At 41.9% G+C, this 144,179-nt stretch overlaps 2 protein-coding genes across 2 annotated transcripts; one reads left to right on the forward strand and one right to left on the reverse strand.

The window, feature by feature from the left end:
* Positions 1-7,601: 7,601 nt before the first annotated feature.
* PAH (phenylalanine hydroxylase) lies at positions 7,602-77,033 on the reverse strand. Its single transcript, XM_020982365.2, has 13 exons — positions 76,918-77,033; positions 73,061-73,168; positions 71,077-71,260; positions 41,758-41,846; positions 30,438-30,505; positions 24,332-24,528; positions 18,261-18,396; positions 15,521-15,590; positions 14,136-14,192; positions 13,647-13,742; positions 12,596-12,729; positions 12,039-12,154; positions 7,602-10,777 (listed from the first exon to the last, which is right to left on the reverse strand). The coding sequence occupies exons 1-13, from the start codon at positions 76,966-76,968 to the stop codon at positions 10,734-10,736; spliced, it is 1,350 nt and encodes a 449-aa protein (XP_020838024.1). The 5' UTR covers positions 76,969-77,033; the 3' UTR covers positions 7,602-10,733.
* A 33,715-nt stretch (positions 77,034-110,748) lies between these two features.
* Positions 110,749-113,108, forward strand: ASCL1 (achaete-scute family bHLH transcription factor 1). The gene is made up of 2 exons (XM_020982274.2): positions 110,749-112,094; positions 112,869-113,108. The coding sequence occupies exon 1, from the start codon at positions 111,298-111,300 to the stop codon at positions 112,045-112,047; it is 750 nt and encodes a 249-aa protein (XP_020837933.1). The 5' UTR covers positions 110,749-111,297; the 3' UTR covers positions 112,048-112,094; positions 112,869-113,108.
* Positions 113,109-144,179: the final 31,071 nt, after the last annotated feature.

The raw sequence follows: 144,179 nt of genomic DNA on the forward strand, positions 1-144,179 counted from the left end.
CAGTCTGGTAAAGCCTATGAGCTCCTTTTCAGATGTTTTTAAATACATAAAAGTAATGATATGATTATAAAAGGAACCAATTAATATAGAAATGCAGTCATCAAAATATTTTTTTTTTCTTGAAAAGCATTTTGTAGAACTAAGGTAAAGAACCTCAGCTGAATAGAGGGCTGCTAAATTACTGGAATGGATTACTGGATTCAGTGTAATTTGAGTCAATTCAAAAACCAATTGTTGAAATATCTACTATGTACCAGATCCTGTGCTAGGTTCTGGAAAGGGGTTTGGGGGAGGTTAAAACAATGCAGCCCCTGTCCTCAACATGAATTTAGATCTGGAAGGAATCCTCATTTAGCCCAACACTCCCCTGTTTTCCAGAGTAGGAAATTGAGCCCCAGGGTGTTTGAGTGATTAGTACGCAGTCAAACAGATAAGGGGAATGGGTGGACAGAGACAGCATTTAAACCCAGCTCCTTTGACTCCAATTCCAGTACCATACTGCTCCCACCTCAGGCTTTAGGAGTTTTATATCCCTGACCTCATCTAAATCATAGCCAGCCATCAGAAGATGACTTCTCTCAAGACCTACCCACAAGTTGCATTGCTCTGTGGTCAGGGAATGGTTTGTAGCCGTATGGCACCATAAAAATATATTACAAGCACATATGGATTGCTTCTGTTCCTAAAAATGAAAAGCATTTTCTTAGAAACAATACCCTGTGAGTCAGTTCAGATTTGCAGCTCAGACTTTCTCCTAAAAACTGGCCAATATTGATTTATGTTTCACTGTCGTTGCAGTTTGGGTTGTCCTGTATCACCAAGCATTTGTAGTCAGTTTTCTTCTTGGGCTTAACTTTGTGTCTATACTCTCTATACCCTATGTCTACCTAAGACCCAGCACCCCGGGCAGCATTAAGCTGGGAAGACAGTCTGACTGGTGTGTTCCAGGTTGGAAGATTGAAAAACTAGCCCATCTTTCCTTGGTGTGATTGAGATGTTTTCTCTGCATTTTTGAGGCTGGAGAGAGAGGCTAAAATGTGATTATGTCTATACTTGGTCATTTGTAATGCTCTAAGGTAAGGATTCTTAACCTAGGATCTGTGAATTTGGGTTTTTTTGTTTGTTTGCTTTTGTTTGTTTGGTTTTTTGTTTTCTTAGGCAATTGAGGTTAAGTGACTTGCCCAGGGTCACACAGCTATTAAGTGTCAAGTGTTTGGTCTGAGGTCACATTTGAACTCAGGTCCTCCTGACTTTAGAGCCAGTGCTCTATCCACTGCACTACCTAGCTGCCCAAATTTGTTTTTTTTAAATGTATTTGATAGTTAGATCCCAACATAATTGGTTTCCTTTGTAGTCCTATGTACTTTATTTTATGCATTAAGAACATTATTCTGAGAAGGGAGTCCCTAGGCTTCATCAGGTTGACAAAATGGCGCACGACATTAAAAAAATAATAATGAGTTGCTGCTGTTAGGCAATGTTGGCTTAGGAATTTTTAAAATTGTCACTTTCTAGCATTAAACTTTTTAGGAAACTTTTCACTCTGCAACCTGCAAATATTTCATTGTTAGAAGTGGGTATAGCTCTGACTAGGCTCTTGCTTTTTGAGAGGGTATGAGTTACAGCTGCACAAGTGAACAATTCTCTGTCCTAGAGGTAAGCACGAATAATAGCATGATGTCTGTTGGGGTGTGGAAATAAAGAGAGAGTAGTTTCCCTTAACAGTGAATAAAAAATTACCTTTCCATTTTCTATTTGCTAGAGGCTTTGTTGGAGAAGGGGAGACTGTTACAGTTAAAAATCTCTGCTTCCTCTAAACCTTGATTCTTTAATCCTCTTAAACCAGATCATTTGTATGCATTTGTTACCAATATTCTCATTCTTCTCATCTTGTCATTGTTGCTATTTTGACAATTAACAAATATTTATTTAGTAACTACTTTGTGCAGAGCATGGTGCAAGGCCCTCGGGAAAATATATCATTGAGGTAAAACTCCACCCTTCACTGTTCCACCAGCAATATATTAACATGTTTGTTTCACCATAGTGTATGCACATTGAATTTTGTCATCTTAATATAGTTGCCAGTTTGGATATTAAGTGGAAGAAAAGCTTTGAGCCTCCTCTTATGAAGCTATAGCATCATTTTTCTAAGTTCTTATATGAGACTATATGAGGAGAGCACAAGCTCTGGATCCCATTAAGTGGGGAAGGCTCAAGACCAAGTTGGCTAAATCTTCAGAGCCTCCTTGCTGTTAGCCTTGGGATGCTGGGGTTCCCCAGCACTGTCATACTATCTACTAAAAGGCTACCATTTCACTGTCCCAAATGACAGAGGTCTTTCAGTGGGAGCCCAGAATGGAGGGTTCCCATGCCAATAAAAATGGGGATATCTGATGCATGGGAGCATTAGCCATTGCCACGTCAGTATCTCATCTTACTCCCAAAGCAGGATCATTGTCGCTGCAAACCGTCTGTGTGGTCAGGAGACAGAAGGAACTGATTTTATTTGACCTACAAATGAAGAGTCAAATCAAAATAGGTGATGCTAGTGAATAAGAAGAGGGAAGTTTGCGACAGCTACTTTTGAGTTAATATGGAGCATTAATAAAATGGATATATTTTACAAATAAATGGATACATTTATCCAAATATAAGAACTAAAATTTACATAGTGCTTTAAGGTTTTCAGAGCATTTTACTTATATTATCATATTTAATCCATATAACGACTTTGTGGAATAGATGTCATTTTCCCCATTTTATGTGTGAGGAAACTGAGGCTGAGAGGCTAAATGATTTATCCAGGGTAACACAGTTAGAGATTTGGTGAGGAAGGATTAGAATTTAAGTCTTCCTGACTCAAGGTCCAGTATTCTATCCCCCACAGCACTTCGCTGCCCTGGAAGGGAAGATTTCTAAGTTATGGAAATGTTTTGATCACAGGCAGACCGCTGGCAATCTTAGACAAACAACTACAAATATCAAATCGATCCAAAGACCATGTAATTTAATTTTTAAAGTATTTTATGTTTCCTTCAATTACATGTAAAAAGGAGCGTTTATTAAGAGACTATTACATACGAGACTACATGCCATACTAGTTGAAGACCAAAATCAAATAACTCCCACCCTCTGTGGACTTACATTATACTGGTTTTAGGATCACAAGTTTAGAGCTGGAAGATAGCTGAAAGGATATTTAATTCAACCTCCTCATTTGACAGAGGAGGCCCAGAGACATAAAGAGACTTGCCCGAGGTCACAAAGCTAGTGGGAAGCAGAGGCTCTAGGATTCAAACCCAGGTTTTCTGACTCCAAATCCAGCACTCTTCCACTGTATAACACTGCCTCTCTAAGTAGATCTCTAAACTCTAAAGTTCTGCCAGGCCAGTTCATTCAATTCACCCTTCTGTATTTTCCCTTTGCTTCCCCTTATCTTTGTTGCTGAAATATCTTTGGTCTCTTTCCTTTTCTTACTTTCAGGTAAAATGTCAGAACTACTGGCTCGTGGGGCAATTTGAGGCTGCCCATTTACAAATGACCTCCGTGTGGCATAGAATTTCCAGCGCCTTCCCCTACTTCTATCCCCAATCCCCACCACTTCCTACCTTTCCCTTCCTTTAGTGATTCCCTGTCCTGGAAAGGTGAGTGAGCTGTCCAATGTTCTGAGAGCTTTGCGGAGCCGCAGAGATAACTCGAAGAAAGAATCAGCCAAGCAATCGAAACGGTCTCCTCCCCAGCCCCACTAAGCCACCCTCCCGTGCTTCCCATCAAGGCTCTACTCTCCCAGGAGGATTTCACCCTCTCCTTTTGTCTCTTCTTTCTTCCCACTGAGCGGAGAGAAACGTGAGTTTCAAAGGGCTTCTTCCCAAGGAACCTGCCTGGAATCCTTCTCTCTAATAGGATTCGAGGACTATTGAAAAGCTTAGCCCTGCATCAGACTGAAACTTTTCGATCTCCTCTCACTTTCAGAGAACAGAGAACCTGGACATAAAAGGAACTTATTATCAATAGCCAGTTACCAGTACCCTAAAGAGTAGAGGATGTGAAAGCATTCAAATAGGAAGGAATCTATTATAAAACAAACCTTGTGTCTAGCCAAAAAGAAGTGACCTGATACCTACCCCCACCCCCAACTTCAGACCACAGAATGTCAGATGGGAAGGGGTCTTACTGATAGTCAAGTCCACCTGATTATCAGATGAAGAAACTGATAATCAGTGTTTGTGATTTGACCATAGTCACAAGGATGCCGTGGCACAGCCAGTCTTTCTTCATAGGTTCTCCAATTTCCATACTATTCTAAGCCATCACGTTGCCATATATATATATTTGGTCATGGCAATTTCCCTGGAAGTTTGATCCCTTCTTAAAATTGGTTCTCTCTGCATTCAGCATTATGGAGATGACTGGAGCCAAGGAGGGGATACGAGAATCAGATGGGCTTTGCCTCCTTAGTGAGAAATGGGAATCCCATTTTCCAGTGAATCAGCATGTCTCAATGTGTTTTTTGGCAGTTTGGAAACAAAGTGGGGGAAAACATTCAGAAGTGGAACTCAGAGTTTTACGCTTCCATTTACATAGAGCAAGGAGTGAGAGACATGAAAAGTGCTGAGACTGTATTCCAGGAGAGGGAGTCCAGGACATCTTTATTTACAAAATATCTCAAGCTGGTAGCTAAGCTCAACACCAGATCTGATATGGGAAAGCTGGGGAGACCCTTGTGAATATCAATGGAGAAGGGCAGATATTCTGGCAGCATTTGGGAGAGTTCAGCAGCAAGTGCTTGAGAGGGTAGAGCTGAGTTCCAGAGCTCTCTGGATCACCACTAAGGCTGATGTGAGAAGCAAGCAGCTCGATATAGTTGAAAACCTGTGAGGTTGTTGGGGGGGGGGGGGTTAGATGTCAGAGGAATTGCATTCAACTTCCTGCCTCTGTTTCTTACCATTTATGACCGTGACAAATCACTTACCTCCCTGAGTCTCAGAGAGTTGGACTAGAATCAGGGGTGGGGAACCTTCAGCCTTCAGGACACATGTGGCCTTCTAGGTCCTTAAGGGTGGCCTTTTGACTGAACAAATTCTTTTAATAAAATAAATAAAATTATTTAATACATTTAAAAATATTTAATAAATAAAATGAAATGCCTAAAGGCCACAGGTTCTCTACTCCTGGGTAATCTCCAAGGTGTCCTCCAGGTCCAAATCTGGGATCCTAAACTGTGCTGGATGCAGGGAAGGCTTAATTTCCTTCTAAGAAGAAAAACCAATGCATCTCATTCAAGCCTCCTCCTGTTTTTTGGTGAAAGGATAAACCCACTGTAAACTCCAACAAAGATGGGCAGTCACAGTCTCTCCTCTGCTAACAACGTCCTTCCTGGACTTAACCTGCAATGCACATTCATTTCCTAACGTCCTTTTAATTAATCAGTGGATCTGAGAAGCCAAACTCATCAACTTGCCACTAATGCCCTCCCAGTGTCTGACCTGGTGCCTGGTCCATAGTGGGTGGTTAACAAATGTTTATAGATCATTTATTGACTCAAGATTTATGTATGCAATCCCTGGGAAAGGGACAATAATAGCTGTTCATCCAAAGAACTCAAAGCATTCCCTACAATTAATATCATGTCGTTTGTGTATAAATCTTTGTAAAGATTTTTCCCATTGATTAACTGTAATAAATGTAACAATCAGGTTGTTGGTACAATAGAAATGCTTTAAAGTAGATTTAAAAGAAATTATTTTAATGTTTACATGTACACTATGTATTCCTGTTCATATTTACCAGGTGATCTTTTTAAAAAGTTACTATAGATAAAAAGGCTATGTCTTAAGACTACCAAAATTAAGATCTACGTCATCTGTGAGAGAGATTTTAAGAAACACTCCCCAAAGCTTACAGATTTTTAATTACATGCATGTGTGTATACAGATATATACAATCTCTCTTTTTGTGTCATACAAACTCTCTCAACAGAATGAACTTAAGGCACTTTATATATTCTCTTTTAAATGGGTTAACTCCCAGTAGAGAGCTCTTTGAGTAGTTAGGTGGCTTGTGGATAGACTGGCAGGCCTGGAGTCAAGAGGACTTGAGTTCAAATGTGACCTCAGACACTTACTAGCTGTGTTACCCTGGGCAAGTCACTTAACCCTATGTGCCTCAGTTTCCTCAACTGTAAAATAAGCTGGAGAAGGAAACAGCAAATCACTCTAGCATCTTTGCCAAGAAAGCCCCAGATGGGATCACAGAGAGTCAGACAGAACTGAAATGACTCAACAAAAACAACAAGAGATTTCCTGATGAGGAACTTTATCAGTGCAGTTTTCTGCAATTTACATTCTTAGGAATTCCCTGGGGTATTTAGAGGTTAAGTGACTTCCACAGGGTCACCCAACCAATATGTGTCAGAGGGAGGAAGTGAACCTAGATCTTCTTGAATCCAAGGCCAGCTGTCTATGCACCAACTACATCATATTGTTTCTCATGTGAGTGCACTATGTGGTATGTAATATATAGCACATATTACATATATCTTATATATAATACATATGCACATCTAGAGAAAATATAAAATGTATTTCACTTTTGCCTTAAAAAGAACATTTTCCCACAGTTTTTTAAAAAAATTTCTATCACTCTCTTTGCCCTTTTCTCTTCATTTAGACGGTCAGCTTCCTTTTAGATATGCTTGTCAGCCTGATCCATTTTAACATTCCTCAAGACACACTTTTTTGGTCACCTGTACTGGGTAGTCAGTCTGAAGCCACTCCTATCAACCTTCAACTGCTCTATGTGTTTGTCATAGGAGATGAATTTATAGATTACTTTATAGATTAAAATGGAGTGAACAAATGGTCTCTCTCAGTTCTAGCTATTGCAGTGGCCACTGTCTGGAACTGATCATATATTTCGAGGTTACCAGTAGATCCTGCTCAGCCAGATAAAATAGGGCAACACCTGCCCTTCCAGTCGAAATATGGAACATCTGCTTAGCCAAGTAGTGACTGCTGCCTGAACCCTGCTGGCTCTCAGAGATCCCTTCATTGTAACATGTGACCTACAGGACTCTCTGGATTGACTTCCCATGAGGAAGCCAAAATAAGAGGAAATGCTGCACTTGGCTTAGTCAAACCTTAATTCAGATTGGGCCTTGAAGTTTCCCATAGCTGTTTCTTTGCCCAGGTTTCCTTTTGCTGTTAGAAGCTTGACCTCCCCTATTTAATCTTTTTTCCCACTGTAACTTTTAGTAAGACTTATTTTTGCTAACTCTTTCTGGTTTTCTTTGTCCTGGTGCTCCCAAAATTTGACCTTGGAACTTCCATGCGTGACAGGTATTGAAGAATGTGTAAGGATACACTTGTCAAGGATAAGCAGGTGGTAGTGGTAAAGGGAGTGGATACTGCAGGTGCTGGGCTCACTGTATCGATCTATTTTGCTTAACCCCTTTTTTCTTTGTTAAAGGAGTGTTGAGGTAATAATGACAAGTAACTATGTTTGAAAAAAAAGCAAAAAGGAATTAAAATTTAAAAATGACTTTAAAAAAGACATTCTCAGTGGTTTTAAAGAATGCAAAGAAAAGATATCAATTCTCGTTACTTTTTCCTCTTGAAAATAGTTTATTTGCAAAACACACTCTGCACTTTGATATGTCTGTTCTTTTCAACAAGGATGAATTATAGACATTAAAAAAATTACAAGTTGAATTTCCTGATCAGTAACAAACACTGCTATCACACAGACATAAATTTTTATCATTTCATACAATTCTTCACTTATAAAGAGTCATCATCAATCATCCAGAAAATGATTGCTACTGTTGTTAATAAGAGACTAATTCATTTGACACCTTGCTACAAAATTGAGTGGCAAAGAACTGAATACCATTTAAAAGACATCCATAAAATTTGGATGAGGCTTTATGCTCCAATGGAATGAGCACTGACCCTGAAGTCAAGACCTGGGTTCAAATCCTGCACTGGTGTTTACTCTGCTGTGACTTTGGGCCAGTCACTGCATATCCATCAGCCTCACTTTCCTCATCTGTAAAATGGGGGGATGGACTTGATGATCTCTGAAATCCTTCTAGATCTTTATGATCTGCCTGTCAGATAGAATGATCCACCCCATAATGTAGATGCTCTCTCCAGTAATATAAATTACAAATTGAAAATTCAGAGAAGACATTCCATTAATTGTGTAATATTTTTCTATAAAAATTTAACATGTCTAAAAGATTAAAATTTAATTTCAATTACCTAAAAATCTTTTAAATGAAAGGCAAAAAGTCACTTCCTAATGAAAAAGTCTGCAACAAAAAATAAAGATTCAATCATAAAGTACAACTAACTGAAGCTTGAAATCCATAATAATAATGGTTGATATTTATATAAACAAAGTCATTAGAACCACAGAGCAACTCTTTCTCATGGGTAGTACAAATATTGTTCTTTCTCTGCAGAGAAGAGTTTCAGAGACATTAAGCGATTTGTCCAGCAACAGCATCAGAGATGGGATTCAGACCCAAATTCACCTGACTCCAAATCCAGCCTTTTCCAGCTGCACAGAAAAGGTATTAATTCCCAATACAATTATGTGGTCTTGATTATATGATCAACCTTTCAGGTAGGCCAGTATTGGAAAAAATGTTATAAAAAGATTTCATGCATCTGACAAGGGAATGGAGGAGATTACCTCTGAGATCCTTTCTAGTTCTGAGAGTTAGAAGATAAATTCAGGTGATACATTCAGGGGATAAACTTTAATTTTACCTCTAGAACCAATGCCAGTCTCTCAAGTTTACAAAAGCACTTGAGGGGGTAGTGGAAAAGTAGATAGGAGCATGGCAGTCACACATTATACACAATGTAGGATACCATGTTATTTAATAAAGACACTTTTAGGTCAAAGGACAAATGAATAGCATTCATCTAAGCATTCATACTGTCTCAGTATGGTGGAAGCAGCTGCTTAAAGAGTTGTGTACATGTTTGAATAAAGACATTTTTTTCCACAATAGAACCATTAGGATATCCAACAAAGGTGAAGCTGACTTCTGCCTTGGCTGCTACCACCATGGGAAGCAGGCAGGAAAGGCTAAGCCCAGCTGCTTTCTTTATCTCACACCCATTGCAATTTGTGAATGGTCCAGGACAAAAGCACACAGTGACCTGACACCAGAACTGCCCTAAAAAAAATGTTTTGAGTCCTTATTGGAAAATCATACTAGATAAGGGAAAAGACTCTCTACCTTCCATGAGAGTCCAGATGATAGGACAACAATGTGGGAGTGTGTCTATTACAGGGGACTCCGTGTAACAGCACATTTTTAACGTGGCTTCATTGTCTTCTAGATTAAAGAAGCCTGATTTGGAAATATGATTTATTTGAGTAGGAAACTGTGCCAGTTAGGATTCAAAACAGAGCCTGGAAGCTTGATTCTCATGGACATATACAAACATACACATACATATCTATGCATATGTATATATGTATATACCCATGACTTGTGAAACAGTGTGGTGTTTCACACATGTAGGTATACATACATGTACATGTGTGTACATATATGTGTATAGTATTTCCCCTCTGAGCAGGGAAAATCTTCCAGGAGCACATTATCAGGGTGACAAAGTAATAATAGCCTCTGGTCTTTACATAGCATTTTGGACTTCAGATATCTTATCTTAATTGATCCACATACCAACAGTATGAAATTAACACTGGAGAGGCAGTCTGGCATACTCCTAAGACCACAGACTCTAAAGTCAGAAGATTTGGATTGAGATCCCCAATTTTGCCACTTGTACCTGTGGGACCTTAGACAAGGAACTCCATTTTTATGGGACTTGGTTTCTTCATCATACAAGTGAGCAGGTTAGAGAGATGACCTCTAAGGTTCCTGATGGCTCTAAATCTGGGATCTTAAGAGGTAAATACTCATTCTCTCAACCTCATTTTTAGAGCTCTTCCCTCTTTTACAAATTGGGCATGTAATTTGTATTTACATAGCTGTGTCAAATTCCTTATCCTCTTGGTGACTTGGGCAAATCTCTAGGACTAGAAATTTCAGAAGAAGTGCTAGCCTACATTGATAGAGGAAGTCTCACTGGAGTTCCCCATACCAAGGAAATTACAAGCGCAATCCCTCTCCCCTGTGTCATGTCTCCCCTCATTAGAATACAAGCTCTTTGAGGGAAAGGATGTTTTTTGGTCCTTTTTTGGTTTTGTCCTTTAATCTCTAACACCTGGCAAATAGTAAGTGCTTAATGAAACCGTGTTGAATTAAGTAAAGTTCAACATGCCCCCATGTAATACATCAAGAAACTGAAGCCAAGAGGTCAGGGAGAAGTGACTTCTCCAAGCTTACATGACTATTGAATGTGAGAGGTGGAATTTTAACCTGAGTCACAAAAAAACCTGTCATTCTTTGCAACTTTGAATAATTGGTATCCTAAATGTATACTAACCTCACTACGAATATGGGAGATCACTAATCCAAAACTAGGCAGGAAAAAAAAGAATGATTTTCCCTAATCGAGATGATTCAGAAAGGTCAATTGGACAGAATTGTGGGTGCTAATATACAGTCATTTAAAATTAAATAAAGCATGTATAGCTTTTGACTATTTGTAAAATTGACAATTCTGATGTTTTAGATAGGATAATAAAAGGATTTCCATGCACATGGTCAACAAGTTGATAATTCCAGAACCTGGCGCACATCTTCATTTCATTTTCTGAAGGGCATTGCAGAGGATTCCAAATTCACCTACAAAGCAAAAACACCATGAACAAGTTAAAAAAAGTCAGTTATAGATTCGCTCAGTCCAACTCACAACTCCCAAAGCAATAGACTTGACAAGCATTCTGTTTGATTGTTCTCTTGAAAAGAAAGCTCAGTCTAGTTACTAGTGGGTAAACTGAGGCATGCTGGACTTCAGATTTCCTGCCACCTTCTTCCTCCAAGGACCAATGAGACATAGAATCACAGGTCTTTAGAGTGTGAAGGAACTTTGCCATCATTACCATGAAGAGCCAAAATCCAAGTTTGAAATATAGTTCTATTACCCCGTCAAAGCAGGAGGTCCTGCAAGAAATGATGATCACAACCCTTCCATGCCTGCCCAACCTGGCTTGTCCATGTCTCTACAAAATGTTTCAGTAAGGGATTCACCCAACATGCCTGAGGCCTTCTTTGATTTCTCCTGACATTGTGAGGGGACCAGTGGAGAAATCTGGCTGTCCTTCAGTCAGCCCCTCTTCTCCCGTCAGGGAATTATTTAATGACATCTTTTACTTTTGCTCTGCTTTGGAGTTCTACTTTAGTTAAAAATGAATAAGTGTTTCCTGACTTGACTTCGTAGCCTGATCAACCCTCCATGAACCTCTTCATTGGCCTCTGTGGGATATTCATCTTTATCTCTTTAGAAGTGATGGTGTTTCAGGTCCCACTGTCAAATAGCTACACTAGTAAATGTCACTATTGAAAAGATGGACCTTGGCTTTCATGGGAAACTTGGGGTCAGTAAAGGATCGCTGCAATTTCCCCAAAGTAATCCAGCCTTCTTTTTTCCTCCTGTTAAACTATGTTTGTTTGTTTTGGGGTTTTTTTGGTGAGGCAGAGGGGTTAAGTGACTTGCCAAAAGTCACACAGCTAGTGACTATCATTTGTCTGAGTCCAGATTTGAACTCAGGTCCTCCTGACTCCAGGGCCAGTGCTCTATCCACTGTGCCACCTAGCTGCCCCCTCCTGTTAAACCATGGACCCAACTTGCAGTCCATCCAGATGGTATGTCCTGGAGGTTAAAGTGACTTGCTCAGAATCACACAGCTAGTAACAATCTGAGATTGCATTTAAACCTAGGTCCTCTTGAATCCACATTCAACACTCTAAATGCTGTTACCATCTATCTGCCTCTCAATCAGTCAAACTTAGCTGTCTTTCCTAATTTTCCACAAATAGCGGACCTCCCTTCTGCCCCTTCGGCTGCCCTCTAAAGAGAGAGAATCCCAAGGCTACCATTACTTACAGCTGATGGAGTCAGCCAAAATTTTGAGCTTTTTAGTGTTATCCAGAACCTCAATCCTTTGGGTGTATGGGTCATAACGCACTGAGAAGGGTCGAGGAATTGTTGAGGCAAAGCTCCTAAAGGCAAAAACAGAGACTTGGGTGAAGGCCAAAATTTGATCTAGAGAATTTCTTTTAAAAAATAATTAGCAGGGAGATTCACTTCTGGTGTTTATTATGTACCATCATACCACCTGAAGATCTGCCCTCAGTGGCCCACAGCTTGAAAGAAAGATCATTTTATTGCTGAGGATTCTGAACCTAAAGGGTCCACAAATCCTTCAGAGGGGTGTGTGAACAGATTTCAGATGGTCTGTGAACTTGGATGTAAAAAAAATACATTTTAATTTTTTCTACTGTCTTAACTGAAATTTAGTTTTTCTTTCCATTATGAAATCAGGTAACAAACAATATTCTGGAGAGAAATCCATAGGCTTCACTAGACAGCCAGTGGGGGCTACGATACAAAAAAAGTTAAGAGCCCAGCCTTACAATGAGGTTGTCAGAAAGCAGACTTACCTCACTTTTTCTTTGGCATCATTAAAGCTCTCAGCCACAAAATACACAGGCTGGAATTGGGTGACAGAGTACTCCTGGACTGCTGTTGTTTCGAGGTCCAGGGGTAGAAGCTTAGGTTTATCAGATAAGCAGTACTGGAAGCCAGAAATGGAGTTTTTTTCAATTAATAGTTAATAGTTAATCAACAAACCTTTACTAAGTGCCTACTATGTGCCAGGTACTGTACTAAGCATTAGAGCTACACAGATACATTTTTTGCCCTCAAGGACCTTGCATTCTAAGACAACGTGCAAACAAATGTAAGATACCAGCAGGATATGTACGGAATAGATGATAGGTATTCTCAGAGGCAAGTCTGGCTGGCCATGTAGTGAGAGTCAAGGATTAAGAAATGGCTATAGTTCAAGTGACTCCAGACCTGGTATTCTATCCACTGTGCCTCCTAGCTGCCCCTGGAGGAACAGAGCCTTATACAAACTGGGGGGAATCAGGAAAGGTTTTCCATAGGACTTGGCACTTGAACTAAGCCTTTTTAAGCCCTCAGTTAAGCATTCCAAGAGAGTGCTGTTGCTCTTCTTTTGTTTTTGAAGAGGACTAGTGACATCACAAGTGATGTCTTGACTTGGCATGAATTGGATTTAAGTGAAGCACAGTTGTGAAAAGTCCCTCAGCCTCACTTTCTCTTCCTGAGTCATCAAAGTATGCTAAGGATGAGACATATGCCAGGCACAGGAAATGGGCCGTGCAAAAGCACTGAAATGAAAGGTGGAATTCTGAGTGCTGGAAACAGCAAATCAGTCAATTGGTGGGAATGTAAAGGTCATGAAGCAGAGTAGCCTTGGACATCCCCCAACTTCCCAAAGTCATAATTATAAGAGAATTCACCCTTCCCTTCTCCATTGCTATCCTGCCCCACCCTCTCTCTTCTTCTCTAGTAGATGGGTGCCTTGAAGAGAGCTACAACTAGGCCAATTACAACAATAACACCCCCCCCACCAATGCTTGAGTCTGTGGAAACTGTCATTGGCTCTTGTAGGCCCATATTACCCACCTGTAATTCCCCAAATGAAGACAGGAGCCCAGCACCATATGCCTTAATGGAATCACCTTGTTTGCAGAGGCCAAACTCCACAGTAAACCAGTAGATCTGAAACGGAAAATTGGGTGAAGCATGCCCCACTCCCACCCCCATTCATTCTCTCTCTCTCTCTCTTTCTTACACACACACACACACACACACAAACACATGACTCTCACAACAACCCTGTGAATTAGGTGCTATTATTATTCCTATTTTGCATGTGGGGAAACTGAGGCTCATAAAGGTTAAGTGACTGGCTGTGGTCACCCAGTTAGCCCAAGGTATTCCTGATTCTGAGTCCCAGTACTTTACTGTGCTGTACTGATTCTTAAAAGTCTCCCTGACTTCTCCAAAATAGTCAAGTGTTCAGACTTCGAGTCAAAGGACTCCTGCTTATACTGTTATAATTGTCTCCTAGTCCAGGATGATCATTCAAAAGTCCCACAAAGCTCATATTACCGTTGCCAGTTTCTCAATATATTCATCAGGGGCACCCAAAGAAGCCAGGCCAATTTCCTGAAACAATAAAAAAGTGTGTTCTTAGATGCTAGGGGTCCATCAGCCACTTTACTAAGTTTATATGATGTACAAAGTGTCATACTGGATAAAATGGGAGGTGATATAATATATCTCCTGTCTGTCCCCTTTTCTCCACTCACCCAGCTACCCCCCTTGTACAGGTTCCCATCACCTTTCCCCTAGACTTTTGCCATAGTCTTCTAATTGAACCCCCCAAATCCATCTTCTGTCCTATTCAATCCATACTCCATATAGTGGCCAAATTGCTATCCCTAAAGCATGAGTCTGGTCATGCCTCCCAACTCTCATAATCCTATTCATCCTTCAGGTACCAGCTAAACAGAATCTTCTTTCATAAAACCTTCCAATGACTGCCCCCCCAACAAAAAAAAATCTTGGCTATGATCTTTCTCATCTCTCCACACTTCCCCAGCACTTTATTCCCAAATCTCTTATGGCACTTATAGTCTGCCTTGCTTACAGGAGTTCTAAACCTGGGGTCTGTGAACTTGGTTTTATGTAAATGCATGTGTGTATATATACACATACAAATATATATGTATATACACACAAATGTGTGTGTGTGTGTGTGTGTATGTATGGAATTATATTTCAATACAATTGGTTTCCTGTGTGATCCTCTGCATTTAAAAATGTTATCCTGGCCAGGTGTGATGGTAAACACCTGTAATGATAGGTACCAGGGAGGCAAAGGCTGTAGGATCTCTTGACTTAGGTTCTGAGGTATAATAGGCTATACCAATTCTGTGTCTGCATTAAATTTGGCATTGAGATGGCAAGCCTGGAAGAACAGGGAATAGGGAAAGTACTAGGTTACCTAAGGAGAGGTGAACTGGCCCATTTTGGAAATGAAGAGGGTCAAAACTCCTGTATTGAGCAGAATGGGACTGAGAAATAGCTGTTGGATTTCCTCCCATATTGGACAATATGGGGAAGGGGAAGAGAAGGAAATAACTATTTATTAAGTGCTTACTGGATTCCAGGCACATATAAGGAAATGTAGTCTTTAAAACAAAAACAAAAGCAAAATCCCCATTATTCTAATGAGTCTATAGGCTTTATGAGACTGCCAAAGGGGTCCATCACACATATGTTAAGAAGTCGTATATTAAAATACTGTATTTGCATACAAATCTCTTGCCTACTAGACTGTAAATTCCTTGAAGGCAGATTGCCTAATTCGTGTTTCTATTATCCATACATAGTACCTAGCACAGTAAAGAGCTATATAGTAGGTATACAGAGGTATACAGTAGGAAATTGATAAGTGTTTGTTGAATGTATACAGAAATTTATTTCCTCACCTGGGAAAACTGAGCAAAACTTCGATCAGAAAACAATGGAACATGCCCTAATAGCTCATGGCAGATGTCACTGAAAGAAAGCACAAAACTTATGTTTTATTAATGAGCAGGATGGTTTCAGAAAAACCTGGGAAGATTTATATGAACTGATGCAAAGTGAAGTGAGCAAAACCAGGAGAACATTGTGCAAAGTAACAGCAATATTGTAACAATGATCAATTATGAAAGACTTAGCTACCCTTTTCAAGACAATGATCAAAGACAATTGCAAAGGACCATGATGAAAAATGTTTTCTACCTCCAGAGAGAGAACTGATAAGACTCTGAATAGAGATTGAAACATACTTTTTTCACTTTCTTTATGTTTCTTGTTTTTTAAAAAAAAATTATTTTTTGCAACATGGCTATTACGGAAATATGTTTTGCATGACTTCACATGTACAATTGATATCACATTGTTTGCTTTCTCGAGGAGGGGAGAGAGGAAGGGAGAGAATTTGTAACTCAAAATTTAAAAAAAATGAATGTTAAAAATAAATGAATAAAAAGTTAAAGGAGTCAGAAAGAAGTTATGTGTCATTCACAGGTTTTATGTGTGGCAAGAAGAAAGTTGAAAAAAATTATATTGGAGCTAAGACATAGTGAAGCAGGGGGTGTGGTAATAGGCATGAGCAATATGACTCCCTATTACTCCTTCTGGCATTTAAGGGAAGGAGGCCAAGGGGAGAAGGGGAACGAGAAGAGGAAGGAAACAATCTATTAAGTGCTTACTATGTGCCAACCAGAAACGGAGATCCTGAGATTTAATTTCTAGGGGATCAAAGTATTTAGGTCCTTAGAGGCCATGTGGTCCAACTCCCTTATTTTAAAGATTAGAAAACTAGGCCCATAGAGAAGAAATGGCTTGCCCAAGGTAGTAAGTAGCATTATCAGGATTTGAAGCCAGGTCCTTTACTTCCAAATCCAGTAAACATTCAACCAACCCAGAATTATGGCAATGGTGGGTAGACTCCATGATTCCATTCTGCCTTACCCCACAAAGGAAGCTCAGTTGGCACCAAACTGGGACCATACCAAAGATATAATGAGAACAGGCTTGGACACAGGTTAGATCAACTGTGGGACTAAGTCCTAGTGGATTAAATGGTATTATGTAGTATCTGGAGCTAAGGAGAGGAGCAGGGTAAAGAAAAACACACTTTCCCTCTGAGATTATTACCTTCCATCTATCATGTACATTTCACGTATGTACATGGCTTTTTGCACGTTGTCTTCCCTACTAGAATGTGAGCTCCTTGAAGGCATGGACTTTGCTTTTGCCTTCTTTGTAGCCTCAGTCCTTGGCATGATATCGGCTACATAGTAAGTTTTAATATATGCTTGTTAACTGACTGACTGACTGTTGCCATGGTCCTACAGTTCCTAAGTCTTTCTCAGAATCAGTACATTAATGATCTGGGATGTCCTTGGTGAAGAACCCATGAACATCTGCAGATAGCAACACACTTAGGCTTAGGGAGTTGCCTGAGGCTTGGAGAGTTGAAATAATTTGCCCAGAGTTAAATAGCTAATTAAATGTCTGAGGCAATATTTGAATCCAGATCTTCCTGACCCCAAGTCTAGAGGTCTATCTGTTATGTTTTTTCCTTTATAACCTCTCTGAATCAAACAGAAATGTCCAAATTCATGCCTACTACTTTGGCTGATACTCACACATCTGGCAAGTGCAAAGTACTCATATGTTTGGTAAATTCAATAAATTTCTGGTCTGTGATTGCATTGATTTGGAATAGGAGAGGAGGAAAAGGAGGAAGGAAACCCATTTATCAAGTACCTGCTACATACTACACTATGATAAGCTCTTTACAAATATTGTCTCAAACTCCCTCCACCAATTAAAGTTAGCACTTTCTCAGCAACTGAGGGGGAGCCCAGACCCCCACAGCCAGTCTCTCTCAGACACCTAGGCATCTGAGTCCAAGCCTCAAAGGCATCAGTTGCTTAGCCATTAACACAACCAGATCCAGCCTTGATATTAATGCCATCAGGGACCACTGGAGAAAAATATAGACAGTGACTACAGTAATGGATATGAAAAGAATCTCAAAGGAACACACACTCTGACTGTAATTACAAAAAATATCAATATTGGTTCCAGAGAAGAGATACTGAAATGCATCTCTTTCCTCTTGGCTGAGAGACAGGACAGACTACCAAGGCAGAATGTTGAATGCATTGACAGATATGGTCACCCTATCCTTGTTTTGGGGCAGTTAGTTGGCACAGTGGATAGAGTGCCCTGGAGTTAGGAGGACCTGAGTTCAAATCCAGCCTCCAACACTAACTAGCTGTGTGACCCTGGGTAAGTCACTTCACCTGACTTGCCTCAGTTTCTTCAGTTGTAAAATAAACTGGGCAAGGAAATGGAAAAGCTCTCCAGTGTCTTTGCCAAGAAAACCTCAAATGAAGTTATGGAGCATCAGACACAACTAATTGGGAGGAAAAAAAATCATTGTTTTATTTAACTGTTTTGTTGGTGATGGTGGTAGAAGGAGGGAAGGTTCAATTCCCGGAGATGGATGGGGAGGAGAATATCCAGTAATGATCACAATGCAATAATAATGAAACAAGAGTAACAACAGTAGAAATCAAAGGCAAGATCTCTCAGTTCAGTTCTGTCTAATGGTCTCAGGCTAGTGCCACACCCTGTCCCCATGGGACTCTTGGGTCAACTACTCACGGTTCTGGTGTGTACATCGGCTTAGATCCATGTCTGATGTACTGTGTGCAGTGGAAGACCCGGAATGCCAGGCCACCCAGGAAGTCCCTAGAGGAAAGCAGGCCAGCCACGGGTCGGAGGCGAAATCCAGTACAGCCTTCAGAAGTTAGAAATGGCAAATGGACAAAGAAAACAGAGCTGGTCAGAATAGGTTCTTACCGGCCTGTGACTCCTTCTATAGATGGAAGCCAGAGCCCACATGAGGGCAAATGATGAGTTAGGCAAAAGGAGCCCTTCTCTGAGCACTGAATGTTCATGTATACCTATATATGTGTGTGTGTGTGTATGTGTGTGTGAGTGTGTTATACATACGTGTGTGTACATATACACATATTCACATATAAATGTATATACATATACGTGCACACACATGTATGTATATATATATATATATATGCATATATGTATATCTATCTATCTATCTATATATATATATATCTTTGCTACTCAGGGCTTCCAACCAGCCCAGCCCCCCCTCCCTCCCCAGCCACCAGGAGGTTGTTGTTCAGTTGTTTTTAGTAATTTCTTGACTCTGTGACCCCATTTGGAAGTTTTCTTAGCAAAGATACTAGAGAGGTTTGCCATTTCCTTCTCCAGCTCATTTTACAGATGAGGAAACTGAAAACTAGAGAAATTAAACGACTTGTCCAAGGCCATACAGGCAACAACAGGAAGAGACAGGATGTGAACCTAGGTCTGATGTCCCCCAAGTCACTGCTGTTTCTACTGTACCACCTTACTTCTCTCTCTCAAGATTTATCAAGCACTGTCCTCAAAACAACCCTGTTAGAATGGTGGTATTTATATACCGCCGTATATATGTATCTGTGTATATCTGTGTGTATGTGGTGATATATGCATGTATGTATACATATGTATATATTTATATATTATTGCTCTCATATAGGTTTAGCTAGGTGGTGTGGTGGAAAGAGCACCGGGCCTGAGTTCAAATCTGATGTCAGACACTAGCTGTGTGAACCCTGTTTGCCTCAGTTTCCTTATCTGTAAAATGAACCGGAGAAGGAAATGGCAAACCACTCCAGTATCTTTGCCAAGAAAATCCTAAATGGGGTCATGGAGAGTCAGACATGACTAAACGACAACAAAAATATTACAGATTTTAAAAAAAGACCCAGAGGGATTAAATAATTTGCCCAAGGTCACAGAAGTAATAAGTGGTAGAGATGTGATTTGAACCCAGGTCAAATGAGTCCAAATCCAGTGTTCTTCCTTCTCATTTACTTTTTCTGGTGTTCATGTTTTCACAGGAAACAAGGTCTTAAACTAAAGTAATTAAGTTATAATAGAAATTCTGATCTCAGCATCAAAGGCAGACAAGAGATACACTTGGAGATTGGGGAAGGCTTTCCCAGTGTCTCTTAAATTGACCTTTTTCTTCTTTAATAGCATTTATTACTTTAACGAGTTATTTATAAAAACCAATCAAACTTGTTTTGCAGCAATTTACATCTAAATAAGTGAATTTCACTGCACAAAATATCATGCCAATATCATGCAATCCCTCTAGACCTCCAGCAGGAACCTTCAATCATGTTTTCTTTATTATTCATGTTTGCTCTTATATATTCAGTATGTGTGTAAGTATATGTGTGTGCGTGTGTATGTGTGTGAGGGCATGTATGTGTGTATATGTATTATATGAGTGTGTGTATGTATATACTCTGTTCTTATTCCATTTATGTGTGTATGTGGAAGAAATGTCTTAATGAGAGTGTTAACAAGACAAGAGCAAAAATCTCTCAGAAGAGAAGAGAGCAAGGCATTTCAGAATTGATAGTTAATGACCGGTAAAGGTTTCTTTTTTGGTTTAGTCCAAAGACTTCAGACTAGGGTAAATTTTAATGCTTTATTAATATTTCCAAAAGAGGGAGGGTTAATCTTCTCCACATTTTTCTTTGCCCTATTTCATAAAGACCTTTCCACATGTCTTCATATTATCCACATTGCTATAACGTGATTATTATCACAACTTAACTATTCCTTTAGAGTGGCCTCCAAATTTTTTCTAATAGAACTAAGGTTGTCATGAAAAAATATTGAGCAGATTTGTGTGTATATGTTTTTGAGAACACTTTCAAGTTATGTTTCTAAAAAATGGAATTATCGGGTCAAAGAGATTTTTTTTTGGTAACTTTTATTGTGCATTGCTATTTAATGATATTCTGTTGGGCAATTTCATCAAAAATTAATAAAGATACTTTTTTCTATAACCCCGCTAAGTTGTGAGTTTCATTGCTTTTTATCATTTTTGCAAATTGGATGGATATCAGGTGGTACCTCAAATTTATTTTCATTTGCATTTCTTTGATGATTAGTGAGGTTGAGGTTTTTTTGAAGTAATTATTGACAATTTGTGTTTCTTTTTAAATAAATTGTCCTTTCATATCCTTTGACCAGGCATCCATTATGAATAGGCAATGATTTGCATCGTTAATAAAATACCAATATTTTTTTTAAATTCTCAATTTCTTTAGTTTTTGTTGCCATGATTTTTCCATTATATTTTTGCTTATTTGCATTTCATCTTTTTATCATTTATAAATGCTTTGTCACTTTTATTGATATATTTTTAAAAACCTCTTGGTTCTATTTATCAATTGTTGTGGTTTTAAATTTTCTATTTTTTGCTCTTTTTTATAATCTCTTTTTACCGTATTCTATACTACTATTTTGCCCTTTTTCTTGCACCCATTTTATCTTTTCTCTATTAATATAGTCATTTAAAAATACAAACTTGATTCTAGACACTGCTTTGACTACGTTCTATAAAGATTGACATATGGAATTTTCATAATTTTAAAATTAATTTTATTATTTCTTTTAAAGTTAGAAAAGATCATGTGTCATTCATATTTGTATGTGAAAAATTCATATATATTGTATAATTAGTAAAGGGCAAAGCAGTTTTTTTAAAGAACTATCCTTCCTACTATTTTGTTGAAATCTGCCTCACACAGAGGCAGAAAGCAGTAAGCTCAGTCCTTACACCCCTATTCCTTCATCTTACTGAAAGAGTACCTGACAAGATGTTGAAAGCAGTGGAATATTTTTACCTCAACCCATACCTACATTAATGTAGAGAGGATTCTTCACTTCTTAAAGCTGAGGATATTCTCAGTTTCTCCCTAACTCTCTATTCCTCCAACTGGATCAGAGAAGACACCTAGATCTACTCACATTCCTGAGCCAGAGCAAAGCTTTCTACCTGGAATACTCCCTGGCAGTAATAGCTCCAGCTTCTACCCAAGTCAGACTTGCTAGGCCTGTGCCTTCTACCATCTTTACTCCTGATCAGAATATTGCATAATAAAATTTAAAATTACAACACAAAGTTACCCTTTGTAATATGAGAGACCTAAGAGATAAAATTCCCTCCGTAATGAAAGTCAAAACATCCAGGGACAGGATTGAAGGTGTCTCAAAGGATAAACTAAATCATAAATTGAGTTAAGTAACAAATATATTAATTAAAAGAGTTTCACAGAGAAACACACACAGAAATTAAGGAACATTTTGTGGAACATGATACAATACTACCCAAAGAGTAAAATTTTTGATTGAAGTAGCAAATAATGGAATAAATGAAGTGAATCAGATTAATTGATAATAAGAATAAATTTAAAGAACAATTCCTGCATCTAATGTATCTGAAAAAGCACTTAATGGATATGCCAAATGATGTTACAGGTTTGGAAGACAATACAAGGAGTAGCGACCCCAGACAAACATGGATATAAAGAAGTAGTCACTTGAGGCCAGAGGCATCTTCAAGGAGTGGGATCTCTGACAACAAAGAAAGGAAGTGGCTAGGTGGCACACTGGATAGAGTGCTGGGCCTGGAGTCAGGAAAACCTGAGTGCAAATCTAGCCTCAGACACTTACTAGCTGTGTGACCCTGGGCAAGTCAATTAACCCTGTTTGCCTCAATTTCTTCATCTGCAAAATGAGCAGGAGAAGGAAATGTTGAACCACTCCAGTATCTTTGCCAAGAAAACCCCAAATGGGGTTGTGGACAGGCAGACATGACTGAAAATGACTAAACAACAGAGACTAAAAAGAGTCATCCAGGGATGTGCTGATATATGTAAAACAACTGTTTGTTGAGGGGCAATTGTATGTTGGACACGTTTTTAAGTCTAGATAATTAACAAAACAAATCAAGCCCTGACATATAGAGTTGGCTGATTTCTTAGTTATAAATGCTTATAATGAAAATTTAGCAATCAGCTCTTGGATCAGAGGTGGCTCCAGCACATGGCTGCAGTTATCCCTGGTCATTAAGAATCACGTTATGAAGAACAGACCCTGGGGACCCACAGGAGCAACTTACCCAGCAGAGATGCCACATTCAGGGGGAAGCTTTATGTAGACTTTACACAAGAGAAAAAACTTTGAGTATCAGAAGAATACCAAAGCCTGGCTCATGTGTTCCCTACATATGGTGCCTCGTTACCACTGTCTCTAAGTTCCCACAGAAACCATGTGTATCAGTGGGAGAGTACACCTCATATTTCTGGGAGGGAGCATTTTGTAACTCTTGATCTTACTACGCCATATAAACAAATGACTTTGCTAAGAGCTGCATGTATCTGTCATCTGATTATTAGTGGGAAGTGCATCAGTGGGGGCTTGTGATCTATAGTAGCAGGAATACATACTGAAAGACTGCATATTTCAACCTGAGATTAATCAACTCCCTAGGAACCCAACTTGAAAACCCATGGGTGCTAGTTAGGGAGAAGACCAAAAATGAGCACCTAAAAAATGAGGTAAATAACATTTTCCAATCAGTCAGCTACCCAAAGGCCAAGTCTTCCAGGTCCCCTTTGTCAGCTAAACAGGAAGGATCGCCCTTGATTCACAAGGCAGCACAGCATTGTGGAAAGAAGGCCTGAGAGCTAAGAAGTCATGGGTCTGAGTCCCTCTTATGGCATGTAGCAGCTTGATAGCCCTTAACTTGCCAGTGCCTCCAGACAGCTCTTTAAAACTATAAAATATAGATGCATGGTTAATCTGCATTAGTGGAGAGAGTTTCTTCCTTGGGAATTCCCTATACTAAGGAAAGCACAGGCCCAGCCCTCCCCATCAGCTTCTTCCTACACATTCACAAAGTCACAAAACATTGCACTTTATAGTTTGCAGAGCACTTTATTGAGAACTACGAAAGACCCTAGAGGCATCAAGTCCATCAAGTCCATCAAGTCCAATGCCCTATTCTATAGTTAAGGAAATGGAAGATGCAGAGAAGGTCACTGGTTTGTTCAGGGAGTATCCAGGACCACATAGCTGGCAAGTGTCTGAGATGGGATTTAAACCTAGGTCTTCCTATCTCTAAAACTAGGGGCCTGTTTACTAAGTTGTGATGCCTCTTCTACGTGGGCATTATCCCCTTCAGTCTGGGGCAACTTAGACCTTATAGATAATATTGATATTATAGAGAAAATGGAAGAAGTATATAATTATCATTTAACAGAGGAAGACATTGAGGTCAAGAAAGTTTAAAGGCTTGCCATGGTCATGTGGCTAGTAAGAAGCAGAACTAAGATTTGAATCCATGTCTCCTCCCCCTCCCTCCCTCCACCCTTCTCCCTTTCTCTCACTCTTTCCTTCTCTCTGTATCTCTCTCCCCCTCTCTCTCTCCCCTCCTACCCTCTCTATGTCTCTGTCTCTCTTCCTCCTACCTTCTCTCTGTCTCTGTCCTCTCCCCTCCCTCCTCCCTCCCTCTTTTCCTCTCTCTCTCTCTCTCTCTCTCTCTCTCTCTCTCTCTCTCTCTCTCTCTCTCTCTCTCTCCCCCTCTCTCTTTTTCTCCCTTCCCCCCCTCTCTCTTCCTCTCTCCTTCCTTCTCTCTCTGTCTTTGTCTCTCTGTCTTACACACACACGCAAGTATAGGATGGGAGGATACCAGAGGTAGGGATAATCATGAAATTCAACAACTAAAATTATGCAAATACAATGACTTTCCTAGAAGAAGATGTCTCACCTAGATCTTAAGTAGTAGGTAAACTTACTTTGTAGAAACTGAGAAACATCCTCGAGCTGTGGAATATTGTCTTCCTGGAAACCACAATATTTTTCCAGAAGAGGGAAGATGTGATTGTGCTCATAGCAGGCATGAGTTTTATATAAAGACTTCAGGGTCTTGAACACCACGCCCCATGTTTTCTTCTCTTCATCTGTGTACTCAACTCTTGGGATAGGCTGCCCACTGGAACAAAGATGTAGAAAATAGAGATATGGGTCTGAGGATAAAGACAGTCTTAACAGGAGATGATAGAATCATAGACCCAGGCCTAGAAGGGATTTCAAGACAGTGTTATTACCAATAATAAAAATAAGGAAACTGAGGACCAGAAAGGCTGTCACTTGTGCAAGATCAGACAGCTACTAAGTGGTAGAATTATGAGCTGAAAACTTAAATCCAAAATTTCATGAATCTAAGACTAATGCTTTCCATCAGACCATGGTGGCATCATAAGATCATAGATAGAGCTGTAAGGAATCATAGAGACTACTGAGTCTACCTCCAACTCACTTTACAGATGAAGAAACTGGGCTATCAAAAGTTTAAGTAATTTGTCCAGGGTCACACAACTAGTAAGTATCTGAGACAGAATTTGAACCCAGATCCTCCTGATTCTCAATCCAGTACCTTGTCCACTCTATTATGTTTGCTATGTGTAACAGTTGTTTCACCAAGAAGTTGTAGGGGTTTAAAAATGCAAAAAAAAAAATCTATTTCTTAAAATAGGTATGTTAAGCACTAGAGACACCTGTCCATGCTCCATGACTCCGACAAAATAATCTGGAAGGATATTAGAAATAATCATCTATCCATAGTCAGGTCTGGGCAGTTCAACTTATTTAAAAGAAGAATGATTCCTATATGTGAAGATTTAACTTTATCATTATTAGGGCAGTTAGAAGGAGTCTGCATAGAGAAAGGACATGGGTTTGAGTCAATTATTTTGGGGTTATCCCCCAAAAAAGAATGTATGGGTGAGAAAGAGGAATGCACTGGGAGAAGGGAGAAGTAGAATGGGACAAATTTTCTCAGCTAAAGGAGGCACACAAGGACGAGCTTTTATAGTAAAGGGGGAAATGGGGCAGGTGGTGGCAGGCAATACTTGAGCAACACTCTCATCAGAATTGGTTCAAAGAGGAAAGACACACACACACACACACACACACACACACACACAGTTGGGTATAGAAATCTTTCTTACCCCATAGGGAGACAAAAGGGGAAGAAGATAAGAGATGGGGGGGAGATGAAAAGGGGGCAGATTGGATAAGCAATGTTCCAAAGCAAGACAGACTTTTGAGGAGGGACAGGATAAAAAGGGAGATAGGGAGGGAGAGGGAGAGGGAGAGGGAGGGAGAGGGAGAGGGAGAGGGAGAGGGAGGGAGAGGGAGAGGGAGGGAGAGGGAAAGAGAGAGAAAGAGAGAGAGAGAGAGAGAGAGAGAGAGAGAGAGAGAGAGAGAGAGAGAGAGAGAGAGAGAGAGAGAGAGAGAGAGAGAGAAACAGAGGAAAATGGGATGGAAGGAAATGCAGTTAGTGATCCTAACTGTGAATGTGAATGGGATGAGCTAACCCATAGAATGGAAGCAACTAGAAGAATAGATAGGAAATCAGAATCCAAAAATATGTTTTGTACAAGAGATACACTTGGGACAGAAAGACACACAGAGTTGAAATGAAGGGCTGGAGCAGAGGCTATTACACTTCAGCTGAAGTAAAGAGGAGAGGGACAGTGATTATGACCTCAGACAAAGTAAAAGTAGAATTAGACCTAATTGAAAGAGATAATCAGGGAAACTATATTTTGCTAAAAGGTACCATAGACAATGAAGTAATATTAACAAATTTTACAGCAAGTTTCTCTGATAAAGACTTCATTTCTCAAATATTTAGAGAACTGAGTCAAATTTATGAAGAGACATTTCCCAATTGATAAATGGTCAAAGGCTATGAACAAGTAGCTTTCAGAAGATGAAATCAAAGCTACCTATAGTCATATGAAAAAATGCTCTAAATCAGTATTGATTAGACAAAGGCAAATTAAATCAACTCTGAGGTACCACCTCACACCTATTAGAAATGATAAATGCTGGAGAGAATGAGGGAAAATAGGTACACTAATGAATTGTTAGTGGAGTAGTGAACTGGTCCAACCATTCAGGAGAATAATTTGTAACTATGCCCAAAGGACTATAAAACTATGTATATCCTTTGATCCAGCAATACTAAAACTAGATATGTATCCCAAAGAGATCAAAAATAAAGGAAAAGGGCCTATACATACAAAAATAGTTATAGTAGTTCTTTTGGTGGTGGCAAAGAATTTGGTTGTTGAGGGGATGCCCATCAATTGGGGAATGGCTGAACAAGTTGTGGTATGTGAATGTGATGGAATACTTTTGTGCTATGAGAAATGACAAGGGAAGTGGTTTAAGAAAACCATGGCAAGACCTAAATGAACTGATGCAAAGTGAAGTGAGAAGAACTGGGAGATCATTGTGCATAGTAATAGAAATGTTGTAATGATGATCAACTATGAAAGACATGGCTACTCTGATTAACATGATGATCCAAGACAATTCCAAAGAATTCATGATGAAAAAAATGCTGTTCACCTCCATAGTGAGAACAGATGAACTCTGAGTGCAAATTGAAGTATACTTCTCTCTCAATTTGTTTGCTTTTTTGTGATATAGCTGATATGGAAATGTTTTGCGTGGTTTCACATGCATAATTGATATCTTTATTGTTTGCCTTCTCATTGGGTGAGGGAGGACTGGGAGGGAGAGAAGCTGGAACTCAAAATTTAAAAAGAAAATAGTGTTAAAATAAATAATAACTGTATACATTTTTAAATAAGAAAAGGAAGAATGAACTGGTTCCTCAAGCAGAGACAATATCATCAATCTTCAGCCCTTTTCTAAAAGTGGGAATACTAACTGTCAGACAAGATAAGTCTCAGTCTTTTTCAGCATGGCTGTCTGGTCATAGGAGAAATTCCCTTGGGTCCTGAGTAGACCAGGGTGTTTGGGGTGGAGTGTGATTCCTGGCATCTTTTGTATCTGCAAAAGGAGGCAATGCTACTCACCGATCTCAGCTCTCACATTCTGTGACCTATGATGCCATTTGAGGTGGAGAGCGGTGGCAGAAAGGGAGAGAGTGTTTATCTCGTGCTTAAGAATTGAGAGGGAGACAATCCATGAGTGCTCTGCAGTGGTCAGCTTTGATTCTGGGAAGAGAATTCCTTGACATGATGGCTGAGCAGCAGCCCAAAGTATCCGTCACAAGCCCCCATCTTAGGGATACAAAGTCATCTATCACAACTCAATCAAAATGAGGTCTTTGGTATATTTTCAATAGAAGGAAAACCTGTATCAGGCTCCTCAGTGAAACCAGATTTCCTTTTTTCCCCTTCTTTTCTCCATTTTTATAAGAGGCAGATTGTAATTTTTTTCTCTTAAAGCTGAGACCAAGATGTGTTAATAATTTCCTATTTATCCTACCTGTGGTTTGCTTGTATATGTTGATTTTCTTATTGTCTCTCCTCATTAAATTATGAACTTCTTGAGGGCAAAGACTGTCTTTTGCCTATTTTTTCATGCTGTATTTCCCAAGCTTAGCACAATACCTGGCATATAGTAGGTGCTTAATAAATATTGGTTATAGAAACCGTACAGAAATCTAAAACCCTTAAGAAATGGACCTCAGAGGTCAATTATGACTCAGAGCGTGAATCCTACTCACTGTATCACTGAGAATTATACATCCAATTGTAGGCCCCCAAGGATGGGAACTCTCTGTAGACATATGCATTTTCAGACATCTCTAATTGTGAGAAATTTTGTCTTTTTAGCAAGGCAGCCCTGGAATAGTGACTAGAAATCTGAACTCAGTCAGGAACACTCGGGTTCAAGAAGACTCATCTTCCTGAGTTCAAATCTGTCCTTAGATACTTACTAGCTGGGTGACCCTGGGCAAGTCACTTAACCCTGCTTGCCTCAGTTTCCTCATCTATAAAATGAGCTGGAGAAGGAAATGGCAAACCATTGCAGTATCTTTCCGAAGAAAACCCCAAAATGGGGTCATGAAGAGTCAGACATGACTGAAAAATGACTGAACAATAACAATCTGGTTCCCATCTACCTTTCTAGTCTTTTCTCTCCTTGCTCTCCCCACTCCCTATACACTTTACAAGCAGTGGTACCAAACTCAAATACAAATGGTTCCCTGCTGGCTGCACATTGACTTAGAAAACCACAAATTAACATTATCTCTGTTGTATTGTATATTTATTTCTTTTGTTAAATATTTCCCAGTTACATTTTAATCTAATGTGGGCTGCCCTAAGGGCTTTTGCAAGCCATTAATATTCTGTAGGCCAGAATTTGACCTCTGTACCGTACACCTAATCAAACTGGCCTGCTTGTCTTTCTTCAGCTCAGCATTTCACCCCTGATCTATGTGCCTTTCACCTCTCCTTCCCTGTCTTGGAGTGTGCCTCTTCCTCCCTCTCTCTCTCTCGGAACCTTTAGCTGCTTTCAACTCACTTCTGGTGCCACTTCAGGCAGAAAACCTTTCTTGGTCTCTTTATTCATTAGAGCTCTCTCTTCTCTTCAATGATGCATCTTCCAAGGAGAATGTAACTCCTCAAGAGCAGACTGTCTCTTTGTATCCTCAATGCCCAGCTCAAAAGCAGTGTGGTACAGTGGATACAGAGTCCAAGGTCCTAGGTTCAAGTCTTACCTCTTATTTACTACCTTTAAAATCTTGGATAAAGTCACAACCTCCATGGGCCTCAGTTTCCTCAACTGTAATGAGGGGATTGGCTTCCGAGGCACCTTCTTATAGCTATGATCCTAGTAGATAATTCTTAGATCAGGTGGGTAGAAAGTATACCATATTTCACCACATAATCATTGCAGATTTTATGCCAAATTTTTTTGCAAAAAAGTGGGGTGTGATTATTATGTGAAACTCTTTTTTAAAAAAATTGTGCTGGTATTACTTAAAAATCATTTATTACTAAACTGTCTTTGATGCAATATTAGGATGCACAGAATACTCATGCATATATATTAAAATTAAATACTGACAATGCCAGTGCTCTGAGAATTCTAGCCTCAAGGCTCACAATGCTCGAGAGTTAAGTGTGTATCCATATGCCACTGGTGAATACATTGCGACTCTGTTTACCTTTTAAGCAGCATGACAAGCAGAATTATACCATGTGATGATTACTTGATGAAAGGTTATAAGCCAATTTTAGACTGAAAAAAACTAGGCAGTACCAACAATTATGTGGTGAAATATGGTGTCTAGGATTTGAAGTCAGGAAGATGAGCCCAAATCCATTCTCAGATATCTACTGGCTGTGACCTTGGGAAAATAATTTAATCTCTCTGTGTCTCAGTTTCCTCATCTGGAAAATAAGGGAGGATGGATTTGATGACCTCTAAGTACCCTTCTAGCTCTAAATCTGTGATCCTATGACCACCCACAATAAAATACCGAAGATCAAGTTTTTTCCTTCTCTCCATTTTCTTTTAGCTGGAATGAGCAGGGAAGGCAGAGAAACCCCCACTCCTACTCCCCCTCCACTCTCCCCAAAACAAATCCCACCCTAAATTTGTGCAGGGCATATGGGTTAGGTGGATGAAAGTAGGGCATTGAGTCCTAGTTTACCCTGAGACCACAAGGGATTCATTATTTGATGCCCAGAATAGAGACCTCTCTTTCATGTAAATGATTCTCTCCCCTCCTTGGTATTCCCCATTGAAAGATGTGGGGGAGACCAGAGAGGGCTGATTCAAGCTAGAGCCCTTTGTAGTTATAGAAGACAAAGCTTCTGCAATTATCCAACAAAGCTGAGAGGAGAGAGAGCAGGCTCAATAGCACTGGGGGCAATTTCTTTTTGTCTTCTGGCAATTTTTTGATAAATGCTGGTAGCCCAGGGTTTGGACACCCACACAGAAAAAAAGGAAAGGATACAGTCTCTAGGCAATCATTTCTCAATCCAGCAAAATTAGAGGTGGGGGAGGAGAGCCTTTGGGGTTTGCTTTCCTTTCTTCCCCAGCTGGGAGGTGAGGGACACTTACTGTCTGTAGTTGTAGGCAATGTCGGCAAATTGCTTCCGCCTGGCCCGATACACGGGATCTTTAAAGCCCTAAGGAGAAAAAGCATCATGTTTAGGATTACAGGATCATAGTTCGAGAGCTTCAAAGAACCTCAAAGGCCTTCCAACCCAGCTTTTTACAATTAAGGAAACTGAGGCCCAGAGAGAGATGAAGTGGCTTGTCCAAGACCACACAGGTAGTGAGTAGCCAAGCTGAGATTTGAACCAAGTCCTCTGATTCCATGTTTCTCAGAAACATTTGGGAAGAAATAGTATGATCAAGTGTCAAGTAGGGCATAGAAAGAGAGAGAGACAGAGAGAGAGAGAGGACAGAGAGACAGAGAGACAGAGAGAGAGACAGAGAGACAGAGAGATAGGTAGAGCCTATATCAGATTGCATGCCATCTTGGGGAGGGAGATAGGGAGGGAGGGGAAGAAAAATTTAAAACTCAAAAGCTTGTCAAAGTGATTGTTGATAACTAAAACTAAATTAATAAAAGTGAGGGAGAGGAGAGGAGAGGAGAGGAGAGGAGAGGAGAGGAGAGGAGAGGAGAGGAGGAGAGGAGAGGAGAGGAGAGGAGAGGAGAGGAAGGAGAGGGAAGAGGAGAGGAGAGGGGAAGAAACAGATAAAGAGGAGGGAGGGAGGGAGACAGACAGAGAAACTGAAAGGCAGAGAGTTTAAATAGTAGATGAATGGCTGTAGCTGGAATCCAAACCTGCCAACATGAAGGTAGTTTAGGATAATGGAGCCAACCCAAAGAGAGAAAGAAGGAGTGGATGCCATATTAGTACACAGCATTACAACTCTCAGCATTATGTCTTTGAATAGGCTCTTCCCAAGTCTGGAATGCTCTCTAGTGAGTTTTAACCAAAGTCTTAGTTATAAGTGCAGTATTTTAGGATGGGAACTGCAAAGCTGGAAGAGGCCCAGACTGAAGCAAGCAGAGGGATGAAGGGCCTCATGCTACATGAGAATCAAGTAAAGGAGCTGGGGATACCTAACCCAGAGAGGAACAGACTCACTTAAAGGATGTAAGAGATGTCTTGGTCTGGGTGGCACTGCAGTGGATAGAGCACTGGGCCTGGAATTAGGCAGAAAGAAACATCTTCCTGAGTTCAAATCTGGCCTCAGACACTTACTAGCTGTGTGACCCTGGGCAAGTCACTTCATCCTGTTTGCCTCAGTTTCCTCATTTATAAAATGAGCTAGAAAAGGAAATGGCAAACCACTCCAGGATCTTTGCCAGGAAAACCCCAAATGGGGTCAAGGAGAGTTGGAAATGACTGTAAAACAACTGAACAACAAAATTGGTCTGCTTGGTGCTAGAGAGCAGAACTAGGGACAACCACCATCCTTCCAGTTCCCTGGACTCAAAGATGTCATCCTTGCCTCTTCACCCTCTCTCTCTCTTTCCCCAAAATCAATCCACAAGTTTTGTCATTTCTAACTTTAAATGTCTCCTAAATATGTCCCCTCCTCTCCTTTGAAACTGCTACCCACCTGGCTCAGCCCCTCAGCCCCTCACACCTGGATTATTACAATAGCTACTGGTGGATCTGTCTGCCTCAAGTCTCTTCCCACTCCACTCCATCCTCCGTTCAGCTGTCAAAGTGATCTCCTTAAAGCCTGGGTCTGACCATGTCCAGCTCTCCCATTCAATGAACTCCAGTAGCTTTCCTATTGCCCCCACGATGAAATATAACAATCCTGTTTGGCTTTCATAGTCTTCCATAACCTGGTCCCCTCTGACCTTTCTGGCTTTTCTACACCTTACTTACCCAAACCCCCATAAATTCTGTGATCCAGCCACACTAGCTTCCTAGCTGTTCCTTGAACACTACGCTCCATCCCCTGACTCAGAACGTTCTTATTGGCTGTCCACTGTGTCTAGGACTCTTTCCTCCCTCATCTCTGCTTCCCAGCTTCCCTAGAGCCTTAGAGGAAGTCTGACCTTCTGTAAGAAATCTTTTCTGATTACCCTTAATGCTAGAGCCTCCCCTCTGCTGAATACGCCCGACTTAGCCCAGTCTTTATCATTTCTATATGCAGCTGTTTGCATGTCATCTGAGTTCCTTGAGAGCAGGGACAGTCTTTTGCTTTTCTTTCCATGCCCATTGCTTAATATGGTCCCTGGCACATAGTAGGTGCTTGTTGATTGACACATGGTGGAAGTTGTAGAGTGGCAGATTGGGTCTCACAAAATGAAAAGCCACCCAAAGATCAAAACTGTGCATACATAGTAAGCTGCCCCAGGAGATAGTGGGTTCTGCCTCAGTAGAGGTCCTTCAGAGAAAGGCTGGATGAACACTTACTAGGCATGTTCTAGAGGGAATTCATGTTAAGGACTAGTCTAGATGTCCTCTGAGGTCCCTTCTCCTTAAGAGTCTAAAAGGTTTTGCCCTGGATAAGACCTGGAACCTTAACATGACAATTTTGTTATCATAGTACATCCAAGGGAAAGAGAACTCAATCTGTACTCGTAAGACCTGGGTACGAATCCTGTTTCATTTGTATGACCTTGGGCAATCAACTTCCCCTCTCTGGACTTTGTGTCCCCCTCTGTTAAATGAGAAGGGGTGGGGCTAGATGACCATCAAGGTCCCCTTCCAGCCCTAAATTTACAATTGTGTGATCCTACCTTGGGCTATACCAACCCTTCCAGATCATCACTGTGTCCAGTTACTGAAACATGGAAGACTCTGGCTCAATAAATTTAATGGGTAATGATGGCTAGAAAGTGCCTGTCCCTAGCAGGTTCTCTGGCAGGTCTTTTGTGGATGCTTCTTACTTCAGAAATCTGGGGTCATTCAAGGACAAAGCAACCAGTTTTGGAGTTCAATGTTATTTTCATTTTAAAAGTTATGGCCACAGAAGGAAATGGACAAGCTGCACCTTGGACCATCAGGACACTTCACACAATGCAGGAAGAACCAAATGTCCCAGGAGGGGGACGTTGTGAAATTGTTTATTCCAGCAGGGCCCCCTTGGAGAGGCCTCTTGTGACAGTGGATGGTTTGATGTTTCAGAAGATGTTTTTCAACTTTTGGAAGGCACCTCCCCAACACATACACGTGAGCATGTGCGCGTGCACACACACACACACACACACACACACACACACACACATTGAATGACCCCTTCAAACAAGTTCATGGGATCATAGAATTGTAGACTTAGGGCTGGTAGGGAATATCAGAGACTGCTTTATACTACAGAGGAGAAAACTGAGGCCCAGAGAGGTTATAGGATCATAGATCTAGAGTTGGAAGGGACCATCGAGCTCATCCAGCCCAACCCACTCATTTTTACAGTGAAGGAAACTGAGGCCCAAAGAGCTAAACAAATTATAGACCTAGAACCAGAAAGGACCTCAGAGGCTGTCTAGTCTAACCCCCTCATTTTACAGATGAGGAAACTGAGGCACAGGGAAAGGAAATGACTTTTCTAGGGTCACACATCTGGTAGGTATCTGAGATGGGATTTGAACTCAGAATCCTCTGAGGTCAGCATCTGTGGGGGTTTTTTTGTTTTTTTTTTTTTAACCATACCACCATACTTCCTCCCCACCTCTGTTCTCTGACAAGTATGGTGTACTGCACCAGAGTTCCATCCTCACCTCTGCTCTTTGTTCACCTGGTGTCCTCAGCACAATCATTGTCTGGGCCTCAGTTTCTTCCTCTGTGAAATGAGGACCAAATGATCTCTAAAGTCTTTTCCAGTCCCAGAATTCTATGACTGATGTGCAGAACTGAGAATAACCACCAGGTTTAGTTGAGAATGAAGTGCAATCTTTACAAGAGGAGAGTTGAATTTGGGGGCTTCAGTAGAGTGAAAGGTTTAATGTCCTTGGTTCTGATGACCTTTCCTTTCCTTCCTTTCCTTCCCTTCCTTTTTACCTTCTCTCTCCCTTCCCCTTCCCTTCTCCCTTCTCCCTTCCTCCTTTCCTTCTCTTCCCTCTTCCCTTCCCTTCCATCTTGACTTTCCCCCTTCCCATTCCCTTGCCTTCCCTTCCCATATTTATTAGACATCAATGTAGCGCCATGCAATGAGAAGACCGCAATGGATTTATAGTCAAAGGACCAGGGTTCAAACTCCCCCTTTGTCACTCACTAACCACATGATCCTAGTTAAGTGACTTTACCTCTCTTAGCCTCAGTTTCCTTATCTGTGAGGATGGTCTGAGAGGTCCCTTCTATTTCTAAATACTATGATAATTGATTATTTCAGAGGTGAATATGAGTAGACAAAAAGTAGGATTGCCCCTCTATTTCCCCTTCTCACCTTACCGTGGTCATTTTTGTCTGTGCTGTTGTACTTCTGTGGGACTAACCAGAATTCCAGCCCTGAGCCTATCATAGAATTGCAGATAATTAGAGTTGGGAGTGATGTCAGAGACTATTGAGTCTAACTATTGTGACCAAGGATCCCCTTTATATCAATCCCCAAAGTGTTGCCACCTAAGCTTTTCTGGGAACCCACCAGCTCCAGAGTCAGCCTATTCTACTATGGACAGCTCGCACCGCTAGGAAGGTTTTTTGACAAGTCAACATGGGCCTCATGACAGTTGCCATGCTGTGTTCCTCATTCTGCCCTTTGGGGCTCAAGCCCGGCAAGTTTCTTCCCTATAACAGCCCTTCAGATCCTTGAAGCCAGTTCTCATGCTCCCATTTAGTTTCCTCTCTGGGCCTGATTTGCCCTTTCCTTTGGTCAGCAGGATGACTATTATGCTTCTATGGGACCCCAGGTCTTCTGTCACCCACAGGGGCTGCAATAAGAAGGGAGTTAGCTATACTTGGTGAATGACTAATCACCCTGTCACCATTTAAACTAATAGCGGCAATTTCAGCAGGCACTGCATGGGATTTATTTATAATTGCTCCATCTCAATTAAACTAATAGCGGCAATTTGGACTGCACAGCACGAAACTCAGTATATTTTGACAGGAAAATAAATTGTTGGGGAAGGAGGGGGGAGGAAGGGAGCAAGCATATTGCAGTAAGATGCAACATGATTTAAACACACACACACACACACACACACACACACACACACACACACACACACACACCCACCCCTAAAAGTTTTTTGCCATAATCATCACAAACAATTCTACAAATTTCATTATGGAGGAAACTGAACAACCAATCAAACTTCCCCAGCCCTGCCTTTAAAATAAGAAAAGGGAGGGTTGGTGGGGGAACAATTCTCTCTGCCCCGTTAGGTGGAAATAGATATTCTCTGGTGTTGCTATTTAGCTGTGTCCAACTCTTTGTGACCCCATTTGGAGTTTTCTTAGCAAAGATATTGGAGTGGTTTGCCATTTCCTTCTCTGGCTCATTTTACAGATGAGGAAACTGAGGCAAGCAGGGTAAATTGACTCGCCCAGAGTCACACAGCTATTAAGTGTCTGAGGCCAGATTTGAATTCAAGAACATGAGTCTTCCTGACTCCTGGCCTGGCACTCTATCCACTGTGCCACTTGGCTGCCCCAACTGTGTTTGTTAGCTTACCTTATTAATGTGGCCAAGACAAAGGGTCCCATCATCCATATGAACTAGGCAGCTCTGCTTTAGTGCAGGACAAAATTAAACCCCTAACAATAGCCAGAGGTGACATTTGTTCATGAAAGGTAAAAATAATATCCCATTATCTTGTTATTTTAATGACTTGTTGCTACAATTACATCTAAGAATTAGGTTCCCACTCTAGATACATACATATGGTAGCTAAATTTTTAATCCAAATTTTTATCCAGACAATAAAAGTGGAAGTCTGAGGTAGTGCTATGGTGTTGAACTCAAATAGAACAGTACATAAGGATCCCTCAGGACGCATATTGACAGCATTAAAATGTAATATTATCTATGTTTATTTTATTTTATTATTTATTATTATATTCTATCACATTGTATATGTTATTTATTTATATTTCATCATTGATTATTTGTTTATTTGTTTTATAATGCTTCTCAATTATGTTTTAGTCTGGTTCAGACCACACTCAGGAATGCTGGGGACCCTGCTGGGCTTTGTATTTTGACACCTCTGTTATAGTAGATAGAGAGGTAGACATGGAATTAGGAAGACTTGGGTTCACATCTCACCTCCTACTCTTAGAAGCTATAAGATCTCAAGTAAGTCATCATCTTTCTGTACTCATCTGTAAAATGGGAACAATGGTCCCTATAATACCTACCACCCAGTGTCGTCAGGAAGTTTAAATGAGATAATGTATGCAAAAAGCTTTGGAAACCTTGCAATCCTATAATAATGCCATATGATGCTTGAAATGCCCATTGTTGTTAAGAATATGAAGGTGCCCATTTCACCTTAAGGGTGCTTGTGTGTATGCATGTGTGCATAAAAATTTTTTTTTCCTTCACTGCCATTGTTTTTTGTACACACAGAATTATCACTTACATGCTCATGGCTTGATAGTACTAGAAGTATAAGAAATGGTTGTTGATCGACTGATTGAAAGCATTCAAAGTGATTGTATAGTGCAAGGTCGACTTTACCATTTCATGGGAGTCATGGACAGGTTGGGGCTTGGTAGAACTGGGCTCGATAAGAACCAACAATGGGATAAGGCATCCTCCCCGCCCCAAATTAAGCTGATTTAAGTGAAGTGCAGTATTATGAACAAAGGAGGTGATGGTCCCGCTTCCCTGACCTGGTTTGGAGTTTTGTGTTCAGTTCTGGGCCCCACAACTTGGGAAGGACAGTGATCACCTGGAGATTGTCCAAGGGAGGGCAATCAGGATAGTGAAGAGCCTTCACACTATGAGGATCAGAGGAAAGGAATGGGCATTTGTAGCCAAGAGAAGGGAAAACCAGAGGTGAGGCAGAGCAGAGAGGAAAAGCGAGCAACCCCCTAGAATGAGGCAAAGATGTGACAGCTCTTCAAGAATTCCAAAGGCCATCATATGAAAGACAAACTAGCTTTTATCTGCAGAACAAGGAACATTATAGCTACTAGCGTTTATATGGACTTTAAGGTTTGTAAAGCCTTTTTGTGTGGAAACTCATTTGGCCCTCACAACAGTCCTGGGAGGTAGGTGTTATTATTATGTGTCACCCCAACCCCCAACGATGAGGAAACTGAACTAGGTGTTTGGGGCAGGATTCAAACTCAGGACTCCCTGCTTCCATATCTTTCCCTCTCTCCATTGCACCACCTAGCTGCCTTGAGAATGAGGATGCAAAGAGTCTGATTGAGCCTTGATGTCAATTAAACTGCCTAGGTGGGAGAGTTCTCCAAAGGCAGAATGAGCCTCCTTGAGAGGGCATAATTCCATTACCAGGGGTCTTCAGGTAAAGACCTGATGATCACTACCTGGAAATATGCGAGAAGGTATATCTCATGCAGACAAGGATTAGATAATATGGCCCACAAAGTATCTTCTGACTCTGATGCTATGAGTCTGTGGTATAGTGGAAAGAAGGCTGAAATGGGTATTAGAGAACCTGGTCTAATCTTTACCTTTGTTCTTAACAATCACTAACTGCTCTGGGCCTCAGTTTCCTCATCTGTAAAAGAAGAGGCTTCAACTAGAGCCTCTCTAAGCTCCCCCATCCTAAGCCTCTGACATCTAGAACAGGACTTGGCAAAGGGAGAGTTACTCTCTTCTCTTTCCATTTCATTTCTCACACTGGGTCAGGAGGGATGGGAAGGCTGGGAGAGCTCTTTACCCTCCATCCAGAAAACAAACCCCTCTCCAAGTGACTGGCCTGGTGGCCCCAATATGAAATATAAGTCATCTTCCAGCTCCAGCTGCCAAGACTCAGGGGTCAGTGGAGGGGTGGGGGCAGGGTGGGGGCAGGAACAGAGATCATATTCAACACAACAGAAATCTCAGAACAGGGGGTCCTTTTGGAAAGAACATTCCTGCTTCCCAGGCTAGGGTTTGTTTCCATCTCACACATTAAATCCAGGGCCACATGTTCTTGTATGAGGGGGCTCAGGGGATGCTGAGAAACACCCAAAGGGGTTTGCCTTGTCCTTGGACTTCGTTCCCAGGACCCAATTTAAACAAATCACAGGAACACAATGAGCCTGCTGCCTACTCTTTGTGGAGGGAATCAGTGTACCTGATAAATTTTATTTTTTACAATAAAATATTCATGGTCCTTAGAGGCCAGGGAAGTCAGAGATGCTAGCTGGATATTTTTTTAAGAAGGGCTAACCAGATTTACAACTGACCACATCTGTACCTGGGTAACATGAAGGTAACCAGAGGAAAATATGGCTTAGGGGTCCTTGACAATTTTCCAATCCACCCCAACAAGTGAGGAAGGATATTCTAGACTCTAGAATCTAGAGGATGAGATTGTGAGATGGGGAGCAAACTGAGGTATTTAGGGGAGCTGGGAACCAGAAGCAAAAGTTACCCCAGACAAGAGTTGGGGTTCAGACCAATTGTGCAGTACAGTGGGCGATGAGATCATAGGAACATTGTTCCAAGGCTGGAAAGGACTTCATAGGCCTTCAGGTCCAACCCTCTCATTTTGACATGTGAAGAAACTGAGGAAGGGTAGGATTTGGATAAGACTGAATGGAATATAGGCTTTGAATGAGCTTGGACCAGCAAGTTCTGTCCTATCTCTGGGCCACATTTTTCTCATATAAAAAAAAATGAAGGGAGGAGTTGGATTGGTTAAACTCCAAGGTCCCTTCTAGTTCTCAAACTTATGCAGTGCTTGGCACATAGTGGGTGCTTAATAAATGTTTATTGATTGATTGATCTATCAAAGATATCAAATCAAGGCAAGGTTTAGATCGGGTCAGGCTTTCCTTCCCCATCAAGAACTTCATACAAATTAAAGGATAGAGAGACTTCTCACTAAGTTGACTAAAAAGTGCCCATCATGCCCAGGGACTGGTAGAATTCTCACTCTTAGCTGTTCTCCTTTTATTCCTCTCCTGGAAGACAAGAATTATCAACTTTGCCATTGGCCACTGGATAAAGAACCTACGATCAAGGCACACTGACCTTGCTGTTCCTCATACTCTCAACTCCCAGCATTTGTGCCAGCTGTCCCTCATGCCTGGAGCTCTCTCCTTCTTCCTCTCTACCTCCTGGCTTCCCTGGCTTCTTTGTTCAAGTGTCTGTTAATGTCTCACCTTTTGCGAGATGCCTTTCCCAGCCCCCTTTAGTCTTAACTCTTTCCCTCCATTCAGTACCCCAAATTTCTCTTGTCTGTAGCTTATTTGTATATAGTTGCTTGCATGTTATCTCTTCCATTAGACTGAGTTCCTTCAGAGCGCAGGTCTTTTGCCTTTCTTTGTATCCTGATGCTTAGCACAGTGCCTAGACACAGTAGGTACATAACAAATGCTTGTTGACTAACATACCACTGGCTCTTTGTCTGCCACTGCACCAACTCTGACCTTCACAACATTCTGAGTATTTGTGAGCAACCTATCTTGAGATAAGGAATCCTAGGAAAGCTATGCTGGGTGGTTCTATGCATTCACTGAGCTAAAACCTCATTTGGAGACTCATCATCAGACTGTGACTATAAATGAAAAAGCTGAGTTTCTAGACTCATTTTCAGGGCTGACTTAAGCATTTTCCCCCTTCTCCAAGTTGTTTCCCTCTGTTGGATGACAGAAACGTGACCCTTTGCTTGCTTAAGTAAATGTTAAGAAATCTGGAAGCAGTCAGAACAAAGGAGGTTATTTTTAAGTGTTTTAAACAATTTGAAAATAAAAGAATGAAAACAAACAAAAGATCAACTCAAGTCCCACTTTCCATATCAAAGATTCCAAAACTTTTTTGTGCCATGGACAACTATGGCGAAATGGATGGACTTCTTTCTCAGAGTAATGTTTTTAAATAAGAAGGCAGTATTAAATTTCACTTAGTTGTTGAGTCATTTCAGTCATATCTGACTCTTTGTGACTCCATTTGGCAGAGATACTGGAGCGGTTTGCCATTTCTTTCTCCTGCTCATTTTACAGATGAGGAAATTGAGGCAAACAGGGTTAAGTGACTTGCCCAGGGTCACATAGCTAGTAAGTGTCTGAGCCTGGATTTGAAACCAGGAAGAGGAGTCTTCCTGATTCCGAGACGATGCTCTATCCTCTGCAGTGCCACCTAGTGGCCCAAATTTCACTTATAATTTAGCAAAAATAAAGTAGTTATTTTTCATATTCAAATTCACGGACCCCCTGACATCTCTTGATGGACTATGGATCCCAGATTAAGAGCCCCTGTTCCACATGAAGCCTTGCTTGGTTTTTCCCCAGCATCTAGTGCCCTCTTCCTTAAAACTACCTTGTATTTATTTTGCGTATACTTACATTTGTGCCTTTTGTCTCCCTAAATAAAATGAAAGCTTCCCGATAGGTAAATTGCAAGACTGATTCTTTTATCTAGGGTCTTCAGTGCCTGCCACTTCTTGGGGGCTTCAATGCTAACTGGCTGACTGATTAACCTCTAAGATCCCTTCTAACTCACAGATATATCAGCAAACAGGTTAACAATATATTTACAAGAGACATGGTGCATTTGAACCAACACACACACATACATACATCACACCCACATCTCAGGACACTCAAAGCAACCCTTTTTTCCTTGTTGATGGGTCTCCATATCCTAGAGGCCTAGATGAGCTTTTGAATTTTATTGAATTATAAATTTCTATCTGTAAAGGACCTTAGAGGTCATACAGTCCAACCCTTTCACTTTACAGGTAGGAAAAATGAGGTCCAAAGAGGTAAATTCTTGGAAGTAGTAATTGGTAGAGTCAGGATCTGAACCCAGGCCTTCTGGGGCTGCTCTCCCTTAAGAAGAAAATACTTGAGGTTGCCAGAGTAAGTCCATTAACCCCCTTTCTTTTTAGTCACACCCATCTCTCTAAGCACCCATAGAGTTCACTTTATAATACTACCCTGAGTCAGAGTCTTTTCAAAGAGAAAGCATTTGGTAGTGATGGAAAGCTGAACCCCTCATTTACAAATGAAGAAAAAGTGGTGCAAAGAGATAAAATTTGGAAAGAATGGAGGAAGGAAGGAAGGAAAGAAACAAGGGAGAGAGGGAAGGAAGGAGAGGTAAAAGAAGAAAGGAAGAGAGAGAAGGAAAAAAGAAAGAAGGAAGAGAGAAAGAGAGGGAAGGAGGGGTGGAAAAAAGAAAGAAGAGAGAGGAGGGAGGAAGGAAGGAAGGAAGGAAGGAAGGAAGGAAGGAAGGAAGGAAGGAAGGAAGGAAGGAAGGAAGGAAGGAAGGAAGGAAAGGAGGGAGGAGGGAGGAAAGGAGGGAGGAGGGAGGAAAGAAAGGGGGGAGATGTTCAACTTACTGGGTGATCTGCATCCAGTTCAGCCCCATAGCTGAGAATCTGGTTGGCAAACCTATCAAGCTCTTGGATTGTTCTTGGGAACCATGGCACTGCAACATAGAAAGGAAAATATTTCTTTCAATCCAACCTCCAGACTCTAGTTGGAAACTTTTTCATATCAATTATTCATGAAAGCAGCGACACTGACAACCCCCACCCACGAACACTACAAAAATGTATGGTATTGGTCTTGAAAGCATGTTAGAATTTCTTTTTTTTTTGTACAGTAGCCCCTTACTAAATTTTTTTCTTAATCTAATATTAAAATTCCCTTACTAATGTCTCACTCTGATTCTTCATCATATCATGATGCAACCCTGGGCTCTTGGGAGATATTTCTGTGAAAAACGAATTACAAACTAGACAGGCTTTTTAGTATAGTACTAGAAATAGACAGTACCTCTTGTCATCCAAGAACCATCCCAGCTAAGTGGAGAAAGCAGCCTGACCAGGAAGGAGTCTAGCCATGAGGAGATGAATTTTGGAGCCATAGCAATTAAGAGAGAACCTACAACTTATCATTTTGGTTGATGTTAGGAGTACTCACACCATGGGATCATTGATATAGATAAGAATGAGATTTTAGAAGTGATTGAATCCAACCCCCTAATTTTATAGAAGAGGAAACTGAGGGTCAGAGAAGTTAAGTGACTTCCCTAAGTTCTCACAGCCAGTAAGCGTCTACGGCAGAATTTGAACTAGACCTTCCTGGCTCCACATCCAGCATTCTTCCTACTATACCATAATACCTCTTCTTACCAACAGAACCTTGTATCTTTTCTATATAATTCAATTTCCTCATTTTACAGATGAAGAAACAGAGATCCAGTGAAGTGATTTGCCTAAGGCCACATGCTTATAAGTGGTAAAGGTAGGAACTTCTAAAGCTAAATCTAGAGGAAATTAAGCTCTGGAGTCAGGCATTCAAGGCTCTCCATCATCTGGCTTGTCTTACCTATCAACCCTTATTTCCCACTATACCTCAACAAAAGACCTCCCTTTATACCAGGACATCTTCCCATTGGCCCCCTTTAATGATCTCTCTTTCCTCTCTCCTTCCCCCAACACCTATGCCCATTTCAGACCCCAATCATCTATCTCCAAGCAGTATGGCATGATGGAAAGATGGCTGCATTCGTCATCAGAGAACCAGTGTTCAAATCCTCCTTCCACTGCATTTTATCTACCAGTCATCTCACTTTGCTTCCTCTTCCATGAAATGAAGAGGTTGGACAAGACGGCCTTGGAGGCCAACTTCAAAGCTTTGGCCACTTCGATCACCTGTCTCTGCATTTCCAAATCCTGTGGATCCTTCAGGATTCATATCAGGTAGTACTTTTTCCATGAAGTCTTCCTTGATTGCACTAGTCCGACATGATCTCCCCTGCCCCAACATCATGGTACAGAGGAAAGACCACTAGGACCAATTCCCTCCACTCATTATACATCTGACCTTGATTGAGCTAATTATCCTTCCTGGGCCTCACTTTCTTCCATTGTAAAATGAAGGGGTTGCACTAGATGGGCTCTGAGGTTCCTAGTCTATGATTTTAGGATTTTATAAATGAGAGTCAAATCTTCACTCTGTTTACTTGTGTGGCCTTGGGCAAGTCACTTCCTTTCCTGAGCCTCAGTTTCCTCATCTGTAAAATTAGTGGGTTGGCCTAGATGGCCTCTGATGTTTTTAAGCCCTATTAGCCTATGCTCCTTCCAGCCCTAAATGTCATATACCCTGCCTCTAGGTTCAATGTACTTTGTTCAGTCATTATCAGTCATGTGCAACCCTTCATGACCCCATTTAGGGTTTTCTTGGCAAAGATATTAAAGTGGTTTTCCATTAGCTTCTCCAGCTCTTTTTACAGGTGATTAACTGAGTAAAACAATGTGACTTGCCCAGGGTCACATAGCCAGTAAATGCCTAAGGCCAGATTTGAACTCAGGAAGATGAGTCTTCCTGATTTCATCCCAGGCACTTTCTGTAGCTGCCTCTATACACATGTACTATCCGGTCAAAGGAAGGGCCAAGGCATATACGATTAGCATGAAGCCGTCAGTCCAGGATTAAGTCTTTTAAAGTATAATTGGTGCACAGATAACTAACTGTGAGTTAACTGTTCTGTCCTTCCATATTGCTTAAAGCACTGCACTTGGATTCTGAAAGACCCAAGTTCAAATCTGCCTCCGATACTTGTTAATTGTGGGACCCTAGGCAAGTGACAATCTTTTAAAGCCTCAGCCCCCTTATCTATTAAATGAGGATGATAATACCTGTAGCATTTGGAAAGTTATTGTGAGGTTCAGATGAAATAATATATGGAAAGCATTTAAAATACTACATAAGGTGATTTCAATCCTTGTTGTTATTAAAAGCACATGAAAAAAGCAAAACAAACCAACGGGGCATGAAGAAAGCTGTATTAGGAAGTTAGCATCATAGATTCAGAGCTGGAAGGGACCTTGGAAGAAATCTAGTTTAACCTCTTTATTTTACAGCAGAGGAAACTGAGGCTCAAAGAGGCATTCCTGGCACAGTGGGCGCCAGCTATGGAGCCAGTAAGACTAAGTTTGGAGGCCGTCTACTTCAACTCCCTCATCTGACAGAGGAGAAAACTGAAATCCAGAGATTTGTAGAGATAGAAGAGATCTTAGAGGCCGTTTAACTCAACCCCCTCATTGTATAGTGCAGGGCACTAAGACCCAGACTGGTAAAGTGATTTGTCAAAGGTCAGATAGGTAGGCAGTGATTAATATTCACTTAGAAAGTCAGAAATGTATGGTCAGAAATTGCTTAAATGATGCTATCTGCATCCAGAGAAAGAACTGATAAATAGAAGTATGTAGAGAATAATTTTACATATGTGTGTGTGTGTTTTACATATATATGTGTACATACACACACACACACACACACACACACACACACCCCTGTTTATGTCTAATGGTAGCCATCTCTAAGGCAGGGGTAGGGTAGGGAAGGAATAAAAAAGGGGGAAATTTTTACATGATAATTTTGTTGTATATTTGAAAGGAATAGCCAGTTCTGCATAGTAGATTGGCAGTTTCATGTGCAATCATCTTTTTATTATGCTGTTATGGAAATGCTTCTTTTATTCCTTAAATTAAAAATAAAATATTTAAAATTGTTTAAAAGAACATGCCTCTGAGATCCCTTCCATCTAAAGCTATGATCCCATGCAAGCTCAGTTGACTTAAGACTTTGGGGTGCCTGGAGTCGGGGAGCTGTGATTTTCTTGCACAAATAGCCATCATTGCATCTAAATCATGTTGGAAGGGAAATGTCATGGATGGCAGAGGGGACACTTGGCCTATCCCATGTTCCAATCATGGGAATTCTCATTGAGTCTTAGAAAAGAGCACTAGTGCCACCTAGTGGTCAACTTTAGGTAATTGAAACATATGCTTCCTTGGCATTCCTTAGGACCTGAGGGCAGAGCATAGATGTGGTATTAATGAGACAAATTGTTCATCACAAAGATATTTAGGGAAAATTCAATTTAAATTATGTTTCACAGAGCTAGGAAGCTTATATGAGGTGAGTGTTAACTCCTTCTGAACTTCCAGAAATCTTCTGCTACACCATCAAAAAAATAATAATAACTAGCATTTAAATATGGGCAGCCAGGTGGTGAAGTGGATAGAGCACCGAGCCTGGAGTCTGGAGTCAGGAAAAACGGAGTTCAAATCTGGCCTCAGACACTTGCTAGCTATGTGACCCTGGGCAAGTCACTTCACCCTTTTTGCCTCAGCTTCCTCATCTGCAAAATGAGCTGGAGGAGGAAATGGCAAACCACTCCAGTACGTCTGCCAAGAAAACTCCAAATGGGGTCAGGAAGCATCAGATAGGACTGAAACAATTCGACAACAACAAGCATTTAAATAGGAGTTTAAAGTTTGCAAAGCGCTATACAAATGTTATCCTGTTTTATCCTCACAACAACCCCGGGACATAGATGCCATTTGTATCCCCATTTTATAGATGAGGAAACTGAAATAGAGGTTAAGTGACTTACCCAAAGTCATACAGCTACTAAGTTCCTGGGGGCAGGATTTGAACTCATTTTCCTGACTGCAGGTCCAGAGTTCTACCCATTGAACTTGACAGGTGATTTCCTGGGCATAGGGAACTCCCACTAAGTAAATTCCCTCTATTTATGTAAATTGGCACCTGCCCTGTAATTTGCAGTCTTCAAAGATTTACAGGGGCACTTAGAAATGAAGTTATTTGACTGTGGTCATTTAGTGAGCGTCTGAGTCATGACTTCAAGCTAGATATTTCTTCTTCCAAGGCTGGCTCTATGCACTATGCCCTGCCTCTCTGAGGCTGGCATATGTAATCATATCATGTGTGTATATATTTAGTCAGTGTTGGGAATTCCCAGTCTGGAAATATCTCCACAAATTCAGGGCAGCAACTCCACTACAATTTGCTATCTTAGAGAAGTGTCTAGGATACTTTGTCTCCCCCTTGGCAGCTAGTACAAAATCTGCACATAGTAGGTACTCCATAACTATTTGTGGAATTGAATCTGTTGAATGTTTAGACTCCAGAAGGAGCCATTGTGGTACAGTAGGAAAAGCAGTGGATATGGACCTGGGTTCAAATCCTACCTCTGACACTTCTAGCCTTTCTGGATTTCAGTTGACTCATTTGTCAGGGAGAGGTCCCCTTCAGCTATGTTATTATGATCCTATGATCATAAGATCTGGGTTCAAATCCCAGCTCTGACATTTACTGCTTGTGGAACCATATATAAGTCACTTAGCCTCTCTGGGCCTCGATTTTTCATCTGCAAAAATGAAGAGACTGGACTAGGTGATTCCTAAGGTCCCTTTTAAGCCTCAGCCTAAATATCTCTCCTGAGCTTTGATGAGGTTGGAATTTCCTCCCCAAAAAAATACATCACAAAATGACAAGAACTTGCTTCTAGAACAAGGTTTTCTGTGGTCCTATTATTCAATGGTTGTGAGTGCTTACCTGGGACTTGGGACCTGGGACCTAGTAAATCAGGGTAATGCTAGACAAGTAATATGACCTAGCAATAATAATAATAATAATAATAATAATAATAATAATAATAATAATAATAGTTAACATTTGTTAAACACCTACTATGTGCCATGCATTGTTCTAAGCACTTTACAATTATCATCTCATTTGATTCTCATGACAACCCTGGGAGGTAGGTGCTATTATCATTTCCATTTTACAGGTGAGGAAACTGAGGCAAACAGAGATTAAGTGACTTGCCCAGGGTCACACAGCTAGTAAGTGTCTGATACTGGTTTTGAGCTCAGATCTTCTAGCCTGCAGACCTAGCGCTCTATCTACTACTTCACCTAGCTATACAAGGCACTCCAGGACCCTGGAGTAATTTTTTTTCTTTTTGAAACAAATACCCTTTGTGTATTAAATATAGAGATGTGAGCTCTAATCCAATAAAAATCAGACTATTCATAGCCAGTTGAGTGACCAGACTCAAAAAGTAGTCAGTCATTACGGAGTTAACATGCACTTGAAAGGAACTCCCTAGTAGAGTGCCACAGATATCTGTCCTTTGCTCTGTTCTGTCCAACATTTTTATCAATGACTTCAGTTAAGACATAGATGCCACGTTGGGAAGATTTTAGATGACACAACGCTGGGGAGGGATAGGTAATATGCTAAATGATAGAGTCAGGGGGCAGCTAGGTGGCTCAGTGGATAGAGCTCTGGCCTTGGAGTCAGGAGGACATGAGTTCAAATCCAGTCTCAGACACATGACACTTACTAGCTGTGTGACCCTGGGCAAGTCACTTAACCCCAATTGCCTCATCAAAAAAAAAAAGGCAAAAACAAATAAATGATAGAGTCAGAGTCCAAAAATTTCCTTGACAGGCAATGATGAGTTGAATCTGACAAGATGGCACATAATATGGATAAATATCAAGTCCTAATAGGTTTTTAAAAACCCTGATAATTTCACAAGTATAGGATCAGTGAGGGGAGGAGGAGAGTCATACTAGACAATATTTTATGTGAAAAAGATCTGAGGGTTTCAGTGGCCCTCAAGTGCAATATGAATCCACATATGACCTCCAGGTGTAACACAAGTCCACACCTGAGGATGACACAGCAACCAAATGAGGTTGCTTTAAGAGAGGTAAAGTGCCCACAGTGGAAAGAGGTGACTGTGCCCTTGTCCTCTGTCCCAGTCAGAGCATATTTGGATATTATATTTACTTCTGTTCACTCTATTTCTTAGCCAGGACTAGATTATTTTGATGATGACTGCTTTGTGATGCAGTTTGAGATCTGGTACTTCTTAGGCTACCTTCCTTCACATTTTTTTTTCATTGATTTCCTTGATATTCTTGACCTTTTGTTCTTCCAGATGACTTTCGTTACTACTTTTCTAGCTCTCCAAAATAATTCTTGAGGGGTAGCCAGGTGACGCACTGGATAGAGCTCTGGCCTTAGAGTCAGGAGGACCAGAGTTCAAATCCAGCCTCAGATACTTGACACTTGCTAGCTGTGTGACCCTGGGCAAGTCACTTAACCCCAATTGCCTCACCAAAAAAGAAAAAAGAAAAATTCCTGGGCAATTTGATTAGTATGGCACTGAATAGGTAGATTAATATAGGTAGATTCCACATTCCATGTTCTAAAGTACCTTCCAGGTATGACATTCTTCATCTCTTTGCTTTTTTGGTCTTCTTCAAGAGTTACGCTATGACTTTAAAAACTGATGGAATAGGAAAGAAAAGGTCCACAATGACCATGTCTGTAACCTGGATATCCATCCAATAATACCATCCTGTCAAGGCTATGATAGCAATACTTTATGACCTGATTCATTCTTGGCTTACTGCTTGACTTGTTCATAACTGTCTCATTGGTATATTTGCCTAATGATTTAGGCTGCAGAATCACAGATTAAGTGTTGCAAGGAACCTTAGAGGTCATCTAATCCAATCCCCTTATTTTACAGATAAGGAAATTGAAACTCAGAGAGATTAAGAAATTTGCCTAAGGTTAAATGGGTATATTTGCCCAAAACTAGTTAGTTTTCCATCAAGGCATATTGCCTTCTTTCAGTCAATCAGTCAATCACCAAGTATTTATTCAACACTTAATATGTAGGAGGCCCTATGAGAAGTGCTGGGGTCTACCAAAAAAAGAAAAAGGAAGAAAGGAAAACCACCTGTCCTCGAGGAGCTTATATTCTAATGGAGAAGACAATATGTAAATAAATAGATACAGAGTCATTAGGTTAATTGGATGGTATCATTAGGTGGGTAGCCAGGATGCAGACCTCATTTTGGACACCTTCTCCCCCACCACCTCTATCCTCTTGATGTCATCACCTTACTCAATTAGGAGAGACTGGATACAAGATAAATACAAGGATGGAAGTTTATCTTAGAGGAGAAAGCATTGACAGTTGGGAGGACTGGGAAAGGACTCCAGCAGAAGGTGAGTTTTGAGTTAAATCACTGATGGAGGCAAGGGATTCTAAGAGGCAAAGGTCAAGGAGGAAAGCATGGCAGGCATGTATAAAAGACAGCTAGTGCAAAAGTATGGAGATGGGAGATTGGATGTCATGCGTGACATACAACAGATAGGTCAATATGACTTACATGGAGGGAAATTAGGTATAGAAAGACTAGAAAGTTAGGAAGACCTTGAAATAACAAGCAAGTTTATATTAGATGCTGGAGGGAATAAATTGGAGTTTTTTGAGGGGGTGATGTGATCAGATGTGCACTATTGGAAAATCACTTTGGAATCTATGAGAAGATGGATTGGAGTAGGAACTTGAGTCAGGGAGATCAAGCAGAAGTTTATTGCGGCAGTCCAGGAAAGCGGTGAAGACCTGAACCAGGGGTGGGGAACCTGAGGCCTCGAGGCCGAATATGGCCCTCCAGGTCCTCAAGTGCAGCCTTTGACTGAATCCAAACTTCACAGAACAAGGATTTGTTTGGATTCAGTCAAAGGGCCAAACTTGAGGACCTGGAGGACCACATGCAGCCTCGAGGCCATAGGTTCCCTACCCCTGAACTAAGATGGTGGTGATATGAACAGAGAGAAGGGACATTGGTGATGTATTGGGGTGACAGGAATGACAAGATTTGGCAACTGAAATAATAACCCCCTATAATCCAAGGAGTGACTAGCTAGGACAGGTATTATCGTCTACATTTTACCAATTAGGAAACTGAGGCTTAGGTGGCGTGAAATGATCTTTCCATATTCACATGGGAATGTGTTAGGTGGTATGTGTTATTATTGTTGTTCAGTTGTTTCAGTCGTGTCTGACTCTTCATGATCCCATTTGGGGTTTTCTTGGCAAAGACACTGGAGTGGTTGGCCATTTCCTTCTCCAGCTCATTTTACAGATGAGGAAACTGAGGCAAACAGGGTTAAGTGACTTGTGCAGGGTCACACAGCTAGTAAGTGTCTTTGAACTCAGGTCTTCCTGACTCCAGGTTTGGTGATCTATCCACTGCACCACCTAGTTGCTCATGTATTAGAGCAGGTTATAAGATCAGGTTTTCTGACATTAAATCCTTGATGCCTTGGCAGATCCCTTGATATAACTCTTACCATGTATATGGAGCACAAGCCAATGACAGAGACTATTTTTTTCCGTGTATCCCAGCACCCATAATGGGGACTGGCACATAGGTGGCATTTAATAGATACTTGTTAAATTGAAAGGGGCATTTATTATTCACTGGACCAGAAATCAGGAATAAACTATATTCTAGCCTCTCCTTGCTACTGATTACCTGTGTGAACTTGGCTGAATCATGTCCCCTCTCTGAGGCTTGGTTTTCTTCTCTGTAAAATGAAGGAATTGGACCCAATGACATCAAAGACTTCTTTCTGCTCTGGTGGATTATGAGGTCATGAAATGTCTCTTGATAATAACGAGAAGGGTTGAAAGAACGAGGGTGGGAGGATCCTTTAAGGATGATAATGACTCAGCTTCAGTACAGTATAATAGAAAAATCCCTGTCTCTGGAGTCAGGGGACTTGGGTTCCAATCTCACCTCAGATGCTTTCTGCCTGTGTGACCTCAGGCAGTCCATTTAATGTCCCAAGGCCTCAATTTCCTCATATCTAAAAGAGGGAGGGGGCCTAAATGGCATATGAGTTTCCTTTCATCGCTCCCTCCTGAAAAAAGCAGGGGAAAAAATTGTCCAACCATCCATTTCAGTGGTCTATTTGTTATTCCCCAAAAGGACACTAGAGGGCAGCAGAAGAAAGAAAGTTATAACTGTAAGAGATGGGGCCAGGATTGTTGAATAAAAATCCAGATGTTTACTTATAAATCACACAATTTACTTTAGATCTGGATGGGACCTTTGAGATTAGCTCATCCAAAGGTGTTAGAATCGAATTTGAAGTCAAGGGACACCTGGGTTCAAATCTCACCTCTAACATCGGCTGTTCAACCCTAGATAGATTTGACTGTTCTGAATCTGTTTCCAAATCTGTCAAATAGGGATAATGATATCCATAGTTCCTAACTACTTGGATTTGCTGTGAAGAACTAGCCAAATTATGAATGTGAAGCATCTTACAAACTTTGAAGTATTATATAAATGCTGTTGTTAATATTGTTATTATTACTGTATTCCTTTTCAGAGGGCAATGTCACAAGCTAAGGAAGGAAAAGAAGAGAGAAGAGGTGGCTTTTGTGAGCCTGTAACAGTTTGCTGTATCCTGACCATAGAATGTAAATTTATTGACGGCAGGGACAGTTTCACATTTGTATTTGTATCCGTGGCACAAAATAGAGTTCCGTGCACATAGTGGGTGCCTAATTAATGCCTGTCAATTAAATGTTAAAAACAGGGAGAATTTGAAATACCTTAGAAAAGGACCACAAAATGAATTCTGGACCACCGAGACTAAACAAATTGTTTCCTTCTCTTCTTCCTGGCCACCCCATCCTCTTTACCCCCAACTTGGTAACATCTTTGTCATCACAGCCTTAGCCAACATTTGGTTCAATGAAATTGTTGTTGTTCAGCTATTTCAGTCATGTCTGACTCTTTGTGACCCCATTTGGAGTTTTCTTGGAAGAGTTACTGAAATAGTTTACCATTTCCTTCTTTAGCTCATTTTACAGATGAGGAAACTGAGGCAAATAGTGCTAAGTGACTAGTCTAGGGTCATAAAGATGAGTCTTCCTGACTCTAGGCCTGCACCACTTAGGTGCCTCCCCACTAAGGTATCGTCCCTAGGTTTAAGGCAATGTGTCCAGGCAGTCCCTCTTAAAATTATATGGGAAGGAATAAGTACTTGGGGTTATGTTTTTCATTATAATCAACCTCAATGTATCTTCTTCTCTTCTTAATTAACAAGCTGTCAACTTAGAAAATAGAGCTCTGCTCCTTGAGGTTAGTGACTACCACCCCTTTGCATTTGTATCTCAAGTGGTTAGTATAGTTCTTGGCACATAATAAGTTATTAATAAATTCTAGTTATCCATTTAAAAAAAGAAAAGAAAACAGAGCTCTGAGCAAAGGAATCACAGACCAGGTAAGTTTGGATTGAGAGCGGGGAGAAAAGTTGTAAGCATGGGATGTTACCTAAGGCTGCATTTGAACTCAGGTCTTCCTAACTCCAGGACCCTGGGCTCTATCCACTTGTGCCACCTATACACACAAGAGCCCAATCACATATGGAGGGCAAGTATAATGATGATGATGGTGGTGGTGGTGGTGGTAATGAGGATGACAATGACAATAACAAGAATAATAAATAGATAGCTTTTATGTAACACTTTAAGGTTTGCAAAGTGCTTTTCATATGTAATCTTATTTGATCTACCCCTGTTTGACCAATGGGGACAATTAGGTGGCATGGTGGTTAGAGTGCTGAGCCTGGAATCAGGAAGACTTATCTCCCTGAGTTCAAAGCCAGCCTCAGATACTAACTTCTATGACGCTGAGCTAGTCACTTAACCCCTTGTTTGCCTCGGTTTCCTCATCTGTAAAATGAGCTGAAGAAGGAAATGGCAAACCACTCCAGTATCTTTGCCAAGAAAACGCTTCATGAGAAATTGAAGTAAATAGAGATGAAATGACTTTCCCAAGGTCACTCTCCCAGTAACAAAACTGGCATTAAGACCTAAGCTTCCCAATTCCTTGTATTTCCTTCTTTCTGTCACTGCTGTATAAGTACCTCCAACATCGATGAGGCCTCAGACTCTTAAAATGGCAGTCACTTAGCTACTTTTCATGTACTTAGGACAAAATGAAGTTGTGTTATCTAAGTTCTTTCGGCGGTTAAAACAACAATGGAGAAGCCACCCAGTGGGACAGTCTGCCCCTTGGGCACTGGAGAGGCTCTAGTTTTTGGTCTACACAGTGACGCCCTTCATGATGGTTGGGGGAGGCCCACTGACTCAGAAGAGACATCCAGGAGCCCCCATAGAGAGAATTAAAATATTATTCTCACCTGGGATATGGAAGCGGAGGGCCCTGGACAGGAGGAGGCTGGAAAGGTAGAGTATTACTAGGGATGTGCCAAAGGCAAGAGAGGAAGTAAGGCATAATGGATAAATCAGAGAAAGACTTGGGTTCAAATTCTGTCTCTGAAACATACAATCTGGGGAACCATGAATATGTTACTTAACTAGATGGATTGAACCAAGAAAACCACAAATATAACCGAAACTAAAACATCAACACAAATTCAATAGTAACCCCATATATAGTTTTACTTATATCTTATATTTTTCTAAGCACTTTCACTTTTATCATCTCATTTAAGCTTCAGTATAGTGTATAGTATAGTAAGAGAAACAGGCATTATTATACCCATTTGACAGATAAAGAAAATGAGGCTTAGAAAAGTCACACTGCTTTTCCCCAGGTTACCCAGACACCTATGTGAGTCACTCTCTGAGCCTCCAGTGGCAGGTTAGGTGCCAGAGAATCCAGAACTCTGGACTTCCAAACTAAGACTCTTCCCAGTCATCTCTATTTCCCAGTTTTACTTGAGTCTGGCCCCAACAATACAGGTAATCCCTCTTCAAGAGGACAGCCTGAACCTGAAGTTCCCAAGGGTTAGGCAAGTCCCCTGAGGTGGCTTCAAGTTCCCCAGTAGCTTTTCTGGGCCAAGAGAGAGGGGTAGAATTTTTAACATTTTGTCCATTTCCCAATTTGGGGCCTAAATTTTCCCTCTCGTCCCAAGGAATTAAGCCCTTTTTCTCTCTCTCTCAGCCTTAACACTGCTATTGAGACTGACCCTAGTAACTTCCTAGGCAACTGCTTAAAAAAAAAAAGAAAAATTAGCTCATCAAATCAAATTAGCTCATTAATGATTTTTTTAATGACTTCTTGGTCCATAGGTCTTCCCTGGGCCTGATTCCCCAGCCTGGCTGGCTCCCTGCTCCCGAGTTAATGAGTGACCACCCCAGGCTCAGGCAACAGAGGGTCTCTGTAAAGTAACAAAGGGCCCAGGCGGGCTGATAATTAATAAATATTGATTTGGTGCTAAGAGGGTCAAAGGCATTTATTTAAAGGTCGGCCCCGTGCATTCACTTTTCGGTCCCATTCATCTAGGGTCAACTGAGAGCACATGTTCCCAGTGTCTCGAAAAAGATGAGCCTTCCTGAGTCTGTGCAGAGTCGAGGCACATTTTCAACTAAGGTCACCTTCAGGCTTATTAAATCTAGAACAGATCGAGGCCCAGGTTGACTGCATTCTAACCAGTCCCCAATCGTCCTAGCCAACACTAGCCAGGCTGACCCACCCCTTACACCCTCTCCCCTGCCCCCAGCTACTCCATAACCTTTGGCTCTAGCCTGTCTCAGTAAAAGCAATAAATCCTCTATTTTGTTGGCCTGAAATAGAATAACATTTTAATTCTCTCTACCCGGGGCTCCTGGATGTCTCCTCTGAGTCAATGGGCCTCCCAAAACCATCATGAAGGGCATCATTGTATAGATCAAGCCAGACCCACTTCAGTCCCCAAGGGGCAGACTGGCCCACTGGGTGGCTTCTCCATTATTGTTTAAACTCTCAAGGGAGCTTAGATAACACAACTTCATTTTGTCCCAAGTACATGAAAAACAGCTAAGTGACTGCCATTTTAAGAGTCTGAGGCCTCATCGATGTTGGAGGCATTTATACAGAAACAAGCAACATGGAGAAATAAAAAGAAAGAAATACAAGGAATTGCTAAGTATAGGTCTTAATGCCAATCTTGCTACTAAGTAGTTGTATGACCTTGGGAAAGCCATTCCAGCTCTGTGTACTTCAGTTTCCTTATTGGCCAAACACGAGTAGACCAAATAAGACTGCGTATGTGCAACATTTTGTAAACCTTAATGTGTTCTATAAAAACTATTATACTTATTATTGCTATCATTATCATTATATCATTACTATCATCCTCATTATTATTATACCTGCTCTCCATATCTGACTGGATTCTTGTGTGTATGGGCTGCCCATGTAGATGGAGTGCTGGCCCTGGAGTTGGGAAGATCTGAGTTCAAATCCAGCCTCAAACACTTACTATTTATGTGACCCTGAGCAAATCACTTAAACTCTCTTTGCCTCAGTTTCCTCATCTGAAAAAACAGGGCTAATAATAGCACCTACCTCCCAGGGTTGTTATGAGGATCAAATGAAATCATATTTGTGAAGCACCTAGCACAGTGCCTGGCACATAGTAGGAGCTATATAAATGTAGCTATTATTATTAAAAAGAAATGAGCATGTGAAAATCACAAGAATTTTTTTTCGCATGTTAGGGGTGTAGCCAAAGCACGCCATTCACGTGACTTCAAGGAAATGCAGTGTAGTGGAAAGAGATTTGTAATCAGAGGACCTGGGTTCAAGTGCCAACTTTGCTACTTGTGACCTTGGATGAGTCCCTTCATCTACCTTGTTCCTTCAGCCCCAAGATCTCCCAAGTACTTCAGCTGGTTCTCCAGGGCAGTTTTCTTGTGCCATCCCTATCCTGGTTGCCCTCTTTTCCTCCAATTTGTTAAAGGTCTTTCTAAAACATGGTGTCCAGAATTCAGCACAGTATTTCACATATGGTCTGAGCAGGGCAAAGTAGAGTGGGCCTGCCACCACCATTGTTCTGGACACTACGCCCCTCTTAGAATCCCTTCTATGGGCCGCCATTTTGCACTGCGAATTCATATTGAGATTGGCCATAGGTTCTAGAATTGTAAAGGTCATCTAAAGCAATGGAGTCAGACTCAAAAAGAAACTGGCCCTATACAAGGATCTCTAAGAAACCTACATATTAGCATTGTCTATGTCTTTCAGTATTTGGGGGCAAATAGATGGCACAGTGGGTAGATTGCTGGGTCTGGAGACAGGAAGATTCATCTTTGTGAGTTCAAATCCAGCCCCAGACAGTTATGAACTATGGGACCAGGGCAAGGCACTGAATTCTGTTTGCCTCAGTTTCCTCTTCTGTAAACCGATCAAGGAAGTGGCAAACCAATCAAGTATCTTTGCTAAGAAAACCCCAAATGGGGTCACGAAGAGTCAGACATGACTGAAACGACTGAACAACCACATAGTATTTTTATTCACTTTGTTAAACATCTACCAATTACATTTTTATCTGGTTTAGGTGGCACAGTGGTCCAGATGTATGACCCCTGTGATCTAGAAGTCAGCATGGAACATTGGAAAGAGTGAGGCATTTGGAATCAGAAGACCTGAATTCAAATCCCTTTTCTGTCATTTACTATCTATTTGACCTTGGACAAGTGATCTAACAATTTGGGCTTCAGGTTCCTCATCTGTAAAATGACAGGGTTGGCACAAAACAGCCACCAACGTTTATTAAATGCCTATCTGCCAGGCATGTACTTGACTGGCAAAAATCCAAAAGGCCAATATTGGGTGGGTAACATGTGTCTAGACAATAGTTCCTAGAAAAAGAACCAAGGGGGTTAGTGGCCTGCAAAGCCTATAAAATAGACTCTGTGAGTGTGTGTGTGTGTGTGTGTGTGTGTGTGTGTGTGTGTTTTCTTGCAAGGTGACCATGGAAAATGGCAGTTGCTATGTGGAGAAGGGTTTGGCAAACTTTAAGCTGCCTTACAAATGTCAATTTTTTCTCTAGCCCATGGCACAGTGCCTAGAATCTGTAAAATGAAAGGGGTGGGGTAGCTGATTAGCTCTAAATCTATGAAACCAAGACCAGAGACAGCTATGTAGTAGAGAAGGCAGAGTGTTGGATCTGGAGCAAAGAAGACTTGAGTTCAAATTCAGTTTCAGACATTACAAGTTACATGACCCTGGGCAAGCCACTTAACCTCTGTTTTCCTCAGTTTCCTCAACTGTAAAATGGGGATGATGATAAAAATACCTCCCCAGGTTGTTGTGAGGATCAAGGGCTATGCTATTTGCAAGGCCTTTTTGTAAACCTTAAAGAATTATATAAATACTAGCTATTATTATTTTTATGTAACTTTACACTTAGCCCTCTTGCATTCCTTTTGGGGTGGCACATTTTAGGAATGACATTCACAGGTTGGAGAGTGTCCAGAGAAAAGCAAGTAGGATGGTGAAGGGCCTCAAGTTCACGCTACATGAGGATAACTTGAAAGAAAGAGGATTTTGGAGAAGATTTAGGGGAATCATGACAGATGCCTTCAGGTATTTGAAGGTCTATGTACCAGAAGCCCAAGTAATGTTTACCCTAATTGGGCCCCCAAAAGCAGAACTAGGAGGACAAAGTAGATGGTATAAAAAGCAAATTTAGGCTTGATATCACCATAAACATCCTAACTAGCACATTTAGTCCAGTGCATTGTAGACAGCAGGCATTTCATCGGTTTCCCCTCCCCAGAGCTCACTCCCCCAGAGGTAGCCTAACATAGAATAGGCTTCCTTGGAAGGTAGCCAGAATTCCATAATTGGAGGTCATCAAAGAATAGTGTGAACACTTGTCACATATACTATAGAGGTCATTTTATTTTCTAGGCATGGCTTTGGCTAGACAACCACTGGGATCTCCTCCAACTCTGAAATTCTGTGATCCTAAGATTCTGTAAATTTCCTCTCACTTGATTTGACTCTTCATTTTAGCCTGCTGAGATCCTGTTAGATCCTGACTTTGTCATCAGATATGTTGACTCCGCTTTGAGTCATTGGACAATTTGAAAAGTACGCCATCTGCGCTTCATCCATCATCAATAAACATGGTGAGAAAAAAAACAAGGTCAAGGACTGACCTTTGATTACTTCACAAGATATCTCTGTGCAAGTGGACGTCAATCAATAATCACTACTCTTTAATTCTGACCATCCAGCCAGTTTTGAATAGCCCACCTAAGAATACTATCAGGCAGCCGACATTTCCCTATCCTGTTCACCCTGCTATCAAGAAATATTGCCAAATGCCTTGTCAAAATCTAGGAAAGACTGCATCTACGTTACTCCCCATACTCACCCATCCAGGAATCCTGACAAAAACAGAAACAAAGTTAAATCTGGAGCAGCCTACTTCTTCATGGCTTTTTGCAATCCCTGTTTCCTTTCCTAAATGATCAGAAACCATCCTTCTAACAATAGGTTCATGACAAGCCATTAATTCTGAACTCCCATTTTTCTGTTGATGATACAACCATTTAAGGTTTCTGTTTAGGTAAGAGAAGGACTAAAAGACCCTTGAATTCCTTTCCATTTCTGAACCAGAAATGTTCGAATGTTTGAAACAGTTCCTTTATAGGAAAATTCATAGGGAAAAATCTGGGATTCCCTATGACTCCAAATGAAGCTCATCAGTCTGTATTTTGAAAACTCTGCCCTCTAACCCTTTTTGAACACCAGGAACACATGTCTTAAATCAGGGGTAGGGAACCTGTGGCCTGTAAAGTTTAGATTCCGTCAAAGGGCCGCACTCAAGGACCTACGGGGCCACATGTGGCCTCAAGGCCACAGATTCCCCATTCCTGTCCTAAACCCAGTTCTATGGCAACTTCTTCCACAAATAAAACAATGCACGTGAAAGTACTTTCTAAAAATATATGCTCCACTTCAACATGTATTCAGTACTTACTATATTATATAGAATTGGTGGTAAAGATGTAAAGATGACAAATGACACAGCCCCTGCCCTCAAGGAGTTTACAGTCTAGCTGTAGAGTTGCTGTATACACAAATAACTACAGCACAAGTGAGAATATAATCAAAAAGGAAAATGGCTACAAGCTTTCAAACCTGATTCCAAAATGGAAGGGTGTTCAGAGATCTTTTAGTCCTGCTCTTACCCAAATAGAAATCCTAAATGGTAGTGCAATCAACAGAGAGATGGGGGTTATGAATTAATGGGCTATAATGAGGAAGTGACTTGTGGACAATATCCAGATGGACATATCCCACAGGCATTTGGAAGTGTGGATCTGGTGCTCTGAGGAGGGATTAGAAGTGGAAATACAGCTTTCGGCATCATTTGAATGAGGCAGTTATGAAGCCCAAGGATGTTGGTGAGATTGCCAAAGAAACAAGTGTAGTCAGAAGAGAAGAGAGTGGAACTTTAGGGGGCTTAAAACAAAAAGCCAGAAAAAAAAAGTCAGAGATTGGGGGAAAGGAAGGAGAAACAGGAAATAAGAGTGTCACAGAGTAGGAGTTGATTATCAAAAAGGAAGGAGTGGTCAACGGTGTCAGCCTCAGCTGAAGGGTAAAGTCAGACGAAGACTCAGAAAGAAAAATTTCAGTAGAGTAGTGAGGACAGAAGTTGTCATGCAAGGGATTTGGGAGTAAGAGAGTGCGTGATGAGACAATGGAGAAAAAAAGTGTTACATAAATCTAGGTGACCCTTATTTCATATGTCTATCAGATCTTAGCACAGTGCCTAGAACCTTTACTAAATGTTTGTTGAGTAATAACAGTAACAATGAGGCGGAGGAGGGGGAGGAAGATGATGATAATGATGATGATAGCAACAAAAAATGTATGTAGTACTCTTAAGGTTTACACTTTACGTATGTCAGCTCATTGGGGGCCTTGCCATTATTATCATCCCCATTTTACAGATAAGGAAACTGAAAAAGAGATATATGAATGTTGAGGGAAAAGCCATTTATGTAAGAAGTTGAAAAAGTCAACTCAGGAATGTCTTACTTTAGCTTTTTGAGAAAACGCCTTAATGTGAACTGCTTGTCCCTGAGGAGTAAGAATGTTTGATTGTGCTCCATAAGCATCTAGGCGCAAGACAGAGAAGGAAGAAGGGGATGAGAAACTTCTTCCTTATCAGAACTGTCTTAAGTGTTATGACAGAAAGAACAGTAGAGAGAGACATCTATGAAGAGCTTGAGAGAAGGTGAAAGACTTTCCTATGATTGCTGAGAAGGAAAGAAATAAAAGGATTCACTTTGAAGAGAAATGATGAAAGGTTTTGAAAAGACTACAATTCACATGTGGGATAAGCTGAATGGAATAAGTCTGAGTTTCCAGACAAGTAAAGAGAAGTCAACTACCACGATATTGAGAGTTGAAGGTGGTTCGGGTGGTGACATGGGTCATAGACAAAATATGTACATAATTAGATATGTCTTTTTACATATAATATATACATGTGTATGTACATATAATATGTACGTATCCAGTAATTTTAACATTTAATGATGGATAAATAAGAATAATAAGCATTAATACAAAAGATTTCTCCAGCTTGTTAAGTAATGAATATTTAATTATTAGTGATGGCGTTCAAGCTAATTATTTAATGCAAAGTGATTATAAATGTATTAATAAGAAGGAAAGCAGCAGGGAATAATATTTATTAAATGTTCATAAAGTCACTAATAAGAGGGAAAGTGGCAGGGAATAATAATTTATTAAATGTTTATAAAGTCACTAGTAAGAGGCAGGGAACAAGCATTTATTAAATGTCTGCTATGCACCAGGCACTGTGCTAAGTATTTTACAAATATTGTCCCATCTGGTCGTCACAATAACCCTGGGGGTAGGTACTATTATTATCCCCATTGATAAGTTCCTCATTGTTGATAATAATCATTTTTAGTGATGAATAATAATGACAATTGGTCATTTCCTCAGTTGAAGAAACTGAGCAAATAGGGGTTAAGTGACTTGGCCAGGGTCACAGAGCTGGTAAGTGTCTGAGGCTAGATTTGAACTCAGGTGTTCCTATCTCCAGCCCCAGTGCTCTGGCTACCTCTGATGAGTGGCTTATTTCTGATAAGAAATAAATTATTCAAATATACTCCTAGGTCACTAATGAGTTTAAAAGGATAAAACTAGATATATTCCAATGAGTTATATGGCAGGCTGGGCTTAGTGGACTTACTAATGAAAATGATCAGACTCCATCACATTTTCCCCACACACATTAGGGGGTCCATTTCTGTCTCATTTATACTATAATTATAGCCTGCTCGTTTATGATCTCCATAGGCTGGCTCAGCCTCTGTTTGAAGACCCTCAAGCCAGGAAAACACACCTCTCTAGGAAGCCATTCCACTTTGGGACAGTTCTAACTGTCAGGAAGGTTTTTCATGATGTTTCCAGTCTCAATTTACCTCCTTGTAATCTCCACTCTGGTTGGAGATTCTGGTTCTCTCTGATTCTGCTGTCTGGGGCTAAACAGAACAAATTTAATTTGTCCTCAACATGACAGTCCTTGAAAATTGTGCCGCTGCTTTTCTCAAGAACCTTCAGTGGCTCCCTATTCCAACCTCCCCCCACTCAGAATAAAACAGAAACTCTTGTTGGACATCTAGAACTCTTCACCACCTGGCCCCAATCTGTCTTTCAAGACTTTCAAATATTTTCTCGTTTGGTCTCACAACTCCAAAAGGTAAGTGTTAATATTACCCCCATTTTACAGTTGAGGAAACTGAGGAAAACAGAAGTTAATGGACTTGCCCAGAATCACACAGCTATTGAGAATCTGAGGCTGGATTTGAACTCAGGTCTTTATGAATCCAGGCCCTATGCCCTATCCCTTGATTCACCTAGCAGCCTCTGCAGAGTCCAGTGAAGATCCAGCCCTGAGCCATAAACTGATGCTGTAGCAGAGAAACCAAGTCCTATCAGCAAGGGAGAAAACCATTCATCAGCTATGCCATTCCCAGAAGCAGACTTTGTAGGGACTCAAAGAAGGAGAAAAGAACTCCAAGGGAATGTTCTGCAGTGACCACCTTGAGTCCACTTCCCCGAAGGAGACAATAGGTGAGTAGAGGAAAGATGGGGCCCCTGATTTGGGAAGCTGTTTCTGTACTTCAGTTCTTGCTATAACTTCTCAGGAAATACCAGTTTGTAAAAACTAATTGATGCCAATCAGTTCATTAATGGGAAGTAGCAATTGGTCTATTGCTATTAAGGGCAACACAGAGACTGATAATGAGTGATACTAGAAAGATATCCCTCTCCTGCCTCTGAGACTTATCCCTAGAACTCTGAGAGAAGGAGCAGTAGTCTTGTTCCAGGGACCCGATGAACTAGTCTGAGCTTGGATCATGGGATAAGGAATTAAGAGATGGCAGGGATCTTGAAGTTCTCATTTCATAGATGAGGAAATTGGGTCATAGAAAAGCAAGAAATGACTTGGGTCAATAGGGTCTAGGATCAAACAGCTGATAAGTGTTGGAGTTAGAATTTGAACCCTGACTCTAATTCTGGAGTTAGAGCTGGGTTCAAATACTGCCTCTGACTTTTACTCCCCTGTGTGACTTTGGGTAAATCCTTTCATATCCCTGGGTCTCATTTTCCTATCTGTAAAATAAGAGAATTAGACTAGTTGTCCTCTGAGGTCTCTAGATCCATGATATCATGCTATCATTCTAAGGTTCCTTCCAGCTTTAGATCTCCAATTCAAAACAGCTTCTCTTTGCCTCAGTTAAAAGCAAGCTCATCTTCCCTATATACCACAGCACCCAAAATGGCAACCTGTCCATCCGCAGCTTGGAATCCTGTTGGGAAGTCGGCAAGTGTGCAGTTGAGCCCTTGGCTCTGATATTTAGAAATCTGGGTGATCTTCAGCAAGTCACCTCAGCCCTGTGGGTCTCAGTTTTGTCATTTATGAAATATCAAATTACTTCCTAAAATATCCCTTCTGCATTTTGGCCTGATACAAAGGAAATAGCAGAACAACCCATTCCCCCTTCCCAGAAAATTCCGTGTTTTTCATTTCCCCGCCTCCTGGTCCAGAACATCCTATTATTCTGGACCCAGGCCTGACACCCCACTAAGACCCCTTTCATCGTCCCAGCCCTAGCAACCTCCCTCCAGGCTCAAGTCCATTTGCCCTCAGAAAATCATTCTAAACAGAAATCTCCTTCCAAATCTAAGATCATAAATCTGTTTGCAGGCACAATGCCTTGTCTGTCTTTCTCCTGGACACTGCGATCTGTCTCCATGGTTGGAATGTCCCCCTCCCCACCGTGCCCACCCCCCCACCTCAGTGTAATATCATGGAGAGCACTCAAAGGGATAGGTAAGAGGATTAAGAGATGAGTTGATGGAATATATTAATGCTCTTTTATGTTGTTTGGAGGAAGGATTTTAGATCATCAGGGAAGAAGAAACAGGGGGAGGACTACCTCAAGGATTCAAAGCCTCTCTGGGCTCAAATCCTATTAAACTCATGTCGGCCTCTCAAGGATGCATGGAGAAGGTTGGGGCTTCTTTAACATGTCATTGTAATTAACCTGGCTTAAGCGGGTTTGGGGGCGGGGAACTTTAGCAATTAAAAACCTAAACTTTCCATTTTCTGTCATCCATGTGGCCCTTTGAAGCATTGAGGGGACAGAATGAAGGCTTGGCCAGCTTAGCTGACTTGAGGGATCGGTGGCATCCAGTTAAACACACCCCAGGCCCTGCTTTGGAGCTCTGGAGGCCTTCGATTCAATGGGAATTTGGTTTGGAAAAGGAATCGTCAGTTGAGACGCCTTATTCTCTTTGGAGAGAAATGATCTCATTCTTGAGCTCTGCACAAATAGCAACTTTTCAAATATCCCAGGAAAGTTTCCTTGTTCAGAAAAGACCCCCCAGGTCTCAGTACCTGCCAAACTATCTAGAACCTCCACCTAGGGATTCATCAGATCTAGAACAAAGATTCTGAAACGTATTTGCGTCACGGCCCCCTTTGGCAGTCTGGTCAAACCTATGGATCCCTTCTCAGAATAATGTTTTTAGAGGTAAAAAACAAAATATTACTAAAAAAAAATAATTACACTGGAATATGGTTATTTAAATATTTTTTTAAATGACAATAACTTCACAAACTTCAGGTTAAGAAATCCTGATCTCTAGATCAGGAGGGTCAAAGAAAGAAGGTCATCCATATACCAAAATATTCTTAAGTAGTGATTTCTGTGTTAGCAAAAAAAAATGCAAAGTTTTGATGCCTGTCAATCAATGAATTAATCAACAAGTATGTATTTAGCAACCATGATGCAGTGGAACCACTGTGCTAGGAAGCGGGCACTGGGGAATGACAACACAAATCGGGGTACATCGATGTAATCAGTTCATCAGTAACCATTTATTAAGTACCTACTATGTGTCAGACGCTAAAGATACAAGGATGAAAGTAGAACAGTTCTTTCAGTCAAAGAGCTTACATGATACTGTGCTGTATAAAAGAATTCAGAGAATCTTGGGAAGTATTGTAAGAACAGATGCAAAGTGAGGTATGTAGAACCAGGAAAATAATATATACAGTGGATAAAAATGGCACTTCCGTCTCTTCTTTGCAGAGACTGGGAGTCTAGTCATAATAATAGTAACATTTATATAGTGCTTTAAAGCTTTTGAAGTGTTTTACAAAGACTATCTTATTTGATCCTCACAACAACCATAAGAAGGAGGTACTACTATTACACCCATTTTAGAGATGAAGAAACTGAGGCAAATAAAGATTGAATGACTTGTGTAGGATCACACGGCTAGGAAGTGTCTGAGGCCAGATTTGAACTCGGGGCTTCTTGACTCCAGGACCCGAGGTCATACCCACTGAACTGCACGAGTTCATGTGTTGGTTAGTATCACAGAACTACTTTTATTTTTTCCTTTTCTTTCTTTTTCATTTTCTGTTATAAGGTAAGGGAGGGGAACTATATCTTCAGAAATAAAGGTGATAGAAAAAATCAAAAATATCAGTAAATAATATGCAGAGAAGGGGGGCAGAGAGAAAGGGTACCTTAAAGGTCTAGTCCAGTCTTGTTATTTGACAAACGGGGAAGCCAAGACCCAGAAAGGTTATATTCAGAATCCCTCACCGTGAAGTCAGGAAGACCTGAGTTCAAATCTGGCCTCAGACCAAACACTTGACACTTACTAGCTGTGTGACCCTGAGCAAGTCACTTAACCCCAATTGCCTAAAAATAAATAAATAAATATCTTTAAAAAAAAAAAAAGAATTCCTTGCCTAGGACCACCATGGTGACTCAGTGGGACAGCTCCTTGAACAGATGATCGATAGTTTTAATAACAGTTCTGTCCGTATTAAAGAGGCTAATGAATGGAAGCTACAGCCAGGCATCCACATCAGTGAGCTTGAGTGTATTTTTTTATATCTGACCATAGAGGAAGGGTCTAAAAAAGCTTTGATATGGTCAGCCCTTCCTCAGAAGAGCTGAGCACTGAACTCAGAGGGGCAATATGGAAGAGTTGAAAGAGCACTGGTTTTGGAGTCAGGCGCCCTGGGTTCAAATCCTGATTCTACTACTCATTACCTACCTGTTCGACCTTGAGTAAGTCACTTGTAACCTCTTTGTACGTCATTTTACTCCTCTGCCAAATGAGGGGGTTAGAATAGGTGCCCTCTGAGGTCCCTCCTAGCTTCAACTCTGTGAAGTTGCTACATTTTGATTTTATGAATTGATAAATAGGATTAATTCTAAGAATCTAAGCTATTGCTGATGAAAAATACTGTTTAAAAAAACAAAACAATGGTGGATTTATGTCTGCCAAATGGGGATAATCCCACCTGCTGTATCAACCTCACAGCATATTTATAAGGATCAAGTGAGACAATGAGCTAAGAAAATATGAGCTATTTTATTTGTTTTATTTTTGGTCCAGACCTATGGGGAGGAAACTTCCCACAATGCAACTCCCTCTACCAATGCATATCAAGTCCTTGTCTGTAATAGAGCCTTTCCCTCTAAGGTTATCTTCTGTCACCTTGTATGGATTTGTATTGACCTATTTAGCTGTGTGGTTAGAATGTGAGCTTCTTGGGGGCTCAGGTGGGGTTTGCTTTTTCTTTTTGAGCACTGAACCTGGCACATAGTAAATGCAAAATAAATATTTGTTGATTGACTGATTGATAGAGTTTCCTGCAGCACTGAGAGTTTATATAGGATCATAAAGCCCAGTAAGTGTTAGAGATGGGACTTGACCCTGGATCTTACTGGCTCCATGATTGGCTCAATATCCACTGTGTCACAACTGCCATTATTATTATTAATATTATTATTAATGTTTTTATTGTTACCACCACCACCACCACCAATGCTACTGCTACTACTATTACTACTACTACTACTACTACTACTACTACTACTACTACTACTACTATTACTACTACTACTAGTATAGCATACAGAACCTGGCACATAGAACTTCACAAATGTTTGTTTATTGACTGATGAAATGATAGAGTTTCCTTGGGCAAGGAAAGGTTATGTAGCTTGCCTGGGGGCACATAGCCAGTGTGTATTATAGATAAGACTTGAGCCTTAGTCTTAGTGGCTCTGTGGCTGGCTCACTATACAGGACTGCAAGGAGTAGGAGTAGGAGTAGGGGTAGGAGTAGTAGGAGTAATAATAGCAGAAGCAACAGCAGCAGCGGTGGCAGTGACAGAGGAGGCAGGAGTAGTAGTACCAGTAGTACCACCACCTCTACCACCCACTCACCACCACCACTACCACTACTGCCACTACTACTACTACTACTACTACTATGACTTCTACTACTACTACCACTACTACTACTACTACTAGAGCACACAGCACCTGGCACATGATACAAACTTAAAAAATGCTTGTAGATTGGCATGTTGATTGTTTCTCCATAACGCCTCTCTGAAAAGACATGCTTCTCTTTCCAACATATTGCTTCCTCAGGGCTATCGAAAGACAATATTACAGAGTGGGAATAATACTGATTTCTAATTCAGACAGGCTAGGGTTGTATCCTAGGCCCTGACCTTAAGAAAGTCATTACACCTATCTGAGCCTCAGTTTCCTTATTATAAAACTAGGATAATAATTCTTGTGCTAACAATAACAGCTAGCATTTAAAAAGCACTTTCAGGTTTAGAGCACTAGACATAAGTGATCTCTTTTAATCCTCACAACAATCATAGGAGAAAGGTGCTATTATTATCCTCATTTTACAATTGAGGAAACCAAGGCAGGCAAAGATTGAGTGATTTGCCCAGGGTCACATAGCCCTTTAGTGTTTGAAGCAGGATTTAGACTCAAGACTTCTAATTCCAAATCCAGTGAGTTTAGCCACTTTACCACCAATTCGACTACCTCATAGAGTAGTTGCAAGGAATGAGCTTCATAAGACTGAAATAATTATAGAAATATGAAGCATCATTATTAAAAGAATGTAAGCCCTTTAATGGCAGAAGCTGTTTTTTTTTATTTAGCAGTACTAAAAATAGCAGGTGTTTAATAAAAGTTCAATAGAATTTATAAGACCATCTACCATCATTGTTCCCTATATTAAATGCTTGGCCCCACTTCTGGAAAACTCTTGCTTTCTATTGCCCTGTAGAAAACCAGTCTTCCTTACTCCTTTTGCCTCACGGGGGAAATGTACTGAATCTAGGAGGTGGCATACAGGGTGAGGACAGATGAAAGGATCTGCCTCTCACTTCCTAGGTGGCCTTGGGTAAATCATGGGATAAGATTTAGAGCTAGATGAGATCTTTAAGATCATTGAGTCCAACCCCCTAATTTTACAGATAAGGAAACTGAGAACTAGAAAGGTAAAATTACTTGTCCAAGGTCACAAAGCTAGTGACAGAGTTGAAGTTCAAATTCCGTTTTTAATCCAGAATTCTTTCCAAGACAGTGATATGCATTCCCCTTAATTCCTGCTAAACTGCCTGACAACTTAGGTTTTCCCCAGTGTCTTACACCAAATAATACAATAAGCTCAAAATGTATATGGGACCTGAAAAAGATCACACCATTAAAAAAAAAATTAAAAGATAGCTCAATCAGGCAACTTTTACAGCTATGGCTACAGGACGAATTCTTAAGCAAACAAAAGATAAAAGCTATGATACAAGATAAAACAGATAATTTTGATTGCATGAAATTGTAAAGCTTTTATATGAGCAAAATCAATGCACCTAAGATAAAAAAGGGAAGCTCTTGATTGGGGGGAAAAAATCTCTGCATCAAATATCTGTGATAAGGGCTGGTCAAGATATATACAGAAATAATACATCTCTGGGGCTCAGTTTCCTCAGCTGTAACATAAGAAAATTGTACCAAATGATCTCCAAGGTTCCTTTCAGCTCTAACTTATATGAAATAAATAGCTATGTATCTGCTGGGTCCCTTGTGGTTGCACAGAGATAGCTACTGTTACAAATACATCTCTTTACCCAGTCATCTTGTTCACTTTAACCAGATTTCCTCCGTTCTTTCTCTTCCTTCCTCCTTCCCACTTCAAAAAGCCCTCCATGACATAACACCTTCCCGGGCTCCCCTGGAGGCTAGCTGCTTGTCATTTGTCTTGATTTCCTGCTCAAGTGTTCTGGCTGGTCCCAGACTCCACCTGCTCCAGCCAGAGCCAGAGTGGCTATTTGATGAGACGGGCCCTTTGTACTTCCTGGCCTGGGGCTCCAGTTAAGAGCAGGTGGCCAAGCAAGTGGGGCATGGAAGTCATCAGGGACTCAGCCACCAGCTTTGACGGAGGAGAAAAGAAGTAAGATGGAGCTTGATCTTACCAGGCATTGATGCATCCTACCTCCCAAAGACCTGAACCCTTCCCCCTCATCTCCCCCCACACATGGCTCAAAGTCTTTTAATATGCCCAATTACCCTTAGGCAATGAAGTAGCAACTGTCAGTCACCAAGGAATTCATCCCCCCAGCCTTAGCCATTCTTTTCAGAGGAAGCAGAAATTAAATGGAAACAACACAGAATTCGAGATCCCAAAAACCTACATTGGATTCGTGGTCATTCTATTAACTACCTGTATGAGACAAACCACTTAACTCTGGGTTAGTCAGTTTCCCCATCTTTCATATGAGAGACATGGGGGGAGAAGAGTGGGAAATCGAAGGTTTAAACCAAATCATTCTTAACTTGAGATCCAATGGCTTTTTTAAAATGTCAGTAACTGTATTTCAATAGAATTAATTTCCTTCTTAATCCTTTGTATTTTATTTTATTAACTTACAAACTTTATTCTGAGAAGCAGTTCATAAGTTTCACACAGCTGCCAAAGGGGTCTATGATACACACATCCAGGTCGAGAACCTCTGGATTAAATGATCTCGAGCTCCAGATCTCTGCTTTTATGGAGAGGATTTCTAGGGAGGTATTTAATTAGCTTTGTTAAAATGTTTCTTAGATCCATAGTCAGGAGTAAAGCAATACATAGTTGCATTGCAAGAGGTTGATCTTTGCCCTGTGTACTGCCTCAGCCCATTAAAACATTATTTTGAGCCTTATGGACCTCAGGGGTGAGAGTGGGGTAGGGGGGCTGGATTTGGAGTGAGGAATTAAGCTAAAATCCCAACTTGTTACTTATAACTTTTGTGACCTTGAGTAAGTCACTATCCTTCTCTGAGACTCAGTTACGTCTTTTGTAAAATGAGAGGATTACAGCAGATGGCCTCTGAGATGGCTTTCAGGTCTAAATCGGTACATCTGTGACTCAGCTGTATTTTGGTTCAAGGACTCCATGGTCCCATTAAAAGTCTATACTGAGAAACAGCTTGGATTTAGAAATGGAAGTAGGAGAAAACTATGCAAGTTGGCTTGACCTCTGAGCCCTGAAATGCAACATCCCTCAGAACCTCTAAGCTGCAGCCATTCAATCACAAATGAAGGACGCCATTGGACTTGGAGGCAGAAGACTTGGATTCAGTTTTTAGATATACCATTTCTACTGAGGGAGGGATAAAGAGAGTCATTGCATCTAAATTTCAGCCCACGTCATTCTACCTCTTCCCTGGCCCCTCCATCGCGCCTGTTGTTGTTCAGTCATTTCAGTCCTGTCTGACTCTTCATGGCCCCATGTGGGTTTTCTTGGAGAAGATGCTGGAGCAGTTTGCCATTTCCTTCTCCAGCTCATTTTACAGATGAGGAAACTGAGGCAAACAGGGTGAAGTGATTTGCCAAGGGTCACTTAGCTAGTAAATGTCTGAGGTCAAATTTGAATCCAGATCCTCCTGCCTCTAGGGCCAACACTCCAGCCACTGCACCATCTAGTTCTCCTATATATTATATAGTAGAATGTATAATACTATGTAATATCTATATGTTTCTATAATTATATGAGAGCATATAAGTAGTCTTAATGCTGTTTTAAACTTAAATAAGATTAAAATCAGCTTCCTCCTTTCTCTTCCTTCTTAAGTTTTAATAAAACAGCACTAAGATTTGGGGGGAGATCCTTGGGCTCTCCCCCATTAGAATGAGAGCTTCTTGAAAGCAATAAATGTTTTGTGTTTTATACGTCTGCCCCCAGCCCAAAGCACAATGCCTGGCACACAGCAGGTGCTTAGTAAGTGCTTGTTGATTAGTAAATAAAAGAAAATCTAGAGACAGAATGAATTTAAGGCTGGAAGGGGCCAAAAAAGTCATCTGGTGTAAAAAGCCTTCATTTTTACAGATGAGGAAACTGAGGCTTAGGGAGGGTTATGCAAGGTCATGAAGGTAATAAATTGCTGAGTCAGGATTCAAACACAGGCTCTCTGACTCAAAAGTCAGTGATCTTGCTACTGCATTATAATGCCCCCTTAAAAACAGTAACATCTAGAGGCAGTTAGGTAGCAAAGTGGATAGAGCACTGGTTCTGGAGTCAGGTAGACTTGAGTTCAAATCAGCCTCAGATACTTAACACTTACTAGCTGTGTGACCCTGGGCAAGTCACTTAACCCAAATTGCCTTGGGGAGAAAAAAGAAAGAAAAGAAAATAGTAACATCTAAAAGGAAGGGGGGGAAACTGCAGAAAGAAATAGCAAGAAATTTGATTTTTTTTAAAAAGAAAATGAGGTTCAAAAAGTAGGTCATTATTAGGTTGGACTTCATGGCCTCATGAAGCACACATGAATCTGACCTGTGTCTTTCTTCTTCACCCGGGAAAGTTCATGAACAGTGGCACCAATGTCATGTCTCAAGCTCTTGATAAGGTCATCAAGAGCAGGAATGCTCTGATTGTCCAGGTTGGTGAAGAACTCATATTCATCTTTGTTTAGAAGAGAAGGTCTGGATTCAATGTGAGTCAAGTTTATGTCATTCTCCTAAGAGAGGAAACAAACAAATGATGGGAGAGGGAAAGTGGCTGATACTAAAATAGGCTGAAAAAAAGATTCCCTTTCCCACACCAACAATCTTTAGAAAATTCAAAACTCTTCCCATAAAAATAATTTTCATTTGATCTTGAGTTCTCTTTTCTCCCTTAAAACCAAAACATTAAACTAAGTAATTCTGAAAATGAGTCTATCAAATAGTAATTTGATAAAAATCTTATCATTGACACATTAAAGATCTTAAAGTTGGTTCAAAATGTTAGGCTGCTGCAGAATAATATAACCTATGTTCTACAGGGGTGGGAGTCAGTAGCCTGGCTTGTCAGCCCTTTGAAATTCTTCTGGGTGGCCTGGGATCATGAAAATTTGTCTAATATGATATGTAACAGAATTGATGTAGGGTCAGAGGACCTGGATTCAAATCCACTTACTACATTTGCTTTAGAAGGTTCCCCATGGCCAGCTCTAGTAGCTCCAGTCAGGAAGTCCATTGGAGGGCAGAAAGAGTGAGTGGGCCCCTTGCTAAATATTCTCTCCCATCAATATCCCCCCTGCATGAAATAACTTCCAAATGGGTCTAAAGGAGGATTCTAAAGAATCCACCCTTGATTTCCTTTTCCTGATGAACCTGTGTTCTTTCTGGGTCGCAAAAGAATCATTCTCTTTGGCACAGAGATGACTATCCTCAATGTGGAAGTTAGTAGGGTAAAGCTGAGGGTCATCCCTTTCTTGGAGACTCTGCCTATAGACTTGTCTGTACGCTATACTCTTTGGATTTCATTGTTGTTAACTATCCTCAAAAATATGTTTTTTAAGAAAAAAGCTAAAATACCCATAGCTAACTAAGCAATTAATTTACAATGTTTTGAAAATTAGTATTCATCTCAGAATAAAAGGAAAGGAAGAAGAAAACCTATTAATAATGATCTGTAGACTCAGAATCATAGAATCTCAGTCAGAAAGAACCTCAGAGGGTCCCTTATTAAATCTGAATTGTTTTATTCCTACCAAATAATTGCTCAATCTCTCTGTCTCTCTGTCTCTGTTTCTTTGTCTCTCTCTCAACATGTTCAGTGACAGGGCAGTCACTCTTTTGTAAGGTAGAATGTTCTATTTTGGAAGAAGTCTGTTAGGAAGTTCAGAAAAACTCTGAGTTGGAAAAATTCTGACTGGAATGTTGGAAGGATTGTAGAGAGACAGTCACACTAATACTCAGGTGGTAGAGCTGTGACTTGGTATATCTATCCTGGGATGCAGGTTGGAATTTTACCAGAAAAATGACAAAACAGTCATGCCCTTCGGCCCAGAGATCCTGGTGCCTGGCATATATTCGAAGGATGTTAAAGGTAAAAATATGCACCAAAATATTAATAGCAACAATTTTATGGCAGAAAAGATGTGGGGGGAAAACAGATGTCCATTGGAGAATGGCTAAACAAATTGTGGTACCTAAGAAAGTTACTGTTTATCCCATAAAAAAATAATTGTCCCTGAAGAAGTGAGAAAATTCTCCTCCTTCCCTTTTTGCAGAGGTAGAAAGGTAGAATATTGCCCATATTGGGAGATCTGATGGGTTCATTGGTTTTTCTGAACTGCGTTTCTTTTCCTTTTCTTTTTCATTGTGTATTATAGGGAAAAGCTCACTGGGTAGGGGAGGGAGATTTATTTGGAAATGAAGGTGACATCAATTTTTTTTTAATTAGAAAAAAATTGGAACATATCTGCCAGCTAAGATATTTGCTGTGTTCATGGTCAATGTCAAAACAAAACAAAAACGTTCAAAGTCTTTACCTCAAATAGACGCAAGACTTTGGCCAGTGCCCCAACTTCTTCTTTGAGAGAGAAAATCAGGGATATTGCACCATTCTGGTTAGTGTTATCACCAATGTAACTGGTTTCCTATGAAGTTAAACAAACAAACAAAAAAAGACTATTAAATTGCTTTGGTCCAAAACCTAAGTAATTCATTTCTTTTTTTAAGGCCTTGGAGACCATGAGCAGGTGCACTTATCATATGTACTCTTAGAATATACCATTCAGAAGGGAAGGGAAGTAGTGTTTGTGGAAGGAAAACGGAGCTTAGGACAAAATAAACAGCAGTATACATAAGGGGGAAATTACATTTAATTATACCAAGTATAGAGGTCTTAGAGTAAAAAGGACCTGGGTTCAAGTCTTGCTCCTGGCCCCTGGCCAACATACTGGCTCTGTGATTCTGGCTTAATCAATGTAACTACTCTGTGTCTCTAGGCAACTTTCTAAGACTAAACCATAGATGATTTGTTCATCTGACTTGATGGAGTGAATTCCTACAACTTGGGTTTCCCCATTTCAAAGAAAGGAGAGATCAGGACCATCATTGCCTTCTTTATCATCGTCACCATCATCCCCACCACCACCACCACCACGACCATCATCATCATCATCTTCACCACCATCATCTTCTTTTTCATCGCCATCATCGCCACCACCATCATCTTCATCACCACCATCATCATCACAATAGCAACAGTAAATATTCATACCAAGCTGAGGCAGCATGGTTTTGAGGTTAGAACGCTAAGGTGGGAATTAGAAAGACCTTTCTTCATAAGATAATATGAGCCTAGATGAAGATCTAGATCTTAGCAACCTTCTAATCCAGTTCCTCATTTTATAGCTGAGTAACTGAGACCCAGAAAGATCAACTAAAGTCTTATAGGTAGGAAGCCCAAGTCAAACTCAAGTCTTGAGGCAGAGCTGACCAGGCTGAGGGTTGGGAAGATTATGTGCCTCAGGGGGCCACCTCACCATCCTCTACTAGAGAGTATGCTTTCAGGGGTTTAACCCTTTCAGTTGCTGAACTCCTGCCCTGGGACCATTCTGTGCTGATTGGTGAGTGCTGGACATGGCCCACTACATCTAGGTGGTCACAGTTAAGCTTCTCTTTAAATTTGGTCATTTTTTTCCGTTATGCCCAACTCTCCATGACCCCATTTAGGGTTTTCTTGGAAAATATGCTGGAGTGGTTTGCCATTTCCTTCTCCAGCTCATTTTACAGATGACGAAACTGAAACAAACAGGGTTAAGTGACTTGTCCAGGGTCAGCCAGCTTGTAAATGTCTGAGGCCAGATTTGAACTCAAGTTTTCCTGACTCCAGGGCCAGCGCTCTATCCACTATGCCACCAAGGAACCTAGAAGTGGTCTGATCCAGAGAAAAGTTGGCTTGTTGCCCACCCTGGTCTAAGCTCTGCAAGTTCCTGCCCTGGGTTTGGGTCTGATCAAGAGCAGATGCTATTGGACTCTGCCCTTCTCAGCCAGCTGGAAAGCTCTGCTAGTTTTGAGGGGCAGAATTGTAGGCTCCTCTTTGGTCTGAGCTTCCTGCCTTTAGTTATGCCTCTGCAGGTTCTACCAGATGCCAGAAGAGACGCCCTGTTCTGTTCGGAGGTCTGAGCCACACACCCCCATTGCTGCTGCTGCAGGCTTCTGCTCCTCCTCCTTTCCCAGTACACAGCCAGGGTGTCCCTACCCTGGAACCACACAGGAACCCCTCTCCTGAACAAGGCCCCTTCTCAGTCCTACCTGGTTCTATGACACAGAACTGGTGAATGGTTGGCCTCTGTCTAGCCCCATGCCCCGGTATGGATCTTCAACAAGAACTTATTAAGTGCCTACTGCATGCCAAGCACTGTGCTAGGGACTAGACATACAAAGAAGGAAGTGAAGCAGTCCCTGCCCTCAGGGAGCTTACATTCTACTGGGGAGGGGTTGGCATAGCAACAACCCTCAAGCCTAGGGCCAGGGCATAACAAGGCTGCACAGCAGGGCTTTGTTGGGGTAAAAAAGTACAAAATATATGGAAAGTAATTTCAGGGTGGGAAGGTACTCACCCCTAGAGAGGATTAAGATGGCAAGTAATATCTGAGCCAAGTCTTGAATGAAGCTCTAGGGATTCCAAGAGCTAAAGAGGCTGGGCTGAAGAAAAAGCCCATAAGGGGGCAGGAGATGGAATATAGTGTAAGGGAAACAACCTGCTGGCCATTTTGACTAAAATACAGAATGCGTAATGCGGGAGCAACAGGACAAAGACTGGAAAGGTAGCCTACAGCCAGACTGGGCAAGATTTTAAATGCCCAATAGAGGAGTCTATATTTCACTCTAGAGGCAAACGGGAGCCATGGAAGCTTCTTGAGCAGGAAAGTGACATGATCAGACACGTGCTTTAGGAAGATTGGTTTGACAGCAGAACCATGGTGGTCTTGCAAGAAGGTTCTTAGCAGTCCTGTTGTATCAGCTTAAAGGAACAAGGGTCAGGCAGAGTCTCACAAGATTAAATACGGTAGCCAATTTTCATGAATATCGCTGACCGTCAGGACAACATGCATTCCACATTGAAAACAAAGGTCTATTTTACACAGGGCCCAGTTTGGGACAGTGGAAGACATCATGGAAGGATCTGCCAATACTATCGTTTTCAAAGGATTCAAGCTTTAGAACCGGAAGGGACCATTGTACAGATAAGGAAACTGAGACCCAGGGGGGTTAAGTGACTTGCCCAAGATAACTCAAGAGTGAACAGCAGGGTCATCTCGAGTTCCATGGTATCACACTGTTTCTTTGCTCTAGGCCCATATCTCCAGCTACCAGCTAGCTCTCTCCCCCTGTGAATATCCACACCTCCCTCACTTCAAGCAGGTCATATTCAAGCCTTACCCTGAATATGTCCTCCTTCTGGCCTCACTATTTCTGTCAGTAGAAACAACATTCTCAAGGCAGTGAGCTGGCACAGTGGATAGAGCACCGGCCCTGAAGTCAGAAGGACCTGAGTTCAAATCCAGCCTCAGACACATGATACTCCCTAGCTGTGTGACCCTGGGCAAGTCACTTAAACTGATTGCCTCACAAAAGGTAAACTTAAAAAAATTACTCAATGGCTTCCAACTCCTAGGCATTTAAGGCCCTCCATAATCTGGCACAACCCTACTTTTCCAGTTTTCCATACTATACTCTATGGACTTATTACTCCCAACAAATTGGCCAACTTCTTTTTTTTCTAATTTATTCATTTATTTTAAACTTAAATATATAATAAGAAAAGAAAAAGAGATATATTATAAACTTAAATATTAAAACTTAAATACAAAATAAGAAAAGAAAAAAGCATTGCCATGTGCACAGCAGAACTAAAGAAGACTCAAGATATGCAGCAATAAATTTCCATTTCAAGAAAGTCTGTATAGTAAATACTACACCTTGTGTTCAGAGTTGTCCATCTTTGCTTTGCTTCCTTGTAAGTTTCAAACTGGCCAATTTTCCTGATGCTCTATAATTTCCCAACTCCAAGCCTTTGTTCAAAATATTCCCTCTGTCTGGAATGCCCTCCTACTTTCTAACCCTTACCCTAAACTGTTGAATGCAGATCCTTCCTAAGCCCATTTTAAATGTCACCACCTTCAGAAAGCTCTCCCAGATTCAATCCTCCAAACTGGTAATAATTTCTCTTTCAAAATGACATGCACCTTCCTTTTGGACAGGGTCTAACCTGGGAACAATTTCTCCCTCTGCTGAGTCATGTCTCAGTTCTTCCACATGGGATAGATGAAGCTGTCTGGGAGTGGTGGGAGTAAATTAGAGGAGGATCCCCGGCCAGTCCCAGAGGTCTGCTCACCTGGGAGCTTCTCCTGTCAAACCCGATGCAGCCCACGGAGCCAGTGGACATGATTGCTCCCCTTCCAAGGCCAGCTCTCTGGCAAAGTCAAGGGCTTCTGGGATCTAGGGCCAGAGGAGACCAGCTTTGCTGGGACAGCCCAGGGCAAAGGTATTTCAACTCTGTGGGAGGGGAGAGGCGTTGTCCTGACGCAGGAGGCCGAGCCCCAGCCTCTCCCCCTCTTCCCCACCTCTGCTTCTCCTCCCCCCCACTCTCAATTCTGCCTTTACCCCATCCTCCCTCTTCCTACACCTGCCCTATCACAGCCTCTCCTTTCCACCCCCTCCTCTGCCTTCCTCCCTAGCTCCCTCTCTCCCAGAGTCACACATCCCCCTGGAGGAGGCAGCTCCATGCACCTTAAGGGGATACTGGCTTCCTCGTCAAAAGCCATGAGTGAGAATCCTGAGTCCTTCCTTTCTGTTTGTTCCACCCTGGGCAACCTCTCAAGATGATCTTTCCATTTCTAAGCCATGGAATAGTGCCAGAAGGGACCTGAAGGGCCATCTTGTTTGACAGGAGGGGAAACCAAGTCTCAGAGACTTTTTTTTACTTGCTCAAATTCACATAGGTAGTAAGTGGAAGAGCTGAAAGAGCCCATGAACCGGCCCAGGAGGAAAACGGGACCCCCTGTGAACTCCTCTCCAGTTTAAACAGTCTTTACAGAAAGCATCATCAAATGGGACCTTAGAAGCCACCTATTTCTTCCATTCTAGCAAAAAGAAATTCCAGTAGCAGAGCTGAGATGCAAAACCAGGCCCCCTGACTTCAGTTCCAGGTTTCTCTCCAAGACAATGGGCATTCACAGTGCTTATGATGACTTCCACTCGATGCTATTGGAGTATAACAAAGCCCAGTTGTGATTACTGGTGAAGCTGAGGCCCAAGGTGGCTGCAACAATTGAGTTGATAAAGGTGCTTACTTCTATCCAGTCATATTTCAGTCATGTCCCACTCTTTGTGACTCCCATTTGGGGTTTTCTTGGCAAAGATACTGGAGTGGTTTGTCATTTCCTTCTCCAGCTCATTTTACAGATGAGGAAACTGAGGCAAACAGGGTGAAGCGACTTACCCAGGGTCACACAGCTAGTAAGTGTCTGAGGCTGGATTTGAACTCAGGAAGATGAGTCTTTCTGACTCCAGGCCAAGCATTTCATTGACTTTCAAACAGAAGCCCTCATTTCAAATTCTGCCTTTGGTATCACTATGCCACCTCAGACAAATCATTTCGATTCTCTGGGTCTCTGTTCCCTTCATCTTTAAAATGTCTAATCCCAGATTCAGAGCTAGAAGAAACCTGAAAATTCAGTTAGTCCACACAATTCCACTTTGACAAATGAAGAAACAGAGTCCAAAGAAGTAAAGTGATTTGTTCACAAAGGTAAAATTCTCAGAAAATAATAATGGCTCTCATTAGGCATCTAGGTATTACAATGGATAGAACATGGGCCATGAAGTCAGGAAAACTTACATTCAAATCCAGAAGACTAGGTATGTGTCTCTTCATCTCTGTCTCATTTTCCTCATCTGTAAAATGGAGATAATACAACTTACCTAACTCCCAGGGTTATGAACATAAAATGAGAAAACATTTTTAAGATTTATAAATCTTAAAGCACTCTATAAATGTCATCGATTATACCATCATCAGAAAGCTGTTTTGAGTAGCAGAAGATCTTCACCTCCCTCTTACGTTCTTATCAAGTTCCTTCCATTTTCAGGCATTTCTAGTACCATTTTCCATCTCAAAATACTCCTCATTTGGCATCCATTGTCAACAAGGCAAGAAGACCAGCATTTATTAAGCACCTGCTGAATTCTAGGCAATGTGTCTTTAAGCATTGGGGATTTGGAAAAGGGTGAAAACAGTCCCTGCCCTGCCCTCCAGAAGCTCGCCATTTAATGGGGTAGACAACATATGAACACCTATGTACAAAAACACATAGAGAGGCCAAATTGGACATAACTTTTGAGGGAAGGCACTATGGTTGTGGTTTGTCCTTCATTCTTAAAGAGGTCCATGATATCAGAGAGATGATGACATGACTTGCAATTGACTTTGATTTGAGTGAGGGAGGGCTGTGCAAAGTCACCAACCTCACTATCTCCTCCAAGAGCCATCTGGGTCCAGTGGCCAGATATCCATCAGGACAACTGGAGATGACCCAGGATGCAGTGTGTGGGCCATCCTGGCTCAGAGTGAATGCAAATAGCAACCTTTTCTCTTTTGACCAACAACCCTCTGGCTCTTCTCCTCCCACTTTGATTTCTTTGTTGTTTGTTTGTTTGTTTGTTTGTTTTTTAATTAAAGAGGCTATCCCTTGACTCACTCCTTTAAAAAACCTATTCACTGAATGGGTGTTGCCTCACTCAAAGTGAGAACCTGAAAAAGGGAAGGCACTAGCCTTAAAAGGGATTGGGAAAAGCTTCTTGGAGATGAGATTTTTGCTGGCACCTGAAGAAAGTCAAGCCAGGAGAAAACACATCAGCTAGTTTTTGTTTTTGGATTTTTTTTGAAAGCTGGTATTTAAAAAAAAAATTAAAAATTTAGAAAAGAAAAAAACTGGTATTTTTTAAAAAATCTTTTATCTTACTTGAATGGAATGTGGTATGATCTTTAACTGAAATAATATTTGTTTAATGATCTCATAGAATTATCGGGCTGATTGCTCTCCAAGAACTACTATTGATTGTCCTTGGCATTTTCAAACAATATGTATGCCACAGCAATTCCAAGATTAATTTTGAACACTGCCTGCAATTTAGCAAAAAAAAAAAAGGTGTGGCTTTGCTGGTGATGATACAGTAATACTGATGTTGTAAAAAAAAAAATCATATACATGAGAGGCATTTCAGTAGAATATTAGGCTTATGATGAGTAAGATCTAAATTTGAATCCTGCCTCAGACTGTGTGACCTTGGATAAGTCACATCATCTCTAAATAGAGGGAGTTGAACTAGGTGGTCTCTAAAGTCCCTTCTAGATCTATGTCTATGGTTCTATACTCCCTCTCTGGATGTCATTTTCCTCATTTTTAAAATGATGGGTTTGGACGATGTGGTCCCTGAGATCTCTTAAGATGTGGTCCCTGAGATCTCTTAATAATAACTAATAATAGCTAGTATTTGTATAGAACTTTTAATGTTTACAAACCATTTTGCCATATTATCTCATTTAATCTTTATAACAACCCTGAGAGGTAAGTGCTATCATCACCCCCATTTTACAGATGAGGAAACTGAGGCAGACAGAGGTTACATGATTTGCCCAGGGTTAGACAACTAGTAAGTGTCTGAGGCTGGATTTGAACTTTGGTTGCCCAGACTCCAAGTCCAGTGCTTGCATTACCTAGCTGACTACCTAAGCTGGTCTCCACGTCCAGCTCTATGTCTATGATTGAAGCAATTTGAGGACATGCTACTGCTGAAGAAACATCTATAAAGAAGATATTAGAGTCACTGGAAGCAGCTCTGGTTTAATGGATAGAGAGCTAGAGCTGAGAAGACCTGGATTCAAGTTTTGCCACTGATATATATTGGCTGTGTGACCCTGGGAATGTCACATCCTCTCAGTACTTATAAATTGCAAAGAAGATACCAACTTGAATTGGTTGAAGGAGTTTCCTATAGCAATGGAATCATAGGTCCATCCAGTTCCTATCTCTCAAATCACGTGAAACTGACTTCAGTTGCCTGAAAAGTTCACCTCCTAAATAAATAGAACAGAATACTTCCAGCTCTATCTCTTGGTCCTAGCAGTAAAAATGTGTCTCTGTATTGCTGGGTAAAAGTGGGGACAAGAGGAGAAGGATCTTGTGGTTAGGGTCCCTGTGTCATTTTACCTTCTTCCCTTCAATTTTTCATATACTTTTCATTCTTGATTTTTAAACTGAAGCCCTTCTCTTGTCTCCTTGAGGATCATGTCATTATCCGTGGTGCCCCTAGAGAATAGTTGGATGCTTCTGGCACCCTCTGAGGCATTTGTCTTCGCATCCCCTCCATTTGGGTAATAGCCTGTATATTCCACTGGTGTCTACACAACGTCAAGACATGCCCCCAGCATGTTGAGTTGACCTCTGTCACAGACTTATTGGAGGACATAGACACTAAGATGGGTAGACTTAGGTGGAAAGGAAACTGAGTCTCATGGTGTGTCATTCAAGGGAATACCCTTATTAATGAGAACACAGATCCACGAGAGTATTGTATGAATAAACAACATTTGTTAAGCACCTACTGTATGCAAGTACTGTGTTTCAGTAGAATTCCAGAGAAGCAGAATGGCGTACTGGATAAAGAGACAGACATAGAGTAAGGGTCAACCAATCAACAATCATTTATTAACTGCTTAATCATATGCCAGGTACTGTCCTAGGTGCTAGAGATACAAATACAAAGAATGCAATAATTCTTACTCTCTTAAAAACCTGGGTTGAAGTCCTGCCTCTGACATACACTGGCTGTGTGACTCTGGGCTTAACTTAACTTAACTTAACTTAACTTAACTTAACTTAACTTAACTTAACTTAACTTAACTTAATTTCAAAGTGGCCCCAGGGAACTCTGAAAGATGATAAATTGCAGAACAGATAGATAGCTGCAGTAGGAACTCCCTCTATCAGTGCAAACAGGCACCAGTCTTAGAGAGTTGTCTGTCAGATTGAAAGGGTAAATGGCTTGTCCAGGGTCACATAACCAGTAGGTGTCTCAGGACCTCCTAACTGGAAGGTAAGCTTTGTGTATTCTAAGTCACATTGCCTTTCAGGGCTTAATGGTATCTGCTGAATTGAACTGAATTAAGGAACTGAATTGAGGAAGCCAGGTAGCCAGTGGATAGAACACTGGGCCTGGAGTCAGGAAGACCTGGGTTCAAATCCAGCCTCAGATAATTACTAGCATTCCCCCCACCTCCAGGGTTGTTGTGAGGATGACATGAAATAATCCAAGTGCTCAGAAGTTGCATGGCACATAGTAAGTGCTTAATAAATGCTTTAAGAAGAAGTGGATTGAATAAATGTGGGCAGAGGAACCAATCAATAATTAGAATCCAGGTCTCCCTCTACTAGAACCGTGAATTGTCTTATTGGCAAGAAATTTGCAGGGCTATGATGCAAGCTGATGGCTTGTGTACCTACCTGGCAATACAAAGTGAACCTGGCTAAGATTTCAAACTGCCTTTGATGTCTAAACTGCCCCAATCAGTGTACATTTTTTATGAATGTTTAACAGTCTGTATCAGTCTATTTAACAGTCTAACAGTCTATTTTCAGCGTTCTCCTTACTCAGGATGAAGAAATGAAGAAAAGGTGGTATTTTGTTTTTAGAATGTTTTCTTCCAAATTGGCTCCAAAGTCTTCTTGGGCTTAACGATGTCTAGCCAGCTGCTAATATTACCTGTCATGAGCAGCAAACCCCTATTTTTCAAATCACAAGCATTCATTTTTTCTCTTTTTTAAAGAATAGAGTCAAAGAAGACTTTCCCTTTAATGAGTAGCAACGCGGTATTGAGCAGGACACCTTGCTTGGATTCAAATCTTTTCTCAGACGCTAACTAGCTATATAAAGCCAGACAAATTTCTTAACCTCTCTGAGCCTCAGTTTCCCCATCTGTGAAAGGGAGATAGTAATAACATCTATCTAACAGGGTTTTCATGAGAATCAAGGTAATATCTGTAAAGTGCTTTGTAAACATTCGAGTACTGCATAAATGCAAGTTTTTCTTATTATTAACAATAGCAATTACTTTATACTGAGGTCAGTTCATTTTAATATGCAAGAGAAAGGGTATTCCCAAGAAAGTGAAGTAAACCAAACTGTACATCCCCACAACTCACCCTCCTGCTATCAGATACCAAAGGGGACTCAATTCCATGATTCCCATGCATGGAAACAAATTTCCTTGCTATGAAAACAAAAGACCTGGGTTTGAGTACCAGCTTTGCCACTCCCAACAGGACCCTGGGAGAAGGGCAAGTCCATGGGCAGAGTGGTCTCTCATGCTTGATGTCTCCCTTCCCTAGGGAGGAAGCACATCCTCATGTGGGTGGTGGGATAAGTGCTCCAGGCTCTCTGAGCCCAGGCCACCAGGAAGAATTTTTAGTGATGTTAGAGAATTTTAGAGAATTTTTAGTTGCCTCTGTTATGATTACCCCATTCCCCAATAAAAAAAAAAATTCAAGTAGACTCATGAGGCCCTAATGTTCCTCTGGACTAGCCTAGTTAAAGGTCCTTAACCTCTTTGGCAGTTTGGAGCAGGATGTGGACTCAGAATAATGCTTTTAAATGCATAAAATGAAATACAAAACATTACAAAGGAAACCAATTATATTGAAGTGTTTACCCAAATATTTGTTAATCAATAAACATTGAAGTACCTACTATGTACCAGACACTATGCTAAGTGCATTAAAAAAAAGTCTGTGGAGCCCATGTTAAGAACCCTTGGAAAGAGTTTTGAAACAAAGTCAAAGATGAATTACAGAATTTTCATCAAATTATTTCTGGGCAGTGTTCAAAGCTTCCCTCAAAATGGCCCCATTTATTGATCTTTCTAGAATATCTGCTTACACTATGGAGTAGACTGGAAAGAACACTGTTGCTAGAGTCTAAAGTCCTGGGTCCAAATCTTTCTTCTGATGTTTACTATCTGTGTGACCTGGGACAGGTCACTTCCCCTCTCTGAGCCTTAGTTTCCCCAATTATAAAATAAGGTAGTTGGACTAAAGGGCCTCAAAAGTCGTTTCTAGCTATAAATATTGATCTTCTAACAGTCACCCCTGCAACAGGGACTGGCCAATGGGATTCCCATTTCCAGAGTAAACACAGTGCATTCTGCCTGCTGCCAGCCCATGTGAAATAGGCGAAGAAGCCTCCCTGTGGAAAAATGTCATGAGATGCAGTGGTAGGACCATGCTCTCTGATTCAGGGCATGCACACATAGGCATTCTGATGGTTTCTAGTCCACTTGCCTCATGGTGAAAAGGAATCCTTTTTGGTTGGATGATAAACAAGAAATGAGAAGCAGACAAACAACTTTTGGGGGAGGGAGAAGGGGAAAGGAAGTAATTTGGTGCTTCTTTCCCTTCCTGGCTGGTTTGAGTGAGGAAAACATCCTGTAAGCTTCTGGGAGGGGAGAGAGGTCGGTCCCTACCAGAGCCAACATTTGACCTATGAATACAAGCTCTTTGCATCATGGGGTTTCTTCTTTCTTCTTCTTAGATGTGAGAATATTGGAAATGGTCAGAGGAGCATCTAGGGTCTAACTCTTGGAATCTGTGCTGGAGTTCATTACCAACACAGTCAACTAAGATGCCAGGGCACCACTGAAGGTCAGGATCCAGCCCAGGAGTGAATAGATCTGACCAGTAAGGGAGAGCTTCATCCAGAAGCTCTGCCAAATTGGAAAGTGAACTTGGTAGGACAAATATTCAGGGCAGCCTCTTTAAATTTGAATCTACTTTCCCCACCCACTCCCAACCTTATGCATTTAAGGCAGAGTGTGACCTTGGGAACATATGTGCCTATGTTCACCCATTCGAGGGATGTGATTATAGTTTTTGCTGTATCTTCTCAGTATAAAACCCTTGGTAAGAGCTAAATGATGCTATTTGGATCATCACTGGTGGCTAACATTAGGGAGAATATACCAGAATAGGGGTTCATAGTGACAGCAGTAGGGAAGAATCTCACTGGTTCAAGGGGTACTGCTAGAATTTTGATGGGGAGAACTTGACTCATGAGTGAAAGTGGGAACTGGGATAAGGACCCCCCATTTTTAACAAAGGCAACATTGTAATCCCAAAATAATGCAAAGACCTCAAGGAGAAAAGTCATACCTTGTATTCCAGCATTTCAACTAGTGCCTAACATAGTGCTGGGAATAGCAAGTACTTGCTTAAAATGTGCTAACTTGACTAGAGTACAAATCAAATGTATTTCAAGGGGTTACTCTCAATCTTCAAGATACAGCTAGAATCAGAAACAATGAATCATTGTTATTAGCAGAGAAAGAATCTCATCATAGTCTTCTATTCCAAGGGGAATTTAGACTGGGCAAGGCAAAATAAAGGTGGTCAATACAGAGTTGGAACCCAGGTTCAATAACTAGCTAGCTGTTCCCAAATTTGGTGTCCCATCTCTGACCCCTTGCCTTTGTACAGCCTGTCTTGCATGCCTGGCTTACGTTCCTTCACTACCAACATGTTCTAGAATTATTAGGTTTCTTCAAAGTTCAACTCAGATACCACCTCCTATGGGAAACTGTTTCCTATTCTAACTGCTTCTGGTTATCTCTCTTTCCTCAACTTACTTTCTAAGTCAAGTCAAGTCGAGTCAATGTGCATTAAGTTATAAGACACTGTGCCAAGCACTGGGCACTTATTATGTGCCATACTCTATGCTAATTGCTGGGAATATAAATTGAGGAAAAAGTAAGACAGTCCTTGACCTCAAGCTTACATTATTATAGAGGAAGACAATATCTAAGTAGCGATGAGCTGCGGATGAGTGACATGGTACTTGAATGGGTAGATGGTAGCAAAAAGCAGTCCAGAGAGCCAAGAGCAAAGCCTGGAGAAAAATGATGGTGTAAAGATGTCTAGCCTGGGCCCTTCCTTAAAATAGAGGTTCTGGGAGGAACAGAGCAATCATCGAAGAGCTGCAGGGCAGAGATATGCTCCAGGGTGAGAAGGCTGCTGGGAAATCTTGGAGAAGGCATTCTAATTATGTCATTAATTATGTCTAATTAAGCCATTCTAATTAGGAGTCAACCTAAAGCTTTGGAGGCCTACCGTTGGCCACACATAAAGCCAGGAATTTAGAACAAAGGATCAAGGTAGGCTTCTCAATGGCTCCACCTAGAGGAAACTGTCCTCTTCTCTTTCCTTTTCATTGGAGAACTAAAGGATGAGAGGGAAGAAGAAGGGAGGATGGATGGCTGTTGAAAAACAACAACAATAGTGGACTACTTCGTTGAAGGGGAGGCCCTAAAATGATTTTGAGGAAGGTTGGTTGACAATTAGATATTGACAGAATTTAAAGAGAACTTTCTAACCCTAAGTCAGATGGAAGCTTGCTTAGGAGAGTGATGTTTCTCCTTGTAAGGAGAAGTATGTTCAAAGACAGAGAAAATGTTTATGGGCTATATTTAGCAGGCTGGCTGTTCTGGGTTCCAAAGAACTTGATCTCTAAAGGCAAACCCTTTCTAGGTGGAAACACCACCTGCAGCTAAGACTCTGGGAAAATACAGCTTCCTTCCTTTCCTTATGAAGAAAGGGAGTTAAGGGTTCCAGCACAGTCTGAGGAAGCAGAAGGGCCTACTTCTCTCAAAGAGGAGAATTAATCATTATTAAAGATAATAATTACTTTATAGTAAATTCTTGGGCCCCTGAACTCTAGGCTAAAAGAGAGATAATGGAACCAATTCCTCTTCTTATGCAGAAGAGAAACTGATGTTTCCTGCTACAGAAATGCTCCATAGCCACATACCCAATATAGCAACACCCAACAGCAGCCTCTGGACCAAAAGAGCATCCCCCTCCTCCTTCCCCTTCTCCTCCTCCTCCTCCCCCTCCTCCCTCCCTCCCCTGCAGAGACTACAAGTCTGGCTATAACAGCTAAAAACAAGCCCAGTGGAGATTGCCAGTGACATCACCAGAAGACATCATGAGCCTTAAGGCATCAAAGGTTGAATGGGGCTTCCACACATGAGCCCTGGCCACCCATGTTCCCTATATGCAAACTTTGCCATCTGCATACGCTCTGTTCAGATGTTTTACGTGTTATGTGCTCTTCCACATGTACTATAGTGATAGAGTGCTCATTCTCGAGTCATGAAGAATTGAGTTCGAATTCTGCTGTAGATACGTGACCTTGGCCAAGGCACTTAACTTCATTTTCCTCCATCTACAAAACAGGGACAATAATAGAACTGTGAGGATGAAGTGAAATCACATCTATAAAGCACTTTGTAAGCCTTAAAGTGTGTGAGTTCACTATTACTGTCCTTGAGGTCAAGAACTATATCAAATTTACCTTTGTATAGCACCCTTACCACTTGGTAGTATTTTCATATAATTGGTGTTTAATAAATGTTCACTGAATTGAAACGGTAAAAGTAGGTGGTGTGTAGTGGCCAGAGCACTGTCCCTGAAGTCAGGAGAAGCTGAGTTCAAATCTGGCTTCAGACGCTAACTAGCTATGTGACCCTGGGCAGGTCACTTAACCATGATTGCAAGTCATTTAACACTGCCTCAGTTTACTCATCTGTAAAATAAGCTGGAGAAGCCAAGAAAAACCCAAATGGGTTCACAGAGAGTCAGACATGACTGAAATGGTACAACAACAATAACCTGTCTACCATTGGTACGTCCAGGTCAACAGACCCAGAACAACAACATTCCAAGGCATTCACAGAGCTGGTAAATGCAGCTGTTAAGCCATTGTCAGAGGAATTAGAAAAATAATGGAGAGTGAAAGAGCTGTGTGCAACAAGATTTGACACTGGCAATGCCCAGAATGAATTATTAAGGAATAGTCTGTAAGCTCTAAGAAAGGAAAACAGTGATGACTCGGGGTCAACATGGACTCTTTAAGAATAAGTTACATGGGGGCAGCTAGGTGGTGCAGTGGATAAAGCACCAGCCCTGGAGTCAGGAGGACCTGAGTTCAAATCCAGCCTCAGACATGTAACCCTTACTAGCTGTGTGACCCTGGGTAAGTCACTTAACCCCATTGCCTAGACGAAGAAGAAGAAGTAGTAGTAGGAGTTGTCACAGCAGAGGCAGCTAGGTGATGCAGTGAATAGAGCACTGGCCCTGGGGTCAGGAAGACCTGGGTTCAAATCCAGCCTCAGATACTTACTGGTTGTGTGACCCTGGGCAAGTCACTTAACCTGATTGCCTCCAAAAAAAAAAGAAGTTATACCAACTAATCTCATTTCTTTTTTGGAAAAGGTTGCTAACCTAGTACATAAAAGGAATGCCATGAGAAAATGTACTTGGACTTTATTTAACAAGATTTTTGACATAATCTCTCAAGATGTTCTTGTGGACCATACGGAGATGTGTGAATAGTACTGTTAGGCTCAATAGCACAGTACAGTGAATAATACTATTCAGAACCGACTGAATGACTAAATCCAAAGAGTAGGGATTGATGTCAGTTTTCAGAGGGTCTAGAGTGGGGTGATCAGGAATGGAAACCCAGATTTTGGAATCTATTCCCCAGATTTACCCTGTGATGGGCACGATTTCAATTGGCGGCTTGAATGAAAACATAGACAGCATGTTCATTAAATGAGAGCCAACAACACATCGGGTGACAGTGTCAGGATCCAAGAAGACCTTGACATACTACTGGCAATAAATGGAGAAATTGGGGCAGCTAGGTGGCACGGTGTATAGAGCACCGGCCCTGAAGTCAGGAGGACTGAGTTCAGATCCTACCTCAGATCAAACACTTGACATGTACTAGCTGTGTGACCTTGGGCAAGTCATTTAACCCAGATTGCCCCACTAAAAAATAAAAAGTAAATAAATAAATGGAGAAACTGAGATTAAGGCTAAAAGCATCCTGGAGCACTGCTGTCAGAGATACGACTTTTCCTATATCGAAGAGGAAATCTGAGAAGCCATTTTGTGAGCTATCACAGCCTCTCCTCAGCCTTGATGAAGGTTTGAAGTGCTTCCTTCCTCCAGTCCTGCTTCCAACCCAGCCTTCACAGCCATCAGCCTAGAATGAGTGTAAATAGTAATTGTCTCCTGTTCTGGCCAGCAATTCTGAGGGTTTTCCCCTCCCGGATTGCTATCTTTGCGATGGTACATCGAGCCATCTTATGTTTCGCCCCAGTCACCCTCCCATTGCTCAATATCACCTTATAAGAATAGGGAAACTGGGTTTAAAAATATGGAAGCGATATTCCCACTGCCCTCTGCCCTACTTAGATGTTACGTGGAATATTGCATTCAGTTCTGGGCATCATATTTCAGGAAGTCTATTGAAAAGAGTGTAACTGTTTAGAAATCAAGCTCCCCCCCAAAAAAGCAGGGCACGCTTTCAAATTTAATCTGCATTGTTAATGTTACCTCCATCACTTTCTTAAGTCAAAACAATTGAGAAGACAGTAAATCTGTTTTGCAAAGTTTGTTAATTTGATATAAATGCTCAGACTGAAAAATTAACAATTAGCCATATGAACAGCATATCCCTGGAGACCATTTTGACAAATACCAAAATAGCTAAAGAAGTAAAATGTGTGTTAACCCATAGGACAATACATAGAGATAGGGTAAGACTGCACTATGTTAGGCTACATAGGGCATCATGTCAGGGTGGATAGAGTACCACATTTGGGGTCAGAAAAATCTAGGCTTAAAAACTGCCATAGTCACTAACTGTGTGACCCTGGTCAAGTCATTTGATCTCTCTGAGTCTCAGTTTCCTCATCTGTAAAATGGGGATAATAATAGCAACTACCTGATTGCTTGTTGTGAGAATCAAAATAAGATTAAACTGAGATTATACACACATATACATATGTATGTGTATGTGTGTATATGTGTGTATGTATCTCTGGAAACCTTTAAATAACTATATAAATCTCATCTCTAATTGTGATTACTAATTATAATATGTATGTAACAAATAGAGTGAAAATATAACTAGGAAATGTATGATTGGAAAAAGAGGTAAGCTGGTCATGTAGCAAGAAATAAAAAAATCAAATCAGTTTATGCATGAATGAAAGGCATTAATGAGTCTTACTATATGCCAATCACTATGGAAATCATTGAAGAAACAAATACAAAAATCAGGAGAGTTCCTGCCCTCAGACAGATTTGAATGGGGGAGAGAATGCATATCAGGGAGTCATGGCCAGGGATGAGAATTTTGGTCATGGGAGGCACAGGGCCAACAATTAATATATTCTTTGCATGAACGGTACCTTTGATTGGTTACTATTCCCAGAGCTGTAAGGGATGTTTGTGGAATCCTTTTGAACACATGAAGATGGATGAAGAATAGCAGCATGGTGGGTCTAGGTCAAGGTAGAAATGTGAAACTATCACCAGTCAAAAGTCCGGGGCCTCAAGGCATGAGGTGGAGTCCCACAGATCCCAGGCTGATGCTGGGTCAAGGGAGTATGTTATGAAGATCATCCGGAAGCATGGTGCATCTGGATGCCTACAGATTATCTTTTTTAAGTAAGCTTTTAAGTAAGGCCCCAGGGTTTGGAGTGGATACTTTATGGATGATTTATGAGAAGATATGGACAAAAGACACAGGATGAGAAAGTGGGTGACAGAACTGTACTAGTACAGGAAACCCACATATGGATAAGATCCTAGATTCATCGAAGTGTCGAGGCAAAAACTGACAAACTGAAGTGTGTCTAGAGTAGAGTGATCACAGTAATGAGAGGCCTAGAGACCATGACTTATGAGTAGTGTTAAGTACTTAGACTGAAGAAGAGAAGCCTTAGGGAGGACATGAGAATATTTAGAAAGCTATCTTAGAGAAGAGGGTTTGTGTAGAATAAGGAATAGCGGGTTCCTCATTCTGTAAGAAACAGATAAAAGCTTGATATTGTCCAAAAGGAGAGGCCTTGTGTATAGAGAACTGGAGGAAAGCCTGGGCTCAAGGGCTGACTCTGACATGGACTGGATGACCCTGGATACTTCTCTAAGGTGATAAATTGTAAAGGAGATACCAACATGACCTACTTTAGTAGAACTTTCCTCCCATACATAGGGTTCCCTCCACCAATGAAATCAAAGATCCAGTCAGAAACAAAGATTGGAAAATGGAATGGACTATCCAAAAGGACAGAGCATTCATTCCCCATCACTGGAATGGCCTAAACCATCAGTTAAATTGTTCAGAGATCTAGGTTTTACTGATGAAGTCAGCAGGACAAAAATCCTCTTCCTGAGGCAGTTAGATGGCACAGTGGATAGAGCACTGGCCCTGAAGTCCGGAGGACCTGAATTCAAATCCAGCCTCAGACTAACCACTTAACACTTGCTAGCTATGTGACCCTGGGCAAGTCACTTAACCCCAATTGCCTAAAAAAAAAAATCCTCTTCCTGACTCTCCCAGAAGATGAATTAGATCTCTGGGTTCACATTGCCATTCATTAGAAGAAGATCACTCTACTCCCTACTGAACTGAACTCTCAGAATTTCTCTGGGGCCTCAGGCTGCATTCCAGATTCACTCTATAGAGCAAAACCTAAATCCCAGAGTCCCCTCATTCATAATCCACCCAGAAGACAGGCCATTGAGTCAGGAGGTCCTTGAAGGTCAAACCAACCATATTCTAGTGAGACCTTGTAAAACTGGTAGCTCACATTATTAAGAAAATTCACTATTCTGGTCCTTGCATGTGCAGGTCCAATATCCCTCATCATTTAATTCTAGAACACCTTTTGCTGACTTCAGCCATAGCCTTGTCTTTAACATGCCTACTTTTCCCCCTGCCCCTCCTTGAATTCTCCCCATAGACCACTCCATCCACCTGTCATCCCAAATCATTCCCTAAGCCCCTCAACCTATTCTTTCACCATCTGTCTGGTGCTTAAATGGCTCGATAGCACCACCTACTGGCACATAGCAAGCTCTCAAGATCAAATAGAGAACAGACAGGCAATGATGTTTTACTTTCAAAGCCTATCTACTCCAACCCCTTTCTTTTACATTTGAGGAAACAGAGGTCCAAGGAGGGTGATTTCCCCAAAGTCACAATCTAGGAACATAGCTCTAGAGCTGGTAGGGACCTAGGAGGCCATCCTATTAACTCTGTCATTTTACAGATAAGGAAACTGAGGTACAGAAAGGGTAAGTGACTTCCCCAAGGACACACCACTGGGATCACAATGCTGTGTCCTATGCCTGAAACTCAAACCCTCCTCACTTCAGACTCTGAGACTCTCTGGCCTCCGTCAAAGTCCATTTCAAGCATTACTTCCAACATGGCATCTTTGCTGATCCCCACAAGTGACCTGATCTATCTAGTTTTTATCTGTTTCTATTGGCCTAATTGTTTCTACCTCATTGATTTATCAACTAGGAAAGCCTGAGGTTATGGAGAGGGAGCTGGCCTTGGACTTGGGTTCAGGTCTTATCAATGGCACACACTATTATACTGTAAGCTACTTGAGAGCAGGGACTGATTTTCTTTTCTTATTTGTGTTCCCAAGGCTTAGCACAGTGTCTGGCACATAGCAGGTACTTAAAAATGTTTATTGACTGTCTGACTTCATGTATATTTGATCTTGATTTATCTGTAGACATAGTTCTTTCTTCTCAGTAAAATATAAGCTGCCTGAGGGCAGTAAGTGTTTTGCATTGTTTTGTATCCTGTATAACAGTGCCCGGAACATGGTGATACTTAATAAAATGTTTTTGAATCTTTCAACTGTAAGTTTTGAGTTATTCCTTAGCTAACATGGCAAAATGGAAGGAAATAAGCCTTTATTAAGCTCCTACTATGAGCCAGGCACTTTAGAATTATCTCATTCGATCCTCATAAAAACCTTGGACATAGGTACTATTATTACCTGCCTTAATACATACAATTGAGGTGACTGAGGAAGATAGAAGTTAAGTGGCTTACCCAGAGTCACACAGTAAGGAATTGGTGGGATTTGAATTCAGGTCTTCCTGACTACAGGCCCAGTGCTGTATCCAGTGTGCCACCTAGCTGTTGGTTTATATTGGAGCTACCTTCTTTACTGGAGAGAAAAGATGGCATATCATCGGTTCTTGACTCTGTGTGTGTGTGTGCGTGTGTGTGTGTGAGAGAGAGAGAGAGAGACAGACAGACAGACAGACAGAGAGAGACAGACAGAGACAGAAACAGAGACAGAGACAGAGAGACAGAGATGAACCATTTTGGCAGCACTGTGACTGCCCTGGGGACCTCTTCTATTTTTAAATACACAAAATAAAATACATAAAATCACAAAGGAAATCAAGTATATTGGAATACAGTTATCCAGATAGTTTTAAAACTAGTTCAGGGACCCCAAGTTAAGGACCCCTGGAATACTGGAGAAGAAGAAGTAGACCTGAGGAGCAGGCAGATGGTTAGAGGAAGAAGAGGGTTGGGATAGGGAATACACAAAGGAACATATAACTACAGGTACATTTACCCCAGGAGAATGAGCTTCCATTTTTCAGAGTCCAGCTCATGTCCCAGTGAGATCTGGGAAGAAGGCATTCTTGGAAATAGGGGTGTCATACCAACAGGACCATGAGTGTTATAAGCTAAGGCAAACTGAGAGGTTGTACTATATAGGGCAGGTCAGTGGAGACCCATAATGGATGATGCATCAGAATGACAGTCTCTGGACCAGTTTGACAAGGATGCACCTCTCCTCTCGGCCCCCACTCCCACCTCCAACCATTGGTGGTGATGTTCTAGGAGAAAGCCCGAATTGCCCCACCCTGTTTAAATTTTTGCTATTAGGAGCTTTTGCCTTACTGTGTTTAGGGAATACACCTTGGGGTGTAGGTTTGAAAAGGGTCAGTTGAGTCAAAACAATGTTTTTATGGTTCTGATCTGCCCAGAGAGTGAAGAGATGTCATTCAAGGCCCTCTACAAATTAACCCTATTTTCCCTTCCTTATTTTATGTCAAGTGGCAATCTCCATTGTCACAAATAAATACTCCATCTGAATGCAGAGCAAAGCATACTGTTTTTCACTTTATTTTTTTGTGGGGTTTTTTTTTCTATTTTTTTTCCACAATATGAATAATATATAAATATGTATTGCATGATTCCTCATGCATAACCTATATCAAATTGCTTACCATCTCTGGGAGGAGGAAGGAAGGGAGAGAATTTGGAACTCAAAATAAAAAAAAAACAAAGTTAAAAATGGTTTTTACATGTAATTGGGAAAAAATAAAACATTATTCAATTGGAAAAAAATAAATGAATACTCCATATGTCATTTTCCGAACAAACTTCAGAAATTTGAAATCCAGGGATACATATACATACATACATACATACATACATACATACATACATACATACATATATATGCATGTATATGTGTATATAAAATGTGTGTATAAAATATAAAATTATATATGTATTTATATGATCTGTTCTGGGTAAATTTTATATTTCAAGTCACCAGTAATTTCCTTTTCATCTTCACAGATGCTCAATAAATACATTCTTGTTTTTTCTTATATTAACTCTATTTTTTTTACACAAAATCTCCTTCTGTAATGGACGTATGCGATGTGCATCTATCATATATTGCATCACTGCACTCATCTGCTCATATGGACACCCACGTACTCTCTGAGTTGTCTTATTCACGAGAAACTGGTCTAATACTGTGGGGGCTAGGTTCCCAGAGAAGTATGACTAGCTGGTGCTACTTCAACTCTCTTGGGGTCCCAGGAGTAATGCTGTTGGGAGAGAACACATTCTCCCTACTAACTATTTTAGCTCTAGAACCTCCACTGATTTATTTCCATTTATGCAAACCAGCCGCTCACAATGACTACATTTTTAGATCTTAAACGTAACTATTTAACAATGAAGAAAAGAAACAATTATGTCATAGTTGACTCATATTAAAACAAGTGCATTGATAACAAAATGCAACATAATTCACCCATGAAACTGGGTCACAACCTCCCACCAATGTACTCAGTTTATAAAGGGGAGAGTGGGCACATGTTTAGAGTAACCTGCCAAGGAGGCACACGAGTGAGGAAAATCTGTGTTCTAGGTAACTTAGAATTCTAGAACCATACCTTCTATGTCCTCTTTTGGTTTCAAGAACTGTCCATAGGAGTTCTTTGATGAACAAAGGTTCTGTGTTGAACTGAAGCTTCCATTACTAAGATGAGTTGATATGTGATGTGTTTGATTAATACTTCATTGGGTGTTGTCTTAAATATCTAGTTAATCTGATGAGTGATTTCTGTGCTTCTTCTCAATTGGAAACATTCCTTAATCCCAACTTTAGTATCCAGTATTTAGTATCCAGGCTTTGATGATGAAATCTGTATTCTCACTATGTCTCTGTCTCTGTCTCTTTCTGCCTCTCTCTGTGTGTCTCTCTGTCTCCCTGTCTCTCTTAGTCTCTGTCTCTCTATCTCCCTTTCTGTCTCTCTGTATCTCTTTGTCTCTGTCTCTCTTTGTCCTCGCCTCTCATTTTTTTCCCCAAAGATTATTTGTAAATCCTTAGATTTTTTTTTATTTCTTACAGTGTAATAATATTTCATTATATTCATCTACCATAATATGTTCAGCCATTCCGCATTTGATTACCACTCATTTTGTGTCCAGTTCTTTGCTATGTAACAAAAAGAGCTGCTATAATTTTGGGTTGACATATATACATCCTTTCCTTCTAACTCTGACCACTTGTGGTACATGCTTAACAGTGGCATCACTGGGTCTAAGGATATGCACAGTTTGGTGATTTTTTTTTATGTAAATACAAATTGCTTTTTAGAATGGATGGATCAATTCTCAGGTCTACCAACAATGCATTAATTACTGTACCGGTTTTCCCACAGCCCCTCCAACAATTGACATTTTGCTTTTTTTTTTTTAATCTTTATCAGCCTGGTGGATGTGAGGCAGAACTTCAGTGTTGTTTTAATTTGCATTTTACTTATTATTCATGACTTGGACTATAGTTCATAAGACTGTTGATAACTTGCACTCTTTTTGAAAATGTCCTGTCACATCATTTGTCTACTGAGGATTACTTTTGTTCTCATATAATTACATCAAGCCCATATATATCTTGGATGCCAGACCTTTATTGGAGAAATTTGCTGCAACTTTTTTTCTTCATTCACTACTTCTCTTTTCATCCTAATTATTGATTTCTCTTATGCAAATGATTTTGGACATAATCAAAATTGTCCATTTAATAATTTATCATCATCTCTGTCCCTTGTTTGAGCAAAAATTCTCTGTTCATAGTTGTGAAATATATTCTTTTCCCATGTTCTTATTTCCCTTTAATTTGTTTATATTTAGGTCATATATGCATATGGAGATTATTGTTATATATGGTGTATATATAACCTATTTTCTGCCAGCCTGCTTTTCAGTTTTCTCAGTAATTTTTGTGAAATAGAGAATGCTTACCCCAGTAGCTGAATGTCTTTGGGTTTATCAAACATTACACTGCTATGATTCATTGCTTTAGGGTCTAATCTTTTCCACTGAAACAACTTAATCAGTACTAAACAGTTTTTTGGTGTTTACTACTTGTACTACTATCCTACTAATCTGTACTACTTTGTACAGATTAAGATCTGGCATGAAGCCTATTTTTATTTTTCTTTATATTATTGACTAGTTGTTAGAGCATTTTATTAGCTTTCTTGTCTCTTTTTTAAATGTTGGAATAAAAATGTACACACCTACGTTGTTATAGAAATGTTCTGTAAATTGTTCGAATCAGAGTAGAGAATTTTGATATTTTCATGGAAACAAAAATTATGTAGAAATAAAAATAAAGCCATTTTGTTGAAAGCCAGAAAATTATGACAATTGAATATATGCTGATTAACTTGGAGGAATTAATAAACATGGAATTAATATTTCAGACCAGATAACTAGGGGGCTGATCAAATTAGGGCAGTGTGTGGTATGACGGAATTAACAATGAACCTAGAATCTGAAGGCTTGAGTGTTGATCCCGGCTCTGCTATTTAACTATGCATGTAACTTTAAGCCTCTCTCTTTAGGACTTGAGTTTGTTAAGTTGTAAAAGTGAGGAAATGTGGCTTCGTTGACTTTTAAACGTCCAGACTTCCAGGTCTAAATCTATGATTCTTAGAATTTGTGGTGCATTTAATGTCACTTTAAAAATATTTATGCTCTTTGTAATCTTGATGAGGACAAAGTCTTTTTTTTTTTCCTATCTCAGAACTTCTATTTTGGGGAGAGCTCAGACTAGCCACTCTCTGGACTATACAACCACGCTTCAGCTGTCTCCTTACTCTGCTCCAGGGGACCCTTTCTCCTATTGGTACACTCTTCTCAGAACTTCCATTTGGTGGAAAGGACTGAGACTAATCACCTTTCAGATACCTTCCCTCCCCCTGCTTCTCAGATGCTCATGTATGAGTATCCTTCCCCCGTTAGAAAGGAAGCTCCCTGAGGGCAGGGACTGTCCTTTTTTTCCTGTAATTAGTTCCCCTATGCTTAGCAAAGTGACTGGCATATAGAAAGTACTTAATAAATGCTTGTTGGCTGTTGGATATGAATTGTGAGTAGACAATAACCTTCTCCCTCCCTGAAAAATAATTGTAATAGAAGAAGTATTTTAAATCATGTATACAGAGCTGAAATCAGTCTTCGAAATTATCCTGTCCAACCTTCTTAATTTACAAAAGAAAGTGATGGGGCAGCCAGGTGGCATGGTGGATAGAGCTTCGGCCTTGGAGTCAGGAGGACCTGCGTTCAAATCTGGCCTCAGACACTTGACACTTACTAGCTGTGTGACCTTGGGCAAGTCACTTAACTCTGATTGCCTGTCCAAAACAAAAGTGATACCTAAAGAAATGAAATGACTTGTCCAAAGTTGCACTGTTAGAAAGTGGCAAAGCTGGAATCTGAACCCAAATCCTCTGATTCTGAATCCAACATTCTTTCTGAGTCAATAGGTTTTGTGGAAGATGAAGAATAGCTCCTTTATATGTATTCTCTCTGTAAAGCTGGTGCTTCTGTTATTCTTCCCATTTCACAGACAAAGAAACAGAGGGCCCAGAGAGGATAAGTGTCTTGACTATGGTCAGGAAGTTAGTAATTATTATAGATGAAATTCAAATGTAGTTCTTTCCTGACTCCAAATTCAGAGCTTGCCATGAAATTGATGGTCCTTCTCAGTGAGTAAAAGCTAAATGACAAAAAATCCTGGAATCTCATTTCTTGTCTATGCTATGGTTCAGTGGTTCTCAAAGTGTGATCTTTGGGGATCCCTGAGACCCTCTCAGGGAGTCTGGAAGATTAAAACTATCTCCATAATAATACTGAATACTTTAATTTGAATATGGTAAATAGCATAATCTACACAAATAAAAGCTTTTTGGGGGATGTCCTCATAATTTTAAGAGTATAAGAGGATCCTCAGAACAAAAAATTTGAGAACTGTTGGTGTGGTATACTGAATTGGAAGTCAGGAGATCTGGGTTCTGTCTGCCTTCCCCTGCACTACTTACTAATTTTTTAATTATGGGCAATTCATCAAGTAACTGAAACCCTCCAGGCCTCAGCTGCCTCATCTGTAAAATGTATCTAATTTATCTGCTTTCAAGGGGCTGGAAGACAGGACTGGAGCTGGAATGGCCCTCACAGGCCATCCTTCCAACTTCATCATTTTATATAGGAGGATGCTTAGACAGGAAGATCAAGTTATTTACTCAATGACATACAGTTATCGAGTTTTGGGGCTAATATTTGAACCTAGATTTTCTGATCCTGGAGCCAGTGATCTTTCAGCCACTTAACACTTGAGTAACAAAATGTCTTCCCTTCATTTCTTATTTTATTTCAGCAATACAACAACCCAGGGAGGTAGATGGCAAAGATGTTACTATCCCCATTTTAGTAGGCTCAGAGAGATTGACTTCCCCAGGGTCATAAAGCCAGTATTAGAAGTAGAATGCAAAGCAAGACCTTTCTGATTTTAAGCCATACTGCCTTGCCACAGATAATTGATTAGGGTACATTTCAGGCTAAGGACTGTATGATCTGGTCTGCGATTCTAAACTGTTAAAAGCCAGAGTTCTTTTTTTATGTTTTCATACAACGGAGAGAACAGTAAGTGTGGGGTGGGGAAAAAGAAGAAGAGAAGGGAGAGGAAGATAAGGACAAGGACAAATGGAGAGAGAAAGAGAGCAAGGGGGAGGAAGGGAGAGGGAGAGGGAAAGAGGGAACAGAGAGATGAGAGGAAGAGAGGAGGAAGAGAAAGAAAAAGAGGAAGAGAGAGGAAGAGAGAGGGGGGAAGAGAGAAAGGGGAAGAGAAGAAAGAAAGGAAGAGAGAAGGGGGAGAAAGACAGAGAAAGAGAGAGAGAGAGAGAGAGAGAGAGAGATGGAGAGAGAAGGAGGGAGAAGAGAGACAGAAAGGAGGGGGAGAGGGATAGAAACACTAGTTCTGGAGTCCGCCCTAGGTCCAAATCTTACTTCTGAAACTGACTGCCTATCATCTGTTTCCTCAACTTTCATGGAGTAGGGGGAGGGTCTGGACGATCCTTTTCAGCTCCAAGGTCTATGGTTCCTCCCAACTCTAGATCTATGATCCTGTGAAGTTTAGAGAAGGGGAATGACCGACCCAAAGTCACACAGTACGTCACAGCAAATGTCAGAGCCCCCACGAAATGACATAATTCAGAAAAACGTCTTCTCAAGCTGCTGCATCCCCCGAGCGCTACCGCAAATGGTCGGTAGGTGGTGCACGTACATAAGATGTTTTAAAAGACTTCTGTTTTCCTTAGCCCAGGACTTTTTTTTTAAAAATGGGGGTAGGGGAAGGGAAGATTTGGGAGGAGGAACGCGGGAGAGGATAGGGAAGCCCCAGTAATCCAATTAATCAATTCAAAGTTAGCGGTGACAATAGGGGCTTCCAGTCGTCCTGCACCTGGATCAGCCAGCACCTGCCCCTGGGCTCCGGTCTCACAAAGCGTGACTCAACGCATAGCAACGCCTTTAAGCTGCCCCACTCTCCAGGTAGTCAATGGTCATTAAGCAAAAGCCTTGTCCGTTTCCTGATGATCCTTTCCTTAAAAGGGGGCCGAAGGGTGGTTGGAAATGATGCTTCTCTTAGAACTGAACTCAATGTGACGCTTATCTCAGGCAGAATTGTTAAGGTCCTTTGTGGAAAACTGGAACCAATAAAGGAAGGGGGGGGGTCTGCTGCCCTTTAGGGGCATAAGCCCCTCCCCACTGATGTCTTTTTCAGGATTAAGGAGAATTCAAATGAAAGGGTCTCCCCCCCCTCCCCCGCAGATTATTTTCCTTTGTACTCTCCGAGCCAGGCACGTAGTAGGCACTTTATATTGCTGGTAGATCGATTGTGTGTGATACACTTTCGTAAGGAGATTACCGAACTTTGGAGGATTTAGCTGGCTTGTCCATCCTGGCAGCATACCTGCTTAGAATTTCAGAACCCGTGTTAATTCAGATAAACCCACGTCAGTTTTCACATAAAGAAACTGACTTCAATGACTTAGCCAACTGCTCACAGCTAAGGAGGCTTCAGAGGTAGGGGAAAGACATAAACCCCGATTTTCCGGTTTTCTACAACCAGAGCAGTCTTTCTTTCCCTTGTCCTATGCAGCCTGCCGAACAGACTTGGCTTCCAGAAACCATCTGCTAATAGTCGATTGGCAAAGAGTTCTATTTTGAAAAGACGCTCTCCTCTGGAGGTACTCTCCTATTATTCTGCAAATGCACCGCCACCTTTGCTAGGCTTTACAAAGCTCGAGGTAGGAGTGATGGTCCTAGAGTTTAATGAGAGGCTGATAGCCTTGCCTCAGTCTCCAAGGTCCAGAGGTTAAGTGCTAAAGGTAGCCTGCTTCCTTTCCAACCTGTTAGACGAGTAAATATTTCCCCATTCCTTGCTGACAGGGGAGGTGGCGGGGGGGGGGGGGAGGGAGGAGTGTGTTTAGGGCAGGGGGGGGCAACATCTGAGGAAACCGAATGATTTATTGCCAAGGTTGTTCTCTCGTTGCGCCGCAAGGAGTCGGGCTGCGATCGGACTTTGGGGGAGACGATGATGGACACAGGACACGTGGCCACACAATGGGGACACACGACTGACCTCAGCCACTTCGGCAAACTGCCCCTGCCCTTTTGAAGCAGGCGGAAGCATTCCAGGCGACACTGGGGCCCTGACACCGCTCCCATTCTACCCCCACCCAGCCACCCACCCTCCCAAATCCCCTCTTCCCAACACAAACACCTGAACCACCCCCAGACCAGCCCCTAACCAGGGGCGCAGGTGCCAGGCAGCCTGGAGGGCTTTTTCAGCCAGTCTAAATTGCCCCTGAGATGGAAACTTTAAAATGCGAGGAAGCCAAGTCCACTGGTGCCTAGCCTAAGACCATGATTTCACCCCTGGGCTATTATTCCAAGAGCCAACATTTTACCTCCAGGAAAGCTCTAGTTAGGCTATGCAATTGTGACGTCATAAAGCGGTCTGGACGATTGAAAACCCCAGAAAGAGAGAAAGAAAGGATGTGGGAGGGGGGATTTCGATGAGTATGAATGGGGGGGGTGGGTAGAGCGGGTACCGGAAGGGTAAAGGAAAGGCCAGAGGAGGAGGATGCACAGGGGAGGGCGTTGAAAAGTTGCTCGTGAGACACGTCTGTCTTGACTGCAGTTTAATTCGGGAAGGCGCAATCCTCTCTGTGTGTGTGTGTGTGTGTGTGTGTGTGTGTGGTTGGGGGTGGGGAGAGACACTGAACTTTTCTTCTCTCCGGCCTATATGCAAACTGTCACTTCAGGTTAGCTTGAGACCTTATCTAGCTCATTAGCATGAGCTGTGTCTAATGTTCTTAAAACCTCTAATTATTTATTATGCCCTAATGGAGTGGCTGGGGACACTGGTGTGGCACCTCTAAAACTGGCATTTCTGTGGAACAAAAGGACCCATTCCAACCTCAAATCCCTCGAATCCTCTAGGAACCGTAGTCCCGGCATGGCATGAATCCTTCTCTCGGATCATGGGGAGGGGAGACACTGGCGTGGCCCCTCTGAAATTGACATTTCTGTGGAGGAAAAGAACCCATGCCAACCCTAAATCCCCGGAATCATCTAGAAACCCTGGTCCCGGCATGGCATAAACCCTCCTCTCTGATCATGGGGAGTGTGTGAGGGAGTGCTCTCTGATTATTTGGGAAGAGGTGCCGGGGCGCAAGCCTCTCTCAGATCATTTGGGTGGGAGGATGAGAGAGAGAAGATTGGGGAGCGGGAGTAGGGTTGCGTTGCTATCTGGTAAGACATCACCAAGAATGTGCGGTTAACCAGGTTCGAGGTGTTTACTCGTCTTCCTGTTTTGAAATCTTGCCGTCTTCAGTGAGTGCCCCAAGTCTTTGAATTCCTAAACCCTGAGTTTGCTGAAGGGTTCGAAGCTGCAAAGTGCAGGAGATTTTAAAATATACAAACAAATTATTTAACTTCAGGTCGCTGGGGTGAGGGTACCGTTTAGAGAAAGAAATCGGTGAGTAGTAGGAGTTAGGGATCGGTTGGCTAATAAAGTCCTTTTACTGCGTTAAAAGACGATCAGTGAAGTTTGAAAAAGCCCACTGCACTAAGAGTCTAGGCACATACACACACATACACACAAACCCTGCTTTATTCAGAAAACAGTTTCAAAATAAGTTAACCTCTGTAGGTTTTTCACCCCTAATGCCGCCTATTCCTTCCTCCCTCCCTCCCTCTCCCCCTGTCGAGTCCTGTTTTGTTTCTCCGCGTTGTGCCAACTATTTTTATCTTTATTCCTGTTATTTCTCCCTTTCCATTCATTCTCTTTTTTTTGTGTGTGTGGCTTCAGTCTGATGTGTTTCTCGTTACCACCCACTGCACGCTCTCTCCTGTGGCTGAGGTGTTTCTATACAAACCTCAGCGTCCAGTTGTCATATTAATTATTACACTGAGTAATGACTGAAATAGTCAAAATAAGGGGAGACTCAAGAGCGCTTTTTCTCGCTGCTCAAAGATTCTGCAAAGACGCCCTACAACAAAGCACTAATTGGTCCCCAGAAATACTCTGACAAGGCATGGAAGATAGGTTTCATAAAGCCGGGCAATTGTGAAGGGGGGAAAGATCTCTGAATAGACCCCACGCTTCTATTCTAAACTCTCTTGCTGAGCAAAAAATGGACTGCTCCTTGAATACTGGCCTGGGCCTGAATGCTCTACCCAGCAGAGAAAAAAATGCAGCATTTATTGTTAGTTTTTTTTTTCTCCTCCAGCTATTCATGTGTTCTATGTGGAGAATCAGCTGGATTTGTTTACCATGAAAGACCTTTACTTTATTTTCACTCTTGGGGGGTGGTGGAGGTGGTGGGGAGGGGGCAAAGGAGGTGGAAGGGGTAGAGAAACATGTGCCTGGACCTAAGCAAGTAGCCTACTGTAATAAAACAGTGTAACAAATCCTACAGAAGTTTAGAATGTATTGATTCTTTCAAGATCTATATAGATGAACGACTTTCGTTATGCTTTTCCTAGGAAGGAATTTAATCATAATGTAAATGGCTCTTTAAGAAAATGGGGAGGGGGTGTTAGCCAAATACGGAGAACTTCAAAAGAACCCTCGAGGGTGGCTGCAAATTACCTCCCCCTCCCCCCTCCAAAAAGAGAGGGGGAGAGAGAGAGAGACAGAGATACAGAGACAGAGAGACAGAGACAGACAGACAGTCAGAGAGACAGAGAGAGCTTTTTTGTTTAGTTTTCAGGTTTTTCTTTCTTTTTTTAAGAGACAGACTGGAGAGATTTGTTAGAATTAAAATTTCCCAAATGCAGGTGCACTGCAGCAGAGTTCAACAACCAAGACACTGTGTGTGTGTATGGGTGTTTGGGTGTATTGTGTGTGTGTGTGTGTGTGTGTGTGTGTGTGTGTGTATTTTCCCCCTCCCCATAAGTGTCTGTTTCAAGGATGTTTTTTACTCAATCCCAGGCTCAAGAATATGCCAAGTTCAGCGAAGAACCGATTCCCAGAGGCTTTGAATGACTTTTCTAAGTTAAAGTTTGAAGGCTGTTACAGGATTCAGATACCACCCGAGTTTGGGGGACCGAGTCACGTGTTATTTCCTTTCTAATGCAAGGGAAAGGCTTCGGTAACTGACTATGGGAGAGTTCCCCACCTGAGATTTCAGTGGAAATTGCTTCCAACTTCTGCTGCCCCTTGAGTTAAAGGATCAGTTTCTCCTGGGTTTGCTCCCAAACTCGACATTTAACTCTGGAAGATTTCTCCAAGGCCCATTAAAAAAATTAGTCAACTATTGATTATCTGAAAGTTAAGAACCCTGACAGATATTTCAAAAATCTAGAGTGGATTTTACTATCAGCCTAAATTTTTTTTCACAGAAGGTACAAAATTAGCTTTTGCACAGGAAGATCTCCTTTTGACCTAGAGAAGTTTTTGTTCTGTTCTCTTACAGGCCCTCCTGGTAAACTAGAACCTTCTCTGGATTAGGGAGCAGGTGCAAGGTCCCCAGGATTTGTAGCCCACTAGCTATGGGACATGGGGCACATGAATACAATTTTGGGACTCAGTTTACCCCTCCTTAAAATGGAGAGAGCTGTCATGCTCACATTGCATATCTGGGAGGCCTTTTGGGAGGCCCACCATGCCCCACCTCCCACTCCCCAAGATCATTCATGAGGAAGCATTCTAGTAACTGTAAAGTGCTTTACAAATGTAAACTCTTATGATTTCAATTTTTCCCTATAACTATGTTCTCAAAGTTGGGGGTAGGTGGAGGTCAGCTCTGGGTGCTGTTGGAGACATAAAAGCCCAGTAATTCTTCCTGTAGCTTGGAAGCCTTGCACTGAGGCAGTCTCTAAGTCCAGGCCTCCGGATACATTCTAGTTCTTCTCTCCCAAGCCTCAGGCTCACAAGTTACTTAACTGTTGTTAAATATGTGTATATGTATACATGCATGCGTATATGACATAATAAGCATATATACAAATAACTATGTATATATATATATATATATGCATGTATGTATATAAGGTTGGCATTTTTTTTTAAAAGCCACAGCTATCTGTCTGAATTCTTCACATAGGCATAAAATGACAATTCACCACTTACTGTGTGTTTTGCTCTGCCTCCTCCCTCTCACAGCTACAGAGCTAACCCTATATAGGATCCCATCCAGATGGCTTATTCCCAGGAAAGGGAACACCATTCTCAGCTTTCTCTGGGCCAGGATATTTCTCCAGGACTTTGGCCAGAACCAGTCTTGGCTGGTGGAAGTTGGATCAAGTGAAAGGTAGCATGTGTTTCAGAGTAAATATCCCCCAGCTTGTCTCAATAGATAAAGAGCTGGATTTCAAACTAGGGAGCCTAAAAAAGTCTTGGAGATTAACTCTCATTAGCCTTATGTGGAAAAGGGGAGGGGAAGGACCAGAGAGGTTTAGTGACTTATCTAGGGTCACACAGCTAGCCAGTGTTCTCACCACTGCCATTATCCATTACTATAGAAGGAATGGAAGGAATGCTAGGTTTAGAGTCAAAGAAGCTGTGTTTAAATCCTCATTCACTAGCTTACTACCTAGGTGACTTTGGGCAAGTCATTTACCCTTTATGAGTTTCTATTCCTCTTCTGGAAAATGAGGAACTTGACCTAATTGAATTTTCAGTTAACTATTTTCATCTTTAGCATCTCTGCTCTGCAAACAAAGCTGGAACTTTCTACATCAACAGATACAGGTTGCTTTATATAAAAGCAAAAGGTTGCTCTTCTCTATCTTTCTCACATGTCCCAGGTTTGTGTCTCTCCTATTCCTTCCTATATCACTTAAAAACAGAGAAAATTATCGCTATTCAGTCCTTCATGCTTTTCAAAGTGATTTGCACCCAGTAAAAACTTAATAAGTATATTTTTAAACATTCATTCATACATTACCTTCTTCTGTGAGCTCCCTCCCCAAACTATGTGGTGCAGTGTTTAAAGCTGGTAGGCCCAGAGTCAGGAAGACCTGAGTATAAATCTAACCTCATATGCTTACTAGCTGTATGCCCCTGGGCAAGTCACTTAACCTCTAATGCCTCAGTTTCCTCAACTGTAAAATGGGAGTAATAACACCTTCTTCCCAGGGTTATAGTGAGGATCAAATGAGATAATATTTGTAAACCAGGACTGGCTACCAGAAGATGACAGACAGGGGAATGCCCAATGGACTCTGAATATTTTAAAGTGGGTGTCAAGGTAGCTACAAAGATGACAGGGAGTCAGATACAAGGTCAGGTTTACCACATTTTGCCCAGAGCTGGCTCTTTCAGAACATACACCTTTTGCCATGCATACTAAAAGGTATTCAGAAGATCTGAAATGATCTTCAGAGGTCTTCAGTCTAACCCCAGAGCTCCAGTTTCCATCTGACTGATTAGGAGAAGTGGAATTAGAAAGAACAGAATTATTTTGATGAAAATATGGGTGCCCATAGACTGCAAAAGCGTAAACAGGTTAGAATGAGTAACTCTAAAACTATTGACTAATCCTGTCAGTGCTGAGACATAGTGGACAAGAGAGTCAATCCTGGAGTCCCAGAGATTTCAATTCAAGACCCACCCTTGACCTACAGTCTGTATGATCTTGAGTAATGGAGTCAGGAAGGCCTTAGTTCAAACCTGACCTCAGACAAGTACTAGCTGTGGTGGATTCAGGGCAAGTCACTTAACCTGTTTGCCTCAGTTTCATCTGTAAAATGGGGGTAATAATAGTACCTACTTCCCAAGGTTGTTGCAAAGACCAAATGAGATGATAATTGCCGAGCACTTAGGAAAATGCCTGGCATGTAGTAAACGCTTCGGAAATGTTAGCTATTTTCATTGTAACTCAGTGTCCAGATAAGAAAACGGGGTTGTGATCAAGCACTCCGCAGTGGCTGCTATGGGAGTTGAACCCTAGTTTATTTGTTTTGTTTTCTTCTTTTTCCTTCTATGGCTAGTTCTTCTGAGGCCACACTACCTCTCAATGCCCCAACTCTAAAATTACTGCAAGTCACAAAGTTGCATTGCTTGGAGTTTCTCCACCCAAGAGGTTCCTGTATCAAAAATCACAGGCCTGGTGCCTATCTCTTTACCCATATTTTCCCATTTTTATCCCCTCAGTGAATGAGGTAAGTACTAGGGTTATCCTTATTTTTACAGATGAGGCAACTGAGGCTCTGAGAAATCATAATTTTTGTCCAGGGTCTTCTGAGATGAAATTCTTACCCGGCTCTTCCTGACTTACAACGTTGTAAACCTCAAAGAAAACTCCATATGGGAAGTGTTTTGCAAACCTTAAAGAGATGTGTGCATATGGACACATATGTAATACATTATACATTATATAAGCATTAAGGAAGAAAGGATGTTCCCGAAGGGGCCAGGGAGTTCCCCCAACGCCTCTGCAAGGTCGGTGTATTTATTTCGGTTAATAGCCATCACTGCTAAGTCTACGGACTCTAGTTTCGAAATCCCTGGAAAACAGTGACAACCTGGCACCTAGAACCTTCCCAGGAAAAGAGGCCTTTGGAATACAAGCGGTGGATTTAACTTTTTGAATTAGCCGGAGGCCAGGTGCCTATCTGTGTAACTCCTGGCTGCCTCGGAAAAGCACGGTGAGCTTTCCTGGTGAGGAGGATTCCTCACCTGTCTGACTCTTTCAAAGGTCCAGAAGGCAAGCTGAGACAGAACTGCCTGCATCCGCCCCAGACTCTCTCCGAGTTTTAAAAAGCCGGGGGGGGGGGCAGAGATTCTTGGAATAAAACAGAAAATAGCCTCTTTTAAGTCTAGGTCCTTCTAGGGATCTGCTTGACTGTGTAGATCCATCCGTGGAGGCTCCCAGTGTAAATTTTGTATGTGCATGTTTGTGAAATGTGTTCGTGCCTCAGATGGTGCAGGAGGGAAGGAAGTGTTCTGTGCTGTTAAGTAATAACTAGGCTTTACTAGAATGGGCTCGGACTTCCTTTATTGGACTTTGAAGAATAGTCGAACAGGGCCTGATGCTCGGTGCCAAGTAGGCTTGGCCGGTTTCCTGAGGCCTGACTCTCCCCACCAGAGGGAAAGGAAGGTGCATCACCGCTCTTAACTTGGGGCAGACCGTGATTTTGTCAGTTTAGGGAACTCCCGCAGAGGAAACCCCCTCCACCAAAGTAGATTGGCAACTACTGAACAACTTAAAGAGGTAGAGAATTGCTGGGGGCGACGGAGAAAGGGTTTTTGAGTGGTAGCCGCCTTTTGGTACAGAGAGCTAGCTGGTCTACCTCCAAGTCACAAAAACTTCAGTTAGGTTCGAGGCCTGCCTCCGGCACCCGCGGCTGTGTGATCCTGGACTACGTGAGTAATAGCTCCGAGACAATGTATCGTCATCATCATCATCATCATCTGAAAGTTATTTCGGGTACCAAGAGATCTCAACCTCCCTTTCACCTTATCAAGTTCCTTCCATTATCAGTCATTTCTAGGGCCAGTGTCCATCTCAAAGTACTCCTCATTTTGCATCTGTTGTCAACAAGGTAAGACGACTAGCATTTATTAAGCACCTGCTAAATTCCAGGCAATGTGTCTTTCAGCCCTGAGGATATGAAGAAGGGGAGCACAAACAGTCCCTGCCCTGCCCTCAAGGAGCACGCAGTTTAATGGGAGAGATAATATAAGAATACATATAGAGAAGCCAAATTAGACATAACCTTTGAGGGAAGGCACTGGCATTAAAAGCTTCTTGAAGACGAAATTTTTGCTGGGACCTGAAGAAAGTCAAGCCATAGAGCCCACCAGCTAGTTTTTCTTTCTGGATTTTTTTAAAACCTGGTATTAAAAAGGGAGAAAAAACTTTTATCTTAAGTGAATGGGATGTGGTATGATCTTTAACTGATATTTGTTTAATGATCTAATATTAACTAATATTTGTTTAATGATCTCATAGAATTAGCGGGCTGATCGCGCTCCAAGAACTACTATTGCCTGTCCTTGGCGATTGCAGCACGTTTGCTTCTGGTCAGGGCAAGGGCCAAGAATTGTATAGCGGCAAGGGACTTCACTGGTCACCTAGTTGGGCCTCCTTTTATTATAGATGAGAAAACAGGACCATAAAGATGAAGTGATTTGTCCAAGGTTATAAAAGCAGTAAATAAGGTGCTGGTGGTAGGATTCGAATTCAGGTCTTCTGATTCCGTAACCAATCCTCTTTTCAATACACCACTGGGTAGGATAAGGGCACTGTGGTCAGATGGGTCCTAAATTTTTTTTTAAAAAAGTGTACTTCATTCTGGGCCTCTGGGAACTAAATGGAGGGTGGTAGGGGAGAGGGGGTATGGTATTATTTTAACTAGCGTGTCCAGGATGGAAGGGCGCCATTTACAGACCTTAATCTCACTAGCAAGCATAAAGACCATTTAAAGACAGCCCTTCCACCTTCTCCACAACCTGGAGTTAATTCTTTCCCTACCTCACATGCCCTGCTGCCCAGAGAAAATTTCTGCCTTTGGGAAAACTTGCTGTGCCCAGCTTAGCAGCTCAAACGGGAAGAAGCCGTGTACCCTGGGCAAATATGGTTGGGGCAATTATTCGGATAATTCCTCGCGCTCCTTCCCCGCGAATACAGACTGGCCGTTCTGGCGGAATCAATCTGAATAGACAGGGCCACAAAGTGGTTGCCATTTGGCTTTCTCCAACTTCGTCCCGTATCACCCCTCCTAAACGCCCTCCTTCCCAAAAGAAAATACCTCAGTCTCCCAGATTTCTCTTGGGAGCAGTTAACCTACTGGGGGAAGGTGTCCCAGCCTCGGTTCAGGGTCCTCGTCTCCCATCCCTGCAGCTGCGCGATATGCACGAGCAGGAAGACTCTGGTGTAAGGAGGAAGAAAGGAAACTCAAGGGGATTCGAGGGGAGCGCCTTCGAAACTGTTGATTGCTGGAATCACTTAGTAAAGAGTAGACTGCTTCCAGTCTCCTGTCATATATCTCAAAAGAACGGGCGTACGCTGGGGATTCCGGGCACGTTCTCTGCTGAATTTCCTGCCTGCTGCGCCAAGTCTGGGATGAGATCCTTTCCTAGCGCTTCTAGGTTTCCAGGAAATCCCCATCCCTTTTCGAGAGGGAGAAAGACCTTCCCGGCCGCAGGATATAGACCTCGGGATCCTTCTTCACGACTCACGAATCTTTCTTTCTTCCTATCCTCTCCTCATCCCATTCTGGCCCACCAGAAGGCTCTGGGGTTCTCGTGTCGGGACGCTAGGACAATCTCTGAAGAGACCTCTCCTACACCTCTTCCCCAAAACGCTTGACGCACCGCACCCCTAGCCGAGCACGTGGAGCTAGGTGACACCTGCCCCACTTTTTCCATGCACCCCAAAATCCCTTTTCCAGGCACACTTCTCTTTCAGCCCGGACTATTGAGCAATTCACCTAAACCCACCCCAACTATACACACCCACTCCTGTTTCATACAGCGCCGAAATCACTGCAGAAAACACCAACCAGGCGAAAAGGAGGGAAGTGGCTGTGGGCGAGTGCACTAAACTCCTCTGCCTCCACACCCCCCCCCACGCCCCGAAACATCTTCCCTAACTTCGCTTCTTTGCTTCATCAGGATGGTGCCTGTAATGTCTTTCCTGTAAATCTCCCAAAATAATCCTTTCCCAAATGCAGGGTCCCCAGTTCTACAACTCCCTTAGTAGCCCTGCTCCTCCTCTTTCCAGGTCCCCCCCCCCAACCTTGCAAGCAGCCACCCCCGACTCCTGCCCAGCCCCAGCTCCCCCAGCTGTTTATTCAGCGCTCTGCGCGGCACGCGCCAGGCGCACGCATTGCAACAACAAACCTGGTGAATGGAGAGTTTGCAAGGGATCGGGCGGCGCGAGGGCCGGGGCGGGGAGGGGGGCCAGGAAGGGGGGAGGGGAAGGAGTTTGGGGAGTGGGTGGGAGGAGGAAGGGAGGAGGGGGTGGAGTGGGGGCCGGAGCTGCTGCCGCCGCTGTTGCAAGCAGCGGGAGTGGGGGGCGAGGCGGGGCCAGAGAGAGCGCGTGGGGCTGTGTGTCCCATTGAAAAGGCGGCCGCACTCCGGACCGTAAGCACTCACTTCAAGCCAGGGAACGTGGAAGGCGCCAGGGTAGGGAGAGCGAAGAAAAAAAAAAAGAGAGAGAGAGAAATAAAAAAAGGGGACCAGAGCACGGCTGCAGGAAGCAGAGAAGGAAACCTAGCAAGAGAGTGAAGCTCTCGGGGGAGAGAGAGGGGGGAGAGGAGGACAGAGAAGGAGAAGCAAGGAGAGAGAGCAGGCAGGCTCCTCACTCGCTTGCCTTTTTTTTTTTTTCCAAGAAGGAGCAGCTAGCGGCAGCCTCACACGCGAGCGCCACGCGAGGCTCCCGAAGCCAACCCGCAAAGGGAGGAGGGGAGGGAGAAGGAGGAGGAGCGGTGGGAGGCGGAGGAAAGACATTGCCACCTTCCATTCCCCCACCCTCAGGAGTCTCCCTTTTTTTTCTTTTTCTTTCTTTTTTTTTCTTCACTCCGGACACCTTCTTTTCTGTCCCTTTCCTCTCTTCCTTTGCCCCCAACGTCTCGGCTTTCCCTGTGCCCCTTCCTCCCCGCGCAATCCCTCCTCTCCATCCCTCCGCCTCCCGGCTTCCACATCTCCTGGCGGCCCATGGAGAGCCCCTCCAAAATGGAAAGCACCGGGGTCAGCCAGCAGCCTCCTCCTCCGCCGCCGCCGCCGCCGCAACAGCCCCAGCCGCAGCCAGCTCAGCCGCAGCCGCCCCAGCCGTTCTTGCAGCCCGCCGCCTGCTTCTTCGCGGCGGCGGCTGCGGCGGCGGCAGCAGCGGCAGCGGCGGCCGCCCAGAGCGCGCAGCAGCAGCCGCCGCCGCCGCCGCCTCCGCAGCCGCAGCTGAGTCCGGCCGACGGCCAAGCCTCGGGGGGCGGTCACAAGTCAGCGCCAAAGCAAGTGAAACGGCCGCGCTCCTCGTCGCCCGAGCTGATGCGTTGCAAGCGGCGCCTCAACTTCAGCGGCTTCGGCTACAGCCTGCCCCAGCAGCAGCCCGCGGCCGTGGCCCGGCGCAACGAGCGCGAGCGCAACCGCGTCAAGCTGGTCAACCTGGGCTTCGCCACGCTGCGGGAGCACGTCCCCAACGGCGCGGCCAACAAGAAGATGAGCAAGGTGGAGACGCTGCGCTCGGCCGTCGAGTACATCCGCGCCCTGCAGCAGCTGCTGGACGAGCACGACGCGGTGAGCGCCGCCTTCCAGGCGGGCGTGCTGTCGCCCACCATCTCCCCCAACTACTCCAACGACCTGAACTCAATGGCCGGCTCTCCGGTCTCGTCCTACTCGTCCGACGAGGGTTCCTACGACCCACTCAGTCCAGAGGAGCAAGAACTTCTGGACTTTACAAACTGGTTCTGAGCGCCTTCTACAGCCCAGGCCCGACGGATAGCAAACTTTAGGAGCAGGCAAGTTGTGTGTGTGTGTGTGTGTGTGTGTGTGTGTGTGTGTGTGTGTGTGTGTGTGCTGGGGAGGGGGAGACGGTGGCTTCTCATTTCCATTGCCGCGACATCCACCACGTCGGCATGTATGTTTGCACGGAGGCGGGGGGGGGTTAGCGGGGGCGACCTCCAATAAGGTTTTTTTTGCGTTTCTGGGTCTGTTTGAGGCAGAGAGGAGCGGGTGGCATCTGCAACCCTCCCCCTCCCATCACTTCTGTGTGTCAGTGTGCAAAGGTGAGGGGATCACCAGTAAGGTGCGCGTGTGCATGTGTGTGTTGGGGGGGTTACTTTCGTCTCCATCGCTTCCCCTCTCGTCATCTGTTTGGCTTTGCTGTTGCGCGCGCGCGTGTGTGTGTGTGTGTGTGTGTGTGTGTGTGTGTGTGTGTGTGTGTGTGTGTATGTGTGTTTATCCAGAGAAGTCCTAACTAGATGTGCTGGAGCTCTTCTCAACCATTTGTGTTTGAGGATGAGGGGTGGTGGGACCCGGTGCCGAAGCAAAGGGGGAGGAGTGAGGAGGGCGTGGGCTGGAAAGGGTGGCTTGCTGCCTGCCTGGTTGTGCTTAGCTGGGCCGCGTAGTGAAGGAAAAGACCAGGGAGTGTTTGAAGAACAGCAGAAGCTGTCCAGGCCCTCGGTGCATCCATCTGCCTCTCTTCCCCCTGCCTCCCCCACTGCCTGGCCCCCCTACTAGCTATCACCAGCCGAGTCTCCACACTGACCTCTTCCGTTGTTGTCATGTTACAGGGTGACCGGAGAGAACCTGCCTCTTTAGCTTTTTATTTTCTCCGCCAGCGACTCTGGGAGGAAGAAGACGAAATCAACTCCCCCTCTCCCAAACACCACACAAACAAACAAAAAACAACGCCAGATCTGCAGTTGCATATCTCCAGCCCCCAGTGCGGCCCTGAAGTACAGCTAGCATCTTTGCACCATGGTTCCTGAAGAGGAAGATGAACATTGACTTAAGGGCCTGTGTTGTGCTGGAGCGGGGGGGGGGGGGGGGGGGGTGCAGAGAAGCCTACGAGCGGCTCAGTGGCAATGGAGTCAGAAGGGGGGTAGCACATGTTTATCCTATATATATGAACGCTAACATACAAGCCTAGAGCCTAAAGTACCCCCCCAACTACACCCCCTTCCGAGACCCCGAACTCCAAGCCCTTCACCCAAAGTTCACGTCTTAATCCTTCAGGAATGGGTGGCGGTCCTTTTCTCCTTCACTCGTTATGGACCTACATTTGCTTCCCCCATCAGTTTGTCTGCAATGAAACTTTTCTGTATTCAAAGAGTCCTTTGAAATCACTCTCTCCTTGTCCTCCCTTCCCCCTCCTGACTCAGACGACCCCCCCCTTCCTTGACATCTTTTCTACCGTATTCATCTTAAAATGCTTCCAATCTTTTGTGAATTTTTTTATTATGAGAAAATCTATTTGTATCTATCCTAACCAGTTTGGGGATATATTAAGATATTTTTGTATATAAGAGAGAAAGAGAGAAAGAAAAGAGATTTATAGAAGTTTTGTACAAATGTTTTAAAATGTGTATATCTTGATACTTAATATGTGATGCTTATTACCTCTGCCTGTTTTAGATAAATAGTCAACCACCACAACTGCCATCGTTTGTATATGGTTGTGTAAAGGACCCTCCTTACAGGTGGGGCGGAGAGGCTGCCGGACGTACTTTAGCACCAATGTGTCTTACTTTATAGAAACTTTGTTAATGTATTAATAATGTTGAACCCTGTTGGAGGAGGGGACGAAGTTTATGCAGCTATTGTCCAAACGCAAAAAAAAAAAATGGTAGCCATTGGTTTTCCTATTGCTGCCTTGTTTTGGGAGAACTTAAAACCACTGCCTATTTTTCTTACTGTTTTATTACAGACTTACAAAGTTCATGTATAACCCTGTTTTATACAAACTAGTTTCGTAATAAAACTTTTTGTTTTGTTTTTTTTGTTTGTTTTTTAAAGAAAATCATCCTATGCCTCTCAGAGTTTTTGGACAGGACATCCCCATGCCAGTGGGCTGGAGCAAAGTGAATGGAAGGGAAGGGGCTGGGGTGGATAAGTTAGAGGGTAGAGATGGTACAAAACATTTGGTGGCAAAGATGACAAAGATAAGTGTAATGTGCAGCCTTGGCCAGTATGTTGTCTCTGTGATGAATGTAAGGGCAAAAGATATATAGGTAACAGTTGTGTTCTTGCTAGTCCATTCTGCAGATGCACACACACACACACACACACACACACACACACACACACACACACACACACCCCAAGAGAATAGGGGATGATTAATAGCTTCATTGTCCTTGAGTGAAATCACTGCACGTTAAATAATTCCACCAAAAGAATAAGCTTGGAAAAGAGGGCGCTCCATCCCACACTTTTCATCCCGCTGCTGTTCGTCTAACTTCTCATTGTGTCTCCAATGAATCGATCTATGAAATTTAGAGAGAAAGGCTAAGGGGAGGAGAGGGGAACCCATGGTAAAAACAAGCTTTCTTGTTTGGGGTGTGGTTCCCCCCCTCCCCATACCAAACACACACTTTCTCTTTTCTAGCCTTTGCACAATGACATTAAACCGCAGATAGATTTGCTGCATTTCAGAGAATTCCTGGAAAAAAGGGGAGGTGAGATGGAAAAGGAGTGGGGGGAGTCCGAGGGATTGAAATTAAATAAATAAGCCAGAAGAGAAGTAATGTGAGGCAAATTAGAAACACTGATGTGGCTAAGCCTAGAGTTCTGGCCAAATGGCGTGATCTGCGTACAAAAATACCCAATTACCAAGTTTCAAAAAGAAATTGGTTGTGGATTTTATTTCTTGCTTTCTTTTTTTCCCCTCTCATTTCTCTTTCCTTTTTTCTTTTTCTTTCTTTCTTTCTTTTTTCTTTTCTTTTTGGCTAGTCTGCTTGTTGTCAGTTAGCAGGGACGTGACCGGAATCCAAGCCTGTTTTCGCCTGGCTACTTGCTTGCCTTCTGCATTACTTGCAAATTCAGTTTGCGTGCATGAAGCCAAGCGGAAAGGAGAACGCAAAATGCATCTTACAAAACCCAACAAAGAGCGCAGAGCCAGCGTGTCTTACAGAGTTAAAAAGGAAAAAAAATCTTCCCTGTGTTTGTGCATCCAGCTCTATCGTTGATTCGCACCAATAATGCTACACACATAGATATACAGATATTTTAGGCCGCCAGGCAATGAGCACTCCAAAGTTTCTTGGCATTCTACACAAGTGCTCTGCTTTAGGGTGCACTCAGGCCTTTCAGAAACAAATGATCAACGTGATTAAAATTGGGGGGGGGAGAACCAGGCAATTCCCCATCTTCATAAATAACCATAATCTGTGAAAGCCCTGGGCCAGTTTCAAGATTATTGATGAAAATAATGACACTATAATGTTTTCTTCTTGTTCATCCTTTACTTTTGGGAAAATGAATCTCTCCACTCCTCTCCTCTCCTCTCCTCTCCTCTCCTCTCCTCTCCTCTCCTCTCCTCTCCTCTCCTCTCCTCTCCTCTCCTCTCCTCTCCTCTCCTCTCCTCTCCTCTCCTCTCCTCTCCTCTCCTCTCCTCTCCTCTTCTCTCCTTTCCTCTCCTCTCCTCTCCCTTCTCCCCTCTCCTTCTTTTCCTCTTTTCTCCTCTCACCTCCCTCTTTCTCTTCAAGCCCCCCTCCCCCAACTCCTTAACAAGTTTACAGATAAGGTATGCAAAAGAAAGTGTAGCTAGTAATTTATGGCTATGAATATAACATTAGGATAGTGTTTCACTGTGTACAAAGGGAAATTTTCCTTTCCTTGTGTAGACAGGTGTTCTTTTGCTCACTTCTGAATGGTAAATATTCAGCGCTCATTAAAGTCCAGGGAAAGTTACGCCGTGGTTGGCCACAATGTGTAAGGCAAACTCGGGAAATTCACAAAAATACACACACACACACACACACACACACACACACACACAATTTTGCCGAAGATAGGAAAGGGCAAACCAGGATTGGGGTAAATCTCATTACATCTGCTCTAATCGCTTAGCAACACAAAGCCTTTTCTTGTATCAGGAGGGAGAGGCATTCATGGCGCCCTGACAAGCAGTATTCAGCCAGCATTAGTAAACCCCATAAATCAGAGGCTTCTACTGGGTGCCCGAGGACTTTTTAAAGCTGCATTGGGCTAGCAGAGAGATGCAAAACGTAGACACAGGGACTAGTGCATTTTTTCTCCACTCCCATTTTCTTTTGGAAGGGGTGGTGTATGTATGGGGGGGGGGGGTTGTGACTTATAAACTGGTTGATTAACCAATATAAAATTACAACTTGAAAACAATTTTTTTTATTCCTGTTCTGAGAGGGATGCCTACTAACCATCACACTGTGGCTTAAATGCTCCAGTGAAAGTGGCTTGGGTGGGGGAAGAGAATAAAAGAACAACTACTGTCTCAGCCAGGGAATCCAATATCAGAGAACAACATGGAGTTGTTGGGGGTGGGGGGGGCAATGACATTGAAGATATTTCCTTTGGCCATACTCTTGGGTTCCATAGGGGAGCTGTCTCAAGTTCAATCCAAGGAATGGCATAGAGGCCCACCATAGAAGAAACATATTAGAGCCAATGGATAAGGGTGCAGGCTGTCCTTGGGGCAAACACAGTTCCCATTCTAATAATCTCACCTGCCTCAAGCTCAAACTCAGGCTCAAGAAAGAAAGCTTTCCCCTCTCATTGCATTCACTGGACTGATCTTTGATCTTTGTGGGTAGACTGGCATACACCCCAGAACCAACCTTAGGAACCTAGAATGTTTTGAGATGGAAGAGATGTCAACAATATAATACTCCACCCCACCCCAATACTTATAAAGTTTGCAGTGTCCTATCCTCACAACAACCCTAAGGGGGATAGATAGTTGAGTTGCACATTTGACAAGATAACTGAAGAGCCCTGGAACTAGAATCATAGGACCTATGTTCAAATCCCACCTTTTATACTTTTATGATGTTGGATAAGTCGATTCACCTACTTACGCCTCAGCTTCCTTATCTGTAAAGTGAAGGTGTTGAGCTAGAAGACCTTGGACATCCTGCTAGATCTCTGATTGATCTCTTAGATAATGAAATTCAGAATGAGTAAGTGACTGATTCAAACACACAGCTACAGCAGGAGCTGGGGCTCAAAACCAAATCTCTGGACTCCAAAATCAACTGTTTGCATCTATCCTAGGCAGAGGAACTCTTAGAAAATGAGTTGAGATCAAGTAAGCTTTACCCAGAGACACACTCTACTTCCTGCCTAAAGCCTTATCTTTTCCAATGGAAAGTCTTGTCTATATCTGGGGAACCTGGGTGTCAGGAGAAGGGTCTGTGGAGGTTAAGATTGGAATGCATTACCAAGACCCAATTAAGCCCCTCTAAAACAGAAAGCTATGTGACGGTTGAGGTATTCATCAAATAACAATAACTGACATTTATATAGTGCATAAACTCATTGCACCTCATAAGTCTATGGCATTTAACACAGGTATTAATATCCCCATTTTCTGGATGAGGAAACAAAGTTTTTGAGAGGTAAGGTGATGTACCCAAGGTCATGAAGATAGTAATCATTTAATCAATAAGATTTTATATGTCTGGACCACTGTCGAGGTAGCAAAGACAGAAGAGATAGAATGACGACCCTCAAAAAGCTTATAGTCTAGGGATTTGAACCCTGGTCTACCTGACCCCAAGTCCAGCACAGTAGATGAAATATGATTCTATCAAAGACTTGGGGGTGGGGCATCATTTGGGCCGGCAGCCCCCCACCCTTGGTTTTCTCCTGCCCTCAATTTTTATTTTGTTTCATTTTCAGCTCTATCTTTAAAGCGAGGTCCACTGCTCTCCAGAAACAGCTAATGACCAGATTTTCATCGCTTCCCAGAACATCCTTCTTCCTCTTCTCCCTCTTCTAGAGAAACGGAGCTCTCGATGCCTATTAGAGCTCACTCAGAGAGCTCAGAATACGACTGAAGGTGAGGGGCCAAGAAATCACGTGGTAGACCCGAACGCGGGCGGGAGGAGTGGGTTGGATTCTTGTTTTAATATTCGTTTTTGAGTACAAGCACAAAGGGCTTGGCCCCGCTACAGGTTGGAGTAATATTCCTTCTTTTGTGAGCAAAATCAGATTGCTACAAAAGGGGTTCTTGTAGGTTAAGGGCAGGAAGCAAGTTGTACTGCAGAGCCCAGGGACCGGAGCGCGTGTCAAGCTTAATGATTTATTCAAACTATATACTATCCCAGCTGGTCCCCAGCTCTGATTGGCTGGAGGCATGCGTCCACTGTCAGCTGCGTGCGCCCAGGCTCTTCGGTGAGCTAACCCGGTCAGGACAACAGCCCGGGCTACCTGACTCCGAGAGAGAAGGAGGAAGGAAGAGAGAGGCTTGGGGGGAAAGAGGAGGGGGAGATTGAGGCGGGAAGAGAAAGGAGAGACAGTTGAAGGAAGGAGGAGAAGGAGTGAGGGGTAAAAGGAGAGAAAGAGAGAAAGAATGGGAGGGAACGGAGAGAGAGAAAAGGAGGAGAGATATGGGGAGAGGGAAAGGTTGAGAGAGGAAGTGAAGGAAGAGAGCAACGGGAGAGAGGAGAAAGTGAGAGGAGAGAGATAAAAGGAGAGAGAGAGAGAGAGAGAGAGAGAGAGAGAGAGAGAGAGAGAGAGAGAGAGAGAGAGAGAAAGAGAGAGAGAGAGAGAGAGAGAGGAGAAGAGGAAAAAGGAGAAGTAGGAAGAAGAAAAGAGAGGGGAAAGATGTGGTCAGATGAAGATAAAGGAAGAAAGAGGAGAAGAAAGAAGAAAAGAAAGAAGTAGGGAAGGAGGAGGAAAAGAGGCTTGAGGGAGAGAAAGGGAAGAGAAAGAGGTGGGAGATGGGAAGAGAGAAAGAGTATCAAGAACAAGAGGACAGAGACCAGAAGGAAAATGAGTGGGGGGAGAGGAAGGAAGAGGGATTGGGGGGAGGAAGAAAGAGACATCTGTGGAGAGATAAAGAAGAAAGGAGAGGGAGAGACAGGCAGATAAAGAAATCGGGAGACAGGTGGGGGTTAGAGAGGAGAGATATTAGTGAGGGAGAGAACGGACAGGATAGGGAGACAGTTGGTGAGAGAACACAGAAAAGCACAGAAATGAATGAATATACTCTAGAAGTAGGCGCTCCCTCTCAGAAGGCAAAATGTGAGATCATCAACTGAAACTGGAGTCCAAATAAAGCGAACACCCAGGCACCCGACACTGTACAAAGGTTCTTTTGAGGAAGCTCTGGGCCTACTGATGTCAGGAGGCAGCAGGAACGTGGGGAAGAGGCCAAGCATTGCTCCTTGAATGAGTCACTCTGGGTGAAGTGCATGGAGATGGGGAGAGAGAGAGAGAGAGAGAGAGAGAGAGAGAGAGAGAGAGAGAGAGAGAGAGAGAGAGAGAGAGAGAGAGAGAGAGAGGACAGAGAGAGACAGAGAGGACAGAGAGAGACAGAGAGGACAGAGAGAGAGAGAGAGAGAGAGACAGAGAGACAGAGAGACAGAGAGACAGAGAGAGAGAGACAGAGAGGACAGAGAGTTCAGAGAGAGACAGAGACAGAGACAGAGACATAGAGACAGAGACACAGAGACAGTTTGATGGGGACAAAAGGCCACCACATGCCAAAAGCAGAATCCCTTAGGTAACAGTGACCTGAGCCTGAAAGCTTATAGCTCGCTCTTGGCAGAGCAATCCAAAACCAAACAGTTACTATGGAGAGCTGCATTGCCTTTAGCAATGTATTTCTGAATTAGAATTTTAGCGCATTTGGTATCCTCCGCTTTTTACATTCCCTCTCCCTTTCTACTCCACCTTCGTCTTCCTCTCCCCTCTTTCCTCCCTATCTCTTTCCCTCTTCTTCCTCTCCTGCTTCTCTTTCCTCTCATTTCCCTCCCTCTCCTTCCTCTTCTTTCTCCCTTCTCTCTCTCCTTCTTCTTCCCCTCTTCTATTTCATTTCTTCTCCTGTCTGCACCTTCTCCCTTATCCCTTTCTTGTCCTCTGTCTCCTCCTATTACTACAATAATCCCCCAATATAGTCCAGTTTGATCACAACTCCAGTCACGGAGTCCTTTGGAAAAGGGGAAGTGTGTGCATGGGGGGGTGGGGGATGGGGGTGTGGGAGGTTTGAATGAAGGGCATCTTTTTTTCAGTGTGTGTTTCAATACAAAGGGTTCCAAAACCTCCTTCTCCTACAAAAGGCAAACTGAGGGAAAGGGAGGGGAACGTTTGCATGCCTTGAATTTGCAGGGTGGCTTGGGTTTTGTGTCTTGTGGGTTTTTTTTTCCCCTGCATCGATTTTCAGAATGCTACCCCTAACTCCATGCCAATGGCCACGGGCAGAGCTGAACTCATCAGTCCTATGCCAGCGAGCCCCCCTCCCTCTTAATTTCCCCTATGCACAACTTGAAACCCAGTTATCTTTTAACAGGAAGAAAAAACAGTTAGCCTGCTAGCGGAGTTGCCAGCAGAGAGCCTTTTGAGAAAAGGAGCCACGCTAGACTTCTGATCAGACTCAAAGGTTAGTTAAAAGACAAAACCAGTTGAAGTCTTCATGAATAAGCTACATTTCAATGCCCCACTACTTTGTAATGCTGCTTGCCTAAGTCAGAATTTCACAGAAATGGCCGAGAAGAAAAGCGTGCACAATTAGGGGTCGCCTGTCAGAAAACATTAACGCCTTCCTCTCCCAGCCTGTCAAGCTCACTGAAAATAAAAACTGCCAAGGCGAATTGTGCCCCCACCCTCTGACATGCTGGGGGAGGAGGGAGGCAAGTCTCCTCTCCACACTGCTCGGGTCCATCTTAGGGGAAGACAAGCTCACTCAGGAGCAGCTTCAAGGCAAGACCCTCCTCCTTGGCCCCTGGCCCCTCCAGCCCCTACCATTGTTTTGTGAGCTGTTTCTAGGAGAGAGAGGTTTTATAGGACTGGTCTGGCCAAAATACTCCCAGACACCTGCAAACGGCTTAGAATCCCTTCTGTGTACATTATCCTGGTACAGTGAAAAGCATGAAATGAGGCACATTTCCTGGTTTAAAATCTCATCTCAGGTACTTGTTAACCTTGTGACCTTGATAGAGTCCTTTAAATTTTCTGTGCCTCAGTTTCCTCATCTGTAAATAAAGGGCTGGGACTAAAGGATCTCTGAGGCTTCTTCCAGGTCTAGATTTATGATCCTGCTTCTGTCTTTTAGTACTTGGGTGATCTAGTGCAGGTCACTTCACCTCATCTTTAAAATGAAGGGTTTGGATTAAGTGGCCTGTGAAATCCCTTGTGGGTCCAAATCTGTGATCCCTTACTCTTTTGGATAGAGCTATAGATATAGGTATAGAGCCAATCCTGACAAAATAACAGTTTACCACCAAACTAAATTATAGCCTCTTTATCCCCCTGAAATCTGTGCTTTCATGGGTATTGTCTCCTCAACTTTCTTTGCATTTGATTCAACAAATATTTACCACATGTGTACAACTTGCTAGGTGCTGAAGACACAAAGATAGCCATGAAATAACTCCTGTCCTCCAGAAACTTCTATGATGGTGATAGGGATTGCTTAGCTTTGAAGCAGAAAGAAGTCTCAGAGGATATCTAGTTCAACCTCTTCATTTTACAGATGAGGAAACTGAGGCATAGAGAAGGAAGTGACTCGTTCCAGCTCTAAATGTTTTAATGTTGTTACAGGCAATGATCCTGCTTCTTGTATTGACTTATTAAATGCTAGTTCTGTGTCTTTAACTTGTTTCTCTTCCTCTCCAGTCTTGCCTCTACCTCTTCCTGCTCTCTCAGAGGACCTGGAATGAAATGCCATCTCTGATGCTTTATTACTTGTGTGACTTTGGCCAAATCATTTAACCTCTCGAGGACTCAGTTTCCTCTTCTGTAAAATGGGAGGCTTGAACTAGATAGAAATCCAAGGTGCCTTCTGGGATCCTATGACTTACCCAGGGTCACAGAGCTAGCAAAGGTAACAGGTAGGAGGGTGTTAATACAAGCCTTCCTGACTCCAAACCCAGCACTCTATCTGCTACACAACGCCCCTTCTTGTCTGTTTTATACATGGTGTGTGGGGAAGGGGGTAAAAAAAGGGAAGGGAACATGAATGGTCCTGTATCTATGCGGAGAAATAGTTGCCAGTGGAAAATCACGGTAGTATTTTACACAGCTTCTTTCTTCTGAGTAGATCAAAAGACTTTTTAAAGGTCCTGGGCATGAGTTGCTCCTTAACACAGCAATCCTCATCTTGGAAGCAATGGAACCCCAGACTACCAAGATGCCACATAGCTCATGGAGATGATTTAGCAAGTAACCTATCTGTGGCCTGAAAGGGGTAATGTGCTTTGAAGAAATGGACAACTTAATCCCTGGGGAGATTAGCCTTTTAATGATGTAGTTGTTACTTGTAAGTGACTGACTTATAAGTGGGGTGGGGGGCAGCGAAATATAATCAAGTGGAAAAGGGCACTAGATTTTGATTCAAACCCTGGTTTTGCCCCTTACTATCTATATGCCCTTGAGCAAGTCATTTAACTCTTCTGAGCCTCAGTTTCCCCACCTGTAAAATGAGAGGGTTGGATTGGATGGTCTCTGGGGTCCCTTTTAGTTCTAGACATATAATCTTGCAACAGAGCACAATCCCATTTTACTCAGGAGACAACTGATGCCTTGGGAAGTTAGAGCGAGTAAAGGTTCAAGTAAAAATCAGATTCCTTGGGTTGGGGTTGTTATTCTTCCTTCATTCTCAAAGAAGACCAGTGACATCAGGAGAGTGATGTCTTGACTTGCAAGTGTTGGATTTAAGTGAAGCAGAACTGTGAAGACTCATCAGCCTCACTCTGTCCTCCAGAGTCCAGTGGCAAGACATAGGTCGAGAGGACTGGCAATGGGTTGGGGACATCCTAGAAGAAAAATCAAAGTGTCATAGAGATAGAGCTGGAAAGGTCTAAGAAGTCCAGCTAGTCTAACCCACCCATTTATCAGATGAGGAAACTGAGGCTCAAAGAAGTGAAATAACCTGTCCAAAGTCACACAGGTGGTAAGGGTTGCAGGAGGACCCTGATCACTAAACCATCGAACTTTTCAATAATCTGTGAAATGCTTTTTTTTAAAGTCCTGTTGAGAAATCCATTCTTCAGGAAAATGATGTATGTAAATTTTATTATCCTGATGACTGATGGTACTAGCATGATTTTTATTTACAAGAACTCCTCCAACTCAGGGAGTGACATTTTGATCCCTTCCCTAAACCCAATCAAAGCTTCAAACAATTCAACCCATACTTTGAAGACTTCTTTAACCCTTTTATCTATATCATCAATCAGCACTTACTGAAAGGTTGCTCTGTAATGTGGGCCTTTCTTTTTTTTTTTAATTAAATTTTATTTTTGTTACATTTCAAGTTCAGAACTGTCTCCCTCCCTCCCTTCCCACCCTGCAATAGAGAAGGCCACCATTTGATACAGAGATAGTTAAACTGACAGATGGTTACACGTATATATTATATCTATATATAGCCATTTGTATCTATGATATGTGTACCTCGATATGTGTATATATTTCTCTCTCTATGCACATACACACATATATATATATATATATACACATATCTCTCTCTTTTACCTCCATCTATCTATCTATCTATCTATCTATCTATCTATCTATCTATCTATCTATCTATCTATCTGTCTGTCTGTCTGTCTGTCTATCTACCTGTCTATCTATTCATCCATTCATCCATCTCTCTCTCTCTCTCTCTCTCTCTCTCTCTCTCTCTCTCTCTCTCTCTCTCTCTCTCTCTCTCCCCATACAGTATGTATTTCTATATACCAGTTCTTTCTCTGGAAGTAGAAAGCATTTTCCTCCAAAGGTCCTTTGTAGTTGATTTGGGTATTTATAATACTCCGAATAACTTTGTTGTTTACACCTCTTTGAACAACACTGCTGTTACTCTATACCCCATTCTCTCAGTTTTGCTCATTTTGCTCTTCATTATTTCATGCAAGCTTGCTTTCTTGTGTATGAGTTTTCAGGCTTTTTCATTTAAGTCTAACTCTTCCAGAGCAGGGACTGTGTCTTTAAATTTTTTTTCTTTTACTCTCTACTCCCATCTGTGCCCTTCCTGTCCTCTACCAGAATCATAGCACACTGTAAGTATGCTCTCCATACTTACTACAAGTAGAATAGGGAGGTAGCTTTTATAATGCAAAAGGGACTTTTCAAAACACTTCCTTTGGATCTTGCATGAAAGCATAGTTGTACCAGTAAGTATACAAAATAAAGGAAAATTCCCTCACCTATTCTGATGAATGGAAATATAAGGTTAAATCATCTAACTTGGGTCTGCCTCAGTTTCTTCTTCTATAAAGTGAAGATGATAATAGTACTTGTCTCCAGGTTGTTGTGAGAATATACTGAGCCAATATTTGTAAAGTGTTTTCAAATCTCAAAGCACTATATGGGTTCTATGATGATGAGGAAAATGCAGATGGAGAGGAGGGGACAAAAACAGTGCTCACTTTTTACATTTGTACAAAGAGAGGGTTAGGCTTTCATCTTGAAATATGGTCAGCTAGGTTGTGAAGTGGGTAGAAGGTTGGACCTAGAGTCAGGAAGACCTACGAGAGTTGGGGGCAATCAGGGAAGGTCTCTTGGTGCAGGTAGAGAATAAGATGTAAGAAGACTCTCTCTCTCTCTCAGTCTCTCTCTCTCTCTCTCTCTCTCTCTCTCTCTCTCTCTCTCTCTCTCTCTCTCCATCTTTTTCTCTTAATCTTGAGTAAATCAACTAAAACTCAGTTTCTTCATCTGTAAAATGAGAGGGTTGAACTTAATTATATTTAAGGCCTTTCTAGTACTACTTCTAGTATCCTATGATGTTTAGTCTTTTTCTCTCCTCTAGCTCCTTACCATTTCATACAAATGAGGTCAAGTTTCTCCAACCCTTTAAATAGAAATTATATTGCTGTCTTACTCACCTTCCTCACTCCCTGAGATCTATTTACTCACATCTCTATAGAGGCCTCCCTAGCAACAAAGAAAAGCAGCTCAACAAAATTGACCAACATCTCCTCCCTGTCTGCCAACGTATACAACATTTGCACCACTAGCCCCTCATCTCCCTACCAAGGGGAGGGAAAGTAGATTTCATCACTGATCTTCTGAGACCAGTGTTAGTCATTATATTGTATTGGAATTGTGATGCCTTTTGATGTTGTTTTATTCACACTGTTATCATCCCTGTGTATATCGTCCTTGTGGTTCTGATTTGTTCATTTTCATCAGTTCATGCAAGTCTTCTTGTGATTCTCTGAATCTTTCATATTATTTCTTACAACTCAATATTATCCTATTGCCACAATTGGTTCAGCCCTTCCCCAATCAATGGACGCCCACTTTATTTCCAGTTTTCTGCTAAGAGAAAGTGATGTTACAAATATTTTGCTATATATGGGGACTTTTTTTCTGTCTTTGATCTGGGGTAGAGGCCTGAGTAGAATGACTAGGCCAAAGGTCTTTCAACCCTTCTAGCTCTGACAACTGTGATCTCATCTCATTGTCTCCTCCCTGTCACTGCTAAATTTCCTGAAAAAGCTTTCTACAAAAAATGCCTCCCTTTCTTCACCACCCACTCTCTTCTAAGCCCCATGCAATCTGGTTTCTGTCTCCATCGCTCTACAGAAATTGCTCTCTCAGAGGTCACCAATGACCTCCTAATTGCCAAATCCAATGTCCTTTGGTTTTTTTTTTTTTCGGGTCTCATCCTCCTTGACCTCTCTGCAGTTTTTGACACTGTTGAACACCCCTTCCTCCTGCATACTGTCTCCTCTCTTGGCTTCTGAGACACCTGTCTCTTCTTAACCCTTTAGGTGTCCCCGATTTTTTTCCTTCACTGGGTCCCTGTCCTGTTCCCATCCCCTAAAATATAAATTCCCCAAAGTTCTCTCTTTGGCCTTCTTGCATACCCATGTCTTCACTAGTGTCCTCTAGGCAGATGAGTCTCAAATACATCATGGTACAGTGAAAACTATACTCCCTCTGGGAGCAGAAGACCTGGGTTCTCATTCTGTCTCTGTCACTTTTTACCTGTGTGACCTTGGCCAACTCATTTCAGTACTCTGGACTTCAGTTTCCTCATCCATAAAATGAAGGGGCCAGACCAGACGGTATTCCTATGATCCTATAACCTCTCTGAGCCTCAGTTTCCTTCATCTATAAAATGAGAGGGTTAAACTGGACAGACTTTGATCTCCCACCCAGCTCTAGATCTATGATTCTAAATCTGAATTTGATCGTGTCTGTCTAATTGTCTATTAGCATTGTCTAAATTATATTGTCTAATTAGCATTGTCTAAAATATACTGTGAGCTTCTTCCTTTCCCTTCCCAGCAGTATATAAATTTTCATGTCCTAGCTTTCCATAAAAATAGCAATAAAGAGGGTGATGATGATACTAATAATAACAGCAACTACACAAATAATCTATAGTACCCTAGAGGGGTGAGGATAAATGCCCATTTTGATGAAGTATGAAATTTGGATTTGATTAAAAAGAGAAGTAATTTCAAAGGGAATCTGTATGGGCTATTGTTGTTCAGTTATGCCCAACTCTTCATGACCCCATTTGGGGTTTTCTTGGCAGAGATACTGGAATGATTTGTTATTTCCTTCTCCAGCTCATTTTACACATGAAGAAATTGAGGCAAACAGAGTTAATTGACTTGCCCAGGGTCACACAGCTAGTAAGTGTCTGAGGCTGGATTTGAACTTAGGAAGATGAGTCTTCCTGATTCCAGGCACAGTACTCTATCCACTTTGCCCCCTAGCTGCCTCTACTCTATTGGCTACAGTATGAGTTAAACACGACCATGTGGCTCAGCTAGGCTTGCCCCTACTTTCAGGTAACAATGCATCGCTAAGTATCAAGGAAATTTCCAAAAGAAAATTAAGGCCACCTGTTTAGAAAATAGATAGTCAAAAAAGAGAAGCATTAACAAACCAGGAAAGTCATCCTATTCTTGAAGGTTAGCTTTGAAGAGAGGGTGGGATTTGTTTAATTGATTGACCAATTACCAGCCGCTGCTCTTTTTAAATCAAAGGGAGTCCTGCAACCTGTGAAGGATGCCATTTGTTTATTATCAGGGAGAGAAAAATGGCAGGAAGAGTCAGGTAGAATTTTCCCCAAATTTTGCCTTGCTAAAGTGTCTCCTTATAGTCAGTTATAGAATCAGAGATTTATAGATGAAGGCACTAGTCTACCTCCTTCATTTTACAGATGAGAAAACTGAGGCCCAGAGAGAGGAAATGACATAGGCTTATAGATATGGAGCTAGAACAGACCTTAGAGCAAGTCAATCTACTGGCATTTGTTAAGTGGCTGCAATGTGCCAAGGGGGTGCTAAGCAGTGCAGCTAGGTGTCGAGGTGGATAGAGTGCTCAGCCTGGAGTCAGAAAGTCCTGATTTCGAATCCAAACTCAGGTACTTCCCAGCTGCTTGTGAGCCTGGACCAGCCATTTAATTTCTATTTGCCTCAGTATCCTCAGCTGTAACATGGGGCTAATAACAGTACCTACCTTGCAAAGTTGTTATCAGGATCAAATAAGATAATATTTGTAAAGCATTTAGCACATCATAGGTGTTTAATAAATGCTTATTCTGTCCATATAAAGAATGAAAGAAAAAAAAAACCCAGTCCCTGCTGTCAAGAAGCTAACAGTCTAATGGAGGAGATAACGTGTAAGCAGTTATGTACAAACAGGATACATGGGAGAAATTGGGGTTCCTCTCAGAGAGAAAGAATGGAGATTAAGGAGGACTGGGAGAGGTGTCCTGCAGAAAATGGGACCTCAACTGAGATGGGAAGGAAGCCAGGGAATCCAGGAAGCAGAGGAGGAGGGAAGGCATCTCAGGCTCGGGCACAGCCAATGAAAATATTTGCAGCTGGGAGACAGGGTTGTATATGAGGAACGGCAAGAAACTGATGTCATCTAGCCCAGGAACTCACTTTAAACAGAGAGGTGAACTCTACGCCCAAGGTCACGTAGGTGGAATCAGCAGGACCAGAATTTGAACTCTGGTTCTAAATCCAGGCCTCTTTCCACTGAACCAAATCATTATGACTTATTTTCCTTCTATTTCTATTCAAAGCCCATCCCTGAGTCCACTGAGCTAAGCACATGAAAGACTTAGAGGACACTTAACCCAACCTTCTTCATTTTACTGATCAGGAAACTGAGGCCTGAAGAGTTGGAAGCATCTTACATGTCCAAGGTCACACAGTGGCAGAAGCAGGATTTGAAACCTGGTCCTCTGACTCCAAACTGTACAGCCCTTTCCACAGAGGGCCTGTCACTCAGCTACCCTTAAGGTTTTGGCAACTGGGATTTCTCAGCCTTCAAACACCATCCCTGTTTCAGAACACAGGGGCTTCCCAGAGAATTCTGTACATTGTATTGAGGGAGAAACTAAGGAGAAGAGAGATTAGGAGATTTGTTAAGGAATAGATAGCATACAAAAGGTGTAACTCTAATTATAAGTTAAAGGTTTGAAATCTTCAGACAAAGCAGAACCTTCATATGAAGCAGAAAAAAAAATTAACTTTGTTCCCTGAGAAGGAGGCAAGTGAAATTGTCCTCTTACCTCTCCAAGTAGGGGTTATCAGAGGCTGAAACCTGGGTTCTGGTACTGCCTATGTGACTCTGGACAAGTCACTTAACCCCTCAGTGTCCTCAGGCCACGCTCTAAGAGTTTTAGAATCAAGAAAGATGCTTTCTGTCACCTTGTATTTAGTAGGTGCATAATATATGCTTGTCGAATCGAACCTCTATAACTTGAGTGGTAAAATCCCGCCAGACCTCTAGGATTCGTGCTGCAATGCTCATGGTAGCTAGCAATTGGAAAATGCTTTGCATAGCTCGTTTGTAAATGAGTTCGCTCACCTGAACCTTACAACAGCCCAGTGAGGTAAATGCTTCTATTGCCTCCATTTAACAGATAAGAAAATGGAGTTTAAGTGACTTGCCTAGGGTCACACAGCTATTAAGTTTCTGAAGCAGGCCTCAAACTCAGGTCTTCGAAGCCTCAGCCACCAGGAAAGGGTTCATGCAGGAATAACAGGGTTTGGGATCACCTCGAAGGATGTCAAATAGTGAATCAGAGGAAAAGACTATGGAAGCAAGAAGACAAAGGCTGGTGTCTCCTGTAGCGCTACAAGCTATAGCAGGGTGGACAGAGAAAGACGGACGTTGAGATTTCATCTCTCTCCTTTTAAATTTTACTCCCAGACTGATTCTGTGCCTCCACTTTTTTTACCAAGTGAGTATATACCTGGCTTAGATAATGCTGTGAGGCCATTAAGTCAATCTCAGCCTCCAAGACTTTGTGCACTGAAAAGAGAACAGACCTGGGTTCAAATCCTGCTTCTGATGTTTACTCTCCGTGTGACCTTGGGTAAGTTATTTGACCTCTGTTTGCCTCAGTTTCCCCATTTGTAAAATGATACAATGGGATTAGCTGGCTTCTGATGTCCCTTTCAGCTTCAAAGCTACGATCCTACGTAACCTGTAAACTACCTCCCATGACACTTCTCATCCCAGGGCCTCAGTTTTCTCATTGATAAAATTAGAGGCTGAATTAGATGACCTCTCTGGATCCAAAGATGAGTCAGTCATATTTGGGAAAAGCACCATCTTTCTGATTCTCAGTGTTGTTTCCATTTCAGAGTTATCTACATAGAAACAATGAGAATGGATGGAAAGCATAGCGAAATGGAAAGAACCTTGGATGTGACCCTGGAAGACCTGAGTCTGCTGCTCTGACATGCACCACCTCTTTGGATTTGGGAAATTTACTTAATTTCTCTAAGCCTCAGTTTCTTCATCAATAAAGTGGGGATGGATAATGCTTGTACTCTGTACCTCATAGAACTATTATGAAGAAATATTCTCTAAGTCCTGGAAGCTTCAGAAATGTGAGTCATTGACATGTGAAGAGGAAAAAAAGGTTTATTTGATTCAGCATTTAAAAATAGATTTATTACTGGCACAGGATCTCTCTCTACTTTAGGTCCCATAGCCCAGTATCTGGCAAATATTAGACAATCCACAAATATTGATTGATTGATTGATTGACTGTCCTTTTTGTTGTTCAGTCATTTTCAGTCACGTTCCTCTGTTTGTGAGGCTAAGATATTGGATTGGCTGGCCATTTCCTTCTTCATCTAATTTTACGTATGAGGAAACTGAGGCAAACAGGGTTAAGTGACTTGCCCAGGCTGGATTTGATCTCATCAGGATGTCTCCCTTACCAGGCCCAGGGCTCTATGCACTCTGGCACCACCTAGCCACCCACTGATCCACTGTACAAGTTTCCAAATGGACCCTCCTTCACTACAGACCTCCTTTGATGCCTAATCACAACACGTGAGTGTCCTATGCCCAATATAGTACAAACTTTCGGTAGATTGTCTCAAGGGAGAAAGGCTATGAATGTGTGTCCATTGTCCAAAGAACAATTTGGCTTAATTGGGAGAGTCATGTTACCAGACTGACTGAAGGTTGATTGATTTTGAGGCCGCAGCAACTCTGAAGACCCCTGAGTCTTGCTGTCTGCCCAATGCTATACCCTCAATACTTTGAGGCCTTTCATCCGCCCTGCATCTGAACTTCCTTTAAAAAAAAAAGTGCTGTTTCCCCCAGATAGAGTATGACCTTCTTGAGGGTAGGGACGATATTTTTGTCTTTCTTTGTATCTCTGTCACTTAGCATAGTGCCTAGTATGTATCAAGCACTTAATAAATGCTTGTTGGCTAGCTAACTGACCAAATCTAGCCTCAGACACTAGCTAGCTGTATGACCCTAGGCAAGTCATTTAAATTCACTCAGCCTCAGTTTCTTTATCTGTAAAATGAGCGAACTGGACTCATGGACCTCTAAGGTTCCTTTCCAGCTCTAAGTTTTACAGATGAGCAAACGAGGCTCAGAGGTAAGTCATTTTGCCCAGATTTACAAAAATAGCAAGTGGCAGAGCTGAGATTTGAACCCAGGTCCTCCAGAGCCGGAACTCATTCCATTCCTTATACTGTACACAGTAGGTTCTTAATAGATGTTTGCTGAATTGAATCAGTATAATTGATTCCTCTTCATTTAATCCAACCACATTCACCCAGAGTTCCAGGCACAAAGCAACAATTTGAGGTGCCCGTTTGAGGGAATTCCAAGCAGCCTAGAGCTCTGCATCTAGCAGTCATTTAATAAATGTTTGTCGAATGGAAATGAACCCGAAAGCCTGACTCCAGAGTGCATAAAGAGAAAGCTTTTTCTTGCTGTATAAGGCTCTTGGATGAAGTCCCATCACATTGACAAATAGGGCATCGCATTTTAGCTTGTAATTATCATTAATTTCATCACTGTGTTGAAACGACTATCATACTGTTACATATTTAATTATTGGTTTCATTTGGAAAGGGTTTAAAATGCAAGATTGGGGAATGAAGTGGCTTGGAAGGCTCCTTGATTATGCACAAGTTTAAAGAGCCCAGCCTTATTCTATTGCAGGTTGCCTCCAACAGTCTTGCCAATACACAAGATGCTTTGTAAAATGTGTCCATGTCTCTTCTGTAGAGCCATTCTTGACTTAGCACAGCCGCATCTGAGGGATTCGGTCTGTAGGATGAGTCCTGGGGTGCTAACAGCCTCCTTTCTGTTTCTTTTCTTTGTTATCTTCCACGGGGATGAAAATGCGTATTTCTGCATTTCGAGAAATCCTTTCTTTGAAAAAGGGTGTCAGGGTACCACAGGTGTAAGAGAAGTCCGTAGACACTCAAGCCCAGTTGTTGGAAGGCTGTGTCCTATTCATTTTCATTCAATTCATAATTTTTTTTATTTTGTCTTGGAAGCCACTCCCACCCCTCTTTTAAAGAAAATCCATTCACTATTTTTTTAAAAAGAAAATTTATACAAATTCAATGTGTGTGTGTGGGTTTTGGGTGGGCTGTGGAAATTGATTTACGAGTCATCCACTTTTCTCTTTTCTTGCCATCTCTCGCTTGAGTGGTTTGTAGGCCCTGGCCCTTTCTTTCTCTCAAGGAGAATAAGGTTGTCTATGGAAGAGGTCAGCATTTCAAATTGGCAAGGTTCAACTTCACAAATGACATAGAACTGACAAGAAAAGAGAGAGGTTTGGGAGGTCATGGACTGCATGGGTCTCGCTTAGGATTTCTGCTTTGTGATCGGTCCGGGCACCAAAATGAATTAAATAAGGGACTTAAGGACTATTGAGAGAGGACTGAATGCAAATCAAAGATAAGGAGAAGTTTTCTTTCCTAAAAGGGGAATGATTTTTTTTTTCTTTCCTCTCTCCATTCCATATCTACACAGGCAAGGTCTGCATGTTAAACATGATTTAGCTGGCATTATGTTAGGGGTCTTTCATCAGGTTTCTGCAGCGATTGCCTATCTTGGCCTATGATTAATGATCTGCTGTGCAATTTGGAGACCATAATGCCTCGAAATCCACACACAAACTGTCCAGTCACATTCCTTTTACAGATTTGCCAAGCTGTTACCAAGGGGCCCCGAGCCTGAGCCGGATTGCTGGAGAGATAGCAGTGCGTTTCGGCAAATGCCATTCCGGGCCCTTATCTTGCCGAGAAGTGCGATGGGCAGCAGGCTTATTTACAAAATCCCAAGCCCAGATTTCCCTGGCTCTTTATTTTAGCTCAGATTGTAAAAACAAAACAAAACAAAACACAAAACACACACAAAAAAAAATTTAAGTTTTTTTTTTAAAGAAAGAAAAGATTGCGCTACATGGTCTCCGAATGATTATGTGGACAAAATACTTTGTTTCCAAATTTTGAATCGGGTTCATTGAGACAATGCTATTGATGAGAAACAAAAGGGGAGAGTGATTTTCGAAAGGGAGAAAAAAAAATAATGCTGGCATGAAGAAAAGTGGGAGCCCTTCAGGGGATGTTGTTTTTGACTGTGAATTTGAATTCATTTAGAAAACGTACCTACATGCCTTAGTGGAAAAGCCCCAGGCTAAGCGACAAGAAAGTGGGGCCATGAGCAAGTGACTTCCCTGCTGTGGGCCTCAGTATCCGGCTTTGTAAAATGAAGAAATCGGACGAGATGATCTCTAAATTGCCTTCCAGATGAAAAAATTGCATTCTTCTTTGATGAGGCTGTGGCTTTCTTTTAGTATCAGCTACTGAGCCAACATGGCTGCAAACTTTTCAGGGAAAGGGTCACATAAAGATTTCTACTAATAGGCGAGTATAGCATTTCCAAGCGACCTTTGATTTCTGTTTTATTTTATAAGATAGAATTGTCTGGGTTGGATTTTTTAAAATAAGATGAAAGTCAAAAGGTTTCCAAAAATGCATTGCAACCCTCTGACCTATAAATCAATTCTAGACCATTTGGACAATTAACAGATGGATGCTTTGGCTGGAATTCCAAACGCTGGACAATGCCATTTGCATGTCTTTTTTTCACCCTTTGTGTTAAAGTATTTTAAAGCCAAGGTCGCAGCATGGCAGAACCTCTGTAGTCTACAGAGGAACACAAAGGTGAAAGAAATTTTATCTCATGTGAACTTGGGTTAAAATCTGTCTGTTTCATTTGGCTTTAGCAGTAAAGTGCTAGCATAAGCTAAGGCTAACCATTAATAGGAAAGCAATGTTTCTCCCTCTTTCTCTTCATCTCTCTGTCTCTCTCTCCTCCCTCCTCCCCCTTTTCCTTCTCTTCCTTCTTCATTCTCTCTCTCCATCCTTGTCTTGCTACTCTCTTTCTCATTCTACCTCCTCTTATTCACCTTCCTTCTTCTCTTTCTCTTTTTTCTGTCCCTCTCTTCTTTTCATCCTCTCCTTGATTCCCTCTCCTTTCCTTTCTCTCTTCCCCTTCTTTCTTCCTTTCTCCCTCCTTCCTCTGTCCTACACTTTCCTTCTTTCTTCTTGTCTCATCACTCTTCTCTGATATATACTAGCTGTGGGACTTTGAGTGGGTCACTAACCTCTCAGTGTCCCTGGCAACTTTCTAAAACTAAGAAAAAGTAATGATCTGTGTAGGTAAAGGAAGTTATTCACAGGGAGCTCCCTATCCCAATGAAATCTTGGGTCCTGTCCAAAACAAACAAACAAAAACCCCCACCAAAACACCCAAATCTGTCTTCCTAGAGCTTAGGGACTGGTTCAAAGAACTGCAAGTTGGAATCCTGTCTCTGACATTTATTTCCCAGCTGTGTGACCCTAGACAAATCATTTGACTACTCTCAGCCCCACTTCCTCACCTGTAAGATAGGCACAAAAATATCTGGGACACTGATTTCCCAGGGTTAACTGGGGGAAAAATCTCCTAAGACACTATACATTAAAAAAGCTAATATTAATAATAAATGAAACAGTTGAAAGGAAATTTAAAAAAGAAAAGAAAAAGATATTTTCCATAAGTTGGATAGTATTAATTTTATATTCAAAGCCTAGGGTGACTATATAGTATAATAGGAGCAAAGAGATTCTCTTAGAAAATGGTGGTTTTTAATATGATTTTTAAAAATCATACTGGGGCTGTTCATTTCTCTTACCTGTGAGGTTGCCTATCATTGTTTCATTATTCTTCATAGGTCATTATTGATAGAAATATTTGTTTTCATTCTCTGCTCCCTTCTCTCGACATTCTACCTCCCTCCCAACTCCCTGCTTCCCAACCTGCTTTCCATATCTGCTTCTGGACCCTCACTGCCTTATAAATGTCCTTCCTAAAATGTGGCACTTAGAACTGGAGACAGCAGGATCACAGAAATAAGAGTCATCAGGAACAGTGCAAGTGATCCAGCACAATCCTGTCATTCTGCTGAGAAGTTAAATGACTATTCTGCTAGTAACATCGGAAGCTAAATGGGAACCCATTTTTCTGACTCCATATTCAGTGCTCTTTCTACTGCTCAATATTGACCAGGGTAGACTTCAGTGGGACTCACACTCTCAAAAACAGGGCTGTTATAATGTTGTAGGTTCCTGGGGTTCAGGTCTGACTCCTTCACTAAACTGTCCTCCAAACAGCTGCCAAATAGATATTCCTCAAGGACAAGGATGATGTCATAAGCAAGTTACTACCATGCTCAATAAATATCAGTGGCTCCTGTATTATCTCTAAGGTGAAATACAAATTTCCTCTGTTTGGCATTTCAAGCCTTTTGAACCTTGACACCAACTTACTTTTCCAAGATTATTATGACATTCCTGCTGTGCACTAACTCTATAGTCAGCCAGGCTGGACTGCTTGCTCTTCATGACACACGAGGTTCCACCTTCTCTCTCTGTCTTATGCATGGTGTTCCCCTAGTGACTGGAATGTTCTCCCTTCACCTCTGCCTCTTGGAAATCCTTCAAAGCTAAGCTGTTTAGGGATCAGGAAATGTTATTGGTTCTTGAGGAATCTGTGGGTAATGATCGTGATGCAAAAAAAAAAAAGCAAGAAAGAGAAGGCCATTAATACATTTTTCAATATTCGGAAGAGAACAGAAGGAAGATCAGAGGGGGTGTACTAACAACATGGGGTGGGTTAGATACTATTCTGTTCGATTTCATATAAACTTAAAATAAATTATATGCAACATAAGTTGACAATTTCATATCCAGCTTTTTTCTTGTTTTGTAATAAAAAAGATAATTTTTTAAAAAAGCCTCAGCTGATGCACTGCCTCCTACAGAAGCCCTTTCCTGATACCCTCAGCTGCTAGTGCTTCCCCCTCAAATTAAATTGGGTTTTTATTGGGTTTTATGTTAGCCTCCACTTTGGGGAAAGGCCCAGATCAACCAGGTAAGAGCTTCTCTCTTATGTAAGAGGCTGCATGACATAGTACGAAGTTCTAGCATTCTAGCAAGGGAGCCTTGGTACAAGTCCCACCTTTGACATATACTGACTATGACCCTGGACAAGTCACTTAAAATCTGAATTCTTTTAGGTACCTTCCCAAGAGTATAAATCTCAGAGAAGGTAATGACCTACATTGATAGAGTGAGTTTCCTCATCCAGGAATTAGTTGTCTTATTCAGAGAAATCCGAGGTCCATTCCTCTTTGCATTTTGTAATTAATATAATATAATATAATATAATATAATATAATATAATATAATATAATATAATATAATATAATATAATATAATATAATATAATATAATATAATATAATATATTGTCTCTCCCCATAGAACCTAAGCACCTTGAGAGATGCGACTTTTGTCATTCTTTTTTATATTATCAGTACCAATGCATTTTCAAGAACCCAGTAGACAGTTAGTAAATGATTGTTGATTTTGAGGCAACACCTAACACCAAGATGATATTTCATCACTACACCTATTGAAATATCCTTCTCTTGCCTCTTTATGGAAATGTTACATTTGTTCTCATGTTGGGCAAGGGCCAGAGTGCTACATTTGGAGGGAAAGAGTCTGGTTTCAAATCCCAGCTCTGACACTCACCACCTGGGTGACTTTGGGCAAACCATTTGGACAAGTCTCTGGACCTGAGTTTCCTCATATATAAAATGAAAGGGTTGAACTAGATGATATCTGAGGTCTCTTATAGGTCTGGATCACTGATATAAGTTGTTTTGTTTTTTAAACAAAAAATGGTAGTATGAGCAAATGTGATGTCTTTTATCTGAGACAGTTTTGGTGCAGAAATGAAGAGCTGTGTTTAAAAACCAAGCAAAGAAGGAAGTGTGAAGGCCCAAGACAGATAGATGACAAGATGGAGCAGAAAGCCAGAGCAGACAGAGGTACCTCATGTGTCTGAGGGGCAGCACACTCTTCAATGACAGTCTATACACTCCTTTGCCTCAGATGATCACCCAGCACCCTCATTACATTTTTTGAGGAATCACGTTAACATTGGCATTGATTTAAATTGGTATGGTAGTTGCCTGGAATTGAGGTCAGAGAACAAAATCATTGTCTCTAAACATCCACCTTGACTGTCTTGTCAACCTCAATGCATTGGAGGAGCCAGAGACAAGGGCTCTCCATTGGTCGTGGCCAAGGAGGGAGTGATAGATGTTCTTGGCTTTCTGGGTCTGCTGCTAGAAACCAAGAGTTATCCTCCCATGGATTGCTGGATCAGAGACAGAGTGAAAAGGATAGAGAGGATATGTCCATCTGTCTCAATAGAAAGGGAGGTTTGCCTGTAAATTTCTGAGTTTCCATTTCCGAGCTGTTCCACTCTGGCCAGAGGTTTCAGCCCAGTGTACTAGCCAGGTAATGGTGATCTCCTGTGTTTGACCCAGCTCCAATGTGCTGATTAATCAGTCATACAAGGTCAGAGTGAGGCTAAACTAAAATGATTAGTGTTCTAAGGAACTGTGGACCTCTTGAGTCAGGTGTGCTAAAGAAAGACCTCCAAGAAAGGATTTGCTCAGAAATGCTGAGAATAACACTGGGTTTGATTTAAACCTGGAAGAGACCTTAGAGTCTACCCCCCTCATTTTATAGGTGAGGGAACTGAGGCAGGCAGAGGTTAAGTGACTTGCCCAAGGCCACACAGCTAAGATCATAGGATCACATACTTAGAGCTGGAAAGGACCTCAAAGGTAATTCAACTTTCATTTTACAGATAAGGAAACTGAGATCCAGAGATGTGAAGTGAATTAATGAACCGAGGTCACATAGCGATAGAGGCAAGCAAGATTCAAACCCAAGCCCTCTGACTCTAAATCTAGGGCTCTTTCTTGCTCAGACTCCAGGCAAAATAAATAAATAAATAAATAAATAAATACAGCACCTCTTTAATTAGAGGTCTAGCTCATATCCTCTCTCAGTGACTTTATCAGTTGCCAAAGGTACAATTCCTCATTTCTATGCAGATAATTATGCTCAAATTTACATATGTAGTCCTAGAGGTCCACAACATCTCCGAGGTATGCCTATGGAAAGTAAGTTCCTTGACATAGGGATTGTTTCATTTTTTGTACTTCTTTCTCCAACACCTAGCATAGATCTGGGCACATAGTATGCATTTGGTGAATTGTGATCTAGAGTACCACCATTTTTCCAGTTCACCCATGCTCACCACCTCTTCTTGTCTTCCTTCACTCTTGTTCACTCATTGGGTATGGTCCCAAACAATTGCCAAGCCTTACCTATTCTACCTCCTCAAACTATCTTGTGTCCAGCCTCCACAAAGCTATACCCCTTCCCCCAACTTGAGCCCCTCAGAATCATAGAATGTTAGAGGAGAAAGGGACCTTAGAGAGAATGTCATCCAACTCCCCCTTCATTCTTCACACAAAGAAACTTAGAAAAGAAATGATTTATTGAGCTAGGCAGTAGAAGTGGATCATAGCTTTAGAGTTAGGAGTGACCCCAAAGATTAGGGATTTTGATCTTCACATTTTACAGAGGAGGAAACTGAAGCCCAGAGAGGGGAGGGATTTACTCTGAGTTACAGAGCAAGCAAGCGATGGATCTGGGACTTCCCCCCCCCCAAACCCCCACCCCTGGCCCAGGTCTTCTGATTCCTGAGCCAGTGCTTTCTGTCACACCACACTGCTTGACACGTCCCTGAAAGGTCCAACTTCCCACCCCAACCTCATCTCCAACGCCCCCTCCCCTTGCCTACAAATCCGTTGTGTATTTCCAAAATTAGAATCACTCTTCCGGAATGAAGCATGGCGTCTCCTGGAGTCCTGGTTGGCAAACCTTCAAGGACTATAGAAATGCAATGTAGGGGTGAGGGCAGGGGGAGGGCTTAATGTCACACATTAAGCTATTAGCATCCATTAACACCTTATCACCATTAACACCTGGTCCTAGTCATTTAATGGTTATTTGCATGCCAGCAATTGAGCAGAATCCTGAGGGAGTGAGGTACATTTTGATGGTGACTAGAGAAAGAATGGAGCACAACCCGGGAGGACAGGCAGATTGTGTGAGTGTATTTGGGGGCTATAAATGGGAAATATGAGAACAGCAATATTTATATACCACTTTAAGCCTTGTTCAGTCATTTTTCAGTTGTGCCCAACTCTTTATGACCCCATTGGGAGTTTTCTTGGCATAGATACCTGAGCGATTTGTCATTTCCTTCTCCAGCTCATTTTACAGATGAGGAAACTGAGACAAACAGGATAAAGTGACTTACCCAGGGTCACATAGCTAGTAAGTGCCTGAGGCCAGATTTGAACTCCTAAAGATGAATCTTTCTGATCCTGGCCTAGTGCTCTATCCACTGTGCCACTTAGCTGCCCGATTTAAGTCTTGCCAAAGGCTTTATATAGATGAACCTCACAATAACTGAGGTTCAGAGAGTTTGAGTGACTTGCCTAAGCCATAGATCATAACCGTCAGAGTGAGGATTCAGACATTTGCCAGGTGTAGCTGTGGGGACATAGATACCACAGTTAGGATTATCCCCTTTATACAGATGAGGAAACTGAGGTCACAGCCATTAATTGTCAGAGTCAGGAGTTGAACTGACATCTACCAGCCACTAAGCCTTTACAGTATGGCACCTTCTCCTTGAATGAATATTGGCTTTGGAATCAAGACACCCGAATTTGGGTATGAGCTCTAATAGTGCATAGGTGTGACTAGTGCATAGGTGTGTGATATTGGACAAATTACATAACCTCTCTGGGTTTCAGTTCCTTCATCTGTAAAATGATGAGATTGAGTTAGGTGTCCCTGGCAGCACCAAATTCAGCTCTTAACTTAGGAACAAACCAACCACCTCTTTAATCTCTGATTCTTTCCCACACTGTTTACTTTTTCAGATTACAGAATATTTGAAAACTTCAGGTGTCTCTTGTATTGAGAGAAAGCACGGCCTAGCAAGGCTGTATAAATATGTACATGTAGGTATGTGTGCATGTGTGGGTATGGGTGTGAGTGTGCATCCTACAGGATCATAGGCAAGCCCAGGCAATTCTCCAAGACTATACATTAGAAATAAGATGTCAACCAGCATTGGTAAAGGGAGTTTCCATGCTGGGAGTCCCCCATACTGAAGAAATCATAGGTCTATCCCACCCTCCCCCTAAATAAAAAGCAAATCTATAATGATAGTTTCAGATAAAAGACTTTGTAGAGCTAAGACACCAAAACTATGAAAGCTGAGAGTTTAGAGATCACCTAGTTCAATCTTAATTTAGGGACTAGGAAATCAAGACCTAGCAAGGAAAAAGGACTAGCCCAGGACCACACAACTAGCTCATGGAAAAGTCAAGGTTTAAAAACCAAAGTGTCATAATATATTTGGTATTACATAGCCACAGCCTGACTACTACTACTACTACTACTACAACTTTCTTCTTCTTCTTCTTCTTCTTCTTCTTCTTCTTCTTCTCTTCTTCTTCTTCTTCTTCTTCTTCTCCTCCTCCTTCTTCTTCTCCTCCTTCTTCTTCTCTTCCTCCTCCTCCTCCTTCTCATCCTCCTCCTTCTCCTCCTCTTCCTCCTCCTTCTCCTCCTCCTCCTTCTTCCACTTTAACTATGAATTGATTTGTACTCTAAGCAAACTCTAGTTAAAAGATAGATGGTTTTTATGCTTATAGAAATGAATTTCACAGAAGCAATTGACTGATTTTAAGCAGCCACCAAAGCTGGCAGTAGGCACATTTATATAAAATCTCCACAGGCTAATCAGGAAACCTCCTTCTCCCTTTCCTTCCCCATCTCTATTATTCATTTTGTATTGGGGAGAACATTCCAAAGGCCAGCTCTCTGCTCAAATTCACCCATGGTGTTGAGTGAAGAGAAGATGAGAGAGAAGCTATGGGTCATAGCAACATAGATTGAGATGGAAGGAAGCTTCCTTTGTATCTACCACTCCCCTAGGCTCTTTCCCTGGAACCACCCCAGACTTGAGAAGCCATTTTGGTCTTAGCCTTGCTGAGTTTCAGACCTCCAATATTCTTCCCTTTCTCTCTCAACCCTCTTTGGGCTCCTATTTACATCTTTTCTCCCTCTTTCAGAATGTGAATTCCTTTAGGGTAGGGGCTCTTTAAATCAGATCAGAGCCTAGCACAGGCCTTGGCACAATATTGCTGTTGGCCTTCATACTCAGAGAGGATCAAAATAGCATCATGATGTTGGGGCCAATGTATGGATTGTCTGATTGTGACTAATCAGACCAGTATGAGCTTGCAAGATTCTACCACAAACCAGACACAAATAGTCCTTATGAACATTTGGGATGGATATGTCTCTAATTTTATGCATCTCATTTTTCTTTTGAGCTTCTGGCACAATGTAAGCACTTACTAAATGTTCTATCCATCCATCTCTCATCTATCTGTCTGCCTTCCTATCTTTCTATCCATCTAGTCCAATCCCTTCATTCTAGAGTTGAGGAAATGGAGGCCCACGAGGTTGTGACTCAGCTAAGATCACTCAGGTAGCAGAGCTAAGACTTGACCTCAGGACCTCTGATTCCAATTCAACCCTCTTGCCAACGTGCCATGCTTCCCCTCATTTGTGGCTCAAACGAGAGAAGCCACAGAAAGCTTTGGAAAACCTTAAAGCATTATCTAAGTGATAGATATTCCTGTAGACTGTAAATTGCCCAGGCACGGAAACCAATTTCTTTTCCATTTTGTCTTTGTATCCAGAGTGTAGCACCATTTCTTGTGTGTTGTAGCTTCTAAATAGATGGTTGTTGAAAGAATAAGCAAATGAATGATAAAGCATTTATTAAAATAGAACATAGAAAACTGTGTTCCATGCAAAGAGCTAAGTGCCAGGCATGCAAATGAATAAGTGGATGAACCAAAAAACATTTATTAAGCACTTAATATGTGCCAGGCATCCTGCTAATCATTGGAGATACAGATGAATAAATGAATGAATAAACATTTTATTAAGCACTTACTATGTGCCAGAAAATGTGTTAAGTGATGGGGATGCAAATGAATGCATGAAAAACTGAGAAAGTATTTATGGAGTATTTATTAACTATTATGCTAAGCACTGGGGGTGCAAATGGAATTGATAGTAGGAAGAGAAAGACACCAGTTAAGGTAATATTGTATAGTAGTGGAGACAGCACTGGACTTGGAGACAGCAACACCCATTTCCAGCCTCAGACACTACCTATGTGACTCTTCGCTTCACTGGGCCGTCATTTCCCAAAATGATGGGTTTGGACAGCTCCAAATCCATGATGCTGTGAAGAGTGAGGTATTAGAGAGTTCGACCAGTATGTAAGGTGGCCAAAATGTGAAATGTCTAGCTGGGTTTGAGGGGGAGAAACTGATTCTTTTCTTCAGCAGTTTCATCAGCATCATCTAGTTATGCCACTCAGATGTGAGAAGGCATTGCTGGTGATGAACTCTCAGAGCACAAACAATTGACTGGTTGACTTGAATCCAGTCAGATCAGAAGTTGAAGCGATGGGTGGGAGGTAATTGCAAAGAGGGATTTTCACAATTAGAACTATCCCCACATCAACTTGGCTGACTCTGAAGGCAGAGTTCCCTGGATATTTTTGTAGGGAGATGGGAGCTACTACTTGTTAGAGGAGATCCAAGTAACTACCCCAGCCACTCATTTAAGTAGGATGTTAATGTTCTTTGTCAGATGTGGGATGAACTAGATGGCCACCAAGCTAAGCAAATTCCTTTTCATATCAGATACTCCATGGGCCTACGATAAACTTCTCTTCAGAGCACGGCAACCTTAGGATTCCAAAGGCAACTGTTCTTCAGGGAAGGGGCAGCTAATATAATGGGTCCCCCAACAGAGTGGGCAGATGTACTGTATTAAGGCAACTTAGAATGCCACAGACTTCTGGAGACACCCATGGAGCAATATCAGAAAGATAAGCCTAGTGGTTGGCAGTCAGAAATGAGGCCAGAAACACCTGGGTCTAGCCTCAGAAACTTAGTATTTTTAACAAAGGCTTTAGGCAAAATATGGCTGAGTGAATGATGGAAATAATTAGTAGAATGGTAGAGCTGGAAAGGACTTTTTAGCTTATCTAGTTCAATCCCTTCATTTTGTTAGTTAGAGGCTGAAGATCTAATTTGGAGAAAAAAGACTTGGAGGAGGCACTAAGTACAGGAATAGATAGGATATAGAAGAAGGATTAAACTTGTTTTTGCTTCCAGAGGGCAGGCCCAAGAACAGTGGGTAGAAGTTGCAAAGGAAGAAATTTAGACTGAACGGATCATAGGGTTTTTGATTTAGATTTGGAAAGAACCTTAGAGGTCATTAAGCCCAAACCCCTCATTTAGGATGAGGAAACTGAGGCGTCCTTCTCAGCAAGTATCACTAATCGAAGTGAAATGGGTTGCCTCCCAAGGTAGTGGATTTCCCTTGAGTGGAGGTCTTCAGACAAAGACTGGACGATAACTTGTCAGGTATGCTGTAGAAGGGATTCTCTTTCAGGTATGGGATGAACTAAATGTCCTCTGAAGGCTCTCCAACTGTGATTAATGATGTATACAGTGAATAGAATACATGATGCATACAATGAATGCCAAAAAAAAGGATGTTGGTTAACCATTTTTTAACCAGCAGCAACACCTACACTCATGAATAGCATTTATTTTGGAAATATCATCTTCCTAAAAAAAGATGGACATACACACACATACACACACATATGCATGTGTGTGTATGTGTGTGTGTAAAATATAATTGGAATAGACCTTAGAGGATCTGGTCAAACTATCTTATTTTGAAACATTAAGTGACTAGTAGTTTTGTGCGTCTTAGGGTGCTATGCAAGTGAGCAAGGGACTAGCTACTCCCTCTTTCTGGCTCCCACCCTTTGGAGCATGCCACTCTTCTTTAGCTTCTACTTTTGGATTTCCCTTCATCCTGGCCTATTTCCAGTCATTCTCTTGGCTCTGCCTTTTGGGGAAAGAGTTTTCCTCTCGGATCTGCCATTAGGTATCTGGAAAAAAAAAACATTTCACATAGGCTAACTCCCTTTCCACCCCTCAACCAAAAGTGCCAAGAAAGGTGCCAGCAATTACTAAAAATAAATCTTTCTCTCTTTCTCCTGGGTAGTTTACCCCTGTTACCTCTCCCTCCATCAGCACTAAGG

This window comes from Phascolarctos cinereus, unplaced genomic scaffold, assembly GCF_003287225.1.
Source record: "Phascolarctos cinereus isolate Bilbo 61053 unplaced genomic scaffold, phaCin_HiC Scaffold_1;HRSCAF=81, whole genome shotgun sequence".
NCBI classification, from domain to species: Eukaryota; Metazoa; Chordata; class Mammalia; order Diprotodontia; family Phascolarctidae; genus Phascolarctos; species Phascolarctos cinereus.

Coding starts and splice junctions, on each gene's coding strand:
- PAH (XM_020982365.2), bottom strand. CDS start 76,968: ATGTCCACTGGCTCCGTGGGCTGCATCGGGTTTGACAGGAGAAGCTCC. Junction 41,847..71,076: donor GGTGAAGAAGAAAGACACAG/GTCAGATTCATG, acceptor TCTATGTTGCAG/TGCCATGGTTCCCAAGAACA. Junction 13,743..14,135: donor ATATTGAGAAACTGGCAACG/GTAATATGAGCT, acceptor TTTCCGTTTCAG/ATCTACTGGTTTACTGTGGA.
- ASCL1 (XM_020982274.2), top strand. CDS start 111,298: ATGGAGAGCCCCTCCAAAATGGAAAGCACCGGGGTCAGCCAGCAGCCT.